Source organism: Poecilia mexicana, unplaced genomic scaffold (assembly GCF_051168715.1).
Source record: "Poecilia mexicana isolate PSO_F unplaced genomic scaffold, ASM5116871v1 scaffold_19, whole genome shotgun sequence".
NCBI classification, from domain to species: domain Eukaryota; kingdom Metazoa; phylum Chordata; class Actinopteri; order Cyprinodontiformes; family Poeciliidae; genus Poecilia; species Poecilia mexicana.
In genome coordinates, this window is record NW_028263388.1 from 4,600,346 (window position 1) to 4,744,524 (window position 144,179).

At 39.8% G+C, this 144,179-nt stretch overlaps 4 protein-coding genes and 2 long non-coding RNA genes across 7 annotated transcripts in view; 4 read left to right on the forward strand and 2 right to left on the reverse strand.

Annotated features, from left to right (window-relative positions):
• Positions 1-14,656: 14,656 nt before the first annotated feature.
• On the forward strand, positions 14,657-61,086 carry itga3b (integrin, alpha 3b). The gene is made up of 26 exons (XM_014990851.2): positions 14,657-15,172; positions 42,399-42,526; positions 44,744-44,826; positions 45,484-45,721; positions 45,811-45,909; positions 46,375-46,579; positions 47,641-47,834; positions 48,007-48,095; positions 48,190-48,326; positions 49,103-49,189; positions 49,276-49,343; positions 49,454-49,596; positions 51,764-51,901; positions 51,993-52,090; positions 52,174-52,342; positions 52,525-52,608; positions 54,118-54,197; positions 54,335-54,412; positions 54,774-54,876; positions 55,138-55,311; positions 56,705-56,842; positions 58,446-58,559; positions 58,657-58,755; positions 58,853-58,978; positions 59,524-59,680; positions 60,965-61,086. Exons 1-25 carry the CDS (start codon positions 14,979-14,981, stop codon positions 59,632-59,634), a joined length of 3,177 nt encoding a protein of 1,058 aa, XP_014846337.2. The 5' UTR covers positions 14,657-14,978; the 3' UTR covers positions 59,635-59,680; positions 60,965-61,086.
• On the forward strand, positions 25,688-27,281 carry LOC148153577 (uncharacterized). Its single transcript, XR_015766320.1, has 2 exons — positions 25,688-26,395; positions 26,448-27,281. It is a non-coding gene; the product is annotated as an uncharacterized LOC148153577 (long non-coding RNA).
• Positions 61,087-69,548: 8,462 nt separating the features above from the next.
• LOC106923296 (angiotensin-converting enzyme-like) lies at positions 69,549-94,114 on the reverse strand. Its single transcript, XM_088016492.1, has 25 exons — positions 93,049-94,114; positions 87,395-87,562; positions 87,205-87,292; positions 86,345-86,488; positions 86,060-86,251; positions 85,554-85,651; positions 85,296-85,465; positions 84,477-84,700; positions 84,214-84,358; positions 83,953-84,051; positions 82,240-82,362; positions 81,432-81,637; positions 81,216-81,352; positions 80,667-80,825; positions 76,758-76,845; positions 76,496-76,639; positions 75,282-75,473; positions 74,774-74,871; positions 74,454-74,626; positions 73,157-73,380; positions 72,933-73,077; positions 72,728-72,826; positions 72,432-72,554; positions 71,496-71,680; positions 69,549-70,788 (listed from the first exon to the last, which is right to left on the reverse strand). Exons 1-25 carry the CDS (start codon positions 93,289-93,291, stop codon positions 70,589-70,591), a joined length of 3,867 nt encoding a protein of 1,288 aa, XP_087872618.1. The 5' UTR covers positions 93,292-94,114; the 3' UTR covers positions 69,549-70,588.
• A 10,453-nt stretch (positions 94,115-104,567) lies between these two features.
• abi3b (ABI family, member 3b) lies at positions 104,568-110,038 on the forward strand. The gene is made up of 5 exons (XM_014996259.2): positions 104,568-105,056; positions 105,183-105,350; positions 106,384-106,563; positions 106,664-106,734; positions 107,657-110,038. The coding sequence occupies exons 1-5, from the start codon at positions 104,913-104,915 to the stop codon at positions 107,997-107,999; spliced, it is 906 nt and encodes a 301-aa protein (XP_014851745.2). The 5' UTR covers positions 104,568-104,912; the 3' UTR covers positions 108,000-110,038.
• Positions 110,039-110,908: 870 nt separating this feature from the next.
• Positions 110,909-111,608, forward strand: LOC148153578 (uncharacterized). The gene is made up of 3 exons (XR_015766346.1): positions 110,909-110,974; positions 111,355-111,439; positions 111,518-111,608. It is a non-coding gene; the product is annotated as an uncharacterized LOC148153578 (long non-coding RNA).
• Positions 111,609-113,017: 1,409 nt separating this feature from the next.
• mpp2b (MAGUK p55 scaffold protein 2b) overlaps positions 113,018-144,179 on the reverse strand; it is a 56,813-nt gene continuing 25,651 nt past the window's right edge. For both annotated transcript variants that reach the window (XM_014996257.2, XM_014996256.2), the window contains 11 exons: positions 135,733-135,833; positions 125,126-125,278; positions 124,861-125,016; positions 123,576-123,803; positions 120,082-120,213; positions 119,890-119,992; positions 116,578-116,646; positions 116,289-116,450; positions 115,631-115,833; positions 115,102-115,230; positions 113,018-114,486 (listed from right to left, as the gene is read on the reverse strand). In XM_014996257.2, coding sequence (XP_014851743.1) covers positions 114,310-114,486; positions 115,102-115,230; positions 115,631-115,833; positions 116,289-116,450; positions 116,578-116,646; positions 119,890-119,992; positions 120,082-120,213; positions 123,576-123,803; positions 124,861-125,016; positions 125,126-125,278; positions 135,733-135,833 — 1,613 coding nt within the window. In that variant the 3' untranslated portion in view covers positions 113,018-114,309. The remainder of the gene's footprint in view (positions 114,487-115,101; positions 115,231-115,630; positions 115,834-116,288; positions 116,451-116,577; positions 116,647-119,889; positions 119,993-120,081; positions 120,214-123,575; positions 123,804-124,860; positions 125,017-125,125; positions 125,279-135,732; positions 135,834-144,179) is intronic.

Genomic DNA, 144,179 nt, shown 5'->3' on the forward strand with positions numbered 1-144,179 from the left:
ATTCCTCAATTTCCTATAGCAAAGCCAGCTGTCTTCAGTTTTATTTTTCCTTGCCCTTGCCCAAGCTGCATCTCTTTGTTTAAGCAGAGCCCTAATATCTGAGGAAAACCATGGATTATTTTGCCCCTTTACCCTAATTTTACGTACAGGAGCATGTTTATTTATTAGTCTTAAAATCTCGTCATGAAAATACTGCCAAGCAAGGTCAACATTATCAAAGAGAGAGACCCTACTCCAGTTAAAATGTAGCAAGTCATGGACAAAAGCTTGATCATTTAGGTGTTTTAAATCTCTTTTGATCAAGATACGTGGCTTAAGTTTTGGTAACTTGAGATTTCTAACTGTACCTACAGCACAATGGTCACTAAGGTCGCTTGCAAAAACTCCTATTCCTGTATATTTATGCGGAGCGTTTGTCATAATTAAATCTAAGAGTGATGATTTTAGAGGGCATTTGTTGTTAAGTCGAGTGGGGTAATTAATTAACTGGGTGATATTTAAAGAATCACAGACAGTTTTTAAGCTATCTGAGGATGCTGTCAACCAGTCTAGATTTAAATCTCCTAGCAAAACAAATTCATTGTTATTTAGGTCGGCTAGATATTTAGACAAATTAGGGAGTGCATCAGATACAGCAGAGGGTGGTCGATAACACCCTATAACTGTGATATGCTGAGCCGTAGTGAATTCAATTTTCAAAGCTAATAACTCAAATTGTTTTGGAATTGATACAGAAGATATAAGTGTAACATGGAAATTGTTCTTTACATAGATGGCAACACCGCCACCTTTCGTAAGGCGATCACAACGAAAAACATTATAACCTTCCAAGGAGATGTTTGTATTTGTAATGGAATTATTTAACCATGTTTCAGTCAAAACTAAGATGTCCGTATTAGTAGATTCAATCCAGATTTTAACCAGGTCTATCTTAGGCAATAAACTGCGAGTGTTAATATGTATTATACCAAGGCCTGATCTGGTTTTGAATTCTTCCGGTGTGTCAATGTTGCTAATAATTGGACCTGGGTTAGGTTGCACATTACCTGACACTAAAAGTAGGAGTAGAATAAGACTTTTCCATTGACCATTTACATTTGATACTAATCCAGTTTTCCTTGCCCGAGCAAGATGTAATAGAGAAGATTCATTTAACACGAAACAGTTCTTTAAGACAGACAAGGACATTAAATGAACCAAATTATCTATTGGCTTTTGGTTAAAACGGTGCCAGTTTATAATAAAATCTGAAATAGTCCAAATTGTCTGTTCAAAGGTCATAGACCCAGAATTAGTCATGAAGGAGTGAGCCAAGTTATTATACAAATCCTCTGAAGACTTTGGCACATTCTCAAAGGTGTAAACACCTAAGAACAAAATCAGAAGGAGTCTCATTTTACTTATCTGCCAAAAAGTCATGTCCTCTCTTCACTTTTCTTGGACTTCTGGAAAATATTGTCAATGTAGTAAGCTGAGATGTTGTCTAGCAGGCAAAGAAGATAACTACCACGCAGAGACAGCAGCTAGCAGGCAGAGGTAGCAGCCAGCACGCTGAGACAGTCGTTCACAGGCAGAGAAAAAATGGTAGCTTGTCGTCTGGTGCGGTCGTTGGCGTGTAGCCGCTGCGGTCGTTGGCGTTTAGTCGCTGCGGTCGTTGGCGTTTAGTCGCTGCGGTCGTTGGCGTGTAGCCGCTGCGGTCGTTGGCGTTTGGCCGCTCCAGTCGTTGGCGTTTGGCTGCTCCGGTCGTTGGCATGTAGCCGCTGCAGTTCGGTATATATATATATATATATATATATATATATATATATATATATATATATATATATATATATATATATATATATATATATATATATATATCTCGACTAGATAGATATATAGATGTGCGCACTCACATTTTAAATTTTGCCCCCCCAGAGGTAGGCCCCCCCTTGGCCCCCGCAACTTTAAAAGTCTAGCTCCGCCACTGGTTGAATGTGGCTCTAGTGTAAAACGCTTTGAGTGGCAGTTATGACTAGAAAACTTTATATAAATTAAGTTTCTTTACTGAATATAATTTACAGTACTTGTGCTGGTTCTTTACATTTTCATCCACATAAAACATGTTTTCAGACATGGCAACGTCTGCTGTCTGCTATGACAATTCAATTTTTTATCTTTTCAAGAACTTAATGTACCTGCAAAGTCACCCAACATCTAGTCTTTCTTTCTCAGTCCACTACCTCCTCTTTGTCAGTGTTGCCAGATCAGGCAGGTTTCCCCCCAAATGGGCTGCTTTTGAACATGTTTGGCTGGAAAAAGGAGCTCTAGGCAGTTTGCTAAAGTTTGGGCTGCTTTTAACAACATTTGGTGGGTTTTTAGGAAGTGTTGATAATAATATTTTATTGAAATTGTCATTTTTGCAAGATAGCAAAGAACTTGTACATTTCTAAAAACAAGTTTCCATGAAGTGTCTCGGTTATTGGTTTATTTATTTTGAAATGTGTAGTAGAATCTGTCACACATGACATCACCAATGATTAGTTATTGGTTAATGAAGTGTCATTATGCAACAGTAATGTAAAACAGAAATCCCATTGCAATTTTATGATTTAAAAGGAAGCAACACCACAAAAAAAATATTGTTCTGTTCGAAAAGTCAAGTCTTTTGAGATCTGGTTCTGGTCAGAATATCACAAAGGACAACCAAAAACATTGTGAATTGAAGATTATGGTAAATGGTAAATGGACTGAACTTATATAGCGCTTTATCCAATCATTTTTTGACTACTCAAAGCGATTACAATGTACATCACTTGTCATCCATAAATTCAGTGATTTGGCCTGGGGTTTTTGGTGTTGGGCTTCATGTTGTATTTGGGCTACAAGCTGTCAGTCAGATCTCTCCCTCTCAGCTGGCACTAAAACCAGAGGCTGCACAGAGGAATCCCTATAAGTGTCCCCATCCTGGCAACCCTCATCTTGCTTACAAGAATGCATCTATTATCTGGCTCTGCTCTGCCTAGAGTGGATGAGTAAGAGCGGCCTGCAGAAACAGCTGTTCAAGCAGTGATCAAAAGAAACAGGAGAGACTTCTTTGATTACTGCCTCTTTGTTCACCTTCCACTCCAACTTTTCTATTCACTGCTGTGGCTTTCTAACCGGGGCAGAGGGCCAAGGGAATCCACAAGATGCTGCTTGTGTACGTCGGTATCCTAAAACCTTCTGCTGCACGTTTTCCTTCCCACTGAGATCCATTACATTTGTAGCATTTGCACCAGTCTCCAAAGAAACAAAGTCCCCCATGTCTAACTGTTCACCCTTCACCCTTTTTGTCACAGAGTTTTTGGTGCTTATCACTTAGAAGCACATTTGTGGCCTTGACTACGACTGTGGTCTCCTTGATTCATTGGGTTGGCTCTCCCAGGATTTTAGGCAGGAAGCTCCACCCTGATGTTTGTTTTGGCTCAGGCGGAGACGCGTCGAGGACTAGATGAAACTCCCTCCAATCTGCTGATTATCTCCTTCTGAAGGCAGGAGGACACCAGATTTCATCTCTGCAAAGTCAACGTTCTTCCTACGACGTCCTGGTTGCTTCATGTTCAAGGCCACAGCGACCCGTTGTGAGTGTCAGGAGAGATGCTTTTATATTGTCTTCCAAAACTACTCAAACTTTCTCAGTTTGCCCCCAAATTCAGTGAATGTTATTAGGATTTTATGTGGAAAGTAACGCATATTTATATGAACTGGAAAGAAAACAATGCATGTTTTTGCTAGTAAAAATCTCTAAATTGCTCCTCTACTCCATGAATCTATGCTTCACAGGACCAAATTTTGAGTCAATTACAGCTGCAAGTGCTTGGTTCATGTGTCCTGCTTTGTGCATCTTTGCATTGCTGTATAATTTAAAAAAAATCTTCTTTACAAAATACTGTGGCCTCCACTCAATTCAGTGTGTCTGCATACAATTCGTAAGAATACAGGAATAAAACTAAAGAGTTCCCAGTGATTCTATTCATCCATCAAGTTAGGGCCTCTTCTTTTAAATTCCAGTGTGCGAGCTTGTTCAAACATTGCTCAAGTTTACGTGGAACCCAGAACAATACGAGGCTTAACTCAACTGCTTTCCACCTCCTCAAACATGGAAAGGCAGAAGTTTATGTTTGTCCCTTATTGGAAATCTTTTGTGTTGAGGAAAATCACAGAAGAGTCTTGTGTAAGACACCTACCTGCTTATTTGGTGGGCTTGTTAACACAGCAGAGACAGCCATCAACTCTTCCAGGCATGTCTGAGCACGGAAGATGTTGGGAGTTCCCATCGCTTGTCAGGTTTTTTTTTTTTCACTAGCTGACACAGACGACTCAGACTCTTCTCTAAATCAAACATTGCATGTTTAATTTGTTTTTTGGACAACGTTGCTCTGCTGTAGTTTACTGCTTTCACCCGATCCAGTCAGTTTTGGGTGCAGAATGTAAAATTTCCATATAAAACCGTGTCTCAGTTGTGATTACATCCGATTCCACACTTTGCTGCAGTTTCCACTCGCTACACAAGCAGGCACACATCGTCAGTAATGAGCCACCCTCTCACCCCCAGCTCAGGCCTCTCTGTGTTTGGCTAGACGCTAAGTCCCTCGCTGTGTCCCCCTCTAATGAATGGACGTTTAACGATCTGAGGGGACCATTCAGCTGAGTGGAAAATGTGCAGATCCACAGAGTACATCTCCACAAAACTCATGGTAGGAAACAAAGGGCTGAGAACAGCAGAGAGGCGTTCACACGCTTTCAACTGAATATTCAACAAAGAAGAGAAGTGGCTGTGTTAATATTTGCTAAATGTCTCTCAGCAAGTTGTACCTCATCACTTCGCTTTTTTCAATCCTTAAAAATAGTCTGGCCTAACTCTGGATAGCTTATAGAGGGCTGAAAGACGGGGGACAAACCGGACAGGTCAAAAGGTCCCCGGTGTGCAGACACACAGGGCAAACAACCATTCACACACACGTAAGAGCAGTTTAGACAGAGCAGAGTGTTGGAGGAGCGGGGCAGGGCTACACTCTGAGCCGGAGGCTGCAGCTCCGAGGAGGAGCTGTGTGGAAACAGGCGGAGCTTTGTGAGAGCAAGTGTTCAGGCAGCCCAGAATGGGTTCCACCAGAGATTCAATGATTTCTCAAACATGCATGAAAGAATCAAGGCAACACTCCAAATATTTTTTTGATGAGGGAATATTATAACCTGATGTAAAGCTCAAAAAAGTCAATTTTGCATGACACCACCCATTGAAGAACTTAGCATTAATTGTGTTTTTTCAATATTCCATCCACTTTTTGTAGTTGGGAATGAACCATCATGCTTCTCAATCATTACTGTGTTTTTTGCTTTAAAAGTCTTACTTTGATTCTTCCTAATGTAAATAATTCTGTTTTCTTTTATCTCTTTTAGCTATTTGCATGCTCATATATACACGCACACACATAGAGCACAAACACGTAAAATTAAGGTTAAAGGAGATGACACACTAGGGAACGCCCTCTATGGGGCGTAGCTTAGATAGAGGCCAACAAAGAGAACTGCAAACTGTTGTTAGGTGCCATTTTGCTCTGCTAGCCCATAAGGATAGCATGAACTATGGACCAGCTGTATTTTGGTATTAATAAATGGAATTCATGAATTCAACTCACTGACTCTTCTTCAACCTCGTACATTCAGAACCTAGCTGGAGAAAGGATAATTCTCCACTCGAACGTTCTCCTTGTCACTTTGGCCAAGTAGCTTTATCTCCTCTGAAAATTGTATGAAAACACCTGGAAATACATTTGGAACAATGGAGTTACAGTTTTATCACTGTTTATCTATGTCAGATAAACACTTGAAATTTCGACAGTGTTTGAACTGGAAAATGACACTTGACCATCACTAAAGCTGGTTTGAGGATGAATAAAGCAGGCTAGCACTACTCAACCATATTAAAAAAAAATACTGACAATGCTTAAAAGTTAAATCCATCCCTCAAAAAAACAACAAATTAGACTTACCAAGTATATTACTAGCAGGAATTATGCCAATGGTATCTACAAGAAGAATTTGGGTTTATTTAAATATTAGTAAAGCTTAATGATTATGTTTGGAGATACATGTACAATTGTAAGACTAGAGAAAGAATTATTATTCCACCTTATAGAAAGAACAGATCAGTTGGATCACAAAAAGCGCCAAAATGAATATGACATTTATGCTGATGTGAAAATGTAAGCATCATCTGAGAAAATGATCTTCCTGTGTAATTTCAGTTTAAGTACTTATGATCTGCTAAATGCAGCCACCTGAGCACACATCAGAAACATCTGCCAGTTGTACTGTGGTCAAAACAGAAGATATGGAAGTCATAAACCCAACGGCACCGTGTGGTTAAACAGAACATCCACACCAAACAGGCGATTAAAAGACAAAGGGGAGAAAAAAATCTTGAGGGTTTACATTCTGTCTGAGGAATAACCAGAGAAGTCCCAGCTTCAGGAAACCATTCCGCCTTGATGCCGCGCAGACAGGAAGGAGGCTTTACGAGCGGCTCTGTAAATCATAGCGCCTCGTTCCCAGAGAAAGAGAGAGCAAGCGACGAGGCAACAAGGTAGCATTGGTTTTACGGATCAGATTTACAGTGCTTAGCCTTCAGATTGGGTCATCACTCCACCAACTGTCCACAGAATTACATTAAGCTCAAAGCCAGCGCCATGCATCAGGTTTGCTGCCCCATATATCTACCTATTACACTGGGTGAGGAGTGGCGAGACTGGTAACAATCACATTATAGAAATGTCAACATACTTATCCCACTTTCAAGGACAATTGCTAGACAATATTTTGGGATTTATAATCTACAGCGATAACGGCGTTAATGTGGGTTAAATATGGTCATTTTTCCAGTAGTGTGCCCTTGAAAGCAGCAGAAAACTGTGAAAGAGGAGATCGTTGAATGAGTCGGCCACACACAGATGGCTGCTCCTTTAGTAAACATAGCAGGCGAGTGACGGTGTGGCCTTCACAAGGTTGCTAAAAATCAAGTTAATGTGTCCCAAAGGAAGGAAGGAACGACGTCTTATCCTCCTGACCTTTTGGAAACAATCCTGCTCAGGAAAACCTAATATGGTCACTGAAATTAAACTTCATCTGATCCATCCACTATTCATGCATGTAAATAATTTGGTACTTTTGTGCTGGTTAGTTCTCAGGAAAAGCCCTATTAGATCCTAAAGTTATCAGTTCACCAAGCCAGCTGGCAGACCAAGCCCAGCACCACTCCTCCACACACCATTGTTCATTCAAACCAAAGTTTTTTTCCACTAGAAGAAGGAGGAATGCAGAAGGAGGAACGACTCCCTCTTTTTAATGATTAAACATTTCTGAGGTGATGCAACTGTACAGCAGGTGTTTCAACCCGTTCAGGACTGATGGGACACAAGTCAACTTTTAACCTCTGAACCTTGAAAGACACACAAACTGTTAATTTGTTGAAGAATCAAAAAATACAACTTAATACAACTGAATACAATGTAATATCTCTAAGAACTGCCTTAATTCTTTGTGACATAGATTCAATAAGACGTTGGAAACAATCTTCTGAGTTTTTGATACATGTCTGTGATAGAGGCCATGGCGGCTCAGGAGGTACGGGTTACCGATGGGTTGGTGGTTCCAACTCCATCCTACAAATGGAAAACAGGAAAGTCAACAAACTAGTTAGTTTATCTGAACTTTATGACATGCTAGAAGTAGCCATCAGACAAAGGGTACACTGTGTCATAAAGCGGTGATTGTGAGGTGGTGAGGATAAATGCTGAGACCCAAGTTATGGTGATGAATTTAATGATGAATGCTGCTCTAAACAGTCCAGTCAGGCAGCACGCCAGGAACAATAGCACACAGCTAATAACCGGTAGCAACTGACAACTTGGTGACTGAATGTGGGAGCTAAGGCTAACCAGGAATTCATACAGTACGCCTGGAGAGCTAGGCGGAAGACATACAGCAAACGACAAGGACCCACAAGAGACAGAGACATAAATACACACGGGGTAATCAAGGGAACGAGACACACCTGGGAACAATCAAGGGCTGACAGGACAACACAGAGACTCACAGGACAGAAACTGAACACAGAAAAACCTTAATATAAATACACAAAAACACAGATCATGACACACAGTGGTTATGTAGGGATGGACATGATCAAGAGTGAATCTCAGGTAAGCTATTGTTTAAGTGGTCAGTTGGTAAAAAGGGCCTTAAGCTTGTTGAGAAAACATTCCCCATACTTCCCAACCAACTGGTACAAAGCAAGAAGGGTCTAATATTTAATGTTTGGTTGAACTGTCCTTGCTGACAGGATTGTAACCTGTGTGGTCTTCTGCTGCCGTGGCTGATCTACATTGAGGTTCAGACCAGTTCTGGGAGATGGCACTTTAATTACCTTTATTTAACAACAACAACAAAATTATTAAGATCTACAACTTCTTTTTAAGAGGGACCTAGCAATATAGCAGCACTGTTTACAAATATGACTTAATGCTGTCACATACTCAGGCATATTCTGTGAGCCACCCAAACTTCCCGTACATTGTCCGCAGTGCATCATCAAGCAATTGCCTACATGTCCTGTGACAAATTCCCTCATTTCTAACAATCTAAATGGATGCTAGCAAGTTTGATGAACCGGGATGCTTAGCCTGGCCTCTTCTCCATCAGGGCAGCCACTGCACACCTCAGAGTGGCCGGGAGGCGAGGGGGGGTTGTACATGGCTCAATTAGGCATTGGGCGAGACGTGGAGTACACCCTGGACAGGCTGCCAGTCCATCACAGAGCAACCCAGAGAGCCAGAGTACCATTTATGCAAGAACCACCACTGCTTCGAAATGTCTGGATGGAACTAAATGAACCTGAAGCAGCTCTAAAGCCGAGAAACTTTATATTCTTCATTTGTTCTTCTTTAGCAGTAAATGTAAGGTTGGCAAGCTCCTGTCTGTGCACATGTTGTTAACTTTTCCATTCAGCTTTAATTAAAAACATGCAGAGTTTGCACATCTTTAGAGATTTTTTTTTCTCCCTCCAACATCGAGTTTTAAATCCAGGATGAGTCTTTGATGATACATCATCTTGCAGAAAACAGAAAATACTTCAGCTTATTCTTGACTGCATGACATTGCATAGCAGCTTTTCCATTTCCTCAACATTTCCTGTTGGCTATCCTGACTTTATTGGAAAGCTAAGCTAAGAAAAACAGGTGCAACATGACAATGGGGAGTGTGTCCTCAGCCCCACCTAGCTCCCCCAGGCAATGCATTCCTCTGCTGAAGCACTGAGTGGAGACCTGGACGTAACCAAAGACACCAGAATGTCCAAAACCTGAACAGATGGACATGTAGAAAACACAGGCATGCTGATGTACACACTTTGCCTTCACACTCCCACCTCTAAAGGACAGAATAAGCGTTAAGAACAATTACTCAACTTACATATTTTAGAATATGTGCTGTACTTAGTGCAAATGCAGAGTCTGTTCAACTGATAAGTTTAACACAAAGTTGAAAGTATTATGTATTTTCCAGGCATATAGTGCCATTTGATAGCATATTCAAGTGACTGTTACCTCCAGTTATAAAAATATGACATATATAAAACACAACTTCAAAGAAATCTGTGTTGATAGGTTGACATCTTGAAATTGGGTCTTTGCCTCTTTAAGAAACTCTTGCTCTTTCCACCTTCAGCACTTTTTTTTTACAAAGTTACTCCATCATGCCATTTACAGCTGTTAGGAGAGCTGGACTGAGAAGTAGTTAGCAGACTCACAGTTCTTCAAGATATTTGCCAATTGCTGCTGCTGCTAGTCTGAAGGAGGTGAGCTGAACCTTACCTTGTAAGGCTGAAGCTCAGAAAAACAGCAAAGCACCTGTTTTTGCAGAGTGGCAGTCCTTGATTGGCTGCTTCGCGAACACCAACCAATAGCGTGTTGAGTAGCATTGTGCCTCAGTCTTTAACTTATCAAGCTGCATTTTTGAATATTTTAGATACAGTATACTCTGCTCCACCACTATCCAAATTTTCTGTGATGAATTTATTTTTTTCAGGGAAGACTCAGGAAATAGGTGAATCTGCAAATAGTCCACTGAATTGCCACCATTATCTCTAAAAATCATCACTGGCTCAGTGTGTGTGTGTGTGTGTGTGTGTGTGTGTGTGTGTGTGTGTGTGTGTGTGTGGTCGACTCTTTTCTAGACAGTCGTTGAAGCTGGCTGAGGACGAAGATCTTTTGAAAAATGGACAACTCGATGCAATTACTGAGGTTCTCAGGACAGCTAACCTTTTACCGTCTGGAAATAAACTGTCAGCTCACTCTGATTGGGCTGTATTGTAATTAGGTTTGAATTTGACTGTAACTGGATCTGAACGCTGCCATACTCCATAACTGGATGCTGCTGGACCCAATTTAATAAACATAAATTTAAAGAAGAAGACGCTTCATTCGACATTAATTGGTGCTGTTCGTCTTGTAAAGTGTCCTCAGATGAGATTTGATGTGAATATGTCCTATATAAATAGAACAAATTGAACTTAGCTGAATTAAATTTGGTTTCTAAGCCTGGTTGATAGATGGCTGCTGCAGACATTATTAGGAGAGATAATAGTGGCACACTCTTGTAAAAGGACAAGTTCATTTTTCATCAAAAAGTTTATTTACAAGCAGCGAGTTCTCGGTTTATTGCCTTTTGTGTCTGTGGTGGACAGAAAAGCTCAGCTAGGCATTCTGTAAACCCTGAGCTCCTCAGAAGGAATCTGTATAAAACTCTTTGCTTAGCTGACAGAACACAGAAGATCAGCTTTTATTCCTTTCTGAGTAGTTATTTTAGCCCAGCGTGAGACCTGGCTGGAGTCTAAACAGGCCAGTCCGTCCTCTCCACTCAGACACAACAAGCCGTCAGAACATGCTGGCTTCATAGCAACTCCACGATCCATGGCAACCGGCAGCCAGGCCTGGCTGTGAGAGCGTGCTGTGCTTCATATCCAGCCAATGTCCTCGTCTTGTATGTTACATCCACCACTGTCGTTTATGGGAATTAATATTCATCAACATGAGGCTGCCCCCCTTATTTTCAGGCAGTTGTTTCCTTTTCTTTTGCTCCCCCAGTCTGTTCCACATTCACAAGATATCCAGCAACTAGTTCACATTTAGATCCCCTTAAGAGGCAGTATTATGTTATCCAGGCACATAGAGCCGTTTCATAGCACAATCAAAGATTTATGCTGACTTCTGTTGCTATTAAAATGCCATATATATCAAATTTGACTTAAAAGAAGTTTGACTTTAGAATTTAACACCTTGAAATTGGGCCCCTGTCTCTTTAAGAAACTCCTGCTCTTTCTGAAACTCCGCCTTCACATCATGGCTCTTCTATTAACTCCTTAACTACATTTTTTACCAGCGTTTCACTGACAAATAGCTCCTATAAAGAGCTCAGCAGTTCCAACAGGTGTTTGCTAATTACTGCTGGCTAGTCTGAAGGAGCCGAGTGTTGGAGTCATGGTGGGAGGCGGGGCTAAGTCCACCGTGGTGTTTTGCACAGCTAAATGGTCGCCACCAGGGATCAAAGGATTTCTAAAACATACAGGAAAGAATCAAAGCAACACTCCAGGTATGTTTTTGATAAGAGAATAACATAATAACATGATCTGAAGCACAAAAATATCGATTTCACATAATACTGTCCCTTTAGTTGGTTTTTTTTTTCAGCAGCATTCTGGAGAATGTTTTTTATCACCATTCTGATCAAGAGCTCCACAAAGCCTCCAGTCACCACCCTGACAGCCTCCCCTCCCCCCATCCCCCCCGGCCCCCAGCACTGATTCATAGGATGCCCTCAGAGGAGTCCATGGAGCCGTTCGACTTATACGACAAACCACAGCTGCAGCAAAGACGCATTCCTCCTATACGCTGCAGCAAACAGTTTTAATTACATTGCTTTATGAGACAGAAAGACAAACTAAATTGTTACAAGAACTGAGGGAACTTGTGTATTTTGGAGGGGTGGGGGTTGGGGAGGGAAGCATGGGGTGCAAAATTATGACAGTGGGAGAGGGGCCTGTGGTCACGTTGGTGAGGAAACAACAGGAAACTGTGAGATAAATTGCAAAGTACATTCCATGTGTGCTGAGTGGGTGAAGAGATTTAGAGCAGGGGGGATTCTGGAGCTGCAGCCAGATCTTTGCTCATGCTGCACACAGTGGGGTGTTGGTTTAAGGTGGGCTCTGGGGAATACGTAAAGGCAGGATTTTTTTTATTTATTTATTTTTTCCTTTATCCCCTCTACTGTACCATATATTTTTCTCACTATTGGGTGAATCAAAACACTTGCATCTGGTGGTCAGTTGACAAGCAGAGCAGCAGCAGGTTGGGGAGGGGCCAATAATGTGCTGCCACTCCCCCCCAAAAAACTTTGTATGCAAGAGTAAAGGAGATTTAGCAAAACAAAGGGTTATAATTGATCTTTTTTTTTTTAATCAAAGGTGAGTGAGAGGTTAGGATTTGGTACTTTCAGAATATAAATCTTTACCAGAATGTGAAATGAAGTGAAGTTGGGAGTAGTGAGGTGTTCAGATTTGTTGTTTAATCTGAAATTCCTCCTGGGAATCAGACCTTTTGGTTGAATGGCAGCACAGATCTGCTTAGTGTCAGTCGCCAGGCTGCAACTGGATGTTGACACTGTACACACTGGCATGTCGTCCACCCACATTCGGGATCAGATGTGTTTTTCTCGCAAGATAAGGTCAAAATGGAAACACAAAACGGACAAAAAGAAAAGTTACCTTTTGCTGTCTTGTTTTATCGCACATTTTATGCCACATTGTGACCCAGGAATCTGGATATTGGATCTGGGAAATGACATCTGAGCCAGTGTGACTGTGATCCAGATGTTGTATAATAATTTTTATACTGACCTTTGTACCAATTCTGTTTCACTCCGAAACGTTTCACTGCTAAAGACACGTTTCACAGAGGAAGATTAGTGGTGACACACTTCTGCTAACCTTCATTACTTGTGTAAATAATTAGCAGCTTTTCTGTAAATAAAAGCATGTTTATTGATGATGTTTAGTTAAACGTTCAACAATGGAGTTGACATAAACTGCTCAACGTGTTTTCATTGTGGTCTTGGTTTTCATTGGACATTAGACATTAGCTCCAGCCTTTGTGATCAGCTAAATTGGATTTGTATTTAAAAACTGTAGTTACTAAAACATTCTGTGTTTTCATTGCCCTAAATGATGTAAAATCTTTCCAAATCTACTGGAGGGACTGTCTGAAAAACAGTGAAAGCCTGTGGAATGTACTCACTGAACTCTGATCCTCTCGAGGCATCATTCACCTGAGATGAAGGCCTGATTACTTGAGTCCATCTGATCAATTAAAAACCGGTCAGCGGTCCCAGAGTTTAGCCAAGACCAACGAAGTGAATCGGACAAGATGAAAGATCACAAGCTGCCTTGTAGAAGCACACAGGTGAAGAGAAGATCCAAACCTGATAAAAGGCTCCCAATAGCAGAATGGGGGCAGGGTGAGGGGATCTTAAACTGAAAAACTCTGACTTGCTCAGGGAACTCTGGAGGGGATTAAGGGTTTAATGAACTGCCTATTGGAAGCCACACATTTCAGCAATAGGCATCAAAGCAGAGCAGAGGGTGCCTGTCACAAGAGAGCTCATGTGAGGAGGGGCCGAGTGTGTTAGCATAGAGCTAGCAGAGCTCTCTTAGAACGTACAACTCCAAATATTGCTAAAACCCTGGTCATTAAAAAATGTTTCAGAACTGTATAACTTTGGTTTGTTTCTCCTAATGTTGTAAAAAACTAACTTTTTCTGTTACTAGACTAAGAAATGTCCAAACAGAGACATAAACGTTATTTTTAGACAGGATTTATTTAGTCTACCTTTTCACTGTGACAGAAATAAATGTGACAGTCAGCTGCATTTCCATTACAAATGTGCTTAAATCTTTGTCTACATTCCACTGTAAAAAAATGCAATTGTGGTGTTTCCATTAAATAAGAAATAAAATTTAAATCACACGTGTATAAGCTTGTTCACAGACAAGTCATTAAAAATTGTGGCAGCAACAGATGTAAACAGATTCCTGAGATATATTCATAATTCAGTCATGGTGATAAACGTTCATCAGCCAAAAAGAAAAAGCAAACTCTTACAGGTGTCAGAACTTTTTTTAATCGAAGAAATTGAGTTTTTGTTAAATTGGCACGTTTCCATTTCTTTTCGTAATTCCAATTTGCGGAGCCACTGTAATTTTTATATCCGGCCTGAGCATTTAGAAACGGTGAAATAGAGTCCACTCCTTTAAACTCAGCTGAATGTCTCTTCAAAACTCCTCAGTTCCACGGCTAAACATTCAAATGAGGTTTTAGGATTGTTTGTTTTTAGCACTGAATCCTCTCACCTCAGACCATGACTGACTGAGCAGAATGCCATGTCAGCATTCTTTCAAATCAACTTACATCTAGCTAGATCCCCCCACCCCCCCCAAAAAAAAAAAAAAAAAAAAAAGTTTGCTATCACCACCTGCATAAATATCTTTACCAACTTGTAGCAGCTGCCTGAAACAGGACATTTTTAACAGAGGCCTGTTCAGACGTAAAGCTGAGCTCTGGTTGTTGTTTGATGTGTTGAAGAAAGATTTCAGGCGGTAAGAGACAGAAACAGCAACCATGTAGCTCACTGTGAATGAGTGCACTAGCTTTCAGACAGGCTGAGAGGGAAATCAGAGCAGGAGAGAGAGGGGCAGCGGCACACACACGCACTCTCTCTCTCACACACACACCTCAGCACTGATTCATGAGTTCGGCTGCTGTCGGATCAGCCTACCTGTTGGTCGGACTCCGGCTGATCGTGGACCTGATCGTGGAGTTGGGGATTAAAACCGACTGAACCCGGAGTGGATGAGGAACCTAAACATGTTTCTACGGTTATTACTTTGGACTGCTCTGGCCGCGTACCGCGGGACGCCGACCTGCGACGGATTTAACATAGATGCGAAGTTTCCTGTGATTAAACAGGGGAAAACCGACGGGAGCTTCTTTGGATTCTCGGTAGCTCTGCACAGACAGACGACGAAGGGCTCCGACACATATCTGTAAGTTGTCGGGATGTGTTTGGGAAATGTTTTTGTTTCACTCGATTGTTGTCAGTGTGAGCAGAGATCGGGTGTTCTGCCGACAGCCAACCATTACCTGTGTGAGCTGGCGCACACTCACCTGCGGACAACCTGAGACTCAGCGCGGCTTTCGCTGTTAAGATGCGATCAGCTGTTCCAGTCTGGTTCCCCGGGGATCACTCACTTATTTTATCAAAGCAAGAGCAGATGAGGAAAGGCGGTTTAATTTTCTTTCATCCAGGTCGGAAAGTGTCAAGAAGGACATGTAGAACCAGGGCCGGCCCAAGCGTGTGTGAGGCCCTGAGCAGGGTTTAACGTGGGGGCCCCTTTTTTTTTTCTTTGGCTTCAGATTTTAGCACACCTTGTGCAGGAAATATGATGCGATTTTAGACACAAGCAAGAAGAAGAAGAAAAATAAAAACTTCACCATAATAAAGTAACTAGTTATTTAGAAATCAACAATTACTGAATATTGATTAAAATAAGTCAAAGGGAAATATTTTTCATGGCTAATATTTTAACAGCCTATAAAATATATATTTAGTATTGTCTCATGATGCCATTAAGCACTTTTACTGCAAGTATATATGGAAAATAACGGGACAAAGTATTTTTGTGCTAATCGTCAAAATTACATCAACTTGATAAGCTCAGGAAAAAGTTTTAATTAACAAAAAAGAGCAAGAGAAGGGGAAGTAGGTCCGTTGTGCTAGCTTGATTTTGACAACCTTAGCATGTACATGTGCTGCAGAATTGCTGTGTTTCAGTTCAGGAAAAAAATAAGACAAAGGCGACCTGCAAACCAACTCATCAGTAGAGCAGGAGTTTAAATTAGCTTTTCTGCGTCAATCACTAATCAGTTGTCATGGTAGCAGGTCTGTGTGTAGTGTAGCCAACACAGTAAGTGAGAAAAAATAAAAATAAAAGTGGTTTTGACCTGTTCCTCTGAGGTTTTTCTGTTGTTTCCTGTGATGCGCAGCACTAGATGAATAATCCCTCCACCTCCAGGGTTCATTCTGTTAACAGAATTGCTCCAGCGCTGCTGTGGACGCCAATTAAAACATGTGTCCTTTTTGCCATCTAGCTTCATGCGTGTGCACGTAGTTTCCACATGTAAACAATAACATGCAGCGTGTCTGTCCATATGTACATTTACAAAATGTTCTGGAACAAAATGAGTGTGTAATTTCGCTTTGCAGTGGAACGTCGCAGAATTAATGACTTTCACTCGAAGCAGGTCAGAAACACGATGAGACACGTTCTGCTCTGGCTGACATGGGGCGGGGTTCAGCAAGTTGTCAAAATAAAATGTGTCTCCTGAGGCTATCAGTAACTCTGCTTTACATGAACAGGATTCTCCCTGATGCCTTTAAGTTACAACAATTTAATTCACATGTTGCTTATCCAGCATTTCCAATAAAATAACTATTTAGAAGTAGTTGCCAATCAGTGCAATATTACTAATGTTTTGAAACTATTCACCAGTTTTAAGGGTTTTTTCACTTTTACATTTATATATGAAAAATTACCGCAGTATAGCACAGTGCAGACGAGAATATCAGGGACAGTGAGTGTTTGTAACAGCAAGCTCTCTCAAACTTTCTCCAGATGAATGAAATTCTTTTAAACTCCGCAGTCGTCTGGTGTTGGATTTCACTCGGCCAATCACAACGGCCTCTCCATCCTTGATCACAGAGCATCACCTAATCTTCTCTATCTGAGCTGCAGTTCTGCTTTGATACAGGAAGAAACTTGTGGTTTCCTTCCTCTGTGTGGTCAGTAACCGCGAGTCTCCATGCAGAGCTAAGTGGTTAAATTTCTGCAGCATGCCAGACTGAATATGTACCAAAACTATTTGTTCTGTTAGCGGGACATGTAGACGTGCCGTCCCAGCTCCGTCCCTCAGGGGTCGTTGCCATGCAGGGTCGCTGTACTTGGAGCAACAAAGGGGGAAATAAAATAAAGTTTAAAACAGTAGGAAATGAATGCAGGTAAAGATCAAGACTTATGCCGCAGTCTTTATGATACCTGAAGATGGTATTGCAATTGCAATAATCTTTTCTGACACTGACTGCAGAGCATTTGCTTTTCATTCTAACGTACATGAACTGATCTGCATTTTATACATTTTTAGAAATTCCCAACCTGAGCTTTATTTTTTCTGTAGCTTCAAAAGAGAAAACAAACTGACCTCTTTTCTAAACAAGAAAAGAGGTCAATAGCTAATAGTAGCTTTTCAGTTGCAGTTTGTAAATTTATTGAGGTTTTGGTTTTGTAAAGAAATTTGTCTCGTGTTGCACGATATATTGAGAATTGATCTCCATTGTTGAAGAAAATTATAATAATTATGCAAAAAAATCATTTTAAAAAACTTCAGATAGAAATAAGTATTTGGTTGTCATAATTAGACCATGCATCCATGGATTTAAATAACAATAAGTTCTTGACAAAAACTGCCACAGTACAAAATGACCCTCAGTGTCCTGTGTTGTTCTTTGCTTTGTGTTGGAAGCCAGACAGCTAAGTTAAAAAATAATTTCACACAGCTGCTATTTGCTACTGATAGAGCATTATTTATTTATCTTTTTTTTTACAGAACTTGATTTACTTTAGCAATAAATTCCCACTTTCTGTTCATGAGAAAGATTCATGTGACTTACTGCATGTTTTGTGGTAGTATGTCATCTTTATCTCTTCTACCTACATTTTCCTCCCTTCTCCCTTTTAAGCTGAGGTTTTGTACAAACTATATAAATCTGTAAAGACACATAATGTGCTGATGGAGTGTCTGGTTCTTGATGTTGGTCTTGCATGAGCCCTTATTTGTGTTGCTGCTTCAAAAAGTCATTGCTATCTGGTTCATAGTTATTTGGTAAAGGCAATAGACTAAAAATACCATTTTGTGCAATCATTCCATTTTGCATAGATTTGCTGTTTCGTGTCTACACCTGACCAGTGCAGCATACTGTAGAGTTTGTGGCTAAAAATAAAGAAACTGGATGACAACACAAGACCTTTTAGGGCTAAAAAATTATTTTAATCCTCATCAAGGTAGGTGTAGCCTCCACTGTCAATATTTACCAACATATATATATTTTATTTTGCATATAAGTTTTACACCCACACAATGGTGCTACAAGTTGAAATATCAACAAGTGATATGAAAACATAGAGAACATGCTACCCAGCCAAGCATTTTATAAAACTTCCCCAGATTAAAACAATGTTGGTAGCAGCAAAATGTGAGCTTTGTTGATACCAAAACTCACAATAGAGTTTTAGTAGCAACTAACAATGTTAGCTGCTCCATAGCTTCTAAAAATAAAAACAATGCTAGCATTTTGCTGCTAATGCTGTTATATTCCAGACTGAATAGAAAAACAGGCACTATTCAATCTGGAATATCAATGATGTGTGAGTCAAATGGGATGAAATACTCAACAATATTGTTTATTAGTTTAGTGAATTTTAATGATTTTAATGAAATATGAGACTATGACTTTCAATTAGAAAATGAATCTGGAATTACTTGGATTAGGACGTTACAAAAGGCCTCGACACACGGGAGGCGACTTCACTCACTCTCCATTCATTTCCTGTGGAACTTGCATGATGAGGTGACAATCGCTTTCCATCCTCCAGCCAAGCAACTGGCAACACAACACCGTTGAAAATTGTTGTGTGTCCCATGTGTTGGTTTTTCCCTCTCGGTGGCGGATGCTTTCGCCTGTCGTTGTTGATCGTCACTCCCCGTGTGTCGAACCCAAAACGGTAGAAAAACAGTATCTGAAAGTCAGTAACATCAGACAGAGACACACATTGTCAAGTATAGAACCAAACTGATGCGTCATTTTTTTTTTGTTGATCACTGTATTATTGTTCAGTTGGTGTTACAACATGAAAATGAAAGAGACTGTGCCTTCTTAACAGAGAGCCGTTGTCAAAGTCAGGTCTAATTTAAAAGGTTTTACCCACTAAATGATCTGCCATGTGTGGAAACGCCAATAGTTGATAAGTTGAGTTGAGAATCTTGTCAAGTTCAGACAAAAAGAGCAAAGAGACATTAAGCATGAAGAATCATTGATTAGGATTCATTTAAAGTATCAGGCGAAAGTCGGGCTGCTTAGAAAGGATATGAAGGAATAAAGGATGACTCAAGACTTTGCTCAGGAATATAAACTAGTCGAAACAAGACATGACTCTTTGTGAGTCATGGGTGAAGGATGAAAGTCCACACTGAAAGTGTCCATCCCCTAAATTCAGCCATAAAGTTCCCTTTAACCTGTTCAAATGTTCATTATTATCCATTTGGACCAAATATTCCAGATTCCTGATTCCTGGTGGAGCTGATAGGTAAAGTGGGGGGTTGGTGTCCAATAGGAAGCTGGCATTACTTCCAGGAGTCAATGTTGAAGATACCTGAGGCCATTTTGCAGTGGGATGTCTGTCTTCACTCTCTCTCTGTTGTTGAATCTCCATTTCTTTTTGTTTTGGTCGTCTTCAGTTGTGGAAGGGAGGAGGGACTGGGCAGTCAGCTGGCCACCTATTGGTTCTTCCAATTCTTTGACCCCGTGGTATGCTTGGAATGTATTACTTTTCTGTGCAAAGTCACAACCTGCCAGGTTTCAGGTTGAGGCAAGTTGCAAGTGAGAATGATGATCTTGGGGCATAAAAGCAAGAAAACAAGAAAAAAATACACGAAAGATACTAACAGTTGAAGAGTCCCTGCACTTTTCTAAGAGTTGAAGCAAATGGTTCATCAGACTGATGAATATTTAATCGGAGCTGAAATGCATTTGATTTTTCTGCTTCATGTCTGTCTGACTGCCTGAGGCCATAAAAACCAGACGTTTATGTCGTCAGGTCTTCCCCTCAGCGCTGTGAGGTGCAAATTAAACTGGTCTGTTCCAGTTTACACACTAATCTGATGTTCAGTCAGAACACGTAGAAGAAATGAGTTCTGCTTTTCTTTCATACCGCAGAGTTAGCTGGAATTAAAGAGGATGTCACGTCAGACACAGTCAGTACTTCTGGTGTTTAAATCAGTGTTCCTCAATTCCGGTCCTCAGGCCCCCCTGCCCTGCATGTTTTAGGTGTTCCCCTTCTGCCACACACCTGGATTGAATCTGTGGGTGATTAATAGGCTTCTGCAATACTTGATGACTGCAGAAGAGGTCATGCAATCAATTGGATCAGCTGTTCTGAAAAAGACACACATCTAAAACATGAAGAGCGGAGGGGCCTGAGGACTGGAATTGAGAAGCACTGGTTTAAATGCAGCTACTATAACAGAAAACTCACTCTCTGCAACCAAAGTCCACCTTTGCTCTGATAAACACACGCCCTAGTGCACCAGAAACCAGTAAGAGGCAGAAAGACTGATCCGTCTTTGTGCTTGAATTATGCTTGTTTGTTTGGGTGTAACAGGTTGGCAACTAAGTTTTACAGAGGAGTGTGAGTTTGGTCAGTTGCTGACAAACCCACTGGATTGATTGGCAGATGGCGTCATGTCAAAAGCTTCAAGAAGGAATCTAATTAGTCAATAGAGTCTCTGTGTGGACTCAGACCTCTGAATCCATCTTTGATGTGATGGTCTCTGGAGTTCGTTAGAGAACATCAGTGAATAAACGGCATCATGAAGATTAAAGAACACCTGAAGCTGTCATCTGAAATGAAAAGACAGTGGCACAACAGCAAACCAACCAAGATATGGCCGTTCACATGAATCTGCCCAATGACTCTGGAGGAACTGGAGAAACGTACCACTCAGGTGGGAGAAACGGTCAACAGGACAACCAGACGTCGTTCTCTAGATCTAGACTTTATGGGTAAGTGATAAAAAGAAAGCAACTGTTTGAACAAACTCAGATGTATCCGAGAAGTTCTACACACAGCAAACTTCTGAACTTTGGCCCAGATGCAGAATGCGACGTTTTATGGAAAACTGAAATACTGAGAGTTTTAAGATGGATGGAGCCATACAGAGAGGTGATCTGCACCAAAGAGCTTCAGCATGTGTGCTGTTAGGAAAAGACTCCTTTCAGCGTAGGAACGATGCTGATAGATTTGCACGTGGCATTGATCCAACATTCCTCTGTGCACAGAGGCTGGTGCTCTTTGTCTGTGAAGTGTGTCTGTGGGAGAACGATGGAGCTGCTGCCATAAATCACCTTCAGATGCTCACGGTTTATACTCTGAGAGCCAACACTTTTACATGACAGTAAGCCAGCACTTACTGATCTGCCACAGTGCAAAAGAAGCTTTGTGATGTATGGAGTTGTGTTAATGGCTCTTTGCGAAATCCCAGTTACTGCCTTCATAGCTTGCAAATGGTGATTTAGGAGATTGTGGTGTGTTTTTAAGCAGGTTTAATATGCCATTTATAGTATGTGTTCACTTTTTAAATGGTAAATTAGAAATGTTAAGAAATATAAGTAATAAACAATGTTTATCAATTGTAAATAGTCCTTTAGGACATGTGTTCCACTTTTACCCCGCAGCCTGACTGACGTCCTGTAATACGATGTTGAAAGCTTTGCAAGTCAGATTTCACGCCTCCTGCTAATCTCTGCCGAGAAGACATTCAAAGGAGAGACTTTTATCGACCAAAGTTTCTGTAGTGAAGGTTGTTTCTATCTTCTGACCCAGCAGCGTGGAGAAGCAGGTGACCTGAGGGGCTAAAGATAGCTACAGCTACCTGAAGCTTAAAAAAACAATATGCTTCAACACCTTCCCCCTTCATTCTTCACCCTTGAGGGGAAATAATCCGGGCGTATGGGGTTAGGCCAGTGTGCATTCAGGCGAAGTACGCTCAAAACAGTGGTGCATCCAAAGAACATCTGAATGTCTGCTTCTTTATTTAAAAAATATATATTTATATGAAAGACATGTCATATAAAAATCTGTTAAAACGTGTTAAGTGTTCTCCATATCAGCTGCTGGAAGCAGATATTTCACCGACATTGTGTTTTTTTTTTTGTTGTTGTTGTTAATATTCAGGTTCAGTTCAGGTTGCCCCCTTCTGTGTCGGTGAAAGTTTTAAACCAATCAGTCTCATGCTTTCTCCCAACAGAGGTCAAAATGTCACCAGTCACTGATACTCTGAGCCCCTCATGCACAATGTTAGCTAGCATGGAGGTCACAAAGCGACATGCGCCCATGAGGAGTCCAGTCGCGTTTGTTTGTGTAAATATGCATTCCAGTGTGCATGCATACATTTGGATGCAGTTCTCCATGTGACCTGGCTCAGGGTTTGTTTGTTTGCGTAAGTAAAGGCCGAGTGACGAGGAACCAGGAAGCATTAAGCGCCTTAATGCCAGAGACATTGTTCTTATCTGACCCAGAAGCTGCAGATTAAGGCGCAGTTCTCCATCTACTGGTGCCTGAGATCTTTAGCAGCAACAAAAACAGATCAGAAGATTTTTAATGCGTCTAATATTATTCTTGTATTAACATCAGTTTTTGTGTGTAACGATGAACTTATACTGATAATTGGCTACTTTCAGAGAACCTCAGTAAAGTAGTAGAAGTAGCTGTTTAGGGTAATGCTCTTCATAGAGTTACACTGTGAGTGTAAGAAGCTAATAGTGGATAGTTGTGTTTGTAACAGACATGATTCACATAGCTTGTCAACTTTAGTTTTTAAACAGCCTTACCTTCAAAAAGGATGTGTACAGATACTTTAGTTTTCTTGTAACGACTGCGTTTTTTGCTACCAGGAATTTTCTCCAACAGTGGTGTTTGTCTGTTTTATGCTAGAGGAAAGTCTAGTGGCACTTTTTCAGCCAGCTGACAGGTAGAGTCAGCATCAGGTATGGGAGGGGCAATGCTGCATCGTTCTAACCTGGAGAAACACAGCGTCACTCCAGTTCTTTCTCTGGAATCTTCTTTAAAAACGGGCTTTAAGCTTCGGATTGTGGAAAATCTTTGTGGTTTTTGAAACTTTTAAAAATCTTTTCCTGTCCCTGGACTCTGGTCACCATCCCATGGAATCTGCCAGGATCGTGTTCTTCACTGTGTTTTACCTATTAAATATTCTGTCCTGGTCCTCCAAAAGACATGTAAAAAATAATATGAGAAAATGATGTGATGAAAAATTATTATATTTTGATGTGATGATGTGAGCTGTGACAAATCCATCTTTTACTGTGACCTTTACCCTCTCTTCTGCTAGCTTGTTCATCTTATTGGTGAGCTAATGCTACTTGGAATAATTACTACAGTCCAAAAAGTTCTTTGTGGTTATTAATATTGCGTATATTAATGTGTTCTGTACCTCTGTGGTAGTAACTGAACACAGGTTGACGTGTTGCTGATGTTGCTGCTGCTTTGTCATGAAGATGGCTCCCATGTTCCATTTCTCTGCCTGGATCTGGATGCGTTTCCCTCCTGTTACTGTTTTACTAAAGGCAGATGGCAGGCTGCCACAGGATGTTTGTCCAGACGAAACAACCAGATCCAGAGCCGCGTCATGGACCAGTGAACGTTGATATTTCGCCTTACTGACCTCAGTACACTGGTTCTGCGCTGTGTCCTCCTTTTATTACTAATTGTGTCTCTTCATCTCTTTTGCATCAGAGGTTAGAGGAACTGCTTGGCGTCTCTTGTTGCTCCGACATCCAGCAGCATGAAAAACAGAGCATAACCAAATAAACCCAAATGAAGAAGAACACCTTAGCATGTGTGTTGTACTTCCTACTTTTAGCTTCGACTGTCTTCAACTGCACCAAGACTGTGAAACCGGTGAGAAACAAGCAGTTCAAGGCGTGTTCATGTAGGGATCAATCAGACGCTGTATTCCCGTTACCAAAGCAGTCGCAGTGAACCCCACAGCTGCACATCTTGTTTTCTTTCGATCAGTTGTTACAACATGATGGTTGAATAAAGAGATCAAACTTGGTCTCTGTCTTGTCCTCATGCTTAATTTGATCAGCAGATTGAGTCACGGCTTTCAGTCTTATCTCCATTCATTTGCTTAGTGGCTCTAAATGGCAACGGGTCAACAGAGTCCCACCTACTGCTTCTGAAACTCCGAAGCGGGCGGGCATTCGTTTTCCCGTTATTGATGGAACATCCCGTTTGTTCCCGTCTTTACACGTTTTCCTTCCTCACGAGTCGCCAGACATGGGAAGTGTGGTTTGATTTGACATTAATTATGTGATCAAGATGTGTCAGCGCAAACTTGCAAAATCACACCAGCCTGGACAAGTCAAACTGAATGTTTGATTCATTTCTGCAACAATGAAAAGACCAAATGAAGAATGTCTGCTTCTCCTTTTTCTGGAGGGTTCTTTAAAAAAAAAAAAAAAAATTAATCTTAACTGACTCATTATCAGTGATTTCTTCGTTCCTTAGAAATGCCTTATCCTCTGGTATTGACAGCTATGTCCAGGAGACAGTTGTGCCATTGCTGTATGACTTTGGATTTTCATTTTTGGTCTCCATTACCATAGTCAGTTTCCAAGAGCTTTCTGTCAAATCAGAGTCACATATCTTGTCGTCAGATCTTCCTGTCTTGTCTGCAGTGGATTGTGGTTTGGCTTGTAGAAACAGATTTCATCGCAGCTCTTCCATTTTTCCCCGCAGTGAATTTAAATGGTGATGGAGAACATGTTTAACATGTTTAAGCAAAGAACAAGTCATAGATTTTGTCTTTGTTTATCACGACTCCATGAGTGAGAGGCTGTTTTGTTTTTTGTTCGTTTTTGTTGTGTGCATCTTGCGTTGTGGAGAACGCCGTACTGTGTAACCAGGAACGTCTCTGCACTCGTCGCTGCTCTGCAGGTCGAATGACCTGCCTGCTAAATGCAGCAGCTGTGGTTTGGAATGAGATTAATATCTTCATCTGACTGAAACATGCAAACACAGACCTCTGAAAAGTCATATCAGCCTAGACAAGTTCAGCTTCGGTTGTTTTCTTTGTTATGGAACTCAGAAAAGCTGAACCTGAGGCAGAGCCTACAGTCTACAGTCTACAGGCCTCTTTGGACTGGAAACCTCATGGGTTTCTGCAGCGGATATTTTCCTCAGCAGTCTAAGGAGACGGTAACTGATGTTCTGGGATACTAAGAATGCTGTCAGGATTATATAAAATCACTGCATCTCCTTTTCGAAATGACAAAACAATAAGAGGTGTACAGCTTAAATTTACAATATATATGCAGTTCTTCAGTTGACAAAACAACTAACAAGAGTCTTTAGACTCAGTTTGGATCCAGAGGCACAAAAGCTGGAAAAAACACTCCAACAGAAAGGATGCTATCTTTAGGCAACAGTTGCTAAGATACCATTGGGAACAAAGATGGATCAACATATTTATCCAATAGATCAGAATGGTTCTGATTTCAGCTGAGTCTCTAGTGATTAATACAGACTAGGTTTTTTTTTTATCAGATTTGTTGCATTGTTCTTGAAGGCTTGTCTTCATGTTGTTCTTCATTTTTAATGTGCAACTCATAATTTTTGTTTTGGTCTACACACACACACACACACACACCTACACGCACACACACACACACACACACACACACACACACACACACACACACACACACACACACACACACACACACACACACACACACCCCCCTTGTCTGTATACACTACTGGGGACTAAAGACAAGACCATGCTTTCTGGGAACCCCCCTTTCTGAAAGTAGCACAGCTCTGCAAAAAATCAAGTAGCATGCTAGAGGGGCAGTGAACAAACATATCACTTAAAATTTGCAATAAGACTAACTAGAGTTCTCAACATGATAAGAACGTGGCTCTTGGGGACTTGTCAGGTTTTTAGTAATGTGTGGGGAAATAAATACACACTAATTCGTTTTTATTACATTCTTAGTACCTGTAGCACAGTTTCAGGTTCAAAATGCTTAGAGAGCCACTGCAATGCACAATGAAATCTACAATTTGGAATCAAGCAAAAAATAAATTGAGTGGGCACTCAAACTATGTTAAAATCTAGTATTGAGCAGCATACTGGAACCGCTTTGTTACATTTATTCTTTTAAAGAAGTTACATAAAAGGATTAAAATGATGCATACATTTCTACAGAATTTTTTTTTTCTTGCAAATTAGATCACAATTTTGTGTTCTTCTGCTTGACTGTAAATCTCTTATCCAGGAACAACCTGTGATGATGAGAACTGTGAGGAGATGGGTTACAGGCAGCTGAAGAAGCCTTGTGTAATTGTTTTCAGGCCATCAACAGGAATGCACTCTGAGAACGTCAATCTTACCACGTTCTCAGAGTGCATTCCTCAGAATGGGAAAGACTAAATACATTTTTGCTTAAATAGAACCTCAAGAGAGCACTGAGATACATGCTCCTCCAGAGTCAGTGAGGACAAAAAATTAGTCAAGATTGTCAGAAGCAACTCAAAGTCAAGATTAAAGACTGTAAGAAGGCATAAAGGAGCACACTTGACACCAAGGTCCAGCAGAACAATAAATCAGAAATGAAAGAAATAAATAAATCACAAGCAGGAGGATCGAATAAACGAAAGTCTGGACAGAGCAATGACCTCAAGACATACTTCAAGAGGTTGAGTTCAATACCAGTTTTTAAGAGTAAAAAAAAAATATCATACATTAAATGAGTGGTCAGCAACACACAGGAAAACCGCATTGGACTTCACTCTTCTGATTGTTTTCCACTCTGTGCAGGGCAAGTCCCACTGCTGTCATTTTCGGGATACTGAGATAGTATGCAGTTGTTTTAAACACTTATCACAGTCTGCTTTCCCTTGAACTCAACAGGTGTTGATGAATTCCATCAAGATTTTTTTGACTGCAAGGACCTCTCTTTCATCTGAAGTTCCCTTCTTGCATGGTTGGCGACCTTTAAAACCAAAATAAATAACACATGTATAACAAATACAGCCCTGAAGTAATACAAGTAATTAAAGACGATGAAATGAAATTACCAAACCAAATCATACTTAGTGTTTAGTAAAATTGCAAAATACAATCATGACTAATTAGACCCATCATGCTAAAAAAAGATAAATACAACACCTAAACCAGTATCATTACAGAATTTTACTCATCATGGAAAGCTATTTTCTCAACAAAGCCAAAAAGAAACATTTGGAAACATTTAAAGTAATTATTAAAGTTGACAGAGCTAAGTTTCAAAATACATGAAGAATAATTCTTCATGAAAACAAATTGATACACAAAATACAACATTCTTGTTAAGTTCAAAGTTTATAGAGCATTTGAAGAAAATATTACATTTCTTCCAATATAACTGTACTGACAAATCTTTGAGACATCTCAGTTAAGACTAGAAGACCAATGACAAGAAGTTCTGACATAAATACCTTTTCCTTAGAGGACTTGGACTTGGGTGGAACTTGATCCAATGAGCCAACATGCTCAGCACCGACACCCTCAGTCATAATTGGTTCTTTGGCAACCTTAGGAAAAGAAGAAAAGTGATTCTTAATACTGTAAAAAGACTGGCTTACATTTGGGCAAATCCAATGACCACCTAAACAACAACATATAAAACCATTGACTAATCAAAAGAAATGCAGCTGTTGATTAGCATGGTACATTGTTGATGAATCTTAGCTGTAATGTTCAACTAAGAAACCATTTCTGGTTCAGTTTATCAGCGATCCTTCATCAAAATGTCTAAAATTTCTGTACCAATTTGACCGGTTCAAATGTTTACCTAAGATGACATCACATAATTGGCCTGTAAACATGTCTGCATTGTATTTTCTGATTTGAAACATACATGTTGTCTTAAGCCAGGTATGAGCAATGCTACTGAGGGCAAACAAGATCTGTAGTTACACAAACAGAGTTAAAATATTTGACCTAAAGAAACCTCAAACGGGGTCCCCACTTGTACTGTATACCAGAAATGTGTGCATGGCCCCAAACAGCCATCCCTGGAAACAAATACTTCAGCTGCTAAAGACCCCACAATGTAATCAAACCAGACTAGTGTGTGTTACCAGGACTACTCAAAGAAACCTGTTAAATTCAGAGCATTTGAGGAAAATATTGCATTTCTTCCAATATAACTGTACTGACAAATCTTTGAGACATCTCAGTTAAGACTAGAAGACCAATGACAAGAAGTTCTGACATAAATACCTTTTCCTTAGAGGACTTGGACTTGGGTGGAACTTGATCCAATGAGCCAACATGCTCAGCACCGACACCCTCAGTCATAATTGGTTCTTTGACAACCTTAGGAAAAGAAGAAAAGTGATTCTTAATACTGTAAAAAGACTGGCTTACATTTGGGCAAATCCAATGACCACCTAAACAACAACATATAAAACCATTGACTAATCAAAAGAAATGCAGCTGTTGATTAGCATGGTACATTGTTGATGAATCTTAGCTGTAATGTTCAACTAAGAAACCATTTCTGGTTCAGTTTATCAGCGATCCTTCATCAAAATGTCTAAAATTTCTGTACCAATTTGACCGGTTCAAATGTTTACCTAAGATGACATCACATAATTGGCCTGTAAACATGTCTGCATTGTATTTTCTGATTTGAAACATACATGTTGTCTTAAGCCAGGTATGAGCAATGCTACTGAGGGCAAACAAGATCTGTAGTTACACAAACAGAGTTAAAATATTTGACCTAAAGAAACCTCAAACGGGGTCCCCACTTGTACTGTATACCAGAAATGTGTGCATGGCCCCAAACAGCCATCCCTGGAAACAAATACTTCAGCTGCTAAAGACCCCACAATGTAATCAAACCAGACTAGTGTGTGTTACCAGGACTACTCAAAGAAACCTGTTAAATTCAGAGCATTTGAGGAAAATATTGCATTTCTTCCAATATAACTGTACTGACAAATCTTTGAGACATCTCAGTTAAGACTAGAAGACCAATGACAAGAAGTTCTGACATAAATACCTTTTCCTTAGAGGACTTGGACTTGGGTGGAACTTGATCCAATGAGCCAACATGCTCAGCACCGACACCCTCAGTCATAATTGGTTCTTTGACAACCTTAGGAAAAGAAGAAAAGTGATTCTTAATACTGTAAAAAGACTGGCTTACATTTGGGCAAATCCAATGACCACCTAAACAACAACATATAAAACCATTGACTAATCAAAAGAAATGCAGCTGTTGATTAGCATGGTACATTGTTGATGAATCTTAGCTGTAATGTTCAACTAAGAAACCATTTCTGGTTCAGTTTATCAGCGATCCTTCATCAAAATGTCTAAAATTTCTGTACCAATTTGACCGGTTCAAATGTTTACCTAAGATGACATCACATAATTGGCCTGTAAACATGTCTGCATTGTATTTTCTGATTTGAAACATACATGTTGTCTTAAGCCAGGTATGAGCAATGCTACTGAGGGCAAACAAGATCTGTAGTTACACAAACAGAGTTAAAATATTTGACCTAAAGAAACCTCAAACGGGGTCCCCACTTGTACTGTATACCAGAAATGTGTGCATGGCCCCAAACAGCCATCCCTGGAAACAAATACTTCAGCTGCTAAAGACCCCACAATGTAATCAAACCAGACTAGTGTGTGTTACCAGGACTACTCAAAGAAACCTGTTAAATTCAGAGCATTTGAGGAAAATATTGCATTTCTTCCAATATAACTGTACTGACAAATCTTTGAGACATCTCAGTTAAGACTAGAAGACCAATGACAAGAAGTTCTGACATAAATACCTTTTCCTTAGAGGACTTGGACTTGGGTGGAACTTGATCCAATGAGCCAACATGGTCAGCACCGACACCCTCAGTCATAATTGGTTCTTTGACAACCTTAGGAAAAGAAGAAAAGTGATTCTTAATACTGTAAAAAGACTGGCTTACATTTGGGCAAATCCAATGACCACCTAAACAACAACATATAAAACCATTGACTAATCAAAAGAAATGCAGCTGTTGATTAGCATGGTACATTGTTGATGAATCTTAGCTGTAATGTTCAACTAAGAAACCATTTCTGGTTCAGTTTATCAGCGATCCTTCATCAAAATGTCTAAAATTTCTGTACCAATTTGACCGGTTCAAATGTTTACCTAAGATGACATCACATAATTGGCCTGTAAACATGTCTGCATTGTATTTTCTGATTTGAAACATACATGTTGTCTTAAGCCAGGTATGAGCAATGCTACTGAGGGCAAACAAGATCTGTAGTTACACAAACAGAGTTAAAATATTTGACCTAAAGAAACCTCAAACGGGGTCCCCACTTGTACTGTATACCAGAAATGTGTGCATGGCCCCAAACAGCCATCCCTGGAAACAAATACTTCAGCTGCTAAAGACCCCACAATGTAATCAAACCAGACTAGTGTGTGTTACCAGGACTACTCAAAGAAACCTGTTAAATTCAGAGCATTTGAGGAAAATATTGCATTTCTTCCAATATAACTGTACTGACAAATCTTTGAGACATCTCAGTTAAGACTAGAAGACCAATGACAAGAAGTTCTGACATAAATACCTTTTCCTTAGAGGACTTGGACTTGGGTGGAACTTGATCCAATGAGCCAACATGCTCAGCACCGACACCCTCAGTCATAATTGGTTCTTTGACAACCTTAGGAAAAGAAGAAAAGTGATTCTTAATACTGTAAAAAGACTGGCTTACATTTGGGCAAATCCAATGACCACCTAAACAACAACATATAAAACCATTGACTAATCAAAAGAAATGCAGCTGTTGATTAGCATGGTACATTGTTGATGAATCTTAGCTGTAATGTTCAACTAAGAAACCATTTCTGGTTCAGTTTATCAGCGATCCTTCATCAAAATGTCTAAAATTTCTGTACCAATTTGACCGGTTCAAATGTTTACCTAAGATGACATCACATAATTGGCCTGTAAACATGTCTGCATTGTATTTTCTGATTTGAAACATACATGTTGTCTTAAGCCAGGTATGAGCAATGCTACTGAGGGCAGACAAGATCTGTAGTTACACAAACAGAGTTAAAATATTTGACCTAAAGAAATCTCAAACGGGGTCCCCACTTGTACTGTATATCAGAAATGTGTGCATGGCCCCAAACAGCCAGTCCATGGAAACAAATACTTCAGCTGCTAAAGACCCCACAATGTAATCAAACCAGACTAGTGTGTGTTACCAGGACTACTCAACGAAACCTGTTAAATTCAGAGCATTTGAGGAAAATATTGCATTTCTTCCAATATAACTGTACTGACAAATCTTTGAGACATCTCAGTTAAGACTAGAAGACCAATGACAAGAAGTTCTGACATAAATACCTTTTCCTTAGAGGACTTGGACTTGGGTGGAACTTGATCCAATGAGCCAACATGGTCAGCACCGACACCCTCAGTCATAATTGGTTCTTTGACAACCTTAGGAAAAGAAGAAAAGTGATTCTTAATACTGTAAAAAGACTGGCTTACATTTGGGCAAATCCAATGACCACCTAAACAACAACATATAAAACCATTGACTAATCAAAAGAAATGCAGCTGTTGATTAGCATGGTACATTGTTGATGAATCTTAGCTGTAATGTTCAACTAAGAAACCATTTCTGGTTCAGTTTATCAGCGATCCTTCATCAAAATGTCTAAAATTTCTGTACCAATTTGACCGGTTCAAATGTTTACCTAAGATGACATCACATAATTGGCCTGTAAACATGTCTGCATTGTATTTTCTGATTTGAAACATACATGTTGTCTTAAGCCAGGTATGAGCAATGCTACTGAGGGCAAACAAGATCTGTAGTTACACAAACAGAGTTAAAATATTTGACCTAAAGAAACCTCAAACGGGGTCCCCACTTGTACTGTATACCAGAAATGTGTGCATGGCCCCAAACAGCCATCCCTGGAAACAAATACTTCAGCTGCTAAAGACCCCACAATGTACCGGGTAATCAAACCAGACTAGTGTGTGTTACCAGGACTACTCAAAGAAACCTGTTAAATTCAGAGCATTTGAAGAAAATATTACAATTCTTCTAATATAACTGTACTGACAAATCTCTGAGACATCTCAGTTAAGACTAGAAGACCAATGACAAGAAGTTCTGACATAAATACCTTTTCCTTAGAGGACTTGGACTTGGGTGTAACTTGATCCATTGAGCCAACATGCTCAGCACCGACACCCTCAGTCATAATTGGTTCTTTGACAACCTTAGGAAAAGAAGAAAAGTAACTCTTAATACTGTAACAAGACTGGCTTACATTTGGGCAAATCCAATGACCACCTAAACAACATTAAACAAGCCATTCACTATTCAAAAGAAATGCAGCTGTCGATTAGCATGGTACATTGTTGATGAATCACAGCTGTAATTTTCGACAAAGAAACCATTTCTGGTTCGGTGTGGCAGTGATCCTTCATCAAAAAGTTTCAAATTTATCTTACTTAAACCTAGAACTCTACGTCGGGACACAAGGAAAACAGCTTGCATGACAGGTAGCTAACGCCATCTTGTTAACATAAACTGAAGTAAATCTTCAATTTACTTCTGTTGTATGCCTTTGTTTCGCCTTACAGATTTTTAAAAAGAAGCTCGGCTAGTCTCACCATCCATTAAATCTTTTAACTAAACCGGTACATTAAAATACATTTAAAATAAGAGTAATTACTTACCCTTCTGGGTGGTGAGCTGCTTTGCCCAGGGCTCTTTGTGAGTTCATTTAAAAGTGCGCTTCTTTTGTCACTCAGCGCGGCCCGGGTGGAGACAAGTAAAACACAAACTACGAGCTTCCACCCGTCCGGTATGTCTTGGTCTTTAAATCCAAATGATTCAATTATAAAGTAATTTAAAAGGACTGAGCGTTTGACTTGATGGATTGGACAATAATTAACTATTTACGGTTTTAAAAGTAATTTGTTTTAAAAGCAGTTGGAATGCAAAGAATTGTAAATTTGTAATTGGTAAGTGAGGATTTTTTTCCTCCTGTCTTGTTTCGGCCTCCTTAAGTTTCTGTTATGTGTTTACATGTAATAGGTACAATCTGTTTCAAAGTTATTAGTTATTAGTTTTCACAAAGCACATATTTTTTTCCCAATTTCTTTGTTTGATTTTAAATAAATTATATCAATTGGTACATTGCTGCAAATGACTATATCTGAAGAAGTGTGGTGGATTAAACTCGGCTTACTTAAGTGCTTGTACCCCTGCTCTCAACATTGATGAAGCATGTTGTACCAAACATGTGTTAGCCATAGCATACATTTACATGGTATATTAAATTAAATTTTATTCAGTTTAAAATACTTTAATTAAATATAAATGAATTAACTATTTTTTAAATACAATTAAGTTTTTTATGTGCCACTTGCACCTATGTATGAATCATTGAAACATTGTCCATTATTAATTTACTAACTACTGAATGACATCAAACTAGGAATTATAGAGCCCGCTCATTCTGCCCCAGATGTCCACATTGTTGGTTACTATATTTATTGCTGAAAGATTAAATTTCTTTTCTCCCAAACCAATAGTCTCATTCAGATCAAGAGGAAGGGTTGATCTTTCCAACTGCTATTTTCTCTTTCTGGTACACTTGTGGCTTTCTGTAGAGTTGGTTTTATGTTCATCTTTTGGTATCGATTCTGCCTTCGAGCAAATGGTTTTCTGAGTGTAAATGTCTGGTTACCTGATTCTTTAGATATTTTGTATTTCTTAACTATTTCATCAGTCCATCAATCAAGTTTATTTGTATAGCACATTTCAGCAACAAGGCAGTTCAAAGTGGTTTATGTAATTAAAACACAAAATACAAATTCATAGAACACACAGTCTACAATGAAAACTTTTTAACTATTTTTAAGATTCTGAGGATTCAGGTCAGAGTCCTTCACTACTCTCAGATTTAGGACTTGATCTCTAGTTTCTACCTGTAATAACTGAAGCTGTGTGCTGACTCTAGGTCATTCCTTTTTATGTCCAAGGATAACTTCAGTTTTGTTTCTGTTCAGCTGGATAAAGTTTTGACACATCCAGCCATTTTTTCTAAGCATCTTTTCAGTGCTTGAATGGGTTCTGAGTCACCTAATGACATTGTAATGTAGAGCTGTCTATCATCTGGCATAGGTTTATAATCTCTTCTAAGCTTTTGTAGTTTAGTGTATGCATCCTAGTAATGCCAGGATGCATACTAGGATGCATACCTAGGATGCATACCTAGTAGTAGATCTTAGATCTTGCCAAGATCTAAGATCTTGGCAAGATCTTAGATCTTGCCAAGATCTAAGATCAGGACCACCCTCTACTGTCAGATCCACCAATGTTATCTGAGGTGAAAAATTGTTATTCTGACAAAATATGTTCCTCAGAATGCCCCATGTCTTAATAGTATTAGTAATTAGAAAGTTATCTTTGACAATGAGTGGGAATTCTCGGTTTTGTTTAACATATTTATAGGGTGACAAGGTTTACAAACACTTTCCTCGATCTCAAGCCATTACAGTGTTTTTGGGTAGCCCACACTGAAATAATTCTTACATGTAAAGACAGTACATAGTTTTCAACCCTGGGCAGGCCCTATCAACTCAAGGTTTAGGGAAGTTGTAAGACTTTAGTTTTAATTTTAAATTTTCTACCTGAACAAATAAATTCTGATATTGCTTTATTGATTCCAGCTAAATCTTTAGAGTCAATAAACAAAAACAACATAGACATTGGATAAATTAAATTAGGGTGAATTATCACCTTAATAAGGCTAACTCCCCCCAGAAAGGATAAGGGGAGCTTCTTCCATCTCACCAACTTATCCTTAATATGAATAATTGTAGGACTGATGTTTTCGGAGTACAGCTGACTAATTCTAGATCCAATTCGTTTTCCTAGATATTTTAATCTTGTAGGAGCCCATCAAAATGGCTTGATGAATACTGATTTTCCCTGGTCACAAGCATTTAAAGGCATTATTTCTGATTACTATAATTTACCTTATACCCAGATATTTTACCAAATTTTGTTGACACAATCAATTAGAGCCGAGGTAGATTTCACAGGGTCTGTCAAAGTTTAAATTATATCATCAGCGTATAATAATATTTTATATTTTATACAATTTTGTTCCTATTAATATACCTTTAATATTATTGCTTTGTCTAATTGCAATTGCAAGTGGCACTACATCCAAAGAGAAAAGTAGCAGAGAAAGACAGCTTCCTGCGCCGTCCCCATTTCCAGGCCACAGGGTGTTGACAAGAGGCTATTTGTCAAGATGGATACTGTGGGCTTTTTATAATGAAGTTTTATCCAGTTTATAAAATTTTCTCAAAGTCCAAATCTTCTAAGCAGTTCAAACATATACTCCAGTTTGACACAGTCAAAGGCATTCTCAGCATCCATTGAGACAATGATGCCTGGTATTTCTGTCTGATTTTTGGTCACTATAACTGGGTTTACTTTTAAATGATGAGGTCATAGCTCCATCTCCCTCTCTACCCTGAATGAGCCTTACTCTCACAAATAAACATGCTGCCATTCTGCAGTCTTGTCAGATCTGAAATGGAAAAACCCGCCAAACTAATTTTAGTGTTAAGGATATTAAAATAAATCTTATGAAAATCCTCAGTTTCCTGTCAGCTCTGGAACAAGTTGTTTGATTTAATTTTCCACATCTATGGTCCATAACAAAGTTATTATTTTCAAGTTATCTACCATTATACTGTTGATAGTTGCTCTTAGTCATTTTTTCTGAATAGTATGTAAAATTAGCCCAATGTATTTGTAGTCAGGCAAAAACAGTAAATGTATAGTTTGCTTGAAAATGTACATTTGTGTAGTTATTCAAGTTTTATTTCTTTTGACTTGGTTTTTAGACACTACTACAAAGGAAGGTCTTGTGGCAATAAACTACTGACTTTATTTAAACAACATGGGCAGAAATATTCAACTAAAATTACACAAAATTAAACAAAACATTTTAATGACGACATGAATGAAAAAAATGGGAGAGCTGTACATTTTCCATTCCCTTTGAACTGAATTAGTTCCTGATGTTACCACAAGTCAGAAGCAATCATTTAAAGAATCATTTAATATAATTTAAGACAATAAAGTTTTTACGTATCAGTAATTAATGATGGTCTGAAGAGACAATGGTATTTTGACAAGACTTTTACCCTACAGTTTCTGCATGTATAAAACTAAATTATGCTGGTATATGAAGATTATGGCGGTTTCAGTAATAAGCTACCATGTCCTAAAATACTTTTTTTTTTTTTACAGATTTTTAAGAATATTTACTACATTAATGACATAAATGTCAATGTAACACTAAGCAAGTTAACAACCAATCTGCAATAACGCTAATGATTCCAAATGTGAAGGTTATAAATCAACAAATAGTAAATAAAACTATTTCAAGTCATTTAAAACAATCCGCAAAAGTAGATTTTTATTTGTCCCTTCAATGTCACTAAAGTCAGATTAGTGTGTATAGTGTGTGTAAGTGTGTGTTCCTGCAGTACCACAACCCACCACTAGAGGCCGATACTGAGTGACTATCGTATACACACTTATACACAAACAGTTGGTTTTTGTGAATTCTAAGGACTTGTCTGAAAATTTGACAGAGCATCCTCCTGACCTTCTTTTCATTGAATTCAATGCAAACTTTGTGGGGACCAGGTTTTTGGTCCCCACAAAAAATTTGGTCCCCACACCGTGAGTGTGCTGTCTTGCTTTGGTCCCCTCTATGTAGCAAAAACAAACACACACACACACACACACACACACTTTTGTCATAGTACCCCCAAGAATTTAAAACTACTTTCACTCCTGCTGCTAACATCCATGGTTTTTCTCATCTTTGCTCTTTGGCTCACAGAGATCAGTAGAGGTCAATGTTAGGAGAATTTTTATAGATACTCGGTTGGACGTGTGATGATTCCAAAACGGTTGCACATTTTTTGTCTAAGGACCATGATATCACAGTCTGCGTCCTGCCTGAGCTTCTCCGTATTTAATCAGCTGACATAAACAAACTTTTCGTGTTTTCTTCTTTGGTGTGAAACGATGGTTGTCAGGACTTGATCACCAAGGGGTGTAAATAGACTCAACAGGTTTTGTTGTTTGTTGTTCTTTGCAATTTTTTTTCTTGCCTTGATAAAATCCAGAAACTCAGTGAAAACACACTTCTGTGTTTGGACCCACCACGAGAAAAATTTGTTTAGATTAAAACAGTCGTGTGTTAAAACGGCTCAGTCAAAGTCAGAGATCCTTAAAACCTGATGTTTGCTGACACTTTTCACCCATTCTGATTGAATCTGGGCTATTTTGCAAAGACGACTGATCGTGAATGTCGGTCTCTAGATGTGCAAAGCTAGTAGAAACATATCCACTTTGTGGCAAAATGAAACCATTATTCCAGAAAAAAATGTTCGGTCCGGTGTGTCTCTACAGGACTGCAGTGGGACTGGGATTATCTGAACAATAGAAGAACTGCAAAAGTTGTCATTTGATTGATTGCTGCTTCTGTCATGACTGACAATGAAATAAAAAGGATTTAGTTTCTGTAGGTTTTCTTCTCCTTCGGGTCAGGAGTCACGCCCTCTGAAAAACATGTTGCCCTAAACCTTATCTGAAAGTTAATCACCGTCCCTTGTTAGGCTGCTTTACTTGTGCACGGCACACTAATAACAGCTAAAATGATCCAGCTTCATAAATGAGAGTTAAACAATAAACCAGGAGCTCAAAGTTCCATGCTTTGTTCAGTCCTGCGTTTACTTCCTTCATTTGTGTTTCTCTTTTTGTCATTTGTCACTAAGACATCTAGTTGGTTTTTTTTTTGTTTTTTGTATTTCATTTTTAAATTGCTTCAACTCGTTATATATGAGACAACGTTTGAAAAAAAGGGAAAGATTACTGTATGCAAACCATGTTTCTTAAAGGGTTGGTGTTATGTGTTTTCCAGGCACATAGTGGCATTTTATAACATAATCAAGTAACTATGTAACCATCAGTTGTTAATAAGAAACTTATTAAATGAAGAACTGGAAAAGTTCTTCATTTAAGAAGAACTTTTCTTAAATGAAGAAAAGTTAATTTTACTTTTCTTCATTTAAATGTGACTTAAAAGAAATTTTACTTTGTAATTTCACACCTTGAAATAGGGCCACTGTCTCTTTAAGAAGCTCCCATTCTTTCTGAAATTCCACCTTCAGAAAGTCATCACAACATGGCTCCTCTATTAGCCCTTTAACATTGTTTTTACCAGCATTGCTCTGAAAAGTAGCTTCTATAATGAGCTCAGCTGATGAGCAGTTCTCTCAGGAATTTGCTAATTGCTGCTGGCTAGTCTGAAGGAGCTGAGTGAGGGAGTCGTGGAGGAGGGCTGCTCTGTGAGGTGGACACTTGGAAACTGCAGCTCAGTAGGAGGAACTTTGTTCTCAAAGGCGTAGCTATGTCCACCCAGGTGTTTTACACAGCTGAATGGTTGCCATGGAGATTAAAGGATTGCTCAAACATGCATGAAAGAATCAAGGCAACACTCCAGGTGTGTTTTTGATTAAATAATAACATTTTAACATGATGTAAATAAGAAAAAAGCCAATTTTGTATAAAAATACCCCTTTAAAACAAAAACGTCTTAAAGTGGAACAAAGAGAAAACGACAGTTGAGAATTTGTGATCCTTAGAAAAATGGCTAATCTAAAACTTTGCCGTTATCCTTAAGGCAGATATTCTGTTCTCATTGCGAGTAATCAGGAATGGAAAAGCACATTTCACGTTTAGGAAACAGTTTATCTCCACTAGGGTTAGGATTATCCAACCCACCAGACCTTGTTGTGTAGATAAACTGACCTCTGCTTGTTTAGCTTAAGGAAGCTGATATGACCGTACAGCAGCGGTCCGTCTCTGTCGTGTGATTTTTCTCTCTGCTGCGGCTGATAGGAATGCAGCTCCAGGTTTAGCTGCCAGTGTTTGCCATGGCAAATGTTTGGTTTAGCCAGTCATTCGGATCACTTGTTCGCCAGTGGGGGCGAATTTCAACATGTCAGAGGAGGAGGTGGAATACAGCTGCCAGTTGCCGCTCGCCCCACTGACAGGCTGTTTATGAGGAGGTGATGAGCAGAAGGAGAGAACACATTGTTGAGGTGGGACAGGAAATGAGATGATCTGTCATGGACAAGTCAGCCACCGGTTAGTCATCTTTAGGAAGGTTTCTGTTGGACAAAACATGAGGTCAAGCCTTCAGGTAGATGAGTGGAATCATAAGCCTGAAAAGCTTTTTCCTTTACTTTGTGAAATTTTATTACTTTAACAAAGAAAATTGGCAGGATTTTTCTAAAATAGAACAGGAAACGGAGGACAGTGAAGGGCATTCTGGGTAAATTCAACCAAAACACTCAAGTTTGGCGTTAGCTGGAGATGAGTCTTTTGGCAAAGACAAAAGAGAAATACGCTAAAATCTTATGCTGTTTAATTTTTGTTTACATTTCATAAACTCAACTCAGTGTCTTCTTTAGGGGCTTTCAGGTTGTTTCCTTCAGTGGTTCTTGCTGCAGCGCCCCCAAAGGTGAGGGAGTGAAGTGGTTTTTCAAACGGCTTGGTTGGTTTGACTCAGTGCGGTGTGAAGGCAGAAATGTGACAAATGTTGCAATTTTAGTCACCAGTCGAACCAAGGCTGCCATCTAACACACACCTGTCTCTGAGAAACAGAATGTCACACAAGGAAGTAATTCAAATATACTGAATTCATCAGAATTTTGAATTAATTTTCAAAATTGTAATGGATAGGAAACAACATTGAATGTCAGAATAAAATACAGAGTGTGCAGTGTAAACAAAAACCCTTTCTGTGGGATTAATATGATTAGTTGCTGCAACCTGCTTTCCTCCATCTGAGATTATCGGAGTCCCTAAAGCCTGGGTGATTGGTGCTCCACTCAGGATTCCTGTTTGGTTAGAACCAAGTCCACCGCCTGGTCTCGAAGTGTTCCTCCACTCGCTCTTTCCCACAAAAGTCACTAACCTTGGATTGTGGTGTTTTGATACATTTGCTCTGTTTCCTGCTGAAAGAAACGGCCAACAGTAGAAGCACAAAGGGCAGATCTGTTTCCCAGAAGTTTACTCTTTTTAAACGCAGCTTGCATTAAAATGCAAATAAAAAGAACGTGTTTGCTTCAAGAAACATTTCTGTTTGTTAATGCTTTAAACCTCTGAGGAATTAACTGCAAAAAGGAAGAAGATTTTGTCTTGGATCTCTACAATCTTAAGATTGGTGCTGTGAATCTAAAAATAGTGTTAGCGTTTGACCTGGATCTGTATTGTTTAACGAGCGAGGTGTAATCACAATACTACACGTTAAACTGTGTACTGCTACCAGATCAGTTAGAAGCAGACAGGTAAACTTAATCTGAGCTCATATGTAGTTGATAAGTCAAAGAGAAATTGTCTCGCCTCTTGTGATGCTCTCTTGATAAGATTCCAAGTTTATATGGGGGCACTTTATCACTGCACTCCAAAACATCCCAGTTTGGGTTATTTTGCAAACCCGGTCACATGATCAGCTGCGCTGAGCTCACAGGGAGAATCCAACACCACAAACAAACCACAGGTTGTGGCAGAACTCTCAGATTGAGGTCTGGTTTAAAAAAAAAATCTTTATCCTCCCGGATTTCTGAGGAATAATTTTTATACTTTTAGTTTATGTTTCATGTTGTGTACATTTTATGTAAAAATCAGTTGACATTTTAGAACACATTGTTTGTAGGCTATCGCTAGCCTGGCCATTCAAATCTTGCCTACAGCTCAGTCTGGGATTTCTCCCATTCACATGGATTCCTGCAGTAACATGTCTACCGGGCCAATCAGCAAACAGGAGAAGTTGTGAATGAAGTTGTCAAAATTTCTGCACTGTTTTAGAATTGTTGTTTGCCAAGTGGCTGGTTTTTTAGCAGGCTAGGCTACTGCTATGCATGTTAGCTTTTCACATTTTGCCACTGTTGTTGTGTTTAGAGAAGTGTGGGGATGAAAAGGTGATGGTGCCAGGAGTGACTGACTGATATTTAAAAGTGGTGTGTAAAGGACAAGGTAAAGAGGCACCAGCAGGTTTAAAAGAATAAACAAATAAAAACATCAGAAGAGGCTAAATTACAGGAGTGGCTGTTTCCTCACTGGTCCCTTTTTTAGTGTATGGTTGGTTAACCATAAGCCGCTAACAGCGCTAAAGTTAGCATCTGATTGAAGGTTCCTGGGAGAGGTATAAAGGATTAATCAAATTTTTTTCTTTTACATTTAATCATTTCCAGTTTAAAGTGTAAAATACTTATTGATTCATTCTACACTGAACACTAATTATTTGAAATAGAAATTTATGACGAGATTTAGGGTGGAAAAAAATGCTTTCCATTGTATTTGACATTGGGAACAGCATAGTTTGAGAAAAGCATAAAAAAATACAATATATGGACAAATTACATCTTAACTCGTTTGAGACTTTTGTGATCCACGAAACATGTCTTTTGTTTCTTTTGTTCTATTAAAACTCAGAACACGGTCATTTTTAGTGCATTTAGTGCCACATTAGTTCAAGGCAAGAACGAGTCAAACCTTGACTGAAACAAACCAGAAAAACGCTGCTGAGATCTATGAAATATCACAAAAGTCAATACTTTAGACTAAAGGAACCAGCAATGAGTGATTCTAATTTTGTTAAAAGAACAAACATGAACAGGAGGTAAAGCTACACCACTTAGCATCGTTTCTGCTCTCAGATCACATCCTTCTCACTAGCACTCTGTAAACAAGATTACACACACCTTTCACCTACAAAGTGCAACGAATAAATCTTGTGCTTACGATAAACAGTGTGCGAACCCTGGCAGACGAGCAATTACTCTACTTCAAAGTTCACTGCTGTGTTAAAAGGTTCTGGTGTAGGGAGTGTCCATTTGTGAATGTGTGTGTGGGTGTGTGTGTTTGATGCCTAGACTTGCTCTGACCGCTTCACTCTCTTTTTTTTTTTTTGTATTTAAAAGGTCACGCAAACTGAAATGACCTTTTCTGTGAGCTTGTTATGGTGAAGAAACTCTCAAGCGTCTCAGGTGTCATCCTGCTTCCTTTAAGCTGCAACAGAACTCTGCTTAGACCTCAAGAATAATCTGTCAGATCATTTTCCATCATCTTTTTCTAGACTATGTCTCACCTAACAAACATCCCGCAAACGCGGTCTGAAGTGTTGCTTGTCCCTCTGTCTGTGTGTCCCTTCAGGCTTCTCGTAGGAGCACCCAAAGAAAAAGCCAATTCTCTTCCAAATGTCAACGAAACGGGCGCCGTGTACGCCTGTCCAATCAGCGAAGACCGCACAGACTGCACCAGGATGGATCTGGTCACATCAAGTAAGCATAATGCGCAGCTGCGTGACAGGATTACCTGCTCACGTGTGACATGACAAAGGAAAACATATAAAATTTTTCGGGTTTTTATTTTAGTGTAGTTTTTTTTTTCCTGCAGAGCCACCTAGTGGTCAAAATGATCCATTTCATGTGTATTTCCAGATCCATCAACTGGTTGCTCTGAACTTTTTCATTAGTTTTGATAATAAATTCTTGTTTAGTTCTCCTGTGATGGACATAGGCTTCTAAAAACAAAACATTGTTTCATCTCAGTCTTTGTTTGGGATTTTTATGAAGATGGATCTGTAAAGATGAGCTTTGCTCTAGAAAGTGCAACACGAAGAAAAACGACCCAAAGCCTTTACTGTGCCATGAAAACATTTAATGTTTCAGATGACCAAACAAACTTTCATAACAGACAACACAAGTGCACTTGAAGCTGCTCTGTAACTTTTACGAAAAATCTTTTTTTTTTTTTTTTTTACATATTTGTTGAAACTTCCAACACAAACAAATAATAACTGAGTTGCTCCGCCTCTTCCAAGCGCCAACTTGAAACAACCAATCAGAGCCAGGGGGGAGGGTCTTAGTACTGTCAATCATACTAAGACCCTTCCCCAATCACAATCACACCTTGTCCACTAGGGACAAGGTGTGATACATCTTCTCCCCATCAGCAGAGCCTGTTGTGACTGCCTAAGAATAAGAATAAAACCCCAGAAATCTCATTTATAATGAGTCCTACTTTCCTACCTCCAGGCCTTTACTTTCTGTTTGGCAGATCAAATGAATTTCCAGTATTCAGGTTTATTAATCTTGCTTTTTAAGCTCCAGGATATGAAACTTCTGGAGCTACATATATTTTAATATTCAGGTTAGGACGGCAGCTGCTCCAGTCAAAGCACATTTTCGCGGTTAATGTTTATCGGGGCGTGATCGTGGCTTAAAGGCTTATCACAGTTTGGATCAGTGTTCCTCATGGTGGCTGTTTATTCAAATCTTGCAGCTGACTGAAGTGATCTGATCTGATTTACTCTTTGGAAAATTTAGTTTTTAAATGGTTCAAAGTTCTGAACACAGCCGCCCAAGAACATGGAAGCAGGTGGAGTTTGGTTCTTGTGAGCTCTTACTGTTTAGATTTGATCCTGTTCTGGGTCATTATCCTGCTGAAGGACCCAATGATGGCACATTTTCTGTTTAGTAGAAAATTCACTGTATTTTTTATTTATTTTTTTACTTATGACAGAAGAAGCTTACATCACTTCCATTTTCCCTTAGAAGCAGTTAGCTAACAGAAGGTTTTAAACATTATTTTCTACCAAGAGAAACCTGGATTCCTGTCTAAGCTTGTCCAAGAAAATTCCAGCTATTTTAATGTTTTATTTAGGGCCAGGACGTTTTCAATGAAACAGTTACAAAGATTTTAATGCATTCAAAAAATTTTAGGGGCTTCACAGTGTTGCAGTTGGTAGAGCTGTTCCCTTGCAGCAAGAAGGTTCTGGGTTCGATTCCCAGTCTTTCTCCATGGAGTTTGCATGTTCTCCCTGTGCATGTTGGGTTTTCTCCAGCTTCCTCCCACAGTCCAAAAACATGATTGTCAGGTTAGTTGGTTTCTTTAAATTGTTCCTAGGTGTGAGTGTGTGTGTGGTTGTCCTGTCTGTCTCTGTGTTGCCCTGCGACAGACTGGTGACCTGTCCAGGTTGACCCTGCCTCTCGCCCAGAACATTAGCTGGAGATAGGCACCAGCAACCCTCTCAACTCCACTAGGGACAAGGGTGTATAGAAAATGGATGGATGGGGAATTTTTAGTGAGTAACTATTCACTTGTAGTGAATTCGAAACTCATGAATACAAACACATCTTTCTTTTGAGCAGTGGAGGTGTTGTAGTTATACTGCAGGGAAACAGAAAATCATGGATTTGTAAATTCCCAGAAGGTCAAGTTATAAAAAAATATAAAAATGCTCAATTACATGTAGTTTATAGAAACAGCGTAGGGTGGGAAAAGTTGTGAAACTCTTGATTTTGTGAATGAAAAGGTGGAGGGAGGGTTCCCCACTGACCGAATGCCCTCGCGTGGAAGATTTTTCTCAGGAACTTTTCTTTGAAATCTCTCAGAGACCGAGAATCAAACAGGCTGTCTTTGTGTCTCATACTCAGAACTATTTTGCTGGCAATTCAAAATAAGACTAACTCTGAACCCATGTGACAAATTCACAGCCAACCCGTCAGAGATAGTGGAGGGCATGTGGCTGGGCGTGACGGTGACCAGTCAGCGGAGCCTGAAGGAGGGACGCGTGTTGGTGAGATGACTCCCTGTTCACTCCACTAATCAGCGCCAACAACATCAGGCATTCCAGTGATACCAGTGAGGTCACTGGTATCACAGCTCAGGTCAACCTCTGGTGTCACCGGTGACACAAAATGGATGTTTCATGAAGTGTCTGTTTATTGAGGACAATTCAGAGAGCAGTGGTTCTGCACAGACCTTTCACTTGCCACTGTGAAAAACAATTACATCCTTGCAGACAATAAAAGTCAAAGCAGAGAAAAGAGGAAGGAAAATGATTCAGTAAATTAGAAATAAGTCCTGATGAGTCTCATATAACAACCATTAAAAATGTATCAAACATACTTTTGAAGACACACAGAAGATGATTGTTGTTTTTAAAGATAGTTTTTTTGTTGGTCTGATTTAATCTTCTAATTTTAAATGTTGTGTTTTCATTAGCCGTTAGCATAAAATGACCATGACTAAGAGGAATAAAGGTGTTAAAACATCAGCCTTTGCCTAGTTACATAAAGATACGATGCGTTTCCCTGGCTGATGTAGTTACTGACATAAATTAACTTTCTCAGTAAATTCTAATTTATTGAATTGGTCTATATACGGTATGTCACAAGAGTTAGTGAATTTTTATGACATCGCTAGCTTTAAAACTGTGGCTTCCTGTTTGCAGGCGTGTGGGCATCGTTATGTGAAGATCAGCACAGGCCAGAGGCGGATGATCGGAAAATGCTTCGTAAGGAGCAACGATCTGACGTTTGACATCAACGATCTCTGGCAAACTGATAGCTATGAGCGCTGCAACCCTGCAGACGACCACAAGAAGGAGGGAATGTGCAACCTGGGCATCTCCGGTGGCATAACTGAGACTGATGTCGTCCTCGGCGCCACGGGAAGCAATAACTGGAAAGGTGGAGAGCTGGGAGCTGCTGGCCGAGCTCCAGTCTGGAAACCAAACCATTTTCCTGTCTTGTAATTGTCTGTTTGCTTTGCTTTAAAGGGAATGTCCATTTAACCTGGAGAGATCCAAATCCAGACAACTTTGGGAACAGTATTCAGAGAACAATAAAGGATGACAAAAAAAACAACATCTATATTGGTGAGTTCTTATTCTCTCATCATTTCCATTACAAAGGTTCACAAAACTGTGTCAATAATTTAACTAATATAAAAGCATTATTTTGTAATTTTGGTGTTTCTGTTAAATAAGAAACCCAGTTAAAATCACACGTGAAAATGTTTGTTGATGCCGTGCCATCATCCTCCAATCTCTTCCTGTTGTTTTCTGCTTTGTGGTTTGCGGCAGTAGTAACATCTGGTTGTTGATCATGTGACTTAGGTGTCGGGGAACATTTTGTTTCCATTCCCATTTTGTGAAATGAACCTAATTGATACGGCCAAAAGAGCCACCTCATCCTAGTGCCAAAACGTATCAAAAAATTAGCTTTTTTGAAATTGCCGTTTTTCCCTTACGCAAGTTTATTCCCAAAATGTCAAACTGTGCAAGTTTCACTGTTTTTATTTATGATTCGTGTAAATGAAAACACCTGCTTTGTTTTTCCAGGTTATTCAGTTCTTGAGGAGCGAAAACTGCTGAGTCGTGACCACAACACTGTTGTGACGGGGTCCCCCAGGGATGAGTCCAAGGGCTCCGTGATGCTGGGAGAACAGATTCAGGACAAAATCCAGATCATCCACACCATCCTGGGAGAACAAGTGGGCTCCTACTTCGGGAGCAGCCTGGCTGCCACTGACCTCAACAATGATGAGTATGTCTGGGCTCAGTCTGTGGGGATTCTAACTGTTCATTTTTACGTTCATCAGTTTTCCACCCAGTATGTCCAGCTCCAATCCCTTAAAGCTGCAAAATGCCACTTTTATAAAAACATTTTTTTTTTTTTTTTTTTTTTACATATTTGTTGAAATTATCACCATGTTTTCCTGTAATGGTAAGCTGTTTCTCCACCATTAGGATACTGAGCAGTGAGTACATGGGTATGATTTACAGCACTAAGACCCTCCTCCTGGCTCTGATTGGTTGTTTTTGGTGCAATTATTCAGACTGCAATAGCAGCTCAGGCAGGAGGTGGAGGAGGTCGGTCTTTTCACAGATTATCTGTCTCATATTAAGAAGACAATTAATTTGCTATAAAAAAATAAATTAAAAAAAGAACTGGTAACATTGTTGATTTGAGAGGAGAATGACACCCCGACTCTTAACCTGAGGGGAGGACCAGAGTGTAGAACCATTAAATGAAGGGGAGAATCTGTCAGTTTTGGATAATACAGGATTGGTTCCTACAAGGATGATCTCAGTTTTACCGCTCTTCAGTTTGAGGAAGTCAGAGGTGAATCAGATGGTGTTTCAGATAACCAGGAGGTTAGGGAAGAGGGTGGGCCTGTGGAGTTTGGCTGACAGGACAGATAGAGCTGGGTGTCATCCATAGCAGTGAAACAAAATGTATAATTTCTGGAAAAACAAAATACTACCAAGTGGAAGAGGGTAAATGATAAAGACTTGGGATCCCAGGACGGGGCCATGGGGAACAGCTGGTGTGACAGATGGGAGCAGACAGGTTTGAGTTGAACAAACTGGAGCTTCAATGTAAACATGTGCCACACATTTTTTACTCTTGTCTGTTAATTACAAATCAGTTTCGTTCTCCTTCACATTCCTGCTCTACTTTGCCTTGGTCTGTCATATAAAGTCCCCGAAAAACTACATTGAACTTTGTAATTTGAAAAAGGTTTTGAAAATGTTTCAATATTTTTCTGATATTTCGTTTGTTTTTTTGTTTTTGTTTTGTTTTGTTTTTTTTTCCCATCCCAGCTGGAACGACCTGATCGTTGGGGCTCCGTTTTACTTCGACCGCAATGCGTTGAGCGGAGGAGCGGTGTACGTTTTCATGAATGAGAACGGATCTTTCCAGAGTACCTGCACCATGAAACTGACCGGTGAAGGTTTCTCTGGGTTTGGCACTGCAGTCGCTGCCATCGGCGATGTCAATCAGGACGGATTTCAAGGTGTGACCTTCAAAATATAATTTGTATCACATTTGTTTCGATCACTTCTAAAGCTTAGCTTAAGGATTATTTGTGTTTTGTTTAGTCCACTGCACAAGAAAAACTTAGTGCAGGAATTCTATCCTGGTCAGGAATAGTATTTGTGGTCAGTATTGTTTCCTTCCTTCTGCAGACTTTGCAGTAGGAGCTCCTTTTCATGGAGCAGGACGGCTCTATATCTGGATGGGAAGTAAAACTGGAGTCTCCCAGCAGCCCAGTCAGGTAACATCAGTACTGGTTACTGTGTACAGTACGCTTGGAGCTTTTTAGTTAAGGCATTGTGATTAAAGCCATGTGTCTCTGTTGCCCTCTACAGATAATTGAGGGAACGTCAGTGGTCAATGGCAACTTCCAAACCTTTGGTTACTCCATAAATGCAGGCATGGACACTGACAACAACGGCTACCCGGACATCTTAGTTGGCTCACTGGATGAGCGTGTAGCTCTTCTAAGGTAGAACAACAGAGACATATCTATGTGGTGCCGTTTGTGAAGTTGTCAAAAAATAAGTTGGGTTATTTAGCTTGGCTGAAGGAAAAAAATGGGGGTTCATTTTTCAGACTCATATTTTCACCATGTTATTCATTCATTTATAAATGTCACAGTCTCAAGCTGATTATTTAGTTAGCAAGCTGAATATTTAGCTTGCTAGTTAAATATTGAGTTTGGAGACAAATAGTTATTTAATTAAATATTTGGTTTGAAGCTAAATATTTAGATTGCTAATTAAGTATTTAGTTTTGAGCTAAATATTTAGCTTCACGCTAAACATTTTGCTTGCTATCTAAATATTGTGTTTATAGCTAAATATTAAGTTGGTAAGCTAAATATATGGGTTAATAAATTAAGTAGTTAGCCAGGTACACATTTAACTTGCTAATTAAATATTTAGCTTGCTAACTATCTGTAACACTTGCTAAATAGTTAGCAAGCCCTAGTTAGCTTACAGGTTAAAAATTTAGGAAGGTAAATATTTAACTTGCTAGTTGGATATTTAGCTTGCTAACTAAATATTTAGTTTGGAACTCAGGATTTTGTCTAGAGCTAAATATTTAGCTTGGATCTAAATATGTAGATTCCTAAGCACAATCTACCAAATCCTAAGAAGAATAAAAAGAAAGTCTCACTTTCACTATTCTGGATTTTGACAAATTTAAATGTTTTTCTGACTGACCTAACAGGAAAGGTCAGTGAGAAAAACATGGCTGTATTTGTGTGTTTCCTTTCAGAGCTCGCCCTGTCATTCACCTGACCACAGACTTCACTGCTGAGCCCAAGATAGTGGATCCTAAGAATTGCCCTGCAGCTAATCCATGGTAACGCCTTTCCTGAAATATCAAGTTATGAAACAAATCTACACAGTTTGATTTTAACATATTGTATGACTTCTATACTTTTACAGCATTTCAGTGAAGGCGTGCCTGTCGTTCACGCTAAGCAATGGAAACAAAGACTTTAAGAAAAATATCAGTAAGACGTTCTCACACACAATCTGCAACTTGAAATAAAAAGTTTTAAAAAAAGATGTCTTCAGAAACAGCTTGTTGATTTTTTCTTTTTCTGTCTTTTTGTCACAAAAGATATTCCTTGCGAGGTTGAAGCCGACATGCTATACAGTAAAAAACCTCGAGTCCAATTCCAAAACGGTGTCAATAAATTCACCATAACTCTGACCCGGCCGTCTTCTAGTCCCGTCTGTTACATCCTAAAGCTAAGTGTTGAGGTAAGGATCCCACAATGATTGCATGTGTTTTACATAAATACATTATTTGAATGTTTTTGTAGTTGTCAGTTATTTACAGAGCTTTGCAAACAGGATTTTTTTTTTCACATTTTGATTATGTTTAAACACTGATGTGAAAACCTGAGCTGATATAAATATCCGATATTAATGTTGTTTGAAGAAAATGACCACAGCGCTTTCTTCACCAATGCTTGTCTGCTTCAGTTAAACTACCCACAATCCCTTGCTGCATCACTTTCACATACCACATGACCAAACTCCCCCTCTAGAAATAAATGCCAATTAAATGGAAATAAATATCAGCTGTTGATATTGACCCGTTTTTATCTATCGGTCCGATACATTATGTTGGGACTAATATCAGCTGATACCGATGTTGGTGCCGATACATCGTGTATCCCTAATTACAGACATAAACCTTTTTGTGTTTAATTGGGATTTTATAAGGTAGATTACTGTAAATTATTTCAAACAAAAACAAACAACTAATCAATAATTACTGATATCGACTGTCATGAAACGCTTATATTGAGATACATTTTTCAGCCATCTCTCCCAGCCATACCCAGAACACACAGTACCCATGCTGATACATGGCAGTGCCAGCATCATGCTTTGTGGATGCTTTTCTTTAGAAAACCTGAATATGAAGGGTGTGAAAAAAAAGGCTTTCATCTTCCAGGAGTATGACTACAGCAGGAGACTTAAAGCTGTAACTGCAGAAAAGGGATTTCTACAAAGTACTGACTCAGAAGAGCCGATTCCAAATGTACGACATACTTTTTAGGTTTCTATCAGTAAAATTTTTCACAGTCATGTCAAATTTCTTTCTACTTCCAAATTATGCCCTCTTTTGTGTTGATCCAGTTACATAAAATTCCAACAAAATGCACTGACGGCCGTTAACATGACAAAATGTTTAAAATAAGTTAATACTTCGACAAGGTGATGTAACCTTAAAACATTTCTGTCGAATTCTTATGAGTTGTTATGAAATCATGAAAGCTGCATGATATAACTTATAACTTTTATTTTTTTGCATAATTGTTAGAACTGTCACTAACTGTCAATAATTGAACAAATTGAGATCCTCTCCCTTTTCCCAGTGCTAACAAGAAACGACCAATGAGAGCCAGGGGGCGGGACTTAGCGCTGTCAATCAACTTCCGTGTGGCACTTCTCATCCCCTCCTCTCACCCTTTACCCCTTTGCTCCCTGTTACGCTGCAGTTAGCATAGCCTGTAGTGAACGCTAAGGCTAGTTAGCATGGCCACCGATAACAGTGGTTCAACGGTTTTTCTGTAACTATAAGTTGTTTCTCCACCATCAGCACATTTAGCAGCGAGTACATAAGGTTGATTGACAGAGCTAGGACCCTCCACCTGGCTCTGATTGGTCGTTTTTGACCTGGAGTGTTGCATTTCTCCAGATGGCCACAGTAGCTCAGTGAAGAAGTGGAGGAGATCGATCTCTTCACAGATTTCCACTGCTCAACCGCCAAAAAATGATCAGGAGTTTTTGCAACTGTTTTAGGGTCATATTGATGAGCTGAATCCAAAAATCACGTTGGTTTTGCTCAACCAGGTCAACTTTCTGAACTATGGAGCAACAGGAGTATCAAAATTCATGACTTGTTCTCACATCTGGATCAGTTTCCTGAGAATCTGATCAATGAGTGACGAGCAGCAGGAGAGATTCCATCAGGACAGAAAAGAGACGGAGAATTTTACACAATGAAGATGTAATGTTCAATTCACATGAACTTACCGTTATCAGTGTTTATGATTCAATTTACAGAAGTCCAAGTTTGTAATATTTAATTAATACACTCTGTTAGAAAACAGAAAAACTTTTTTAGATGAGAAATATTAATGGAAACGAACTGATAATGTCACAAAAATGTCATCAATTTAGTCAGAAGATCAGATTTCTCTAAATCTGACCTGACTGAGAAAAATTAATGGATTTTCAGATTCAGCGGTACAAAATAGTCCTAATGCCGTTAAAAAAACATAGAGGACTTCCAAAAAATATTATTTTGTAACTCAATGTCATCTGTCTCATAAACTGTCACTCCAAATATGGAGTTTTTTAAATATAAAAGTTACAGCTGTAAGAATGAAATAACACATGGGTTAATTGACAGGACCATGTGAAGGACAAGCTAGAGCCGGTGGTCTTTTCCCTCAACATAACATTACCGGAGCACGATGGCAATGCCAGAAGCATTGAGGATCTCTACCCCATTAAAAGCCCAGAGCAGAAACTCACCCAACGAAGTGAGGTACAGAACATCACTCAGTTAATGTGACCTTTTATCCCCAACCTTATACGTTAGCTGGGCTGTGTGACTAAAATGCTCTCCTGACCTGCAGATAAACTTTCAGAAGGCGTGCGGCTTAGACAACAAGTGCACCAGTAACCTGCAGCTGTCTGCACAGTTTGCTTACGATAACGGAACCCTGGTCCCACGGTAGACAAAACACTCTGAACCAAAAATCAGATTAGAACTCATTGTCTCTTTAAGACTAATGTTATCGTGTTGCTCGTGTTCAGGAAGAAGCTCGCTCAGGTGCTCCAGTTTGATAAGAGTTTGAAAAGGATCAAGCTGCTGGTGGTGGTTACCAACTTTGACTCGTCTGGAAAGGTGGCGGAGGACGCCCACCTGGCCATGCTCAACGTTTCCATCCCCAACGCAATACAGTACTCTGGCGTCAGATCTGACGTAAGTCCACCAGAGGGCAGTAGAGCTCTGGGAAGCTTGCATGAGGAATCCGTAATTGCTGTTTAGAAAAGTTTTATTTTCCTTTTAAATTACAGGGATGTAAAAAAAAGAATGAAACAAGAACAAATAGAGTCACCTAAAGTCTCTGAGTCATACTTTCTTTTTTTTGTTTTCGACCATAGCCTGTGCAGAACCCTGACGTAGAATGTCGCTTTGATGTGACAGTCATGTGTGAGCTGGGGAATCCACTAAAGGCCAAAGAAGAGGTACATTTTTAATCTTGTTTTTCAGACTAAGTTTCTAGTAAGCAAAGTTAGTCTGACAGTATCTCATTTTCACTTTTTGTCACATTTAAACATTTTATACAGTTAAACAAAAATAAATCATTAATTGAAGTCCATATCATCCTGGACATACAGGAAGAAGTAATTGTCCCCTGTCCTTACTTTTTGTTCAGTTTCACTGGCCAGTAACAAAGAGATTACCTAAATAAAACCTTCCTGACATCGTTTAAAAGCTCTCAAAAAGTAACCTGTCATTGTCTGAACTAGAGACATTTAAGAAGAGATGAAAAACAAAGTCCCTGCCATCTATCAGTGTGAGAAGGGTTACAGAGGCGCTTCTGAGGCTTTGGGGCTGCAGCAGGAAACAGAAATCATCCATAAATGAAGAAAACATGGAACAATGTTGAACCTTCTGAAGAACAGCCTCCATACCAACATTACTCCAATCAATCAGGAGGTCACAAAACACCCAGAGCCACATCTAAAGCACTGCAGTCCAGGGTTATGATAGTTTTCGGTTTTCCATTATAGTTTGGTTTTGTTTTGATGTGACTTTTTGTTTGTCTAATTCATTTTATTTAGTTTTTAGATCAATTTAGCTAGTTTTTGTTATTTACTGTTAGTTAAACATTTAGTTTATATTAGTTGTAGTTTTAGTTTTTTCATACTTTTCATCAATTTAGATGTAGAATTCAAACAGATCAAAGTATTGTATTGTGGTTATCTATACATCAATTGGGCAATGAGAATTCAACAGAGAATTCAACAGAATTTAACATTTTCAAAAACATGTATTCAGTTATTGTTGTGCCACAAGTGATTCTTGAGTTTCATTGCTAGTAGCTGCCAGGAGGAGTATAGATGAGTACTGTAATTTGTAATAACAGCTGTTTGTGTGGGTGGAAAAAAAGGATTTCACATTGATTTAAAAGGCCAATAAATAGACTCATAAACACAAAATCGAAGGATATTAGATCAATAATTTCAGTGTTTTAGTTCTATAAACACGCAATCATAGTAATTCCCCATTAATTACCATTTTTATTTATTTATTTATTTCAGTAAATGAAAATGTCTTCTCAATTTCAGTTTGTGTTATTTTGACTGTTTTAGTTAACTATAATAGCCTTTCTGCAGGCCTCACTTACCTCAGTTGAGGACTCCTAAGAGTTTTACAGTGCAGTTGGTATGAGGATGAGGGGATAACATAACATGATGCAAAAAGATGGTTTTCCATAATACTGCCTGCTTGAGGTTAAAGTGGCAAGCTTACTATTTTGGATAAAAGTAAGAACTATTACCCAAAACACACAATCAATCATCCCATTTGAAAGGCATAAAATTAATAAAAACAAACTAAGTCAAAGTTTGATTTTTGGTCCAACATTAACCTCTGCGGTTAAAATGAGACAAAACTGCTAAATCTGAAGAAATCTTTTCAGGAGGTAAGCCCTTTTTGCAGCACATCTAATATATTTTCTGTCATTTCAGGTGTCGCTGCAGCTTTTATTTGAGACTTCGGGCATCGATCTGTACACGACAGCCATAGAGATTCAACTGATGCTATCAACGTAAGGTCTCAATGCAGCAGCATCTTAATGCTCTGGTGTTCACTGAAGGCTAACAGGGATCTGTAAGACGCTCATGGTCTTCAGTAGCTGCTTCTGATTCTAGTTCCTTTGTGTTGTAATGCCGTTGATCTGTTCAGTCTTAGTGAGCAGAGTGACCTGAGGCCGACCGTGGCAGCCCTGCAGATTGAAAGCATCATTAAACCCTCCTTTTACCCGTGAGTGTGGTCTCCTAACGGCTCGTTATGTGCATAAACAGTGCCTTAGTTGCAAAGCTATAAATATGCTGTTAACCTTTCAACATTTTATCACATCACAACCACAAACTTAAAAGTATTTTGTTGGGATTTGATAACTACAGACCAAGAAAAAGGCTGTAGGTCATTGTTCAGTAATGAAAAATGACCAACGGCTTTCAAAGGTCTTTTGTAAATAATAATCTGGCGTGAATTTTGTACTGTAGTTTCTGGTTGTAGTGTCAAAAGGTTAAAGGTAATTTACAGTACAGAGCTGACCAAAGAAACTGTAGTTAACAACACACCCTGTACACTGTGTAAAATTCTTCTTTGACTTGTTCAGGGAGGACTTTGAAGAGAAAACTAAATTTGGAGGGACAGTGAAGGGAGAGTATGCTATGCACAACACCAGTGATGTTGGCAGTCTGCTGGAGTTCAGCTTGAATGTGAGTCACCTCCTCAACTGTATATTTAATCCATAATATGTATGCTTTTCACCCACAGTTTCCTCATCCACACCCTGACTTTGAAGTAAAAAAATAAATTTATATTATGTGGGAAAGAGAACTTTAATTGAGCCTTGTCTTGTGGTGTAAGCATGTCCAGGGGTGGATGCTTCAGCGCTTAACTCTTCTTTCTTTAGCAAAACTGCATCTGCTTGATGTCTTGAATATTGTTTTTGTAATCCTGGAAACTTTTGCCACCAGGTGGATATGCATGACGAGCCCCTGGGAGATATGGGGACCCTCGCCGTAGAGTTTGATTGGCCTTTTGAAGTATCCAATGGGAAGTGGCTGCTGTACCTGACAAAGATTGTTGTTAATGGAGAATCAGAAATGGACTGCATCCCCGCCGGAGTAATCAATCCGCTTAACCTGACTGTAAGGTTCTGTTATGGCTTTGGTTTAAATGCTGAGTAATTTCATGAATCTGTTGATATCTTTTGAGTTTTGACTGATCTTCTGGTGACAGCTAAGAAAAGTAACCAAAATTATATTTTTAGTACCAAAATAAATAAAATCATTTTTGGCTTCTCAAAGCACATTTTCACAGGTTGTTGTTATGCAAAGTGATCCCAGCGGTCCTCTTCCTCACTAACTTACCCAATCCACAAAAATATCTTCCCATAAAAGACAAGTGGTTATTAGCGGATTACACAGGAATATTGTTTGTTGGATGTGTTTGTGAGAACTTTGTGGCCTTTATTTACCGTGTTCAGGCAGGAAACATACAGAAAAAGAAGGGAGTAAGAGATGCAGAACCTGGAAAGACTTTGGTATAAAGCTAAGGGGCACCTGTCATCATAGACAGTTACATAAATAATAGTTTCAGCTAACTGTTGATAGTTTTCACAACATTTTAAAAATGTTTTAGTGAAAAATTCAAACATAAGCACCATGCTGACTCAAATGTACAGAGGAATTTTTTTTTGGGGGGAAACCGAGAAGGCATGACAGATTGGTGCAACCGGTAGGAAAACACAAATCATTAACGTGCGCAACAAACAGACTTAAAGAAAACCTCAAAGCTACAAAATAAAAATAATGAAGATCTATAAGGAAATCCACCCACCTGGCACAAACAGCACTACTGCTCATATTCTTCCCCTGTAAGATTTGATGGGGTCCCCTAGTCCTAAACGTCCTCCACCATGCTATCACCACCATGCTAATTTCCAAATGTTACAACCACACTGATATTAGCATGGTTCTCCCTTCAGCATGCTAACTTTTGGTCTTTGCACTTAAATATAATGCAATGAGGCTAATAAAATGGTGCTATAGAAGAAAATGAAAAGTTTATTTTTGTCTTCAAAATATGTTTTTATTTTCATCTCTTATATGTAGCTAAAAAGTACATAAGATGAAGTTGTGTTGAACTAGCTTAAGACCTCCAGTTAAATTTAGCCTACATGCCTCTGCCCACTCATACACAACAATGTTTTTAGAACTGCAGTGAACTGAAGAAGTCTAAATGTTAGTGGTGAGTGGTGTTAAAATGGTCTCAGAGCCAAACCTATGTTCAGAAATACTCTCAGGGGAAAAAAAAACACAAACTGTGTCACCACATACTGACCTCAGAAATCCCCAAATAGAAGCTCACAGTGTCTGCAGCCTACATATAGGCAGTGGAAATGATGCTGCTATTCTGAGATGAATTGTCATGAATGGTCATGTTTTTATCAGCACCAGTAATTACCAGCAGCACTCTGATGTAATGTCTCTGAACTTCCTCCTTTCTTTCATCCACCCTTCTCCCTGAAACGACTTCCAGTTGTCAGAGAGCCGACCCAGCCAGGCCAGGTCCAAACGGCAGACTGACGAAAACGACATGGAAGAAAAGATTCAACTCCAAGTCGTTGAGCCACAGGCGGCAATCACCCTGCACCCCTCTCGGAAAAGCTACGTTTTGGTAAGCTATCGGTGGCAGGTCTCTTTATTTACCCTCATCTATTCAACAGATTCTTAAGAACAGAGAATATATTAAAAAACTTAAATAAACACAATTAATTTATTAGAGGCAATGTAGCGTTTTATTGTCATTTGGGTAGCTTGGCCTTTCAGAATGGGTGTCTTTAAATTATACAGGCAATAAAAATTCATTTCATCCAGACTTTAACAGAACAGATGGTGATACTCAAAGTATGCAAATGAACACTCAGCTGTTCATTCTTCTAATGAAGACTCTGAACCGACTCATGGGGAGACAGAAGCCAAGTATAAAAGACACTAGCTGCGCCTACAAATGTGTGTAAATGGCTGTCACAATCGCTGTGTTTCCATTAAATAAGAAACACGAGCAAAATCACGTGAATAAGTTTGTTCATGTGAACAGTCATCAAAAATCATATCAGTGATGGATGTAAGCAGTTACATGAGATATATTCATATTTCAGCCATGGTGCTAGCGCTCATCACCTATCACCCAATCAAATTTGTATCAAAGTTGCAATGGAAACACTTTTTCTGCACACAAGTCACATGATCAACAACCGGACGTTAATACTGGGGCAAACCACAAAGAAAAAGATGACAGAAAATTAACGTTTGTTAATGACACGTGAACAAACTTATTCATGTGTGATTTTTAATTGCGTTTCTTGTTGATTGGAAACGCAGCAATTGTGAAATTGTGCTTTATTGACATTAACAGAATATAGAAAAAGTTTTGCGCACGTCTGTAATAAAAACACAGCAGGAGAGTCACTTTACTTCGGCTATCACAAAGTTTCTGGGATCCAACGTTTCTGGCTGGGACCTTCAAAACCTTTTAAACCCTGAAAGAGATAAGGACCCTTATCTAACCCTCTCTAAGTTCCAGTGGGGTGAAAACATAATGAGCCTCTCACAATTATGGCTACAGCTGGAAAATACATTTCTTGGGTTTTACAAACAAAGAAGCAGAACTTATTTTCCAAAATTCCACTTACAGGGAGTCATCTTGTCTGTTGGTGCTGATCCAATGTGTTTTTATCAATTTCAAAGTCGGTGCAGATGTCGACCTGGATGTTTGCGAACACTTAACACTTCCCTCTCACGCGCAGAGGCACCACATGATGTTCCAGAGTCTGTCCGATCTGCAAAATACCTTACTCAGCATAGTCTGATGCAGATAATAATATGTTGACAATGGTGTCCTCAACCTTGCTTGAATCTGACGTGCTGAAAGTCCCCAGGGCCCATGATCTCAACAGACCGACTTGTATGACACATGTCCAACTTGAGGCCCAAACCCGGCCCACCGCAGCTGTCTATGTCTTTCTCTAGACTCTAGAGGGCCACAAAAACACAACCTTTAATTTAGCAATTGTCCCTCAATATTATTATATTTCTCATTAGCATAAAGTAAAAATATTACTTTGTATAAAAAGCAAAAAAAAATATCATCTTAGAGTTTCAGTTTTTGTACTGAAAATCAAAAGTTTTGAATGATTCTAATTAAATTCTGCATTTAAAAAATATGTCGATATGTTTGTGTTGTTGTGAAAAAGCTTTGTCCTCCCTCTGTCCTGAAGGACTGCTCTGTGGGGACGGCGAGATGCGTGAAGTTCACCTGCCCTCTCCTCAACATGTCCAGGACGGCTAAGATTCGTGTCCGCTCTCGCTTGTGGAACAGCACCATGCTGGAGGTCCGCTCACCCGGCCAGATTCGCCCAAACCTTTCCACATGCTACATCTTTGATGTTTAGAGATTGTTGTTTTTTTTGTTTTTTTTTGCAATTGCAGGACTATCCCAACGCTCTGAGCGTTCGAGTCAAAGTTCGTGCTACACTGAAGCTCATCACGGATAAACCAACCATCAAGATGGACGCTCTCGATCTGCCTGTACGTGTCATCAGTGTCAGTGTCATCGACAATGACACTGTCGATTACAGAAGTTTTAGCACAGATTAACTTTGGTTGCTTGTATCATTTCTTGTAGCTCACAGTGTATATAGAGCCAGAGGAAAGTGTGGAGATACCCTACGAGCTCCCGCTGTGGATCATAATTTCTGCAGCTGTAGCAGGACTTTTGCTTCTAGGAATCATCATCCTTATCATGTGGAAGGTGAGACGACTCTGGGTTTTAAATGACACTCTACAAAGTTCCATGTTATGTTTTGATATCCGATACTATTGTTGTTGCCCATTTATTTCAAAAGGGACAAAGCACATCACATAATATACCAGATTATTAATTCATTTTTTCTCTTACCTGCACCAGTAAAGCTTTTATGTATCTATACCTATTTATAGGCACACTTCTAGTTTTTCTGTATTATTTTTTTTCTGTGTACTCCGGTAGCCAAGCAACGACATTTCATTCACATGTTCACTGTTGTGTCTTTGTGCAGTGACAACAAAATCTGAAGTCTAATTAGTCATAAGAATCACATGATGAGTGATTATTTAGCAGCCATACTTTTAAGTCAGTAGAAAACGATGTTTTAGACTCAGACGTTCTTATGTTCTCTGGTATTTCATTGAGAAGCGAACAGTTCACTGGAAATGAGTTCTGACCAAATGGATTACCAAACGTAACAGATTCATTTGACTGATTATTGTTCTAACCTTGCTCCTGTAACCACTGCCCCCAATTTACCCCCCAAACAGTGTGGGTTCTTCCAGAGGGCTAGCAGGAGGGAGATGTATGAGGCCAAAGCCCAGAAGGCTGAGATGAAGATCCAGCCCTCAGAGACAGAAAAGATGATTGAGGACTACTAAGGCCTCCATGTGTTTTCCCGACAGCACTCACCAATGGGGCCTTTGGGTAAAGACACCCCTTAGAACTGATCTTTCTTTGTTACAGTGCCGGGCAGACAGAATAAAACCTCTTTTTTTTTTTTTTTTTTTTTTTTTTTTTTTTTTTTACATTTTGGTAAACAACAACCACAAAATTCAATGTTTTGGAATTTTAGAATTAATAAACCAACTGAAAGTTGAGTAAAATTGTGAGGTGAAAGGAAAAATATGATCAATTTTCAATTCTTCCAATAGATTCTCAAATTGATTTAGGCCTGGACTTTGACTATGCCATTCATGAGTAGGCTTTGATTTGAACCACTCCCATCCAGCTCTTGACTGTATGTTCAGACTTGCTGCAAGGTGAGTCTTCACTTTTGGTCTTTCGACCCCTCTAACAGCTCCATCCATCCATCTTCTCTTCAACTCCAGCTTGAGTAGCCTGGTCACTGATTGGTTGAACCAGAGAGAGCGGAGAGAGGAGGATGTTAGCATCTGCTGTGATGCTAAGACGGTTTTCGCTTTATTAATGCATGTTAAGGCATGTCTGGTGCTTTAACTTCACCAGACATGGTGACAATTTAACTTGGGGGTAAATTAGTCTCAGGTCCTCACAGATTTCAGCTTTTTGCAGGTGTTTCTGGTTGCTAACCTCTGCAAATCCTGGGACTGTATTGGTGCTTTAATAATTAAAAACTAATAATATTAAAAACTTAGCAAGTTTTCTGGGGAAAACACTGCATGCCAGAACAACTCCAATCTTCACTGGTTCTCATTTAGGGATAATAGAGTAAAGTTGACAGACTACCAATTGGCAACATACCTTTTGGATTTGTAATTTACAAAAATAGAAGATATAATTATTGAACACCATGAATTATTTCCCTTTCACTTCTCAATTATTTGCCCCTGTGTGTTGGTAATAACAAATCTGAACAAGACATGTTTGTGGTTTTAAGGTTTTGAGTTGTGAATACATTTGCAAGGCACTGTAGTTCTAATAATCTCAGGTGAGGCTCCTTTCCCCACTGGGCTGTCTGTCCCCTCAGCTTCTAATATTCTAACTACTAAATCTTCCAACTTTCTTTCAGGCAGATTAAATAGACTTCCCTCTTGACTCTTTGGGTTCTGTTCTTCTCTTTTCTCTCCTTCTTCTCTAGCAGGCCGTCGCTGCTAACAAGCTGTTTCTCTGCAGCCATGTAATCCGTAATCTCCCCTGTCGTTAATCCTGTCTCTCCTGTCGTTTCTGCTCACCTTTACAGCCTTTTCTAAGTGTATTTATATTTCTGCTGCTTTTCCTCCGTCTTGCTAGCTTGGGTTCTTCAAGCGAGCCATCTACTACCGGGTAATGCCAAAGCACCGTGGCGTGAGAATTCGCAGAGCTGAACGCTATCAGTTCAATCCGGGATTTCAGCCAGAGGAGCCACAGAAAAAGTACTGGATGACCAGCTGGACAGAAACGCAGCATTGCTACTACTGATGCCTTTGAACCCCTCACTGCCACAGAGAACACTGGGCCTTACTGGGCCTGACTGGGCCAGACTGGGCCTGACTCGGCTGCAGGGACTTAAGTGCATGGACCTACTGTGGATGACGCATTTCCTGTTTTGTTTTGTTGTTTTTTTTTTCAATTAGTATTCCATTTTCTGAACTTTTTCTGTGCAATATGCTGAACATTTGGAGAGATTGTAATTTGTATTTTTTGTTCAATGCAGTGTTGTACACTGAAATCCATGTTGCATCCAGAGGTAAACTTTTGTTATGGTTTTAGGTATTAATGTGTTAAATCTGCATGTAACTTGTCATCTTTTTTAAATGTTTTTCTTTTTCTTTTTTTTGCTCAGTCTCTCAACATCTCTTTGTGTGGAGCCCCCTAAAGGACATGAGGGGAAATGTTTTCTTTTGTGTTACCTTGTGTCACACACATTAAGTTTTTAGTATATTTAGTAGTCAGATCATGAGGGATCCTGAATACTGAAATTAATTATCTAAAATTTTATATCTTTTTTTTTCTTTTTCAGATTAATGCACCAGGTTTCCATTCTTACTCTAAAACAGAAACTTTCTATCATGATGGAAAGAAAAAAAATACATCCAGACTATTTGGACTAATTTTGAGTTATTTTCACAGGGTGTTACCAGCATCTGATAGTCGTTTTCATGTGCAGTTCTTGATTTTAGATCAATTTTCAACGAGTTTTTTACACCAAAGAGTTTAGAACATATACATTTGTTTTCACTCAGGATCTTTAAAGGTGTTCTTTTATACAAATTTAAATTGGGTGTATTTATTGTGAGGGAACACACAATCTGAGGGAATGCAATATTTTTACGAGGTAACACATAAGAAAAAACTTCCCTTATGTCCCTTAGGAGGCTCCGTACTTTTGTGCATTGTTATTGTTTTCTTTTATATAATCTCCAAACAGGTCTTGGAGGTCTAGATTTTATATTTTGACAACATCCACTCCGTTATGAGTTGTTGACTGTCTTTGCTTGAATGTCAATGTTGGAAAAGCATCACAAAGTCTGATAATCCTCAGATGCAGGATAATTTTTGTTATATTTCTGGTTTTATATTGCTTATATCACTCACATTTTAATTGTCCCTCATAATTTCCACATCAGGTTTCACCAAATCGGCAGATTACACTTGATTGTTAATTTATTGCACCATGCTGAGCTAACACAATAAACAGATGCAATGTTGATATCTTAAGCATCTCAAACAGGGAGTCTGAACACTGGAAATGCTATTTGATTGTAAGAGTGTGGATGAAATTGTACATAACAAGTTAAATTGACTGAATGAAAGCACGTTTCTGGCCTTTACTCTCATTTTTCCAAATGAAACTGTTGACCAACACTGGAACCATGAATTTCAACTGCAGCACTGGACAAACAGACAATGGTCTTTATCTGTGATAAAATGTCCCTTGGAAAAGTTAGATTACGATATAATTTCTGAATTAATTTTTCACCTTTAATGTCTAACTGCCAGAGATGGGAATAAATTTGGGAGCAGCATCTTGAGGTTCAAAACAAGAAATCATTCTCATTTTAATGAGATATAAATCTTATGTTGATTTTGATATAAATCTCATATCTTCTAGTCTAAAAAAGAAAGGTGTTCACAGTAAATACCCCTTGGGATGGTTAAATATCATCTAGAAGAAACAGAGAGAAGAAGGATTCAGAGGGAACCCTTTATGCTTTTTAAGAAGTCGTAAACTGTCAGAGGAGCGTATTTTATATACAAAAATTAGAAACTTTCTCACTATACTAGGTTTTATGTGTCATTATGTGAATGTTACTGCTCCAGCCTAGTTCTGGCAGTTAAATGCCTACATATAAATATGACCCATATATTGTACAATTCATTTGATAAATACATTGCTAAAAATAAATAAATAAAAAATAAGATGATTCACTCGGCTTTTCTAACTGTGCACACCCTTAAATTAATACTTTGTTAAAGCGCCATATCCGTTTATTTAAAAGTGATCTTTGATAAGCCTTCTGCTTATCCAAGCTATCTGTACAAACAGTGTACTTTTGACATCTCTAGAAGCTTGTCGCTATGCTAAGCCCTTTGGCAGTGGTGGAGAAAGTACTCAAAAAATTTACTTAAGTAAAAGTACAAATACACAGACAAAAATTTACTCAAGTAAAAGTAAAACTACCACATTAACATTTGTACTTAAGTAAAAGTAAAAAAGTACTGGAATTTAAAAATACTTAAGTATTAAAAGTAAAAGTACTTGCTGAATGCATTACCTAATCCCTAATACAATATCATTAAGTGAACAGATCATATTTAATTTGAATACATTAGAAATGTGCCATTTTAATGAACAATGCCACAGATAAAGCATGTTTTTATTATGTTTACTCTGTAACATAGTTTAGACTTAGATATGTGATTCTATGCATCATAATTTCAGGGATGGAAACATCTTGTCACCTGTCCTAACTTAGCATGAACTTCACTTTTTTTTGCCACCAGTGACATTTATTTTTAAGGAAATCCAACAGAAAGGGGATGGAAAGAAGGTGGACAGGGAGGACATGCAACCAAGGAGCCACGTAGCAGAGTTGTAGTCAAGACCACCTACCCAAGACCAAGTCAAGACCAGTACCCCGCGCTACGTGACACAAAAAATTAAGTTTTACCTATCAAAATTAGTTCTCAAATTGATCTGAAATATCCACATTCCCATAAAACACCTAGATATTAAATACTTAGAGCTGAAATAAATTTAATCAGTAAAGATCCATCCAGAAGAATCGGATAGTTCCTTAATGTCATATCAATGCAGATTTTGGTCACAGCGTTGTTCCATATTTACCTCAGTCAACACCTCCACACAATAATTCAGCGCATGAGTGACAACTTTTTTTCATCGCAGATGCAACATATGTATCTCTGTACAGCTAGCTTTGCTAGCATCACGTCCACAGATCTTACCTTTCATTAAGCTTTCCTTCGAAGTGATGCTAAAAGTTGGACTAAGTCCCCACTGTCTGTGAAAGCGAAGCGCTGCTGATTTTACATGTCGCCATATCTTATGGTTTATGCAGCGCTATTATATTACTGACGATTAGACAGACATCTTCTCCCGCTCAGAGGAAGCCACTGCGCATGTCTGGAGCTCCGCGTGCGAGTAAAGGGAGAGGCGATGGGTGACAACAGACACTAAGTCACGTTATTGCTTGGATTTTACGGCGCCACCTTAAGACCCTGAACTTCACATTTTAACGGACAAAAAGAGCAATGCGACTTGGATGTAACGAGTAACGCAACAGTTTTGTAGAAATGTAGTGAAGTAGAAAGTACAGATACTTACTGTCAAATGTAGTGGAGTAAAAGTAGAAAGTACCCATTATTAAATTTACTTAAGTAAAGTACAGATACACGAAAATTGTACTTAAGTACAGTAATGAAGTACTTGTACTTCGTTACTTCCCACCACTGCCCTTTGGCTATGCTAAGCCAAGTTTTGCAGTCCGCTGTTAATGCTTTTCTTTACTTAAATGCAATTGGCCACACCCTCACAAGAAGGGGAACCAATCACAGTCGCCGCTCACAGCTGGGATTTGGAGTCGTCATCTTCCTAAAGTGTCGCGAGCTCACCTCCGCCTTTGGTTCAAACAGAATGGGCTCTTTGCACGTACGGTGTTGACGTCATATCTTCATGATGCGGATGTGACGGCTCACTTGTTTCCGCTTTGAGTTACTATGATAGCTAGAAAAGACAAAGTCATATTTCAGACGCAAAAAAAAGCAATACTATGAACATTGTTCTCTTCCTAATATAATGGGCTTTTAAGCTTTCATTAATTTCCAACCGATCCTGAATGGGCTCTTTGCACCTCAGCTTCCGCGTTCGGGGTAAAGCGGCTCGATTGTTTCCGATCCAATACAAATATCATTTACATTAGGTGCTTGCAGTGCTTGGCCAAGGTTTGTACATCGATCCGAAGCCCCAACAAGTCAGCTGGAGAAAGGTTTTAAGATGTTCGCCTCGTTATACATTCACTGACACGAAGGTGAGTTTTACTTAAACTTTTTTAACGTTAGCTTATGTTAGTAGGCAATATTCTCGGACATTGTTCTTGTAAAATGTGCTATTTAAGTATCTAAACATTCTAACGGACAATGTATTTATCTTATTTTCAAGTATATTATGTGTGTTTATTGTCGTTAGTGTCACAGACTAACGGGGAGGTTACGTTCGGGCTTTTTACTTCCGAAGCCAGACGAAGCACAACAACAGTAGCGCAGCTCTGGTGTCAGAGATCTGGTTCAGCTGTTCATTTTCAAAGTTGCTGCTTTTAGAAAAATATGACCGTGTTGCTTAATGTCTCCGTGTTATTTCGTTTTATTACCTTTGCATGTTTCTTGTGAAGAGCTCAGATAGGACGGTGTTTACAGCAGTATGTACAGGCGGATCAGTTGCTCGGCTGTCTGGCTCTGGTCTGCTCTCTCGTTCCCATAAACTCTTTCAGGCTGAATATAGAAGTGATTCCATGGAAATAACTCAGGGAGGCTCCTTTATTTACCATCAGTATCCCCGGTAGTTTTAGGCTGATCCGGAGTGAAGTGAAGGCTGCAAACTTTGCTGTGCGGCGTTAGCTGGTAGCGACAGATATTTACAAGCCATCTTCTTAATTCAGGATCGCTTGGAAATTAACGAAAACTTAAAAGCCCATTATATTAGGAAGACAACAATGTTAATAGTATTGTTTTTTTGCATCTGAAATACGACTTAGTCTTTTCTACCAGTCATGGTAACTCAAAGCGGAAAAAAGTGAGCCGCATTAGCTCCTGGAGATGTGACGTCAACGCCTTAGGTGCAAAGAGCCCATTAAGAAGTCGGTGGCTTGTAAATATCTGTTGCTACCAGTTAAAACTAACGCCGCACAGCAAAGTTTGCAGCCTTCACTTCAATCCGGATCAGCTTCTTCAGCCTAAAACTACCGGGGGATACGGATGGTAAATAAAGGAGCCTCCCTGAGTTATTTCCATGGAATCACTTCTGTATTCAGCCTAAAAGAGTTAATGGGAACCAGAGGGCAGACCAGAGCCAGACAGCCGAGCAACTGATCCGCCTGTACACACTGCTGTAAACACCGTCCTATCTGAGCTCTTCACAAGAAACATACAAAGGTAATAAAACGAAATAACACGGAGACATTAAGCAACACGGTCATATTTTTCTAAAAGCAACAACTCTGAACCTGAACAGTCAGCTAAACCATATCTCTGACACGAGAGCTGCGCTACTGTTAAGCTATGAGGCTTGTTGTAGTGATGGGCTATCTGAATCCAGGCTTCGAGGCTTGTACCGAGTAAAAAGGGGGCGTGGCCGATGAAGCCCCGCTTCGAGGCATGTGTTGTCTTGCTGAAAACCACGTGACTGGCAACAAACGAGGCCTCACATTGCATGGGTCACTTGACTGCTTCATTTTGCGTGTCGGTTTTCAAAATAAAAGCGCGATGAGCCTTGCTGTGTCATGGGTTGTTGTCCATTTGGTCACGCATCAGAGGATGATATTTGTCTTCAGTGGCCAAATAAAATGAACATTGACCAACATATGTATATTGATGGCACTCATCAAAATGTAATGTTTGTTACTGGTTTTCTCAATTGTATATTATGTTGTTTTTTTAATAACTATTTTTATGTGATTTTATGATGTAAATCTCTTTGAACAGCATTGTTGCTGAAACGTGCTACACAAATAAACTTGATTGTCTGAAATGGAGCCAGCAAGAGGAAAATCTGACATCTGAAAATACTTTGAGATGATCCTCACAATAAAATTCTTATTAGATAACAATAATTAACCCCTCTACCTCCCAATTTCTCACCTTCTGCAAAGTTCCACTATTATTTGTAGTCTGATTAGCAAAGATATATCAGTCTTGCACAGCAGAAACAGATTTAATCTTGTTGCACAACTAAAATTCAACATGTAGCCAAATATGAGGGATCAGAGCCAATTAGAAATCCAAGAAAAAGTGAACGCCCCAACAGACACTGCACTCTCAAGACATTAAAACATCAATTGTCTTTATTGTCAAATCCATCTATGAGATAAAAGAAAACCCAACACAACCACTAACGTTCAACATAAACCAGGATTAGATTGGTTACAAATAATTGTAATAATTAAAACATATGACAATTGAATATGGTTTCATTGATTCTCCTGTTACTAAACATGAGTTTGATGAAAACTTTGTGACAATATTACATTTAGTAATTTTTGGAAGTATGATCCAACTGAGTGACAAGACTTTTACAGTTTCACCAGTAGTCACTAGTGAGCAATGAACAAAGCATCAAGTAATGAACCTTTTTGCAAAGCAAAGGGCTGGAAAGGTTCATTCCTTCATGAGGCTTCATTTGCCCATCACTAGCTTGTTGTGCTTCGTCATGCTTCGGAAGTAAAAAGCCCGAACCGTTCTTGTGAGACACTAACGACAATAAACACACACAGTATACTTGAAAATGAGGTAAAAACATTGTCCTTTAGAATGTTTAGATACTCAAATAGCACATTTATACAACAACAATGTCAGAGAATATTGCCTACTAGCATAAGCTAAGGTTTATGTTAGTCACAAAGTTAAAGAAAGTAAAACTCACCTTCGTGTCAGTGAATGTATAACGAGGCGTACATCTTTAAACCGTTCTCCATCTTACTTGTTAGGGCTTCGGATCGATGTACATACCTCGGCCAAACCCTGCAAGCACCTAGTGTAAAATGCCATTTTCAATAGATCGGAAACAACCGAGCCCTTTTCCCCGAATGCGGAAGCTGACATGCAAAAAGCCCATTCAGAAGTGGAAGAAGTTGGGTGAAGTCAAGCAGAGAAACCAACACACTCATGAACGTGTCTTAGCTTCATAAGCTTTTCTGCCAGTGTTGCTGTTTGTGGAGATAAAGAATCTCTCATCTGTTTTTTTTTTAATAGATTTTATTGCATTTTTATATTGAAGTTTTCACAGGTGGTGTAGACTTTGTGTAGCAGAGTGGTTTTAGCAAGTTCCAAGGTTCTGTAAAAGCACTCAGAAAACAATACAGCATCGTTCTGATATCAGAAAATATAACTTGTACTTTTGAATACTTTTATATTTTTAAAAGTCATTATTTCCGTACTTGAGGAAACTTTTGACTGAGCAACTTTTACTTGTAGTTGAATAAGAATATCTTAATAAGCAATTGAGTTGAGTATTTTGTCCGCCACTGGTCACAACAGACCGGAGCACCACTTGCTACCGACAAATCTCCAATCAATCTGTCTACTTCCTGTTCTGTATTACTATTACTCTTGAGCAAGTTGCCTAGATACCTAAACTCCTTTGCTTTAATCAGAGATTTACTTCCAACCCAGAAGGGGCAGTCCACCTATGGCCTCAGACCTAGAGAAGCTGACCAGGTTGAATCGTGACCTCAATGTGGAGGAGGGTTTGTTTATCCCCATGATCCTGAAAGACATGTGGACTGAAACTTTGTCTTCTGTCTCCCATGGCAAACTGGGTTCAGGGGAAGGGTTGGACTGAAAGCGACTCATAGAGTCCAATGATATGGCGGGTTAGGGGAGACCAGGACACGGGGTCTCAAGGGTGAGCCCAAAGAAGCTACAAGAAGCACCGCTTATTGGTGGCAGTTGAGGGTGGAAGCCTTGGCATGCTAGTTCCTGGTGGCATAATCTGATAAAGCACTTTCTGATTGAATTTCAGGATTCCGTTGTAGTGTCTTACTTGGTAGGAAACTTTAGTATACTACAGCTCGACTTGTCAATATTCTGAAAAATACCTCAGTTGTGGGGAGCCTCAGTTTTCCACAGTTCTGTTTTTCTGCCAGATTTAGTTCTAAAGCTTCCTCTGGTGAAGCCAGATTTATTTTTATTTATTTATTTATTTTACATCCACCTCAACCGCCAATATCACTAAAGAATGAATTCCATTTTCATTTTTCCAAGTAGACAACTGAAAGTTTGGGATCAAACCTAGTTGGTATTTCAGGTGGTTTATAATTTATTCCATTTAGAAAAAAAATCTCGTTTCAACTGAAGAAAAGCTGAGAACATGATGCTACCTCAACCATGCCTCACTGTTCTTTCAGTGATGTGCTTGTTTTTGTGATAAAGTCGCCTCTTGGAATTTTGGTCAAAAGTTAAACTTTTGGTTTCAGAAAATCATGACGCATTTTCCCCACAAGGTTTTGAGAGGTTTTAGAAAGATCCAGATATATTGTTAGAATAAAATTTTTTGTACCCTTTTCCAGACTGATACCTTTAATAAATATTGATATCATTTTGATTCTTTGCATCCCGAAATCATCCAAAAGGCAAAAATAAGCAAACTCCCTACTAGAAGAGCTGAAGGCAGAATTCAATCTCTTTATTACAGAAATAAAATCAGATGTTAAAACATGTTTAAACAATGAAAGACATACATTTTAAAAACATTTCCTGTTTTAAACTTAAATATTACAAATAAATTACAACTAATGTGTTTTTGCATTGCCAGACAATAATAAATTGAATACAAGCCTAGAGTAAATATACAAATGATCAACCAGAAAAGTTTTTTGTTTTTCTTTACAGTATGAAATAAAACGAGTTCCATGGTCAGATTTTTTTATTCTTTATTCGAGGCAGGTTCCATCTTTTAAAATAAATGACTTAAGAAAATTACCTATAGTTATATTTTACAAAAGTTCAAATACACTTAAAAATTTGTAATATTTTTCAGAGAAACAAAGTCAAAATAAATCTACATATCAAATTAACTATTTTCCCCGTTGTCCACAAGCAGTTTTTAAATGTGCACACTATTTATGTATACACATTTCTATATTTATTGTAATATATTATTTGTTACATAAAATTATTTTGAGTGTATTCATAACAGGTAAGGACAAAATGTCACATTTTGAACAACATAAGGATAAACTTGTCCACTTCTGGTAAAGTACACATTAGAAATATTAAAACATATTTATCATGAATCCAATTGTTAATATTCAACTTGCTTAGACTCTTACAGAACTACTTTGAAGTAAAAGTAGTGGTTAAGATCAAAGCTAAATAACTTCTATGCCTTATTACCATAAAACATCCCAAAAATAAATACTTTAATTCAAAGCCATCAGTGAAACACCAGATTTTTTTAATTAAAGATATACTTCTTAGATAGTATAAAAACATTTAACATTAGTTCCTATTTATATAAACTGACAAAGCAGTTTGAGATTCCTGACATTCAGAGTCATCTTTCAGTGTGGGAAAAAAACAGAAAAGGAATAGTGAACTGTACAGGAAAAAATGTGCTCTGACGTTCTGCAGCTATTCACATTGAGGTTGGCTTTGTGGTTGCTACGATAAAATCAGTCCAGACTTACAGTACTTCTAGCCCTTTTACTTGAGCTCCATCATGGATGAGGACTTATTACGCTTCTTGGACTTCCTGTACCTGTAGGCGAGTTGGATGATGACCACCAGGAAAGCCAGGCTGATTGATAGCAGTAACCACTGACCAGCTTTGGCAGCGACCTTGTCCACTTTCAGTCCCAGGAACTCAACTTTCTCATCATCTTTCGTTGCAACTTCAACTATATCTAAAAGGCACACATAAAGCTAAGAATTAATGAAAATATAACATATTATATAGATTACCAAGCAGTGGACTCTCGGCTACATGGAGAAGTCTGTCATGAATTTAGCATTCGGTTTGTTTTGACCTTCTCCCAGTAAGAATTAAGGATCCACCAAACTGATTTTTTTCACTTCCGATACAGATATCTGAGGCTTAGAGAAACAGAGCAGAACTGACTTGAAATGTTTCCCAGAAAACGGACATAAAAATAGTGAATTAGAAATTTATTTGATAACTGTGCACGAGTACAGCATAATTAAATACAACAATAACTTCTCAAGCTTGGTCAAACATGTAAACACAACAGAACTTTAATTTGCTCAGTCATTGTAATTAGGGGTAGGGGTGGACTGATGGCAGTTTTCCAGACAAAATGTTATTAAATATAGCAAAAAAGTTAAGTTGGCAGCAGTTGGTTGACTTTTTTCCACCCACTGTTAGTAGTTCCACACTACTTTGTGTTGGTCCAGCACACAAAATCCCAACTAGATACACTGAGTTCTTTTATGATGCAACAAAATCAGTTCAATCTCCATGCATTTTTATAGCAGGAAAATGCATGACTGAATAATGCTATCTTGTATGCTGATGAGTCAGCATACAAGATGGGGAACACTCACTGAATACTGCAGTTGTTTGTGTGTGAATGCCTGAATGCATCGATCATACCTGAAGGTCTCCAGGTGTAGTCGGGCCACCCGCGGACCTCGTTGTTCTTATTGTTCTGCTCCTCCAGCCATGTGATGAGAGGTTGGAAGTACTGCATGAGAGGCTGGGCGCTCATCTTGGACTGACCCGTGATCATGGCCATGGCTTCCGGCCATGGCTTACTGTAACCGAGCCGCATCACATCCCTGTAAGTGGTGACGGTCAAAGCAGAAATCAGGAGGAGGAAGATGAAGGGTTTGTTGTTGAAAATATTGTGGTTTGTACTTTTTCACACAAGGCCAGGCAAGTTAGGATGGTCTTTTCCCATACTGCTTTTGAATTCACGCTAGTTTTGTTTATTTAATACAGTAATTAGTTCACTCTGAAACATGAATTACTTCTTCACATCACTAAATCTTCTCTCCAGCCATCAACAGAAGACAATGCTGGAGCAAGGGCGTCAAACTCATTTTCAGTTTGAGCCACATGAAGATCACGGATGTCCTTAAAGGGCCGGTCGTGTCAGAATGTATTGCTAAAACCCTCTAGCCCATTAGCCCTCTCCATTGAATGAGTACTTCTTAAATGAAACATTGAATGTCATTTCACATTGATGTGATTTGACTGTGTATGGATAAGAACTGCTTTGATTGGTTTCATAAAATAACATCATCACCTTCCTAATTTAATTGCCTAAATCATTTTTTTTGCCAAAAGATGATTTAAGCAAAAAAAACAACAACAAAAAAAAAAACTTATTTTAGGAAGGTGACGATAATTATGCACACAACTGGCTTTTTTCAAAGTACTATATTTTTTTCAGGTACATACTGTCTGGAAAACACATGATACCTTTTTATGGCCCACCATAAAATCTACGGTGGGCCAGATTAGGTCCCCAGGCCTTGAGTTTGACACGTGCTATAAAATAATCTGTAGGATTCAGAGTACACTGACCCCAGCAGCTTCCCAGCTTCTTTAGATTGGTAGATATCACACGTGTGCAGAGGCCCATTATGCTTAGCTGCATCACACAGAGCTTTGTGGAACTGAAACTGGATGACGAAGCTGACGAAGTACCTAAAAAATATGAAAATATGCACTTTAAGGATTATGCTTAACCGCCAAGTCATACGTACAATGTGCAAGTCCTATTTTCTTATCTATTTATAGCTGGAGCATGTCAAAGCAGTTATCAAGCTAGCTGTGCTGAGCACCAACACGTCTCATTTGTTTTGCAAACGCAGCACTACCGGACATATGGCACGCTTGCAGGGATGTGGAACTTTGCACCCGGGTCAAAGTCATCCTCGGTGCGGGTTACAGGGGGGCACAGGCCCTGGTACTTCAGTCTGCAATAAACAAAAATCATTTACAAATTTGAGTGTTATTGCGTAATCAACCACTTTATGATGAGCAATTACGATAACAAGCACGTTTATAGCTGAAGTTCTTCACCTGAGGTTCCACCACTCTTTGTTATAATCCGACGATGGGATGCGTCCGTCGAAGACCTTCCACCTCCACTGGTCCATCAGGTAGCCGAAAGGCAGGAAGGCAATTTTGTCTAGCGCCATGCTCATCAAAAAGTTGATGTCACTCTCTGCGCAAGAGTGAGACATTTATTACTTAGAAACAAACCAAAAGCAAAAAACTAATGCATTGCTCTTATCGTGGCTCACCGTGGTTACTTTCCACTTTGTCCAGGAGCCCGATGCTCTGCAGATGTTTGGGCGTGGAGACGGACAGCGCAAGAACATCTCCGATGGCTTCGTGGAAGCCTGGGTTAGCGCCAGTGCGGAATGAAACAGGCTGGTCTTTGTACTGCAGGAAGTACTGCACATGGCCCATCTCATGGTGCACAGTGATCAGGTCATCCATAGTCACAACGGTGCACTGTTTTATCCTGGAAACAAAAGCAGACACGCAATTATAGTTCAGCCTTAAAATCATTCCTTAAAGCTCCAAAGGAGCCACAGGAAACACTGAAACCACAATACAGAAACATTCACTTCTATTCTCTCTCTCTCTTCTGAACTTCACAAGAAAAAGAAGGAAGTCAGACAGATAAAAGGAAAGAGGGTTTCCAGTAAGATGAATACCAGATGTTTTCCCAACTTGCACTTCCTAAATGTATTTGCATGCATGTTATCACTCATCCTAAGCTTACCTCCTAGTAACGTTATCTAAGTACTCTTAATTGCTCTTCATACCTAAGACTAAAAAATGTCTCTGACGAAAATCGTCAGTAGCTGCGTTTCCATTAACCATAAAATTGCAAAAATTGAAACCATGAAAATAAATGTGCTTAATGGAAACACGCCAATTAGGAAAAAGTTTTTGTGCTAGAATACAGTGGTTTTTCGGCCATATTAAAATAGATGTATTTCACAAAACTGTAATGGAAACACTTTTTTTGCATCACACAAGTCACATAAAAAGTTGTGCATCATTTCAACATATTGAATCCATAACTCTTCTGTAAAATGGCCAACTACAATTTTGCCCAAAACGCTGCATACGTAGCTGTTCATAAGTAGGCAGGGATTGTTGCTACAACACCTGAATAAGACGTGGACGTCTCCTCTGATTGGCTGATAGATGATGAGCATTTGGCACCCTGGCTGAATTGTGAATATATCTCCTCTGTCGCTGCCATGAGTTTTAATGGCTTATTTACATAACATGTGAATAAGCATAAAATCCAAAGGGCTGAAATCCAAAGGGATATTCATGCTTATTCACATGTTATTTTAATATATAATGGAAAAACAGCAACTGCAAAATTGTGTTTGTTCAAAATTAGCAGAATGCAAACAAAGATGTGTCCACTTAGCAGCTACTAACTTGATTGGTCAGGTTTTTACGTTATTTTTGGGCTGGAAACTCTGTCAGATCTAGCAACCCTGTGAGTACCCCTGGCTGGGAATCACTGCTGTAAGATCTTAAAGAAAAAGAAAAATCTAACAAGAGTTCAACCTGAAGTCCTTTCGGTTAAAGAAATCCCACGCAGAGGCATGGCACACCACCTGGCGTCCGTCAGTCGGCTTCTCCAGCATGGATTTGTCCCAGAACTCTTGTGGCATTGGCAGTAGACCCAGGGAGGTGAAAAACCTGTCCGATTCCTGAAACATCCTGGTTGCATTCCAGCCCTGAACAAGAACAGCATTGCCTGCATTGACTGTGACATTTTCTCTGGGAATTCAATAGAGGCTTTAACGTACAGAGGAACCAACAGACGGTCTTTGTTTTATGATATTATGATCATTATGTTCTGTATATTTCATGCATTTATTTACCTGCGCCACCATAGCCGGTGTGGCATCGACTTGTGTGGCATCTGGGTAAGGCATGACTAAATCCATGATTCCAGACCATGTCTGTGCCCACATGTTGCCTGAAATGTCGAAGCAGAATAGCAGCACTTTTTATGTCAAAGACTAAGAGGTTAGGGAGCAGGTCACTCTGCCGTGTCGCTGTTTAACCATGTGGGATTTGTGATTGTGACTGAGTCCATGTGGAACTGTCACACACATTCTCACGCTTTATGCCTCTAAAAGAAAATTTGATCTAGCTGAAATCCAAAGGCATCTGCAGCCAAAGACAGAATATGGATGGGATTTACTCCCATATAAAAAAGGAGAGTTGTGGCTATAGTGTTAGAATTCCCAGGATTCTGCCAGAGAGGGATTTTTCCCGCCTTTGCTTGATGTTATTCTCCACACTACTCTACTACAATGAAAATATGAAGCCGGTGCAAAAGCCAAGCTACTGATACATTGTGCATATGGTAAGCTCTACACTTACCCAACAAGTGAGCAGGGATGGGCCCCTTTAAGTTGATGTTATCTGAGCCATACTTTTTGTAAAGAGCCCTTCGAACGTAGGCGTGTACGTTGAGATAGAGCGGCTCCAGTTCCTTCCACAGAGCCTCCAGGTCCTCTTCAAAGGTTGGGGTTTCATACAGGGACCGCCAGAAAGCCCCATTATCAGAATGCCCTGAAAACGGCACCGGAGGTTAACACATGTGTATTTAAAGTGGCACTTTTGCCTCACAGTTTTGCGCTACATTCCTCATCAAGTCGACGGGGTTATGGGTTAACCCACTTTCCCCTGACCGCACTCGCTTGAAGCTGAGATTTATTTGAACTGCTTAAGCAAAAATAGTTATTGTTGGAGGACTGTTAAGCTCAGTTCTGAGGTTTTCAACAGCTGAATAACTTAAAGCTGCAAAAGATGCTGAATAATTCTGTTGTAAATGTTCTCTTATCAGAAAATATCACTTTCCTTCTGTAAATATAGTTTACTTTAGCACACACACACAAAATATGAATGGAGAGCTATTCTTGTTCTGCTCAATGTTATTAATAATGAATCCTAAATATACTTTAGGATCAAATGCAAAATGTATTTACAGTTTAGGTTTTCATAAACAACAGATTAGTTGGTAATTAGCCCTAGTTTTCAACAATTTTTTCTGAACCAGCATATCCACACTTTGCCAATTTGTGCTAATTGCTAACATAGCTTGTGTTAGCTCGGCACATATTGACATAAAACAACACAGGATGGATCCTGTGATTCTGGTTCTGCTAAGAAGTTAGCACCGTCTTCTCCGTTTCCCATTAATTATTTAGAATTTTTCATCAAAATAAAGAAAATATACACCAGTTTCTGCGTTAAAACTTCATAACTGACAAAGAGTTACTTTTGTTTTACCAAGATTGACGACATTTAAAAACCAGTAAAACCTTGGAAAAATTTAGCATACAGGTTAATTATCTAATTTTAACAGTGCCACTGAAAACTTTTTCATGCAGTAAAAAGTCCAAACATTTGCAGCATTAAGGAACACAGTATAAGACACCAGTCTAACATTCTGCATTCACCCATTGTTTATATTTGTCAGCATTCATTTAAATTACATTCCCTGCCTCAAAGGCAACCTGGAAAACATTTCCTGCTGGAGAGAGAACGAGGGAATTGTACATGTAGGGTAAAATTAGATCCAGATGACATACCATTGAGTGTGGCAGCCTTATTGACCAGTTCAACATATCTCTTATAATCGTCACGAATTACTTTGCCAGCAGCATCTCTCCATCCTTTCCAGGCAAACAACAGTTCATCATAATCCCTGGACTCTGCCATGATTTTCTGAAGATCTGAAAACAGAAAGTTATATTTTATTACTACCTATCATGATTAATTAATTAGTTCTATACTTAGCATAAATTTAATCTCTAAATGTTTCTAATTAAGTTGAAAAATTCTTAACTTTACCTGGATCCAGTGGATGACATTTGCCATCTGCCCTACAAACTTCTGCCACACTATATTTGGTTTCCATGCTAGACATAATATTATTCAACTGCAAAAAAAAAAAAAGATAAAACATCAAATTTTCCCAATCATACAGAAATTCACAAATGAAAATAGCTATAAAAAAAAAAAAAAATTCCCTTCTCACCCTCCGCGGGTGGTCTCTTTCATCCTCTGAGCTCGGGTCCTCTACCAGAGGCCTGGGAGCTTGAGGGTTCTGCGCAATATCTTGGCTGTGCCTAGAACTGCACATTTCTGGACTGAGATGTCTGATGTTGTTCCTGGGATCTGTTTGAGCCACTGCTCCAGTTTGGGGGTGACTGCCCCGAGGGCCCCAATGACCACAGGCACCACTGTGGTCTTCACCTTCCAGGCCTTCTCCAGTTCCTCTCTGAGGCCCTGGTATTTCTCCAGTTTCTCATGCTCCTTTTTCCTGATGTTGTGGTCACTTGGTATTGCTACATCCACCACAACGGCTTTCCTCTGTTCTTTATCCACCACCACAATGTCCGGTTGGTTCGCCATTACCATCTTGTCTGTCTGGATCTGGAAGTCCCACAGGATCTTAGCTCGGTCATTCTCCACCACCTTTGGGGGTGTTCCCCATTTTGACCTCGGGGCTTCCAGTCCATATTCGGATATATATATATATATATATATATATATATATATATATATATATATATATATATATACTACCCCAGAGACTGGGTATGTAGCCCCAGTAATGAACGAACCATCAAAGCTGAACGAGGCAGCAGCTGACCTGAGAGAGAGAATCATGGTCCGAATGAACACGAGACAACCCCGACGCCAACCACAGCGGCTGAGTGAAGTACCATCAGAAAGTCTAATTGAAGATGTGAATGCAGCATTGAGAACAATCCCTACCAACACCATAACAGAAACCAATGAGCTGATATACAACTCAGCATCAGTTATTCTTGAGATGCTTGGCTATAAGAGCAACCATGAGACCCAATATCCACCATGGAAAAGACGGTTAGAGGCTAAGATCAAGATAACAAGGAGGGAAGTGAGCCAACTGTCAGAGGTCCAGAGGGGTGCAATGAAAAGATCAGTACCTAAGAAGTACAGCCAGATGCCCATACCTGAAGCACTTGAAACTGACAAACAAAGACTCCAAGCCTTGGCCAGCCACCTAAAGAGATACACAAGAGAGAATGAAGCCAGGAGGATTAACTGGCTCTTCTCCACCCAACCAGCTAAAGTGTACTCTCAATGGCAGACCCACCAAGGCTGGAGACTGAACAATACTGGAAAGGCATAAGGGAAAAGGAGGCGTCCCACAACAGCAATGCACAGTGGCTAACCTCTCTACGAGATGACCACAGCAACCTCCCTGAACAAGCCCCAGTAACCATCACTGTGGCAGATGTCCAAGAAAGAGTCTCGGGTATGAAAAACTGGACAGCACCAGGACCTGACATGATCCATGCCTACTGGCTGAAGAAACTCACTGCCCCCCATGAGCGACTGGCAGCTCAACTGAACCAGCTGCTACAAAATGGGACTCACCCTGAATGGTTAACTGAAGGGCACACAATCCTGATACAGAAGGATCCCTCAAAGGGTTCAGTCCCATCCAACTATCGGCCGATAACCTGTCTCTCTACAACATGGAAGCTCATGTCAGGCATCATAGCGGCTAAGATAAGCGGACACCTGGATAAATACATGAGCATGGCACAGAAGGGCATCGGCATAAACAGCAGAGGAGCCAAACACCAACTCCTTGTAGACCACACAGTCGCCCGAGACTGCAAAACCCGACACACCAACCTGTGCACCGCTTGGATTGATTACAAGAAAGCCTATGACTCAATGCCACACACTTGGATCATTGAATGCTTAGAGATATACAACATCAATAGGACTCTAAGAGCCTTCATTGCAAACTCGATGGGGCTGTGGAAAACCACCCTTGAAGCTAACTGCAAACCATTTGCACAAGTGTCCATCAAATGTGGCATATACCAAGGAGATGCTCTGTCCCCACTGGTGTTCTGCATAGGCCTGAACCCCCTCAGCCAAATCATCAACAAGACTGGCTACGGATACCGACTCAAGAATGGGGCCACCATCAGTCACCTCCTCTACATGGATGACATCAAACTGTACGCCAAGAGCGAGCGAGACATCGACTCACTGATCCACACCACCAGGATCTACAGCACTGACATTGGGATATCATTCGGACTAGAGAAGTGTGGTCGGATGGTTACAAAAAGAGGGAAAGTCGTCCGCACAGAAGGGGTCTCACTCCCAGAAGGAACAATAGCAGACATAGAGCACAGTTACAAGTACCTGGGAATACCACAAGCAAAGAATACCACAAGCAAATGGCAACCTCGATGAGGTCACAAGGAAAGGAGCCACAGCCAAATACCTCCAACGAATAAGGCAAGTCCTGAGAAGCCAGCTCAATGGCAAGAACAAGATCCGTGCAATAAACAGCTATGCCTTACCAGTAATCAGATACCCTGCCGGAATAATTAGCTGGCCCATGGTAGAGATAAAGGCCACGGATGTTAAGACTCGGAAGCTACTAACCATGCATGGAGGGTTTCACCCCAAATCCAGCACCCTGAGACTGTACACAAGCCGTAAGGAAGGAGGCAGAGGACTAGTGAGTGTGAGAGCCACTGTCCAGGATGAAACATCCAAGATCCATAAATACATCAAGGACAAAGCCTCAACGGACGATGTGCTCAGCGAATGTCTCAGACAATGGGAAACAGAGGACAAGGTGCTGGAGGAACCATCATGGGAGGACAAGCCCCTACATGGGATGTACCACCGACAAATAACTGAAGTGGCTGATATCAGGAAATCCTACCAATGGCTGGAAAAAGCTGGACTCAAGGACAGCACAGAGGCCCTCATTCTGGTCGCCCAGGAACAGGCCCTAAACACCAGAGCAAAAGAGGCTCAGATCTACCACACCAGACAAGACCCAAGGTGTAGGTTGTGCAAGGAGGCCCCTGAGACAGTCCAGCACATAACAGCAGGGTGCAAGATGCTGGCAGGGAAAGCGTACATGAAACGACATAACCAAGTGGCGGGCATAGTGTACAGGAACATCTGCGCAGAATATGGACTGGAAGCCCCGACATCGAAGTGGGGAACACCCCCAAAGGTGGTGGAGAATGACCGAGCTAAGATCCTGTGGGACTTCCAGATCCAGACAGACAAGATGGTAATGTCGAACCAACCGGACATTGTGGTGGTGGATAAAGAACAGAGGAAAGCCATTGTGGTGGATGTAGCAATACCAAGTGACTACAACATCAGGAAAAAGGAGCATGAGAAACTGGAGAAATACCAGGGCCTCAGAGAGGAACTGGAGAAGGCCTGGAACGTGACCACAGTGGTGCCTGTGGTTATCGGGGCCCTCGGGGCAGTCACCCCCAAACTGGAGCAGTGGCTCAAACAGATCCTAGGAACAACATCAGACATCTCAGTCCAGAAATGTGCAGTTCTAGGCACAGCCAAGATACTGCGCAGAACCCTCAAGCTCCCAGGCCTCTGGTAGAGGACCCGAGCTCAGAGGATGAAAGAGACCACCCGCGGAGGGTGAGAAGGGAATTTTTTTTATTTATATATATATATATATATATATATATAAATTGAAATTGTTCTTGTTAGTAGAAAACAGGTACGAGTATGAATGTCATGTTTGTAGGAAAACCAGCAGTAAAATAAGCTCTGTGTTTGTCTTGGCAGCTTGGGGAGCTGAAATGAAACAAATCTGTAAATATGTCCTGTCTTCAGATACTTTACAAGAGCGTTAGGTGCATATCCAGGATTATATTATATATTGGTAAGATGAATTCATTCCGTTCCCACCTCTTCCAGTTCTTCAGTAGGCAGCGCTGCCTTCTCAAGGTCACTGAGTTTTTTGATGATGCGTTTGACCGAGGGGTCCTGGAAGTCGGAGGTGTCGTACTGGCGAGCCTTCCGGCCGTACTCCAGGGTGTGAGCCGCCATCTCCAGGTCCTTCTTAAGCTGGAGAACAACAAACACTTGGTCATTAAGACTGAAGAATAAGATGGATTACTGCCAGAGGATGCCCCAGAGTTTGTAACATTTAATTAATACACTCTGTTAGAAAACATTTTTTTTCTCCTAAAACCTTTTTTTGGATGAGAAATATTAACAGAAATGAACTGATATTGTCACAAAATTAAATGAATAAAATTAGTATAAAAACTTGACCTGATTGAGAAAAATGGATGTTATCTTTTAATTCAGCGGTGCAAAATAGTCCTAATTCAGTTGAAAAAACTTAGACGACTTCCAAAAAAAAATTTTTTTTTAACCCGGTGATCGGTGTTCACATGCACTAAAGATGACAGCGGCAGTACAGCAGCTGAAGTGACATTCTGTTGCCCTCACCACTTCCTGGTTATTAGCTTCAGTGATGTCTGTGTTGTACTTCCAGTTGGCCTCAGTGTAGGCATTCCACACTATTTCAACTGTGCTGTTATATTCATCCAGAAACTTCTTTGCATCAAGCTCGTCTGTATGCTTGTCTGTTAAGAGAAGAATCACAGTCGGTTGAGACAGTAAATACTCTATGGGGCTTTTAATGTCATTGCACTTCAGCATTACCGATATCTTCAGGGTAGCCTTCAGGGATGGGTGGGACCCAGTTGAATTCAGGCCATCCCAGGGTCTCATCCACATTTTGCTGTTCCAGCCACTTGATTATGGGCTCAAAGTATCTCATCAGGGAGGTGGCATTCATCTTATTTGTGCCTATAGCTTCTTGGAGGACTTCAGGCCAGGGCTTAGAGGAACCTGCTTCAAGAACTTTTCTGTTGAAGGGAGAAAATGTAGAGCATGTTTATGTAGGACAGTGCTTGAATGTGTCGGCACATGTTACCAAGGTGTTGGATCTGCTCTTTGGATTGTGGAACTTTGTAAAGTGTGTCCTTTGAAGAACGCCGTACTTGGCGTTCGTTACTGTGTGCCGGCAGTACAACGATCAGTATTTGCTCTGAATTCTAAAGGTAGGCAATATTGACCGCCAGCTCCTCAGTGTAGCCAAATGTTACTTTTAATGTTCAAGTAGTTAGTTTTGTATCATTTTGTCTTTTTCTTCTTTTTTTGTATATATGCTGTATCTGTAAATCAAAAAAAATAACTGCGTTAATGAAACATGTTGACACGCAGTATTTGCTCTGAATACTAAAGGCGAAGCCGCTGCGCTGTCGGGTGGTCCGAATAAACGGTCCCAACCACGATTTCAACCGCCGTCTGTGTCAGATCCTGTCTCGTTTCCTTCCGACAAAACCCTTAAGAACACACAACGCAGAGTCCAGGGAACAGTGAGGACTCATCTCGCACAGATTGGGTTACATTTACTTTCTCAAAACTGTGCATTACTGATGCTGTGAGATAAAGATGTCGTTCCTACCGTAGAATCTCTCCAGCCTCTGCGGAACGGTAGATGTCGCAGGTGTGTAGTGGTCCTGTGTGCTTGGCTGCCTCACAGAGTTTCTCATGAAACTGGAACTGGAGGATGAAGCTGACAAAGTACCTGCGAGACACAGGAAACCACATTCATTAGAAGGATTCACTTTGTTCCATATGTTTCTCAAGTGCCTGTATGTCCCCCGTTTCCTAAAACAAGCCAGAACATGAACTCTTCAATGACCTTGGCTTCTGCAACAGGCTTCCTTTGTTGTTGGTTCAAGGCAGCAAAACAAAGCGGCAGACAATGGGATCATTTCCACTCATTCTTGCGTACTGAGTGGAACTGGAACCAGTTTCTTCACATGTAGAGAAGAACTGGGTGAAAGTGTTCACACTAGTGATGTGACGTTCATGAACGATTCTTTTGACCGCCTCTTTACCCTTGAAGGAAATAACTCTTTTACAACTTTGCTTGTTTACAATGCTCTGCTCACAATGCAGTAGCTCTTGTAGTAGTATTTAATTTAAAAAACTTAAATATATTTAATGGGAGAATAAATATAGAAGAAAGGGCTGGACATGCGAGCAAAGAGTTGATTCTCACTGTTGGACGCTACTTCTTGTTTCGCTTTACTTAATGTTGATAGCTAAGTGCTGTTTACTGTTGGTGCATTGTCTTCATTGTTATATTTAATAGGGCAGAAGAGGATTTTTGTTTCTGCCATAGAAATTTAAATTGACTTTTTCACCTCTGTTTTTTTTATTTTCCTTTTATTTTGTGTCAATATTAAAAATAGCACTAAAATGTTATTAATTCACACAACTCATACTTAAAAAAAATTGCATGTGTACTTGACATTTATATGCTCAAATTGTATAAAAATATATACATCATATTTTCTGTAAGAACCTGCTGCGGTAATCTACTTAATATGTATGATTCAACTTTTTTCATAAATTTTACCACAAAAACATTTAAAATAAAACTGTTGCAGATAAGATGGATTGATCTTATAAAAATGGATAATTTGAACGGCTCTTTGAACAAATTTGGTTCCCTTCAAAGAGCCTGAAGTCTCATCACTAATTCACACAGTTTCAGTGTCTCTTCACATTGTCTAATTACAGCCAAAACTTCACTGTATTTATTGAGATTTTTTTATGTGACAGAACAAAGCGAATCGCATATAAAACAGAACCAAAAACAGCATGGACTGAATTTATGTTGCACTTTACCAGTCATTTTGACCACTCAAAGTGCTTTACACTAGAGTCACATTCACACACTGATATGCAAATCAGTAGGCAATTTGGGGGTAAGTGCCTTGCCCAGGGGGGCATTGACATGTGGTAGGAGGAAGGTGGAATCAAACCTACAACCTTCCGATCACAAAACGACTATTCTACCCACAAAGCCACAAGTGGACGTTTGTCTGAATTTGTATTCAAATCAGTGACTACTTTGTCGAACCACTTTTCACTAAATGCAGCTGTAGGTCAATGGACTGAATCTCTACCCACTTTGCACTACTAGAGACTAAAAAAAAAAAACTAAAAAAAAACTGATGCTCACTAAGATTGAATATAGAACATATAATAACACTATTTTCTGAGTACTGCATAGATTCTCAATTTAAAGTTTTCTTTCCCTCTAAACACTGATTGTGTGTTGTGTTGTGTTGTCGTGAAATTGTAAATGCTGGAAGAGGTCTACCTGATGTATGGCGTGTTTCCAGGAATATGATACTTTGCTCCGGGATCAAAGTGCTCCTCTGTGCGGCTGGTAGGTGGGCAAATTCCTTGGTACTTTGTTCTGTGAAAGGAAGAGTTAATGAGACACTGACTCAAAATGAGAAATAGTTTTTCAAATGTTTTCTCACACAGCTGTTTGTTTTTATTCTTCCCCTTTATGTTGCATTTATCAAACATGACTAAGTAGATTTTGATTAAGAGTTGTTCTTGGATTTAGTCCCACCTGAGGTACCACCATTCCGAGTTGTACTTCTCTGGAGGAATGCTTCCACTAAACACGCCCCATCTCCAGAGGTCAATGAGGTAGCCAAAGGGAAGGAAGGCTATCTTCTCCAGAGCAGTCTTCAACAGGAAGTTCAGATCAGTTTCTAGAATTCAAAAATCCAAGATTCCTCTTCAATGTATTTAAGTCTTCATTTCTATTTTTTAATGACAGTACTCTAAGTTTGCATCTCTTTTAACTGGAGGCCATTCAATGATTGTTACCTGTGTCAGTGGCCACAGACTCTAGAAGGTTGATCTCGTGAAGGTGCTTGGGTGTTGAAACTGACAGGGACATAACGTCACCGATAGCTTCATGGAAACCAGGGTTGGCTCCACGGCGGTAGCCTACAGGCTGATCCTTGTACTGCAGGTAATACTGGATGTGGCCCATCTCATGGTGCACAGTGAAGAGCTGTTCCATGGTCACTGTGGTGCACTGCTTAATCCTGAACAGGATGAAACACAAACAGTAATGTACAGATTGACTTGTAAATGGTATTTAGTCTATACATGTATAGCACTTGTCTAGTCCAAAATGACTCCAGAGCGCTTTACACTACATTCAGTCAGTCATTATACTTCTACATGCTACCAAATCACAGACTGACCAAAGAGAGGCTGCCATCCACTGGTGCCACCAGACTCTCTGTTTGCCACCAATAGCCAAGGTTGTGAAGTGTCTTACCCAAGGATACAAATATAGAGGCAGACAGACAGGGCTTCAACCAGCAATCCACTACCTAATTTGCCACTGTTGCTGCTAACAACTATAGACACTCTGCAACATGACGTTTTGTTGTTTGTTTGTTTTTTGCGCTATTATGCTTTTGATGTGGTACACTGCACAAAATTAATACCTTCATTTCCAGGTTTCATTATGGTAACAAATTTGTTCTACTATGGCTGTGCAGCTATGGATGGCAAGTAAAAGAATCGCCTTTTTACCCTCCAGCGTTATGGATGTAAACAACAACATGCAATATGTCTATAGTTTGTGTTTTCTAAAGCAGATGCAGAGGTAATACAGGTTAGTTATTTTACCTGAAGTCTCTGCGGTTGTAAAAGTCCCAGGCAGATGCATGGCACACAACCTCCCGACCTTCAGGCTTAACAAGCATCGACCCTTCCCAGAACTCTGGAGGCATCTCCTTTAGACCCAGAGAGGTGAAGAACTCCTCAGCTACACGGAACATGTGTGTAGCATTGTAGCCCTGAAAAGACCAATGCCATTCAACAGTTAGTTCATTGTTTATCTTTGCAGGCCATAACAATAGCATAAAGTCCATCTTTCACACATACCTGATTGACCATCTCACTGGTCACATCCAGGTTGGGTTTGTCAGGAAATGGGATCATCATATCATAAATGTTATTCCATGTCTGGGCCCACATATTTCCTGTGTGGCAGGATGGAAACATACTTAAAAAGCCATTCTGACTCACTGTGCGAGATCCTACGTTAAGGCATTCTCTTCAGTGCGTATTAGTAGAGAGCTCTCTGACCATAAAAGGTCTATATCATGTTACTGGGCTACAGCTGTCTGATATTAAGGGAGATGTTTATCGGGGACAAAATGGATCATTTGACTGGTAAGAACGTAGTTTCTGCAATCACAGAAATCACAGAAATTTATAAATGAAGTTTATAAACTTCATTTATAAATGAAGTTTATAAACTTCATTTATAAACTATAAATGAAGTTTATAGTGGAACTAAGCAAAGCCGACCTTTTCAACTTTTTGTATGAAAGAAAAATGCAAATGGTGAGCGTGTGCTTTCATCGTGGTAGCTGTGTGCATCTTACCCAACAGGTGTGCAGGGATGGGTCCCTTTAGGTTGATATATTTGGGTCCATAGAAGTTGTAGAGCTTGCGTCGCACGAAGGCATGCAGGTTCAGGTAGAGCGGTTCAATTGTCTTGTAGAGATTTTCTAAATCCTCCTGAAAGGTTTCCGTCTCATACCAAGAGCGCCAATCAGCCCCAGTGTCATCAAAGCCTTTGAACAAATTCAGTTTTCACAAGTTTTGGTGTGTAGCATTTATACCTACATCTTTTGCCTTTTCATTCTGAGCCAAATTAGAGTTCTTACCATCGAGCTTTGAGGCTTTGTTGCTGAGCTCCACAAACCTGGGATAATGCTCCTTAAGAGGCACACCTGATGCATTGTGCCAGCCTTCCCAAGCAAACAGTAACTTCTTATAACTCCTGGAGTTGGCCAGAATTTCTGTGAGTTCTTCAAGACAAATGACAATTTCCCTTTAGTTAGACAGACACAGGAAAGGTAACATCAATCAATCATGCAACGCAAAGGGAAAGTATGCTAAATTCCCTGTAATCATCTTGATGCATTGCTGCTTGATTATTTCCTGCTCCCCAAGAGGATCATATGCTATTTATCAGGGAGATTAAGTTGATTTTAACAGTGTCGGGTTTTTCATAGACGTTCAAGCATCTCTTCTATACACAAGGTCAAATGGTGGAGAAAAAAAGGGTCGAAGTTCATGTGTGGTTTACGCACATGAACTTCGACCTCATCTGCACTGTGGATAGCTTCTATAAAAGATAAACTACTCAACATTATGGACGTAATGAGCTCATTTCAGTTTATGAGCAATTCTCTAAGGTGATTGTGTTTTTCACTCTCCCTGTACGTGCTGGAGAGCATTTTCTAGCAAACGCTTTAAGTAGTTGTAGCTGACAAACACAAAAGACCATTGTTCTCAATGAATGCCTGCACCTTCCATGCCATGAAGATTCGTTAGTGTTTCACATAGCACTCTCGAGAAATCTTCAAGACTTCCTCTAGAATTCTTCAGAAATTATACCCATCCTGTTACTTCTAAAAGCTGATAAAATCTCAAGCACTTACAACTGTTTTGAGTACATTTCCCCCATGCAGAGTTCACTCATGGATCTTGCCCCTTAAAAACTAAAGACTGTTTTACATACCAGGTTCCAGGCTCCAGCTTATGTCTGGCTGTGGGTACACCTTAGCTGTTGAATAAATACTGTCCATGGTGCTCAGGATGGTGTTATACTAAAAGCAAAATAAAAGATAAATGAGCAGGTTCTGTGAATCAAGTAAATCTTTGCATTTTTGCATCGTATGTAAACATTTGATACATGAAAAGTACTAGACCTCCTCTCGTTCAGCCTGTGGAAGGTTGGCAGCTCCCAGTGACTTGATCTTTTCAATCAGCTTCTTGTCAGCTGTAGTAAGATTGTTCAGGGTATCCTGAGAGAAGATGTTCTTGGCCTTCCCCCCCCAGGCCTCAACAAATGCTTGTTCTTCAAGACTTGCAAGTACCTTAAGACAAGAAGCGTTAGAAGTGAGTGTTAATTTCTGTGAATGCATTAGAGCAAAATGTGGACCCCCCCTTCCATCCTCCCATTTAGAAAACATTAAAGCCTGAACAACATCCATACAGCCATCACCTTCCGCTAACTTCAAGATCAGTTCACAGGGGGTGACTTTGAGGAGGGAAACCCCCTGATGATCTAAGCTCATTCTGGGGGATTCAAACCCGTTTCCATGTCAGAAGTAATATAAAGTCCCCCATCAAACATGTTCTCAATCTGCCCCAGGTTATCCTTCCAGTGGGATGTGCCTGGAATCGGTCTCAGTAGGCATTCCAATAACATGACTATTACTTGTATAAAAGACACATCCACTCCTCTGCATCAAGCAAACACTGATTGCTAGCAGTGTCATTGAAACCTATTGCCTCAGATCAGGATGAACTGACTTTCATCTCGGCTTCTTCAAATTTAGGCTTCAAAAACACCCTAGAACATGATGAAGGTTGTGGTCTGGAAAGGCCAATACATCATCAGCAATAAGCATAGACGAAACCTGAAGGTTCCCAAACCAGACACAGTCTTTCAAATACGTGTCCTCAAGATTCTGCTCATAAACGATACAGTCACGGCTGGCCTGTCCGTTTTGTATCCTGTGTTTTTGCCTGGTTGTGTTTGCTGTGAACAGAGTGCTGCCTTGAAAGTAGGCAGGGATCGTTATATCAAAAATGTGTCACTTCATCTACTTTGTGCCACAACATTGAGCTTGGGTAACAGTTCATCATCATCATCATACAAGTAATTACATTCTGGCAGCAACTGTACGGCACTGAAAATGACAACGTAGCATTTAACAAATTAATGTTAAAAACCCCTAAAACAAAAAAATCCTAAAAACCTTCTGTATTGAAAACCTTTCTGAGCTAGAAAGCTGACTGTATTCACCAATCAGGACTGATTAAAACTCTCCATTTACAGTTAGAGAAAGGACTTGAAGGACTCATTTTATGTTCCCGATCTGTTAATGTTCCATTTCTGGGATCAATAATGTGTATCTTATCTTTCTGCAACATTACCGCCTCATCACCCAGAACTTCAATTGAAATAAATGTTTCTGTCATGTGTTCCTGTTTTATTCTTTATGTACTCACACACCTTCAACACTCCTCTTTGTCTAAACACCCAGTTTTGACAGTGCAATGACTATAAGCAATGATAACGTCACCCTTAATGATAAGGGTGATGCAAAAAGGAAAAACAGTATGACATCACAGGAAGAGATTTGGTACATTTGGATCGTTTGAACTGTACCCACTTTAAAACATCAGTTTATTCTTTTTCAGTAGACTTTAGCATGTTATCTTCCCATATGAGGCTGTTACTGAGTTGAACACTGTGGTTAAACTTCGAACAAATTACTGATTTGTGTATCTCAGAGAGCTCCCAAGTGCATTGGACTTTAAAGGTCTAACGAGCATGTCAGACAAAATGTTACTCAATGCTCGTAAAGATTTAAAATAAAGACAAAGATAATGTCATTTTACAAACAGATGCATTTAAATAAAGTGGAGCTAGAAAAAGTCTAGCTCTATGCTGAAATGTTATGGTCTACAGAATCATGAGGATCACTGACAGCCTCAACAAGCAGGGAACTGTTGAGTCATCTGGTTGTTCAGACTGCAGCAGTGCTAACTGTAGCCTTTCATGAGTTTGTGGGATGATGTGAAAGATTCTGATCCCATTTTCCAGCAGGACTTAGGACCTGAAGCATCAGGACCTGCTGTAATGACCACGCATCGCTGTGCGGTTACTGGTTGGCAAACTGGCTTGAGCTAAACGCTACAGAGAACCTATGGAGTGTTGTCAATAGGTTTCAGATTTTAGTGTAAAACACTTAGTGGCTTTACAAAACAGTCTGTTTATATCACAGTGTGATGAATCTATATAACTAATTATATAACTATAATTACTAAAATCAACTTTTTAATGATTATCATTTTTTGAGATAAATGTGCAAAGAACTCAAAGTTGTGAAGGTCAGAGAGAACAAAGAGTGAGCTACTTATGGAGCCGTTTGTATCCCTGATACAATTACTGAGGCCCATGGAAGTGTTAGAAATTGCCCTGCAGTTTGTATCTACGGTCTTTACTTGAGCTTCGGACATCACTTCCATTGATTTTTTTTTTCCTTCTCCAAAATCCTCCATTACACCAACCTCGACAACAATTCACGAGCCTGTCCCTGTATACTGACAGTCATAGCACCACATCTTTCCTCTGGGATCAATAATGTGACTGACAAAAGCAGAGGAGATTATATTTTTAGAAAAAGCTTTTATCTCTGCGCTACACTCTCTCGCCTACAGCTCCAGTGAATCTTTAAGGCTTTTCTTTACGGCGTTCTGAAAGGTCACGGACATTCCCGCTCCGTGATGGCAGTGCTTAACGAATCGGTGGTTTTGGAGGCTGCTGGAAACCAATCTTTTCTCCTGCATCTGACATTTTAAAGAGAGTTGTGACCTAAAACAACACATGTTATACATTTAGTAAGTTGACAGCATATGGACAAACAACGTATTGTTACTCAATTGTTACCATTTGCTGAACACTGACATGAAAAATAAAATTAAAAAACTGTCACACGAACTATAACACACAGAACAGCAGATTCTTTCCACTGTTTTTGTTGAAGACCCATATCTCTTTCTGTCCACACAATCACTGAAACAACAGACTGCAGTAAAAGGAAAAGTGGCTCTGAGTTGATGTATTAACTCTGACCTTTGTGCTCTTCCTCTCTGACCATCTCCACCCGCCCATTGCCCTCTTTAAATCTTTTTTTTTTTTTTCCAGAATGCCAGCAGCCATCCATGTTGGTTATTACCTTTGTATAAAATAAAATACAATAAAGATAACTACAGGCTGTGGCAGATGTATTTCAATCTCCAAGGTCCTGTTTATTGTTGCTTACCAATTAACTGCTCCACAACTCATTTATTGTTACATAATCAACAGTATAAAGGTGAAGCATTGCCAGGTTTATTTATTACAGGCAAAGTTAATATTCAGCATTCAAACATTTCATGATCAATTTTCTCTGAAATTCAGACATATTCATTATTATGATTAAATTATTCACATTCAGACTCAGAACTGAAGTGACCTAACTTATTAAATTATAAAAAATAAATTTGGTTAATGAACACATTTACACCCTGTGAATGTAGATGTAGATGCAACAGGTCAACTATTGTGAGTAATCTGTTCATTTTTCTAAGAATGTGGAGTTCAGAACAACATGTAGAAATTCATGTGGGCTCCACTCACACAGCAGGTCAATTACAACTTTTTGCTGAAATCCTTTTTTGTTTTTGTTTTTTTGCCTAGTCATTCTCACTAAATTAATTAAATGTGACTGCAATCAGACTTTGTGTAAATGAAATAAGAACCTAACATATGTAAGTAATAACGAATGCTGCCATCTGTGGATGGATTTTAAAGTTGTTCAGCAATGTTAGCCAATAGTCACTAGATCAATTAGATGGAGAAACCTAAGAAAACATGTAACCACGACTACCAGCAGTGGCCTTTTGCACAGCATTGACTGCAGCGACTGTAGAGACGTCTGTCTGGATGCGAAGTTGGACCCAGAGTGGAGGGACTGTGATGTGATGAGCTTCACTGACACAGATCACTTTCACCAGTTTCATTTACAGCCATTGTTTACGTCCAGATTTACAGAGGTTTTCTTCTTCTGGTGCAGAATTTTGATGCATGTCTCACGTCAATGACATAAAAGTTAGATTAAAATGCAACACGACCGTTCTGACTGCAGATTATTTGAAAACACAGATTGGATTATTTTGTATGTGACAGATCAGTCATTCAGACTGCCATGAAAATGTCTGATAGAGGTTGAACTTAGCCTCCGGATAGTCAAGATACTAGGATATTAGATGCTGGGCTGTAACGTAACTTTATTACACCAGTTTTTATGATTCCACCATGGAAAAATTATTCCAAAGCCTTACTGAATTCAGAGAAGACAGAATTAAAGAGACTGTTTATTTTTTTGGTAAATGAATCAATCACTGAGTCATCTGCATATATTCTGCAGACACCTGGACATAACGATTATAAATTGTGTAAAGAAGATTTGTCCAAGAATGAAGCTTTAGTGGACACCTATGAGGAGGCTGGAAGATTTGTAAACTTTCTTTTCTGTCTGAAAATGTATTCAAAAGTTTTTTTGTTCTGAAGGTTTCTGTTTGTACGTTTAATGTCCAAATGTGCACAACTTTTAGAACCATGTAGTGGAATCGCAGTGCAGCGTCGGACATGCAGAATGACAACAGTTTGTCAGTTTAAGATGCTTCGCCTCTCCTGGCTGCAAATGGCATTTAAACATTTCAGGAAAAAAAGACGAGCAAAATGTCTTTTCTTTCAACCTCGAAGAACTTTGGTTAGCAATTCTTCAATCTCTAACTGCGAATGCAGTGAACACTTCTACAACATGTGTATTTGGATCAGGACTCCTCAGGATTTAGCACTTAGCCCCCCCCCCCCCACACACACACACACACACACACACACACAAACAGCCTCTTACCAGTTACACTGTGTCTAGATATTTGACTGTCCTCTAAAGTGTTTCAACAGCTGTGCAGCACACAGATTAGGCAGTGTGGTGCCAAAAAAATAAACTTCCAAAAAAAAAAAAAAATGGTGGACCTTGAACATGGTGAATGAAAGGAAAAACCTCATTGTTGTGCAGCAGGTGCTTTAGTCACCAGAGATAATTCTGTAAATATTGATATTGATATTGAATCATGTTGGAATGTATGTGGGAATGAGCAACATGCGCTTTTATTGAGCAACATGCGTGTTTTGATTTTATTGTGTTCAACATGTGTTTGTATTGTTTGCAGTGTGTTTAATTGTGACAACAGCTTTGCTGAGTGCATAATGATGTCCAAGTCAAATTTCCCCTATGAGAACATTCAGTAGTGAATGAGATCCAAACACAGTCAGAGTGAAGCTAAGTACTTTCTGTGAGGCACCAGGGGTCTTCAAACATCTGTAAAATATAGAGAATGCCGACAGGAAATAATTATTCCGCCATCTTTTTGGCGCCCCCTCTAGCATGGCGCCCCTATATAATGCGTACCCACTTTTTTCCTTCCTTTCTTTCTCTCTTTCTTTTTCTCGTTCTTTCTTTCTCTCTTTCTTTTTGCGCCATTCCTCACAGCCAAATACATAAAGTCATAAGAAGAGTCCTAATAATGCATGAAAGGAAGCAGCAGCCAGCAGCAGCACTTCTCTCCAATCTGATTTTATTTCCAATAACCCTGGCTGCCTGCGTTTGCAGGAAAATGAGCACACGCAGCTGGAGGGAGATGAATTATATCAATAAGCAAGTGGAGCAGAGCTCAGTTCCGTGAAGAGAAACTTTTTCCATGCGAAAACTAAACTGTTCGCTCCCCCTGCTCTCCTTACCTGCAGCTTGGAGTTGTGCTCCGTCAGGTTGGTGTTGTAGTTCCAGCTGGCGGACACGCTGTAGAAGAACACCTCCTCTGCGGTGCTGTTGTAGTCACTGAGGAACCTCTGGGCACCGTCGACAGAGTTTGCATAGTCCCCTGGCAGCCAGTCGGCTGGCAGAGCTTCACATAGCAGCAGGGCTGGCAGCAGCAGCAGCGCCGCTCTCACCAGCCTGCGCGCCTCGGGAGCCATGGCTCCCATCACACACAGAGTGGAGGAAAGAAAAAACACTTAAATGGAAAAGTTAAGTGGAGCAAAGCGCAGCTACACCTTCCTCCACTCCTCCCAGAGTGAAGATGTAGACAGGAATCGGTGAGAGCTTCTCTTTAAAGTGCCACTCTAACCCAACCCCGTTGGTTCCAGCCCTCCCTTCAAACAGCCGGGAGCCAAACAAATGACGGCCACCAATCAGAAGAACAGGAACTGGCGCAGGGAACAGCGCCAGGTGAGTCTGATGGACCCCCACCCGCTCCACCTTCGGCTACTGATCCATTCAGCCTCGCAGCGTCCGGTGCGCAAAAAAGTTGTGTGCGCAAACGCGCCTCGTCGTCTGGAAAGATCGGCGGACGGCGTGCAGATCATTGCGCACCGAAGCCGCCTGCACTGGATCTGTGCGCCTTTTCATGCCAGCAGAGTGACGGCTCTTCAATAAGCAGCGCAGCGGAGAGTCTGGGAGGGACTCCGCATATTTTACTCCCAGTTTCTCCGTTTCAGCCTGGAGACAACAGAGGGAGGGGTGGCTAAAAAAACAAAAGAAAAGAAAAACAGGAGAGGGGGGAAGAGAGAAAGATAATAGGAAGAAACTGTAAGGGAGATGGAGGGGTTCATACACTATAATGTATTTTATTCATAACCGGAAGTTACAACAAATATTTGGTGTACAAATAAATGTTTTCTGTTTCCTGTCATTCTAATGTCACAAATCTTTTCATCCTGTTACGTCATATTATAGTGAGCAAATAAGTTGCAGCTAAGTTATATTTTTCTGTTATTATTCAATAGATTAGTGAGAAAAATACAAACAAAAAAAATCCCCGGTTCAGAGTGCTGCATCCTCAGTTAATAATGGAAAGTGAAGTGGAAGGAAAAAATGTGTCAGAAAAAAAAGTGCAACAATAAAAGGGGCTCCAACCTGGTGGCCAGTGAGAATACATAGATACATTAAGCACACAGTGATCAGTTTTAATGATTAAATATTTATTATGAAAGCAGCCAGATTTATTTAAAATGTAGAAGTCGTCTTCTGTGGCCAACACACTCACTGAAAACCAGCAGACATTAACTTAAGGTCATTTAAAAAGCTGGCTGTTCACATTAAGTCACATTGTAGTATATTTATTAAATATTAAGAGGACAGGAATTTTCTGTCAGGAATGTTCTCATTTTAGAAGGTTTGGAATCTGCAAAAAGAATGTAAATATATCCTAAAGTGGACGACGGGCTTTATTTCTCTACATGTTGCTCACTAAACACAGAGCAGCATGGACACTTTATTATTATCCCTTTAGATCTTCCACTTTATTTTCCCTGGAATGAGAAATGTTTTGTCTTACACAGTTATTAGGAAAACTGAACGAGCCAAATCCACTGAGCTGCTTTTGATCCAAAGCTGTTGTAACTTAAACCCACAGAGAGAAAAGTTTACATGTATTTAAGAAACATAAAGCATTAAAACAGGAAGATAATAAGAGTTTTGGCCATGACGACAGTCGTCATCAGTCTGACAAAGTCAGATAGGAAGTGGCAGCAGTGACTCAGTCTGTGTGTGTAGAGCTACAGAGGAGACGCATCAGTGAAGTTTACAATCCTAATTATGGGCCTCGTAATTCTAAATGCAGCAATTATTCTTATTTTGGACGTCGGTAGCTTCTTATAAAAGTCTACAGGACGAAGCTGACATTTAAGTTCAGATTCCAGTTCTCGCCTAAGTGCTGCTTTCTCCTTGTATTTTTTGATGATTTCACCGTTTCAAACAGCAGCGCCGAGTTTTCACTGGCTGCTGATATTAAGGGGTGAGTCCAGAAGGTTTTCATGGTGAGAACTACTGATTATCCTGGGGTGGTTCACCGAAAACACAGATTATAGAAGAATTTCAGGAGGTTTGTTTTTTAATGTTGTTTTATACGTTGGGGGAGAATAAAGGGCAAGGACTGAGAAAAGTGCACAGGAATGCAGCCATTCACGAATATTAATTTATTAATTTGTGACTTTTCAACCATAAATTTTCACATATAACTTCTTTCATGCAAAAACAAAAATTCCGCTGTTTTTCACAACGCCTCACTTTGATGGCCTCCTGTTGAGCCAGGCCTGGTTTCCTCCCAACATGGCGCCTGGCGTTCACATCAGATAGTCCAACTTTAGATAGTCCATCACAGCAGAGAAGCTCAATCTCAGGCTTCGTGTTTGACCTTTGACCTGCACTGTCAACTATGAGACCTTATATAGACAGATGTGTGTCTTTCTAAATCCACTGTATTTATCACAGCTGGACATTTAACCTGTAGAAACCTCAGAAGGATGACCAGAGAGATGACCTCAGAGTGGAGCTTCACTGTTTATATTTATGTAAATGTGATGTCTTGTTTTTTATTATTATTATTGTCATTAATAATACATTTGCAAAACACTCAAACTTTTTTTTCACATTTGCTGCATTTCCATTAACCATAAAATTGCACAAATTGAAATTACAAGAACAAAATTGCTTAATTGGAAATACAGCAGTTTAGAAAACTTGAGAAAAATAACTCAAGTTTGTCGATAAAAAGTTTTCATCCTGAGGCTGGCTTTTCACCCGCAAGGGAACAGATGTAGTTCACAAAACTGCAATGGAAACACTTTATTCAGGTCACAAGAGTCACATGATCAGCTGCCAGATGTCATTACTGGCGAAAATGACAAAGAAAGTGACAGGAAGTAGTAGGAGGACTACTACCATACCAACTTTATTTATAAAGCACTTTATACATCAACAGAACCAAAGCGATGTACACAATCATAAAATACAATACAATTATAAAATAGAAAAGATCAAATACAAAATACATATTAATATACAGACAGAGTAAAACAAAGTGAAACATCTCAGATTGTGCCAAAAACCAAAGAAAAAATGGGTCTTAAGAAGGGACTTAAAAACAGCGAGTGAAGAGGCCTGTCTGACGCCCAGGGAAGATCATTCCACAGCTTGGAGCTGCCACAGAGAAACAGTCCACTCTGAGCACTTTGTCTTTGGTACCTTCAGAAACAACTGATCAGCTGACCAGAGGGAACAGGAGGGTGTGTAAGAATGTAACAGCTCAGACAGATAGGGAGGGGCAAGGCCATTAAGACCTTTATAAACAAATAAAAGGATTTTAAAATGAATCCTAAAATGTACTGGCAACCAGTGTAAGGATGCTAAAACAGGGGAAATGTGGTCAAATTTTCATGTACCTGTTAAAAGACATGCAGCATCATTTTGGAGCCTCTGAAGCTGGGAAATATATAAATCACTGACTTCTATATAAAGTGCATTACAGTAATCCAGCCATGTGGTCACAATGCATGGATCACTGTTTCGAAATGCTGTCTGGAAAGAATGGGTTTTACTCTGGCTAGCTGCCTTCAGTGGAAAAAGCTGGATTTTACAACGGCTCTAAAATGTGCTTCCAGTTTAAGACCTGCATCCATCTTGACCCCTAAATTTGTAATAACCAGCTTGACATACTGGGCCAAGGAGCAAAGATTAGTCAGGGAGTCTGTGGTGGATCTGCCAAAAGCCACTACCTCTGTCTGATCTTCATTAAGTTTCAAGACGTTTAGGGCCATCCATCGCTGCCATCAGTATTAATGACTTATTGCCTGACCAAACTTATTCATGTGTGATTTTAATGTCAATATTGTACTTACTGAAAACACTGTAATTGCCAAATGGTGTGTTTTCAACATCAGAACACGTTTATAATGGAATCTGTTTGTGTGTAGAATTTTGAGGAAAGATATTAACTTGGAATATAACACACCGTAACATAACACACTGTGGAAAAAGTGAAGTGCTGTGAAAATTGTCTGGATGCACTATCTGTCTGGACTTTAAATACACATGCTAACACATAAACATGCAGCTCTGACTGTGTGTTTAAGATGGTTTTCCTCCATGTGATCCTGTTCTCACTGACCTCACATGGTGTTTATAAAACTCTTGTTTGTTTGCTCTCCTGATCCGCAGAGTTCTATTAAATCAGCATGTAACCTTGAGAAGCACAATTTGCCTCAACAATATGACTCTACAGCTTCCTTTATGTTTTATTGGCCCGTCTTCAGAGCCAGTTAAATCCTGCATCTGTTGTTTTTGTTGAGCAAGATCATTCTGCTAAGCTTTCAGTTGCGGTTTCGACACATTTAGCAAAAATTGACAAACATAAATCACAAATTAAAGCTGGTCATCACAAATATACTTCAGCTATCTCATCAGCTGTTTCTCGTGAGCTACTTTTGAAATCTGTGGGAATACAAATATGTTGATGTAGCCCAACCGTTTGGTGCAGAACGCTGAAAGAATTGCATTCGAATCTTCTTACTGAGGTCATCAAACGCCAGCGGCGCTCTGCTGCTGAGCCGTTTATAATTGAAGACATCAGCATTAGCTGGTGAGATAGCTGAATGGGTGTGATTAGTGATCATGCTTTGTCTGGTCACAGCAGAGAGAGTCATTGGCGCCTCAGAGTGACACAGCGACACACGGTGCGTCTCAGCTTTGAATCACTGGAAAATTGCTCCATGGCTTCCTGTTGCTCTGCCTCCGTCGCTCTGCAGAGAAACAGAGCTGATATCTCTTCAGAGAGACAGCAAACAGTTTGTAAAAGGCTGGATGTTCCACAGAAAACATCCACACGTGACTGACATGTGCATCTGACTGTTTATTGACAGAATATGGCCTGGCTGGACAGATAAAGTGATTGCACCATGTGATGCACCGATCATAAAGGAGAGAGCGAAAGATTCTGAGATAAGAAATTACCATAAAAGTGATCGCTGATGAGAAAATTATTTAATCCAAGATGGACCTCTTATTAGGAATATATTTCTTTGGATGGATGTGCCTTGGGTTTCTAGAAACCTGTTGCTCAGAGACAGAAACACATCGAAGCGTGGGGCAGCAGGTGGCTGGAGACGAGTGGAAATGAAGATCTCAATTGCTTGTAGCAATTCTCAGGGAGATTTAACTGCTTTGTCAGCGTATGTGTGTGTGTGTATTTGTGTGTGTGTGCGTGTGCGCGTGTGGGTGTGCGCGTGTGAGTGTGTGTGTTTGCACACAATCATTGTAGTTTTCCTGTTGTCTCTATGGTAATTGAATTTGTTTTTTTTCCCCCTGTAATAGAAGTCTGTGGAGTGTGGAGAGACAGTGATAGTCGACATCCGCATCCAATCTCCTCCAGCCTGTATGTGTTGATCACTGACGGCCGCCGTTGTCGCGGCGACACCCAAAGGCATTTAATCTGTAGAGAAAATGGATTCTGTGGAGTAAATGAAATATTACATTCGCTGTCCTGCAGTTTCTTCATCTACAGCCTGAGTAACTTCATCCTTTTCCACACACCTGCTGTTTTTCCCAATTTCTTCCAACGCAATAAAATATATTTTCTTAGGTTACACCTCGGGTATATTGACCTGACCCTTCAATGCTGCTTGGTGGACAGGGATAAAACACCTGAAGTGGCAGACCTGGGTGGTGGTCCCAACTTTTAGAACCAGGGAGCAGAGAGTGTGTTCCAGTAATTGAGGGAGAATCCCAAGATTGGAAGTATCTCTTAGTGATCTCACCTTAGGAAAATGGCCTTAAGAGAGCTCCAAACATGATAAATGTTACAGGCAGAGAGGAGGATGTTTAGTGAGGCCAAGAAAAGAAATGACATCAGACTAAGGCTGCGTTCACACTGCAGCCCGAAGTGACCCAAGTCAGATTTTTTGTCAAATTGGATTTTTTTTCGGCGTGATTGTTCACATTTCCAAATATATGCGACCTGTTTGTGTTCTCCAGTCTGAATTGCAAACAACCTGAAAGTATGTGTGTGTGCAACAGAGGGCGCAATAACGTCACACTTACAGAGAGTGGTCAGTGTTTTCCCAACCACCATAAAAAGAACTAGTCCTCAGTGTTTGCAGAAATAAACATGGATGCTAACGGTGGAGCATAGCTTGCGATTTTGAAGTTGTTGTCCTGCCAGAGCAGCACAGTAACAACGTAATCCTCATATGGTCCGCCATGGTGGTTTTCTTCCCTCTTGGGCATGTCATTGTTGTTGAGTGTTAATGACATTCAAGTCGGTTGGATGTGACCTGAATGTTGGGTCACATTTGACCCAACATTCCGGCAGATTCCGGCAGATTCCGGCAGGGGCGCCGCCTGGAATCTTGGGCCCCATAACAAAAAATTAGATTGGGTTGGATTCAAATATCAATATCCCGCTAATGTCTAAAGAACATGATTTCACAATTATGTTGTTTCTATTAAATAAGAAACTCAATTAAGATCATGTCAATAAGTTGTTCACGCCATAAATCATTAAAAATATGCCATGCCATCGTCCCCCTAACTACTTCCTGTCGTCTTCTGGCAGTGGCAACATCCAGTTATTGATCATATGACTCAAAGTGCGGGCAGAAAAAATTGTTTCCATTGTGGTTTGGCGAAATAAATCAATTTCGATACGGCCAAATAAAACCACAGCGTTTTTCCAAAGTTGGCATGTTTCCATTTGGTAAACGTATTTTCGAAATGTGAAATTACAAAGTCATATCATCAGTAGAAATGCCGCTATTCAATTTCATTTACTGAAGGTGGCAGCCTACTGGATTGCCAGATCCAACACTGCCACTCAGAAAAAAAAAGATCAATTAAGGGCAGCTCCTTCTGAGTCATCCTATAGGGATTCATATGAAGATGGATACTCAGTGAATACAAATAGGACCATCACCTAGTCTGACTGAAAACTGTTTCATTTTTTTTTTACCTGAGAGTGGCAGTTAGACACAATTTGCTTAGCTATCAAGACACTTTCTTACTGAAAGGTTCTCTGGTGACTTTATTGGCCATAGGTCTAATCTCTCCAAGTCCTGACCTTAACATTTTCTGTAAAATACACAGAAGAATTGGTTTTAATTTGGCAGATGTTTTGGTTCTGTTCTGTATTCATAACAGTGTTCTTGGGTGGATTCCACCCCAACTTCACTCCCTTGTGGTGAGAAAAAAATCCACTCAACACATGGATTGTATCAGGATTCTTCAGTGTTGGCACAATAAAACTTACTGTAGGAGTTCTTTTTCCTCTCCAGACTAGTCATTTTTCGGAGGCCCCGAGCAACCAGAGGGAAGATTTGTAAGAGAAAAGAACTTTTCACCAATTTCTGTCCTTACATCCTGCATAATGTCCATCTGTCTGGTGTTGTTCTTGGTCTCATCTCTTCGTTATTTCTCTTTGTTTCTCTTTTTGCCATTAAAAATGTATTTGAAAAGCTTTACTTTGCTGTCTATACAAGACGCCTTCACACCAAAGTGCTGCCAGTAGTTAACAAGTTTTGTACTGATAGCACATCATCTCAGATAGCTAATTTGACGCAAATTTTAGGTCTCACACCTCATGTTTTCTTCCGCTGTGTCAGATGTTTTTGGTGTCCCTGTTGTAGGTTCTGGATGATTGGGTGGCATTTTGACAGTCAATGTTTGTTTTAACTCCGATGTCCCTTAGTGCAAAAGAGGCTTGTTGAAAATATCAGGCCACAGGAAGCAGAAGAATTTTAAAAGACACTTGTACTCTTAGAGGAAGTCTGCGCCGTTTCCTGGGTTTTTACTTATAATGTGTTATGTCAGCTCTGAATGGTCTTTAGTTTAAGGAAAAGCTTTATTTCCTCTCACTTCCACCTGTTTTCTGTCAAGCGCCACATCAGGAACCATTTCTGCCATTTTGGGCTTTGAAAAACTTTGTGAATTCAATTGCTAAAGGTTTGATGCAGCAGGTGGTTAACCCTATCGACGTCTGCCATGTTTGTGTGGACCCCTTTGTAATGGAGCAGCAGAAGTCATCCATAGGTTCTGCTGTTTGTGAACAACCAATGGATGCTCACAACATAAAATAACAGGTAATTTTGAGTCAGTCAGACCAGAGGAAAGCATTGTCTCATTCAGCTGTTATTTTAATAAAGTCTGATCATAAACCAGTTTGAATGACCTCTGGGCTTATGGAGTATTTACTGCCTTATTGTGCTGTTGCCTCCAAACCTTCCTGTGAGTTAAGTTTCAATTAGAAGTGAACTGGCGATCTCATTTCTGAGCTCTGCTGCTGGTTTCATGCTTGAATGATCCAGCTGTCTAAACAAGACCATAAAACAACAGAGTGCTGAGCAAATGTGCACATCAGACGTGGGTTTAATTACAACTAATCTTTAGTGTGCATGAGACCACTGATAGACTATCTGGTCACATGTTGCTGGATAATCAAGACTGTGGTTATTACCATTAGCTTGTACATTTATTTCTGATTCCTGAGAGAGAAAAAACTGCAGTAGGTAGAACGGAGTGCAGGAAGGGAAGGTCAGGAGATTTGACTTAAAGAGGCTCAAATTAACCCAACAGCACCAGGATAAGTATGCTTACTTTCATCCCTAGTGGATCACAAAGTGTTCACGTGTAGTGTGCAGCATGTCCTTGGGCTTCATTGTGCCATTTCCTACACTGCCACCTACTGGCCAACCAGTATAAGTCAAACAATGACAATCAACAATCAAATCTGGTAAAATGTGTCTCAGTGGAGGGAGTCGTCTTTCCAACCCATCAAGAGTCATGGAACATTTTCAAGGCACTCTTGAAATAAGTCAAGTTTAAGTCACTTTATTTTGAGATTTACACATCTCCCATTTTACACTGATAATTCAGGAACATTACATTAATGCTAAAATTACATACGGGTGAAATTGTTAATAAAGTTGCATTTACTGTATGTGTTTGGATAACATAGATAAATGATCGTAAAACCTTAAGATAGGTTTCAAAATCATACTGACCAGTCTGTGCCAAAAGAAAAAAAAAACTAATAGATAATCAATCTACACACCTCACCTTAGTGCTTCACACGTAAACTGTCGTGTCAGAACTCAGACCAGAAGTAAACTTGATTGGAGGTCTTGAAGTCTCTAGAAAAAGGTTTCATGTTTCCTTTTCAGTTAAGAGGAAACATGGAAATACAAAAATAAAGGGCAATGTGCAGTAAATTATTTAATTACCTTAAGGTTTTCATAGCTGGAAGAATATTGCCAGTACCTGATCAGTCAGAAATGTGTCATTTCTGTTAGTATGGGAATGTCTATCCTTCCCATAGACATGACTACATGACTAAACACATATTTGCTGTCGCTTAGTCATCTTGTTTTAAATTAAATTGTTCAGCAATCAAAGCCCATTGGCTGTTGTAGTCAATTTGACCCCACAAGCTTTCTGCACTGTGTGTGGTCTGGCGGTCCAACAGAACACCCATGATTCCCTGCTGTCCGACCTTGACATAGGCCGTTCCTCCTGAACATGATCAGTGTCACAAACAAAAACAGAGAAAGAGATGTATTCATTGAGCTGTTTCCTGAAGTAAAGTTTTCAAGTTTAGGCCCTAATTCATGAAGGCAAAAAGGCTCTCAACGAAAAAAAAAAAGACAAAAAAAGCCCTTTCTGGCTAAAATAAATAAATAAATAAAAGATTATAAAGCTGCAACAACCTGGTGAAATCCTTCTGTTTTTCTGGAGTGGTCCTTACAAACCTCAACCTTAGAAACCTCAATGCCTGTTACAAAACATTTTCCTTCAAAACTATAAACCTCACCAGGTCTTAATGTCAGGAGAACAAAGAGGAAAGAGTCATATATCGTCAACACTTTGCCGCCAGATTTCTGAGCTCTGCTGAGCTCAGTGGTCTTAACGAGTTCAGGGAATTTTACATTCAGTTTTCTCAAAGTAAGAGGGCACAAAAGACTGTGAATCATGCTGCGTTTGTGTGATTTGAATATTTGAAATATTTGTTACTTAGTCGTTTTAGGTAACAAAGCTGTGTAATAATAACTTTCCAAAATACATGATCAATTGCTCAACTCTGACCACCTGAAAAGGCTTTAACCTTTAAACTGTTAGGATGTTGGGGAAACATTTTAAAGACAAATCAACAACTGCACAGCCAAAAGTCAAATTGTATTGCAAAGTTTTCTGCATTTTTTAATTGAGTTCTTATTATAGAGACACTTAAGTTTTGTATTGACTGAAAATAGGCGTAAGCAGTTCTGAGGAGTTAGAAATGACACTGGACATCACTTGTAGGATGGGATGAAGAAAAAAAAACTTCTGGAATCCAGACTATTTACACAAACCCATTAGAATCTGACAAGAAACAGGTTTGGCACTTGCGAAAAGTACAACTTGTATTTGAATGTATGCGGTCCGCTTCTGTTAATGTTCTCCTCCACATCAGTGCTGTCATCGAAGTTCAGAATAGCCAGTGTCTTTTGAAGATAGTGGAGAGGAAACTCCAAAAGTAACTACAGGAAGCTCTTCAAAAAAAAAAAAAAAAAAAGAAAAGAAAGAAAAAAACCTGCTGAAAAACTAACAGCTGGAAATAAGAGGTGCTTTTATGTTTATAGGGAGAATGGCTTTTGAAGAAAAATTGTTCAAAATCAACACCATCTCATGCTGTCGGATGCAGGATTTCCCTGCTGCTGAACTTTCAAACATTAAGCTGATAACATCACATCTTCAAGTCCTGTGGAGGAAATGTTTGTCTCATGCAAATTTCAAAGCACCAAGCTTGTTTTGCTGGCAGAAGAAGGAAAGGAAGTTAATGGCTTGAGTGGAATGGCAAAGAAAACAAATGCATACATCAAAGGAAAATATAAGCTGAAGCTGAAAGAATGGCATTTAAAACTGAAAGGCAAAAAGCTGATATAATATGTAATCTAAAAGCAATCTAACAATGAAAGAAAGCACTATGCAACAAGGCAGGAACAATATAGGAACATAATATTTGAAAGTCTAAATTTAAGTCATGAATAGATTCGATTAGGATATGAACTGATTCTGTGAAGTAAAAAATAAATGTTAAAATGTAAAAACACACCCACTGTGATGGAAAATCTCAATGATGGCAGTGAAGTGACATGGCCATTAAGCTTAGGGGGAAAATAGTTGTTTTTTTCACACATTAACAGCTTGATTTGGAGAGCTTCTATTCCTTTGTAATTTTAAAAATTTTGTTTGTTGAGTAAAAACAAACGTTTTTAAATTACAAACGGAAAAGGGTAACGGTAATTTTATTTATATAGCACATTTTCAGCAACAAGGCAATACAAAAAGACTTTGTAGAATAAATAAAAAAAACCTGTAAGAATTCAACAAGTTGTTCACGTCACTCGGAGTTCCTGGATTTAGAAGTCATTTCTTTGGGCGACACTGACCTCTGGTGGACTTTCCGGATATCGCCGGTGGACTTGCACTTTGCTTGGAGACGGATCGGAAATAATAAAGTAGTTTCGTTGTTTCAATTGGCATTGTGTAAAAAGAAAGAATACACGTATATATTAGTTACAGGAGACAGATGTTTCCTGTTTTTGTGCGGAGTGACTGGCGGTCCACCTGGAGCAGCCCTTCCCTGAGAACAGCTGCTCTCAAATCTCTCCCCTGAGGGATTTTCCGCGTTCTCCACCGACACAAACACCTCCCTGCGTGGACCAGGAGAAAAACCGTTTTCATCCTCACCAAACAACGTCTGTTGGCTTCCCATATAGTAAGCATTTTTTAAGCAACAACCATGGGAGAAATGACAGCACCAAAGAGCTTCTCAGAAGTTATAAGTCAGATATTACAAGAGGCGCCAGCTGCCAGGAAAGATCTGGTTGATAACCAGAGCAACCTTCTCCGAGTGGCAGAGTACTGCGAGAACAACTACCTCCAGGTGAGCGAAGACCACTCTGAGCACCGAACAGCTTTTAATCAGGCATGATTTGATATGTGTGTGTGTGTGTGTGTGTGTGTGTGTGTGTGTGTGTGTGTGTGTGTGTGTGTGATAATATTGCCACAGGCGGATGATCCGACCAAAGCTGTGGAGGAGACCAAGGCTCTGACCACCCAGGCTTTAGCCAGTGTCACCTACCAGATCAACAGCGTGGCCAGCACCGTGCTCAGGCTGCTGGACTCTCAGGCCATGCAGATCAAAGACATGGAGTCTTCCGTCAACCTGGTGTCACTGGTGAGACAGGAACACCCTCATCACCCCCCAAACTCTCAAACCCTACCCACTGAAGACAGCTGTAAATTGGAAAAATCTTCAAAAAGGTTTTTACATTAATTTTAAACTGAGACTTTAGTGTCACGGAAGATTATAAAACAACAACATTTCGATACATGTAGGTCTATGTCTATGTACTGGACTGTATAGTTGCTTGTGGTTCTATTTGCATGAATTACTGCATCAGTGCAGCGTGACATGGAGATCAGATGTTAGTGAAACATACCTTAGTACTGGTCTTAACCCTCCTGTTGTCCTCGGGTCAAAATGACCCGAGGACAACAGGAGAGTCAAAGGGTCAGTATTATCATTTTATTGCACAATCAAGTAGCTGTTACCTTCAGTGGTTATGAAACTGATAGTAGAAGAAGGTAGAAAATGGTGCACAAAAGTGTCTGTGACAACTTTCAAGTAACCATACCCCCTATAGGCTATAATATGTTTAACAAAAATATATTTTGCATTGTTTTATTGGTACTGTATTTTTCTAAGAAGGAAGATGTTGGGTTTTCATAATCATAAATGCTATTTAGTGTTTAATTAATCTATTTATATGAGGTTAGGTTTTTATTCCATTACTGAAATAACTGAACTTCATAAAGATAATCTAATTTAATCAATTAGCTACACTAGTTTTGCTCTGTCTCTATAAGGAATAATAATCCATAGATCAAATAAAACTGACCAAATGAAGCTGCATGTTTTATATTTTTGCTTAGGTCTGTGCATCAAATCAAAACAGGAATGAATAAATGATGTCAGTGTAATAATAAATAATTGCTGCTGCAGTAGGACTAAAGAACTAATTGTTTCTTTTCTGTTTTAAGTAAAAGTAATTCAGTCATATTGTACATGTTTCTTTTAAATGTTTGTGTAAAATGTGTTTTTATTCATGGTTATGACCATCATCTTGCCTTGTACCACCTCAGACTCCCTCATGGAGTCATGGCAGATTGTGGCTATTTGTAGTTTAGTCGACTGTGTTCTGATCCAGGCTGCTGCGATCCACTTGGAGAAGGTGGCCAGGAGGGAGATTGGTGTCTTCACCACACCCAAAGACAAGACCCGATCCAAACCCATGGCCCCGCCCCCTTCAGGCACAGAGCAGGAGACGGGTTACATGAGAACTCCGATATCATACACCATCTTGGACACCGTTGGACACTATTTCCAGGTGAAGTATGCTTCAGTTTGAGAAATATATCATCTTTTTCATAGCTTGTACACTTTCATTGACCTTCTACCCACCAAACTCCCCAAACCCCAACCTGCAGGTCAAAGAGCAGCAGCCCAGCAAGAACACACAGACCACAGAGAACACGGAGCGAGCTGAAGAACACTCTGTGTATGTAGACATAAATCTCATCAGTACAGAGATCAGCCTTTGTACATTTCATCACATGACAACAAACTTCAAAGCTTTTCATTGGACTCTTGTCTGATAGGTAGTGCAAGGTTGTGAAGGGAAACGAAAATGACAGTTTTTCAACATTAATTTTATAGACAATTTGAGATGTGTCTCTACCAGGTACACATCTAGAAACTTAAATCTTCACCCATTCTTCTTGGTCTTGGAAGTTCCTGGCTTTGTCTTACTCTGGGAGGATCTAGTCTTGGTCTTGAAAGGTATGGCCAACGTCTTGGTCTTGATCCTCGAAGGTCGGCTTGGTGTTGGCAGGTGTTGTCTTGGTCTTGGTTCTGGAGGATGTGGTCTTGGGTTTGGTCTTGATCACAGACATCCTGGCCTGTTCAGCATTGTGATGGTGTGATCAGAGCAATGTGAGGTGGTAGACTGCCATCACACAAATCATTTTAAATGTAAGTCATAAAGTCCAAATTCACAGTCGTGCCTTTTTACTGTGTTCCTTACATGGCTTGTAGGTTACTCCTACCTCGGCTGTTTCTTTCTGATCTGTCTGCTGTGTTCCTCTGTCGTGTGGATGCAGTGTGAGCACTAATGTTCGCTGAATCTCTGAGATCGTCGCAGAACAGCTATGCATACACTGAGAATAAATTAGACAGGTTAGTAGACAACTAGATGACTTTTGAATGAAATTGATTTTACTTAGAAATGATTTTGGATCAGATTTAGAGGAATGCTTGTCTAAAATATGTCCTGCTGAGAGATTCTTCCACCTAAGCTGTGGATCTCTACAGAGTTACAGTCTCTTTTGCTACTGTATTCATGTGATGGAGATATATTTTTGATAACATCTGATTTAGCTGAACCTGATGTAGAAGTCCTGACTGCTGTCTTGCCTCAACAGATCGGCCCACGGCATCGCCGTACCTCTACCCTCTGTTCCCACTAAGCCCACAGCGAGCAGCCTGCCTCCCCCTCCTCCACCTGCTTCTGCCACAAACCTGCCCTCTCCTCCTTCCTCAATGGACACTGGCCTCCCTCCTCCACCCTCCTTTCCATCTCCATCCAATCTCCCCCCACCCCCTCCTCCACCGGCCATCGGCCTGTTGGACAACAGCTTCCTTCCACCCCCTCCGCCTCCTGCTGCCAGCAGCACCGGTCTACCTCCTCCTCCTCCTCCTCCTCCTCCTCCAGCCAGTGGTGTACCACCACCACCACCTCCCCCTCCCCCACCACCTCTCTTCTAGATGGTAGATTGTGTCACTCAGGGTTTTGCTAACTTTGAAGCAGAACTAAAGCAAAGTGTCTGTGTGTGTGTGTGTGTGTGTGTGTGTGTGTGTGTGTGTGTGTGTGTGTGCGTGTGTGTGTGTGTGCAGGTGTTTGAACCCTGAGCTGTTTCATCTGTGATTAATTCCAAAGCGCGAGCCCAAAGTGACATTTTCTGGTTTAGAAAATCCCTCCTTCAGCATTCTGTGCGTACAGACGGTGAGCGGCGAGGATCGTCCCGGCGTGTCCCGACAGCACCTCCACCACATTCCTTCAAAACAAGCTGAAACAGGGATTCCTGGTTTCCTGTCATCAGCTCTTCCATCACTTTTTCCTCTTTCCCATAACGTCCGTGCCTCATCATAATGAGGGTTACTTCAAACTGCAGCGGTCTGCGGCTCAACCCCGGCAGCGGTCACTTTCCTGTCTGGTCAACGTGATTCTAAGTCTCTAACACTGGCAGCTTTGACCTCAGTGTGCTCTGCGTCTTTAAACAGGCCACTGAGGGTGTGAACTGTCTGCTGCAAGTCATATTTAAAGCCTCTATAATTAAGTGCATTTACTGTGCCTGACAGTGTCTGTTACGCTGTACTGTACAAATAAAGATCTAGACACAGATGAATATGAAGGGAAACTTTTAAAGTATGTTGGTTTTAAGTTAAATCAATTTAATCTGAGAGAAAATGGATTAAATTCAACCATCTGAGAGAAAATTTATTTTTTGTAAGTTTCAGATTTGAGGGTTTTTTCTTTTTCACAAGTTTTCATACTTTTTTTCTGTATGTTTAGTATATTTTGTCATGTTACCACCACAACAATCCATGTGCGGTGTTATGTGCAAACTGAATGAAAATGAATATGTTTCTAAACAATTTTTGCAGACAGAAATCAGCTGAGTGAGTCAGTCTGTCGCTCCAGGTTTGTCTCTACCAGATTTGCACGACAGACTGAACAGTTTGCCGATTTTTCCTTATAAATTGGCTTAAATTCTCGCAGATTTAATGAAGAGTGTCTGCAAAAGAGCAAGTTTTTATACTTTAATACAGCTTCTCAATTTCATTTAGCTCTGGACTTTGACTGGACCATTGTAAAAAAAAAATTGCTGCTCTTCTACTGATGGAAGGTGAAACTCGATCTCAGATCATTTGCAGGTTTTCCTTTAGAACTCTTCGATTTAACTTACTTAATCTCATCCCTGACCAGCTGCCCTGTTCAGGCTGGAGAAACGGATTCCCTCAGCATGACACTACCAGAACTTTGTTTTGCCATGTGCATGATTATTGTGTAAAGGATTCTTCATAGTTTTGCTCTTACAGTTTTTAAAGCAGGTCAGCGACACTCAGTCATATTTTCTTCTGTTTTCCTCAAAGAGTTGAAGTATTTCCCCAGTAGTGAATGTAATTCTCCCTCATGTTAGGATTCCTGTTTGGAGTTCAGGGCTCATTCTGCACTCTCCATAATCCAACTTTTTAAATGCGTTAATGGAATCATCAGCGTTGAATCTGTTTCATGTTTCATCTGTTCTCAGGAATGAACCTTTCATCTTCCTCATCATCCTGTTGTTACAGAGGAAGAGGAGGAAGAAGAGTACAGCACAATAATGCTGTTTGTGCTGCTTTATTGTGCATATATAAGCAGATTCCCATTTTAAAAAAAGAAGTTAATTTGTTTAGGTCATCAAAAAGTAAAAAACTAAATATGCATAAATGATCTCAAGTTCAGCTGATTTTTTTAGAGCCTTTACACCAGTATTATGCTCTACTCAGGTAGAGCATAGTTAAAGTTTCCCACTCCTTCAAGCTGATACATTCTCTCTTCTTGCTGATTCCTCTAAATAGACATTATGAGTTTTAATATGTGTTGACAGTTTTGTTTGTCCCAGAACAAACTTCTATTTTATAAAGACTTTATGTGACAATGCAAAGAACTGACTTTGTTTTGTAAAGTGGAAACAAATTACTTCATTCTACTTTATGTTTTGAACACTTTTTACCAATAAAAAAAAAAAGAAATTGTAAAATGTGGTGTGAATTTGGATTTACCTTTTGTTGTTCTAATACACCCAAATGAAACCCAGTGAAACCAGTTGAATGGATTGAAAGTAACTAATCAAAATGAAACCAAGCTGGGAAATCTGCTTGGTTTCACTGTACCTCACAACACCCTCACAGTGAGGCACGGTGGTGGCAGCATCATGGTGGAACTTCACTTAACTGGAGCAAAGAAGAAGGGCAAAAAAAAGACTCTGGATATGAATGTTTGCCTAGATTACTCTGATGCTCATTTGTTATTCACAAGTCATTATTATTGCTATTATTATTATGTGTCAGTAAATTTTCTCGTCTTGTTGAGAGTCAGTTTGCAATCATTTTGTTTTATGTAACAGAATTTATTTGTAGGTTTTTTACCACAGAGAATTGAATAACATGTTTCTCAATTACACATTTCTAATAATAATGGATTATGTAGGTGCTATATATCACGTTAAATATGTCAGGATAAGTGTTCACTTCTTGCTGCTCCTTTTCAAACAGAAGATTAGTGGGATTTTGTTCTTGGTTATGTTTGCATGTTTTCTTGTCTTACAAAATATGCAAAGCTGGTCCAAAGAAACAAAAAAGTAACCTGACATCATGCTAAATGCAAACGGAAATCACGCATTTTAGATGTTTATCTAAAAATTATTTTATATTATTTATATAAAATAATTACTGCACTGCACACAGAATCCCCCAAAAACATGTTGAATTATGTGGTTGTGACAAAATGTGTAAACGTGTCAGGGGTTTGAACATAGCTCTGTACAATAAGTGTGACAAAGAGTGAACACACCCCTCTGTGGTATGACAGCGATGCTGTAAACGTTGGTCACTCTGCCTCCTTCATGTGACACATTATCATTTGACAGCAGCTCAGGCTCTGGAGAACTTCTGGATGTTTGGGATTCTCAAACAAGGTAAGATCAGTCTCTAAAACGTCCAAAGAGTCTGTTTGTTACATATTTGATCAGACAATAGATCTGAGACTGAGCTTCACTTGTCACTTAAGGTTTAAAAAACAACAGATTTCAGGATAAATGTATTTGATCTCAGATACTGCTGGTCTGTTCTGTTAAATCCTTCTAACCAACTATTATCGGTGCACATCTGAATGTTCATGTGAGGGAAACGTTGTCGGGTCACCTTAGGGCATAATCACTTGACTTGGGGTGTGTCACTATCAGCTGGGATATAAAAGACATTATTTCCTAATTTGGCTACAAATTGCATCAGTCTGTTCAGTTGTTTCCTATTGATTTGGTGCAGGAACAGAAAACGCTCTCGTTTTGCCCAGTAGGTTGGTGAAACGATGCGCTTCGTCTCTCAGTGATGCCAGCAGGTCGACTGAAGTCCAGCTGTGACTGAAGGATGTTTCGAATGATGTGAGTTAACAATGAATTCAAGATGGCGTCCGTCTGAGCTCCAGAGTGTCTGTGTGAAAATAAACTATTTGTTCCCAGATTGCCGGTAGCAGTGATCTCCATTGCGGCCGTCCTCCTCTGCTTCTATCATCACTTGAAGAAGAGAAGAGAACAACACGACGCCACGGTAACAATGCAAGTCCAAGCAATATGCAGACCAGAGGACCAGGTGGAAGTGGACACAGAGTTCAACCGACATACTCCACGCTACAGCACCGTGGGACAGCCGCCTCCATACTCACTGGTGAGGATGGATAAATTGCCACCAACGTCAACTGTTACATTAAATTAACCCAAAAATGAACTTTCCTACCAATATACACTTGTGTTTGAGAACAACAACAACAACAACAAAACAATCACATGTAAATCTGAATAATGAAACACCAAAATTGTTTTTGCCAAAAGCAGTTAGAGTGAAACCAGCCTTAAACCTTAAGGAAGCTTCTATGTGGCAATTTTTACCAAGTCACAAATAAACAGCAGTAATTCAGTCATAAAAGAAAAAACGTGGGATTCATATTTTCACCACGTTATTCATTCAACTATGAATATCATAATTTCAAACTAACTATTTGACGTTGTAATTAAATATATTGGAGCTAAATATTCAGTTTGCAAACTAAAGTATATATTTTAGTTAGTAAACTAAATGTTTAGTAAACATTTAGTTTTACTAAATGTAAACTAAAATTTAGTTAGTTTACTAATGTTTAGTTAGTAAACTAACTAGATGTTAGTTTACTAACACTTAGTAAACTAAATGTTTAGTTTACTAACTAAATATTTAGATTGCTAAACAAAATATTTTGGAGCTAAATATTTACTTTGTAAAATAAATATTTAGCTTCCTTTTTAAAAATGTTATTTCATAAATGAATGAATAACATGATGAGAATATGACTGAAAAACAAGCCTCTTTTCTCTTATAACTGATTATTTCTGTTTGTGGCTGTGTAACAGCGCCCCCTAACAGTCAGCGACTATGGCTCAGTGGAAGCTGCAATCTGGAAGTTGTGGCTTTAATTTCAGCTTCCTCTTGTAACACATTGATGTTCATCTGGGAAAACACACTTAGCCCTCCGTTGCCTAGCAACCTGTTTGGAGAACTTGTGTATGCAGTCAGATGAACAGTTGATTTAAATACATCAACACAAAATCCTCAAAGTAACCCTTTACGTTTTTCTCATGCAGCTTGACCCCAAACTGACAGGTATCTGGCCGGGCGAGGCCCCGCCTCCATATCATATGTATCCAATAGCCCCGCCCCTTGCTTCTCATTGGATGACTCCCCTGGAACGTGGACAGCTGACCCCACCTGCCTTACCCCGCAGCCAGCACCGCTCACGGAGAGCATCCTTCAGCTGAACAATCAGATTTTATTTGAAATATTAGAAGAAAGTGCGTTTAACTGGTTTTCAAAATATTCTACTACTAAAAGAAAAAAAAACTGATTTAACTCCCTTTACTCTTATACCCCAAAATAAAACCCACAGGAATAAGTCAAAGTATTGACTTACGGCTCAATACAAAAACGTGCTACACTTTTCAGATTTTATTTTATTTTTGTTTTAGTTTAAAAACCATTCATTTTCATATCATTTTCATTACACATCATTTGTGTTGGAGCGTTAGATAAAACTGCAAATAAACTGAAGTTTTAGGTACAAGTGAGATGAAAAACATATTTTCAAAAAATGAAAAAATATGAACACTTTTGCATATATGCATATCAAAATTACTTAACAAAAAGAGTGCAACATTTTTTAACCAACTGCGTTTTTAATAAACTTTTGATATGAAGATCAGAATAAAGAGTACTGCAAACCAGCCGAATCATCAGAGCACCAGGTGTTTCTTTGATATTCTATACACTCTTTATTACAATACAGTACTTACAGGCTGAAAGAAAGATTAAATGGACAATAAATAAGCTGACAGAGTTATGTGTTTATTCCTAAGGAACATGTACACTGACAGAAATGAAAAGTTCCATGATGAAAAAATAGTTTCCTTGGCTTTTGAACCATATTAAGGCAAAAGTAAACATGAATTTGAAGCCACTGGTAACCGGTTTTACGTAAAAGTAAAAAAAAAAAAAAAAAAAAACTATCTTCCATCAAGAGTCCAAGAAGTAAATGTTAAGGTCAAATGTTTCCCCTTCGTTAAACAATGCACACAACAGGTCTAGGCTACTGAAGGTGTTACGGTTTGATTGTTACTGGTGCTACGGATTAAACTCAAACATCTGCTGCATCCTCTAACTGTCAGGACGAACGCACAGAAATCAACATTCAAAAAGGAAAGAAGATGAATGAAAACTGTCTCAACATGAACATCCTCCATTCTTCCCAAAGCAGAAATGTGTGTGTTTCCTTTCCGGTGCGTCAGTCAGTGTATTGCATGTTTATTTCAGTAACTATTGCCATTTTTTAGCACATTTCTGAACACGTACAATCATACCGTGTGATCAAATGGCAAAAATATTAAGTTTTCAACACAAATGTGACATTTGGTATCTTTCTTCAATCCTTCCTACAGAACAAATGTAAACATTTACACTACATAAAGTATTTAAGATTTGTGAAGGCTAAAACTGTCCCTCCGACATTTAAACGATCTCACTACAACTCATCGTTGTCTCTAAAGCCTCCTCAACAAACAACCAGTTTTGACAAATTAATCACAACTTGACATTAGGGTCAACAGAGGAACACTTAGTTTGTACAAAAAAATGTGTCTCCGTGAGGCTGGTCGCCTGTGCCGATGTCCGCCGTGCGGCTCCATCGGCGCAGGTGACGATGCGTCCTCCGACTCTTTGTGGGCAATGCTCAGAACACCCAGCTGACCGGCACCCACTGATGCTCCATGGAGAGCTTCTCCAGCGCCACCCGGAGGCTGCGGAAGGCTGCCTCCAAACCATCGTTCACGATGCAAAGATCAAAGTAATGTCCGTAGGCCCTCTTTATGCGCTCACTCTCGTCCACTGTCCTCTTTAGTTCAGAGTCCTGGGACCGGCACATTGGAGAGAACAACAGCGCTTTTAGACTTATGCTATATCTACCATGTCACTTTGTGAAATGCAACTCCAAATCAATTGCCAAAAAATTATGTTCTTGTTCATTTTTCAGAATAAGGTGAGCTGAAATGCTGCTTAACATGCTATTGGCTGGCCATTTCCAAAGCATCCAACCCAGGCGTGCCATTGATTTTCCTTAGCCCTCATTGGAGCCACTTTGAGAAACACTGGTCTAACTTGTTCAACTTGACAATGTAATAAACTAAAGTGGAAGAACTTTATTTAATTACTTGTCACCAATTTCAGTATTTTCTTTAAGTTGTATCAACTGTTCAGTTTTTTCAGTGCAGTTCAAGTTAGATGATGATAAATGATGTTCTGAAGGCTCAGGTGAATCCTGATGATATTTATTTTTTAATATCCATTAGGTGGCACTTTATAGCTATGGCTGATACTAAGTACAAAAAATTATGGGAAAAGTATCAAACTGTTTTTTTTTTCATAAAATAAAATTAATGAATTAAATTAAGTAACTTTTTTTCAGAGGAAAAATAATCATTAAGAAGATCAATTGAGAAATAAGTCTAATGACCCAAACACTCACCGTCATCTGTTTAGTGACGACTCCTGATTCAATGGCTGACCTGTTCATTGCTTTGAGGACTTCAAAGTCTGGGGCTTCAATGAACACAACGTAGGGCAGGAATTCAGATGTTCGCAGCACTTTAAGGGCCTTCAGAGGAAAAACAGGTACAGTTAGGATAGATTCAAACCAACGGAGAACAGAAATTCAAAAAGCTCCAAAAGGCAGTCAAAACTTAGCAACTTTGTACATAAATTTGGCAACTTTTCAGACCTCTAACTGGAGAGTTTGGCAACAACACTTTGCAGTGTCAGTTACAAAAAATAAAAATCAATTAGTATCAGGTCAGGCTTTCTAAAGATTAGTGATCGGCCTGAAAACTGTAACTGGTGCAGCAGTAGCTCCAAACATCAGAACCTTACTCTACCATTAATAAGATCAGCCGTATCTTTTTCCATCTCTGTAGTTATTTATTTCAGGTAAACCTTAAAGATGTGTTTGGTTAGTGTGTGAGTATTGACAGGTATAAAAACAGAGTAACAAACTGCACCTGTGGGTTGACGTCCAGGATGCAGATCTTTCCCGTTTCTATCACCTCATGTATGGAGTTGATCTTCGTGCCGTACAGGTTGCTGTCGTACTCGCCGTGCTCCAGGAAACGGCCGCTTTTGATGTCACACTCCATCTCGCTCCGCGACATGAAACCGTACATCTGACCGTCTCGCTCGTCCACCTTCGGCTTCCTGGAGGTGACTGAGCGATGGAGATGCATTCAAACACAGAGACAGCTGTCTGTCAATCAGCTGTCTGAATGAGTTTTTAGGCAATCCTGTGAAGACACTGTTGCAGTGATCGATGCATCTAAAGATAAATGCATGGATGAGTTTCTCTTCAGGTGATAGAAGGCTGACTTTGAACTCTGAAGGTTCAGATCTGAGTCCATCACTACACCCACATTCCAGACCTGATCACTATTTTCTAGTTGTAGTAACTGAAGCTGATTGTTCCTCTTTATGTAGGAAGATAATAACGTCAGCTTTGTTTCTGTTCAGTAATGGCACATCCATGTATTCTACTGCTCTCCATTCAGTCTGACTGATCTTGAGCTATTTTTCACAGAGCAATGGTCAACAATCTCCAGAAACTGACCAAATGAGAACATGTGAAACAAATAGTGTGACCAAAGACTGTCTGTTCCAGTCACTCACAGGGTATGGTGGTCCCATAGCGCTGAGGGTCTGACACCAGCAGCTTGTTCTTCAGACTGCGTCGCCCGACTCCCTGCGCTCCAATCAGAACCAGCGTCTTCCTCCTAAAAGGAGGGACTTTGGCAACCTCTTCATAGATCCGCAGTTCATGTCGATCAAATTCTGAAAACAAAACAAAAAAAAAAAAAAAAAAATCAAACAAAAAGGAAACAGAACAAAGAATAAACGATGACAAACTGTAAGTAATCATTTCATACATATCTGAAACAAAATGTCAGGATCCATTTACCTGCATTCTTGGTGGTTAAATACATCATCTTTTTTTTCTTCTTACCGCCCATTCCTGCACACAAGGGACCTAAAACAGAGAGAAAACATAAAATAAGTTAAACCCTGTGTAAGCTGAGTCCATGGTACTGAGTCATATTCAATAAGCTGGAATACGCGTTCAGATGAGACTTGTCAGATTAAAAATACCCTTTGAAGTTAACAACCTTTAAGCACGTATCAAACATAATTTTTTTTAAAAAGTTTTTTTTATTATTGGTCAGATGTAATATTCTCATTTTAGGCTGTGCTTACTGCCTGGAAACTATCAATATTTTTCAGGTGTTGACTGGGAAAATGTTTAACCCTTGTATTTACAAATGGGGTCCAACCGACCCCACACTTGTATCACTTGTATCATTTGCCTCAGTCCTCGCACGCACAAGGGTTAGACAGCACCGCCAAACCACCTCGAGTCAGATGTAGCTGTCATGACAAGTCTCTAGATGGCGCTGTCATCGAATGAGCATGAGCCTTTCATCATTAGCTTCCACTTCATTAGCCTCCACCTCAGTAACGTGTCTGAAATATATGGAATATGTTTATTCCTTATCAGAAATTATGTTAATGTTAACAGGTTAAGTAGCACAGCACAGTGCTACCCACCATTGTTATTGCTGTTATTTGCCGGTTCATGGGTACAGCCATATGTTCTGCGCCTTCACACCTGCGGAGTACGTTACACCTCCACGGGGATTGTTACAGAAAAGTTTCAAAAATGCAAACATGTGAGAGACAATAAAATAATAACAAAAAATAATTTTCTTAAAAGTAAAAATGTATTTACTCTCTTTGTTTTCTTCAGGTTGTACCAGAGATATTTTCTATAAAATATCTAAACAAATATCCATTTTAGTTTTGACTGTTTCTTTTTATTCTTAAATTATAAATGCTTTTTTCCTTTTAGTAAATCTTCTTTGCAAATGTGCTGTTTTTTTGACTCTAGTGGCCTTTTTATTTGATAGTTAATTGACAGGAGGGTGGGTAATGAGAGAAGGGGGAAGACGTGCAACAAAGGTCACCAAGGCTGGGAATTGAACCTGCGACAGCCGTGTTGAGGACTAAGGCCTCCATATGTGGGTTGTGCTTAACCCCTGTGCCACCACAGCACAACCCATGTGCTGGTTTAAATATAATTTACAAAATATAATAATCCATTTTAAGTTAAAAAACAATGAATTTGTTGGCTCTGTTTTCTGCTTATCCCAAGATCTCTCTTTTTGCAGAATAAAAAGAGAATTTGTTTACAATGAAGCAGAAGGCACCACTAGATGGCGCTGTGCACCAGCACTAACCAGACAGCGCGTTCTGCTGGTGCCAGGAAGCACCTGTGACTTGGCAAGCTGTTAACCTTCTGCTCAGTGTAGCAGACTATCTGGTCAAGGAAACACGAGCTCAGTGTCAAATCTGGCTTTAATTCTGCTTTTCAACAGCTGAACCAGCAAATTAATGGCAATGCTACGCCACAGGTTCTCTGCTCCAACACTGGAATTCTGACTGTGCTCTCAGAACAACAAGAGGAGTGTGTGCTGGCAGACAGATGTGTCCTCTGGCTCAGAGGACAGTACGTCTAGGTGAAGGACGCAGGGCCTGCTATGACTCAGCGCCTGCTTTGTTCGCCGCTTAAGACCTTTTCTACTGCGGATCTAAGCGCATAAGACAAACCCTCCCCTCACCTGCATGTTTCATGTGTACAGAGATCTGTATCGATCTGTGTTTTGTTTACGGAGCTCATATTGCCTCTCCTGAATCAATGCTCCGTCTTGGTGAGGATGGTTTGTGAATGTCAGACGCTGCTGCTTAAAGCAGCAGAGTCATGTAAAATCAACTTTTTCGAGCTTTACATCATGTTATGATGTTATTCCTTCATCAAAAACAAATCTGGAGTGTTGCCTTGATTCCTTGATATATGTCTGAGAAATCCTTTAATCTGCCGTGGCAACCATTACCGGGACAAAGCTCTAGTTTTCAACCTTCCAACTCACAGAGTAGCCCTACCCCTTCAGACTAGCCAGAAGCCAAGGGCGTAGGTTCGGTCTAAGTTTTGGTGGGGACCTTGACACCCCCCCCCCCCCCCCGGGCAGCAAAGTGAAATGCCAAAGAGCACCGAACATTTTTGAGAAGGGGGGGGAAACCACATTGGCTTAATAAACCTCCTATAGAGCAAACAAAGCGTAACCTGGTTTGTATTCACACTAGCTTAACTTAATTTAAGACTAACACTTCAAATGCCATATTTACTGAGATAATTTCACAGTATATTTCATATCTGAGAACTAACACCTCACCTGGAGCCCTGAAGCTCCAGCCACCTCTCCATCGTTCTGCTCTGCCCCTTGCTCTGCTGTCTGAGCATCCTATGTGAAAAAATATTACATAATTAACAGACCTATTCTACCTCACATTCAGTGCTGACCTTACTAAACACCGGACTTTACAACAAATGCGTTGCGTGATAGATATCTAACTTATGGGTCCACTCACTGTACTTACAGCCGACGTAGCGAAATAACTTCTAATGTCTGTCCTTTTCTTTTTTGGTGGCGACATGGTCTCGGAGACTCAGAAGGAGACGCGTGTGCCCAGCTAGCCGCCGCCTTTTGCAGCTAATCAAAGTACGTCCGACGATTCAACTGACTCCCCCTGCCCCCACCCCCCGACAGCACCGTTCCGACACGGTCTCGGAGGCTCATAATAAATGTCAAACTAAGAAGCTTCCGTTCCGCGCACCGCCTGTTGCTGCTAATCAAAGATTGTAGATCCACGTTCTTTGAGCCAATATGGCAAAAATTGGTCGGGACTTTTTCATATCCCGTGAATATTGGTCGGGACATGTCCCTACCGTCCCTACCCAAACCTACGCCCATGCCAGAAGCAATTAGCAAACATCAGGTGGAACTGCTCATCTGCTGAGTTCATAACAGGAGCTACTCAGTGTAACACTGGTAAAACATTGTTAAAGGGTTAATAGAGGAGCCATGCTGTAATGACTTCCCTAAGGCGGAGTTTCAGAAAGAGCAGAAGCTTTTAAAGAAGCCCAATACATTAATACATACAGCATTTTTTAACAAGTCAAATTAACATAGCTTCTTGATTCTGCTATGAAACCGCACTATGTGCCTGGAAAACACATAGTACTGCCCCAGAATGCATCTTTCTGACCTTTTTTGCGGTTATTGGCAGAGGGTGGGAGAGCGAAATTAGAAGAAATACATGTACGATTCAGAGAGGAACAGATGTCTGATGGGGAATGTGGGTAAATGTGAGGGACTACCTGTGGTGGCGAGCTCCATGTCCCTCTTCACAAACGCTTTCCTCTTCTCCTCCAGAAGCTGGCTCGGAATGAGGCCCGCGCTGCCTCCCTCTATGTGACACGCCTGGGAGGGAAACCCAAACAGCTTGAGCTTAACAGGGGAAAAAAGAAAAAAGCAGAGCAAGGATGTGTGTGTCTGAATACTAGATTCACCTGCCACCAGTTCAGGTCTTCCTGGTTAAAGATCTGCAGAATGTCTCCGCTGGTGAAGCTGAGGCCCGCCTCCTTGCAGGGAATCAGGTTGTCGTGAGTGGGGTCGTAATCAAAGTGACACTTCACGAAGGCCTGTAGTGGGACAGGAAAGAATATCGTTAAAACTAACGCGATAGGCTGAGAACTGGACAGGCTGTCCTTGATATTAGAATAAAGCTGGGGAGTGTTGTGGTTATGTAAGCTGTGGGTGAGCATCAGTCAGTCAAACAGCCTACTCCCCTTCTCAGGTCGACGAAATAAGACAAAGCCTCTTTTTGATGGCGAGAGACATGCAGAGAATGTAACGATCTTGTTTTTAGTTGCATAGAAAGTACTTCTTCCCCACGTTCATGTGTTCAGCTGTTTCTTTCTTACATGAAGTCATTAATAGAGCTGTTACAGCCATTAGCTGCCGTCAAGGCAACTGTAGTACACCTGGTTCATTGTTTTGTTGTTTGGTTCAAGGTGGCAGTAGATGCATGTTATTTAACATGAAACATTAAGTTATATATGTGTGGAAGCTTTCAGTGAATTAGTGTAGGTGTTCATTTGTTTGGTTAAGGGTGCATTCAAATCTGAAGGTGAACTTATATTTCATTCCACAAGCCATATTGTTGCCCCGGGGAAACATTAGCTGGCACACATGGGGCATTCTACCTGAAGAAGCTGGTTGTGAGAAATTTGTCATCTTTATTCCTCCTGAGTCAGTGTGGCTAATAAGATATGGTTTTGTTTTATTTGTATTTTTTAATTATGTAAATCCTCTATTTCTAGTGAACTAATTTAGGTTTGTGTTACCTTTTTTCAGTTCTGGTGGCATTTTCTCTCTAGAATTTGTGATGGCCATAGCAAATCATTGTCTTTCCTGTCCTTAAACCTTTTTGTAACCACTTTGGGTCACTGTCCATATGGAAGACCAATCTGTACCAAAGTTTTTACTTCACACTCTGCCAGCATTATATGACAGTAACTCAATGCCAGGCTGCAGGACTTGTAGCTGCAGAGAAGGACGGTTAAGAAAAAATAACTCATGGCAGGGCAAATGAGGAAAACAAGCCGACATGTTGCAGCAGCTCTCACGATGTACTATTTCCTCAGATTTGTTTTGCAGCTACGCTGTATTTCTACATCAGTGCTTCATGGAACTTTTCATGCTGACCACCAGATATGTCCTTGCATGAAACATTTTGACAAAGATGGAGAATAACAACAGGAACTCATGCTTAGGAGGAGGGATTGCTGCAAAGTCATGGGCTTGATGCAATCAGCTGCTCTCCCTTATATAGATAATGTTTTACTACTTGGAATCAAATGATAAACTAAATTTTTTATTTGCCATCTTAAATATGACTCAGTTGGACTGCATGGAACTGGATTTGAAACCGATCATATCAGCAGAAAATAAATTCGATTTTGACTGGATATATTCAGACTGGTTATTTAATTCATTTCAGCAACAAGGCAATTCAAAATGCTTTGCAGTCAACAATTACAAAACAAGCAATAAACATTACATTATTTTGTCAAATGCCATAATCAAATTCATCAATAGACATCAAATATGTTGATCCAGTTATTACTAATGAAAGCAGCTCTATACAGGTGGGTTTTCAGCCTTGATTTAAAGGAACTCAGTGTTTCGGCTGGTTTGCAGTTTTCTGGAAGTTTGTTCCAGATTTGTGGTGCATAGAAGATGAACGCTGCTTCTCTGTAAAAATAAACCAAAGTGAAACTGAATTGAAATAACAAGAAAAAACAGAAGGAGAAATGGAGAAATAAAGGGAAAGACAAAATCAGTATCCATGGCAACCATCTCCTCCCCCTGCACTTGACGCAATTTCTTTTAGTCCTTTTACTGAACTGATGCAAGAAAATAAAACCCCCAGCAGCTCTCTCTCTACATAAAGGTTCTCTACATAAAGGCTCTTCGATCACAACGAGTGAACAGAAGGTTAGCACACTGACCCTGGTTAGCGAGAAGAGAGAACCTATGGTGGAAATGTGCTGATGAGCGTCAGAAAGCAGTGAGAACAGTATTTCAGAGGATCACTGGATCACTTCCTGCTGACAGGTTTATAGCTTCCTGCCGGGCTGAGTGGTGGCCTCCATTTTTAACAGGTTCTTTAACGGCCTCCCCAGCTCTGGTTCGTTTCGTTTCTATGATCTATGTCATTTCTACGGGCAGGCAGCAGCTCCAAGAGCTGCATGACTTCTAGGAACTCTGGCCAAAGGGTTGTAGCGTGAAAAAAAAAATCAGAGCTGAAATAATCAGAGGCTCTGGTGGGCAGAACACAGTGAATAAGACTTTAAACACACATTAAGTTTAATTTTTGTTTTTGTGAGTCTTTACAGCTTTCTGAAATGTGATTTCTAGTTTCCTACCTGACGATTTTCAAATGTAGAATTAATAGAATTAATATTAATAGCAATGTTGTCCACTGTATGTTGTTTTATATAAAACCCCAAGAGTTTTCTTATCTGTGCTTTTCAGTCTTTTTTGTGTGTGTATGTGGTTTCTGGAACTGACGGTTTGACGGGACACACCACTCTACTCCTGAGCGTCCTGTCTTTGAAGAACCTTTACAAGCCATCACAGGTATCTGCATCAGTAAGATGCAGGCTCCACCAATTTAACCTTTTCTGAAGATTATGGTTAGTAATTAGAAAACACACTTCACACACAACTTTTTTCATTGTACAATTGCTAAATAATTTATGCTGAGGAAACTACAATTGTTTGCAGTAGTTTATGCAATATCATTTAGAAAGTAATGTTCTTCCATCCACCTATTTTCTATACATACTTTTGACTGCAGGGAACCTGGGCTTGTGTCAACAGTCAATGGGTAAAATCGCTGGTGGACCCCGAAAGTGTCGGTTGTTCAACACACAGACACACACTCACATCCAAGGGCAAGTCAGACTATTTAACTAAGTGAAATCAGATTACTCAGTGGAAATCAATAGATTACCTGGAGAACATTCAGATCCAAAAAGGCAGAGTTTTGGATTCAAGTCCCTCTTCCTCTGAAACAACAAACTGACAACTGTCCCACTGTGCAGTCAGTCAATTAAAAAGACCTCAGTGCTCTTTGTATTGACCTCATCTTTCCATTCTCTTTGTAAAACATCAGCATGTATGATCACTTCACTCATATGGGGTCACAGTTTGACCAGTTCCACAACTAGAGGATGAATGTAACAAACTGTTATTTCTAGGTGTTTCTTGAAATTAAAAAAGCAGATTAAAGAGAAAAATACACAATAAACTAAACTACATTAACATTTATTGTACTTTCTCAACTCAGCATAGAAGGTTCCAGACAGCATAGCGGGTGCCAGGAAGGGCTGGAAGCGGGCGCCGCTTACTGATGGAAATGTCAGCATCCTTTTAAGCAAATGAGAACATTTCTAAACTCTATTAGCCAGAGTGTTCCTCTCTTTAAGGGCCTGACCTGTCTGGGTGTGTGTGGCTCCTGGTAGCTGGGCAGGATCTTCAGCACCACGCTGCCACTCGCCTCCTTAAGCATCTCCTGGAGCACCTTGGGGTCATTGCCCACCTCCTTGCCGTTGACCTCCTTGATAATGTCGCCCACGTGCAGCAGGCCTTGCTGGTCAATCATGCCGCCGTGAAGAATTCTGGCAATCACCAGTTCACCATTCTCCACTCGGAAGGTCACTCCCTGTTAGGGAACGATCACACATCACCCGTGGCAACCTCAAAGCTGAACACCTTTGTAATAGCAGAAAAGCTTGAAGAGGCAGTGCTATGTAAAAATTTACTTTTATAGCTTGACATCATGTTATAATTCTATTCCCTCATCAAAAACATAACTGGAGTGTTGCCTTGATGTTTTTATGCGTGTTGGAGAAATGCTTTAATCTCCAGCGGCAACCACTCAGCTGTGTAAAACACCTGGTTGGACTTAGCTCCGCCTTCGAGACACAGCTCCTCCTCTGAGCTGCAGTTTCTGAGCTTCTGCTTCACAGAGCAGCTCTCCCCGTGACTCCAACAATCCTTTAGACTAGCCAGCAGCAATTAGCAAACACCTGGTGGAACTGCACATCAGCTGAGCTTAATATACAAGCTACTCTAAATACTAGACAGGCCTTCTCATTGTCTTTTTTTAAATAATTTGTTAAAACTTACTTGTATAATACGGTTTTTAATATCTGAATTTCTATTGTATTTGACATTTACATTTCTATTTCTATGTGTTTTAGTTTGATTTGGTGTCATTTATCAAGTGGTTTTAACAGATTTTTTGAAGTTCTTTGCAAATCAAATATTATTTATTATCATTAGTTCACAATCTAACGCTAGTAAAAACGTTGTTAAAGGGTTAATAGAGGACCCACGTTGTGATGACTTCCTGGAGGCAGAGTTTCAGAAAAAGCTACTGCTCTTTTTAAGCTTCTGCTTAAAAAGAGCAGGAGTTTACTCTGATTATCTTTGTCTGGAAGTAAATGCATTTATGATCCAAAAAAGCTCTAGCAAAAGACACCTGGAAGGGTTAAACAGTATTTAGGCGACTCAGCTCCTGGCAAAGTTCATGTACTTGTTTTCGTTAAGTCAGCTCCATGCCAGTAAATCCCAGCCCTCCCTCCTGTGCTGCCAGTCTAAATAAATCTGAATTTGTTCTCCCTTTAAGCATCTTATTAGCAGATCTCATTAGACTGAGTGCATGAGCTTCATCAGGATTTCCTGTATATCATCTCACTGCATCTGTGTGTTCCTACCAAGTGTTCTCCAGACACCTTCCTGATGCCCACCATCCGGACTGCGTCTGGCGGAACAGGCTGGTTGTTGAGGGCCGCGTCCATGAAGGAGCAGGGGCTGGGCGGGGGGGTCTCATAGTTTTTGGATGCCACAGAATCGTGGGTCTCCAGGAGGGACTGTGGACAGAACCATAAACATTCACAACAGACAGTGACATGCTGCTGAGATAAACCAGTCAAAGTATGTTTAGGAAATACTAAAAGCTCAAAGCAAACTTGTCCAGACCTGGAAGTGAGGCTCCTTCAGGATGCGGACGAGCTCTTCGGCCGCCTGGCTCCTGTGTGCGAGTGGACCGAGCTCTTTGAGGATGTCCTGGACCAGCTCCACGTTGTTCTCACTCACAGCTTCCAGTTTGGGCTCCTCAAAGCGCTCGTGGGCCTTGGTTACAGAAAACACTCATGTTCATCACTCTGCCTCCAACCAAAGCCTCATCTCTCTGTCTAAATGACATTGTACATTTTTCCAACAGGTAGTGCATAATTGTGAGGCAGAATGAAAATGATACATGGTTTTCAACTATTTTTACAAATAAAATTAAAATTGGTATTTTTTGTTCCATTTCCTTTGTGTAACCCATCAAGAGCAACTAAAGTTCAGAAGACACTTAAAGTTGCATACAGTTAATCTGTGAAGATATTGATCTCTTCCAGCTCCTTTCTGAGCTGCTATTGCTATTTGAAGAAATGCACCATTCCCTATCAAAATCAACCAATCAGAGCCAGAGGGAGGGCTTACTACTGTCAATCGATGCTGCTCAATGTGCTAATGGCAGATAAACAACTCACTGTTTCAGGAAAACGATTTATCCATCGTCATTGATGCTAACTAGCATTAGCATTCACGTGGTGAACCAGGTGTAGTGTAATGAGGCTGAGCATGAGAGTGATTGACCTCCTGGCAGGAGGAGGGTCTGATTGGTTGTTTCTGAGTGGACTAGTAGTACTGGGAGGTCTGGAAGAAGACTGGAAGCTGGATTTTCTCACAGATTGTCTTATACTGTCACAACATAATGATAATTTTAACAAACATGTAAACAAACTTATTTTTTTTAAATAAAAGTTACTGCAGCTTTAACTAGAGAACTAGAGAACCCTTTTCCACTGGCTTCAACACACCAGCTCCACTCTACCCGGCTCGCTTTGCAAGTCTTTCCACCAGCAGGTTTTCGAGGCTGGTCACTGATTTTTCGGTCCCGCTTTGGAGCAGGGCCAGCTGGGCTGATTGCAAACTCATTGCAACACGGAAGTGATGCAAGTGGTGGAACAATGAGATGCCAGCTTTTCTTTGCATCAATATTCAGGCACAGCTTGATGGAGCAAAGAGGAATGAGTCATTTTTGTCAATCCAGCAGTTCCACAGATGAAATCAAGAAAACTACAGACAACCGTGAGCATCCTCTTTATGAACAGAATGTTTGCAGTCAGAGGCTTCTTCAGATTTGCTGTATCACATCCTGCTGCAGGAGAACCTTCATGCCCACAATCATCAACCCCTGTCAAAACTCTTCAAAGAAAATTGTTTGACATGCAGCAAGATTGATTTTCCCTCAGAGATTGGTAAAGTATTTTCAATTTTAAATTTTGACCTTTGTCATCAATCTGAGCTGTTTAAAAAAAAAAAAAACTAAATCAGAAAACATATTCATAAAAATAACCATAATGTGCTGCCAACTCAATATAGGTGTCCAGAAAAATATCACAAAGGACTGTTTGGAATGCAGCATTTGTTGACTAATATATTCAAAGTGTCATGAATTCTGCATGCTAATAAGTTACTCAGGCTATTGGATGGAATCTCAATGCAGTAATGCCCACACTTGACTTTGATGATAGAGTCCAACACACTGAAGGTCACAGAGTGTTGGAAACCAAAATGAAACGGACAAGAGAGGAAAATGCAGATGCATCACAGCCAACATGATGATTGCAATATTTACTAGTAATATCACCATTCAAAGACTTTCTAATGCGGTGCACTCGTAAAGCTGCAACTTTTATTAATTAATTTTTTATATATATATTTATATTTGTTGAATATGTACGGTATGAGATATCTGTGAAAAAAAATCAAGCTCTGCCTTATCTCAGTGCAAAGTAGTCGCAACCAATCACAGCCAGGAGGCGGGTCTTAGTGCTGTCAATCATTCTCCATATGGTGCCACTCATCGTTGCTGTTGGGAATGCTAAGGATAGTCTTAGAGCATCTCTTAGAGCATCTCTTAGAGCAGCACATCATCGGTTAGCATAGGCACACTGATGATGGCGGATAACCAGTTTTCGTGCAGCAGTAAATTGTTTCTCCACCATTAGTACCCTGATCAGTGAGTACATGAGGTTGATTGATAGCGCTAAGCCCCTCCTCCTGGCTCTGACTGGTTGTTTTTGGTCAGAAGTGTTGCATTTTTTCAGACAGCAATAGTTGCTCAGGTAGGATGTCGAGGAGATCGGTCTTTTCACAGATTATCTGTCCCATAAACTGTCACGACATGCTGACAGTTTTAATAAATACGTAAAAAAAAACTGTTTTTAAAATAAATATTACATACTACAGCTTTTATTTTAACCTAAAAAAACATACAAATGTGCCCCTATGGGGGAAAACTGTGGATAAAAACTGGATTCATGGATAACTGCCCACTGTGAGGGTTAAAATTGGTTTTCTCATCCTTAATAACCATTTAGCTTTTATCTGTTAGCATATAATACACTAAAACTTTAAGTTGTATAGACCATAGTATGCAAAATGAAATGAAAATCCAGATATTATTTAAACTCAATTTGAACTCAATTATTCCAGGGGACACAGGAAAAAAATTTCTACACCAAAACTCCTAGGGGTCAGCAGGTTGAAAGGTCTTATTTAGTCCTGATAACCTCTTCCAACAACCTGTCATAATAAATACAATGGTCTGTTTCACATTTTCAATCCATAGTTTTCATTTTCCCTCTTTCTTTTCAACATACAACTTGCATCTTAGTGTACGTGCCAGATAGCTAACAAGTGCCCAGAATGCAATGCAGTATGACATTTGGGGTATTCCCTATTGGCAGCTGCATGTAAAGCTGTGTGCTTGAGAATCCCAGTTGTCAGGCAGTTCCACGGAGGATTGGTCCAGTGGGACTGACCGCGGTTCTAGCAGAAACCATGTTTATTTGCTGGGGAGAAGGGGAAGAAGCCCTGCAGCGAGACAGGAAGGAAGCAATACCCACAAGTATGCTGACTCTTCCACATGTCTCCATGTCAAATTAATCATGGAAACATGCAATGTTCCCTTCAGCAGAGATCTGTGTAATAATTACAGAAATATCAGAAACACTTTTTCAGGTTTTCTGATTGTGTGTGTGTTTTTGTGGAGCTTAGAGGAGTCTGCTTCTGATTGGTTGACAAACTCCTGCCTGACTAGTTAATGAGCTAATCTCACATTCACCCTTTTTTTTCTTTTATTGTTTCAACTGTCCAATTCAATTAAGTTTATATTGCACCAATTCACAACAAATTATGTCTGGAGACACTTTTTTCCCCCAACATTATCTTTATTGGTTTTACAACAATGCTTTCAATAATATACAGGACATAAGTGTGCTCTCATATCGAAGGAAAAGTCAAGGGTAGTTAAATGATTGTCCAGCGTCAGTCAGGGCATTATGAGATCTCTTAGAGCAGCACTTATTACATACAGAGTGTATGAGAAAAGAAAATCAACTCCCCTAATACGTCTGGAGGCACTTTACAAAAAAAAATAATTTAAATTAAATCACACACACATTCCAATTGTTCCTATTTATCAAATAGTATAGTAAGCTCAAATAATTGTTGAAATTACTAATTACTGCTGCTGGCTAGTTTGAAGGAGCTCAGAGGAGGAGCACAGCTGAATGGTTGCCATGGGAGATTAAAGGATTTCTCAAACATGCATCCAAAAATCAAGGCAACACTCCAGGTATGGTTTGAGGAGGGAATAACATTATAACATGCTGCAAAGCTCAAAAGTTATTTTTACATAATACTGCCCCTTTAAGTGTAATTGTCAAATGGCGCTTTGACTAAAGTCCGAGAGGTTGGAGTCCTTGTCAAACAGTTGTCAAACGGCATTTTGACTAAAGTCCGAAAAACCTAGAGGTTGGAGTCCTTGTCAAACGGTGTTTTTGACTAAATTCCCAGCAGGTTAGAGTCCCAGTTAAACAACGTTTAACTGAAGTCCTAAAAGGGGCGCGCGCTTTAATGTTTTATCTTTTTTAATCTTTTATTTTTTTTCAAAATCTCTTTCTCTTTCTCACTGTTTATTCAATGTCACATGCTGTTTTTATTTTAATTATGTAAAGCACTTTCAAATGCCTTGCTGCTGAAATGTGCTATACAAATAAAGTTTGATTGATTGATTGATTGTTTTGAGTATTTGTTCCAAATGTTAATTAGCTACAAAACTGATAAGTGCATGAACAGCAACACATTCTAAGTTGGTTTTAATTTCATTACATATTACCTTATAAATGTTGTGCCCTGCCTCTTTGTTGCTTGGATACCGTACAATGTCAATAAAGTTGCTAAGCAAAAGGATGAACAGATCAGTTTTTCCAGATGAAATCTGCCCTGATGCTGCAAGGTGAGCTGACCCTCCATACAGTTTGTCTAACAGAACTATTCTAACCCATTAAAAATTGTGAGGTTGAGTTGTTTGCACTTTGTTTGGTAATTACAAGCACCAGTGGCTAACACCATCATGCTGCATCCTTGCACACCTGCACCTATGTTATGACTCGGCATCCGTGTGACGGCGCCTTATTTGCCTTTCGTTGCATCAACTGAGCTTGTGAAAATGTTTATGGATCTGGCACAGGGGGTCAAGGGAAATAATATTCTTGGAAAGTCTTTTCACATCCTTCAGTAAGGCTGCATCAGCAGATGAATTTTTTATAAGACGGGCTCATCAATACATCGAGCACGCAGTCAAACATATGGACGAACACAGCGGTCGCGCTTTTACACGACAACAGGACATTAACAGTTTTCTGCAGGGGGATGATCTAAACAGTGAAAGAGAAAATCTAAAGAAGACAGGAATTGAGGGGGGGGGGGGGGGGATTGAAAATGTAAGAGAGCAAAAAAGGCTTTGTTTTTGGGAATACCAGAAGAGCACTGCCTGGAAATCCCCCCAGAGAGTCCATGCTCTGATCCGAGCTGCTTTTGGACAGCTGAATGATGCTGCAAAGGTTTATACTCTTGGCTCCATGTAAGTCTGAGAATTAGTCCACAAAGCAATGCATCAGGGCGGCAAACCTCTACGTAACAGAAAGTTGGTGCAGTCTAGGAAGGATAAATGTGCTTACCGTTACTAATGACTGTAGGGTGAACAAAGAATGTTAAAAATAGCTTTTGGAATACGTTAACTTCCTTCATGCTGGCAGTACTCAATGCTGTGATTCTTCCTCTTCTGGCTGTCCTGGTGAAGAGTCCACATTTTTAAGAGGGCATGAAAGACTGTGCTTTTGGCAAGACATGGTAGAGAAAGACTTTGACAAGCGAAGGGGAAAAAAACACGAGGCGTAGTGGGAAGAAGCTCTGACAACACTGTCTTCCTCCACTAAGCTCTTCTCCTTTCACTTCAAAAAGTTATAGCCTGAGACGTCACTGTTCCTCTATGTAACATGGAGAACTAGTTGAGACCGATTTTATGTTAAGGACTAATAATAAAATGAAACTTAAATGTTCATTCTATATTTTTTACTTTGTATTAAAATCCAAATAAACAGTTAAATATAATAGATTATGGGGAGCTAATGGAGACCAAATTAAATAGATAAATAAATACATGACTTAAATGTTTAAATAATTTATTTAACAATTAAATTATTAAATATGTCATTAAATCATTAAGATGCACACATGTTATAGCAGATAATTAATCAAATGTGATAATATTTATTTAATTTAATTTCATGGCTCTCGTTCCTGTTCTTCACCAGTAAATAATTTTATCTGTCAAACTCCCCTATCAAAGTCTAGCGGTGGGGTTCTGGGTGGGGATAGCAATGATTTGATGATTTCTTGTACTCCAATACATTAGCCTATTTTTTTTACAAATCATGGCAGCCCTGATTTAATTTTGTCCCTTCCTTAATAGATATAACAGCAACTGTACTCTATATATTTCTGTAGCAGTAGGAATAGTTGTAGCTTTTCTGCTAAAGCAATGCAAACTTCATTTATTATATACATTTAAATTTTTCTATCAATCCCATATTATCACAGACCCACGGTCTTTTTACTCAACATTTTACTATTAGAATCTTACATTAGCCCATGTCTGCACTGAATATTCCACCACTATGGACAAGTAGAGGTCACAACAAAACACAGTGTCTTTCTTTCCAAGAGTGGGCGTTTCTCCCAAAAATGGGTGGAGTTTGATACAAAACAAGCAAAAGAAGTAATTTATAAAATCGGAAAATAGACATTCTACAAAAAGTATGAACCACACGCTGTAGCTTGTGTCCGCTTAGCTAATAAGCAAACTAAATAATGAACACAGCTGAATATCTAAACAAACATTTACTTACAACAGTTTTGCTAATAACATCACATTTGTTTTTCGATTTTTTAATTCTCTAAATATGCCATTATAGCAGAACTGCTTGGTCTACTTTAAACAGATCAGATTTGGAGCAGATGTGAAAGCTTATAGGAGCTCTGGTGGAGATCAGGCAGCAGAACTCTGTGTGTTTATGTGAGTATGCATATATTGATTTATATATTTAACTGGACTTGTATGTGTGCTTGAACTCCTCTGTTCATTGATTTTTAGCAAATAGTTTCAGACACTAAAGTATCCTAATGAGTAATGAGTAATTTTGCTAATGCAAAAAGCAAAAGAAAGGAAAACCATTCTACCCTGGAATCAATTTTCCAGTTCATACAGACACACATAACAACACACACTCCAACAGCAGGTTTAGATTAACTAATTAACCTAACCTGCTTGTTTTCAGACTGTGGGAGGAAAGTGAATTACCAGGAGAAAACCCACGGATGCAAGGAGAGAACATACAAACTCCACACAAAAAAGTCTTCACAGCCTAGATTTCAACTGGAGCCAGATGTGTGTATTATCTTGTTATAATTCAGCAGTTTTCCTCATCATGTCTGTTAGATTCATACTGTTTGCCAAAACAACACAGTGTCTGCAAGCAAGAGATCAGAGAAAACTAGACAGAGCATATATGCGTATTCTGTTAGCATACTGGTTCCTTCATCTATGCAAAGTTTGAGCTTGAAATGTTAAATTCTTCAACATGCTTTAAAAAAGACATTTCCAACTGCAGAGAAAGCTCCAAAAATGCCTTGACTTCTTGTTTCAAAATCATACCGATCCACAGTCATTCCAACTATCTGCACCTACAAATCTACCTGTAGAAAATTACATACTATCCAGACTCAATTTTCAAGATATTTATGTCATTTTTAGGCACTATAGATCATTGAGTAAACAACATACGCCTGGCGGTTTTTCACCAGAGATCTCAAACCAAAATGCTGAAGCCAAATTAATATCCAGCTTTGTGGTAAAGAGCTATTTCAGGGAGCTGTGTTTTTTGGCAAGCGGGTAAATTTAGAAAAATCTGGAGAGGATTATCTTTGATTAACAGCAGATGCTTTAAATCATGGTCTTTGGGTTTGGGGTTAATAAAGTCTTCCTACATAAAAGATTTTGAGGAGAAAACCTCGATAAGGTTACTGCTCTTACTTTCCATCCACCCTTACACCAGGTGGAAATAAAAGAGCAGACATGAATTTAAGACTATGACAACAAAATGAAGCCAGGACAGGGAAATGGAAATGTGATTGCAATTGATGAGCTAAAGACGGTTACAGCAAGATGACATTTGAATTTCAAATTTGGATGTGAAATGTTTCACCTCGGCAGCAACTTTTTCACATTTTGTTTTACAACAAAGTAACTTCAAGCGTGTTTTATCGGGATTTTATGTGTCAGGCTGACAGAATGATGCATTGTTTTCTTGTCTTTTTTTGTTTTTAGAAGTTAAAGACTTAAAAGTTTCATGCACTTTTTATTCAGCTTTACTTTGTGACATCCTCAGAGGTTTCTTGGAGAAGTCTGGAGAGCAAACAGGATTGAGCGGACCAAAAGAACACAGCAGACCGGTCAGTGGATCATAGTTGTTGTCTGCAACTTTGGCCATTATGAAAGAATGACAAGAAGAATGCCATTATTGAAAAAAAAAAGCCATAAGAGGTCATGCTTTCAGGTCACCACGAACCATGGAGGGGACGCAGAGAATAAGGTTCTCTGGTCAGATGGGATCAAAACTAAAACATGCTAAATTCTAAGTCAAACGGAAAACTTGTACTGGACATCCCCTTAAACACATCATCCCCCACAGTGAAACACAGTGGCAGCTTCATAATTTAGGAATATGTTTCTTCAGCAGGGAAAGGGAAGCTGGTGACACGTAGTGTAAGGACAGTTGGAGATAAATACAAAACAATATTGGAAGAAAGCTTGTTTCCTTTCAGTCAGTATATTAAAAGTATACCTACCTGAAGATGGCCTTTTAACTAGAATGTTAAGACAAATCTTAATGTGGCAACTCATGAGATCCTCCCAGAAGGATATGTGTGTGTGTGTGTGTGTGTGTGTGTGTGTGTGTGTGTGTGTGTGTGTGTGTGTGTGTGTGTGTGTGTGTGTGTGTGCGCGCGCTCGTTTGTTTGTAATACCTTGTGGGGACGATTTTCCTGACATACTACGTTGTGGGGACCAATTGCTCCTTGTGGGGACCGGAGCCTGGTCCCCACAAGGGGAAACCCTGTTTTTGGGTCAGGGGTCAGATTTAGGGCTAAGGTATGAATTGAGTTTTGGTTAGGGTTAGGGTTAGGTATGTGATGGTTAGGGTTAGGAAAAGGGTAAAGGTAAGGTTTAGGCTGTAGAAATGAATGGAAGTCAATGGAAAGTCCACACAAAGATAGCAACACAAACGTGTGTGTGTGTGTGTGTGTGTGTGTGTGTGTGTGTGTGTGTGTGTGTGTGTGTGTGTGTGTGCATGCGTGATTGTTTGTCCTGTGTGTCTCTGTGTTGCCCTGCGATGGGCTGGCGACCTGTCCAGGGTGACTCCGCCTCTCGCCTGTTGACCACTGCACCCCACCTAACCCCAGCAGGGATAAAGGTGTAAGAAAATGGATGGATGGACGAGTCATCCCAGGACTTCCCATTTTTTGAAGCTTAGTGTCAGAGCAGGAATATTACTCTTTTCGTAAGTTTTCCTTTTTGATTTATTACAAATCGTCCATCTCTGCTTGCAACGTAGGCGTGGAAAGGGCAGTCTCCCGTTTCATATTGTGGTACAGTTCATGGCAGGTGTTTAGTGCAAAAGGCCATTGTGCAGAAGAGCGCCTCCGCCTTGGGACCTGATTATGGTTCTGCAGCCGCAGTGTGACACGCCTTTTGAGCCTCTGGAGTCTGTTAATATAAATGTATTTCTTACAAGACTGTGTTTCTTCTGGCTCTGTGTTCTGCAAGACACATAGGAAGTAGCCAGGCGCTGCCTGTTCAGAGGTTCTGTACCCGTTTTGGCCTCAAAAGCAACATTACGCCCTAATGCAGCATGCACCCCTACGTGTTATCATATAGAAGCCTTTCATTCAACAGCACCACTCTCTTTTGAAGCTCTTTCTTCTCCAGCTATTCAAGTGCTTTGTGAACACACTATAGGGGGAAACCTGATCTAAGCAGAGTCTCTCTCACTGACTCATGGAGGCCATTTTCCTTGCATATGCCAATAAAGGTTTGGACATGCCTGATGACATCCATGCGTACTTCTCCAGGATTGTAGCTATGGGCTTTGCTTCTTGTATTTCAGTGGAGGATCCATGTTCTGCAGCCAACTGGGCTTTACCTAGCACATTTGTTAAATTTGTCTCTGTGAATATGACAACAAGTGACGTCAGTCCTTGGCTGTTAGCTCAGCCAAAGCATACAGGAACATAAATGTGTGTGAAACAAATTTTGAAAACAATCATTTCCCTCCATTTCAAAATTAAGTCTTGCTTTGTAATGGTCCATCATGTAAAATGTCAAATAATTTTAGCTAGGGCTCAGGAAATTAATGCATCAATTTTGATTAATTAATTACATAGATTTTAAGATGTTCAAATTTTTAACAAATTAATCAATTTTTACCCTTTTTCATACAAGAGTCCCAAGTTGGAACCTCGGTACAATGTTTCTGGTATCCCCATAAATCTGATGTGCAAGCAACATACGCTAACAACAGTGATGGATGACAAAGCCGAACTCTTGGCCAACTGAGGCTTAATTTTTGCTTCAAAAAAACGATCTGATTGGACGCTAGAGAAACCTTTTTTTGTGTGCAGGTTATGCAGGTTTTATTGAAGCTATGAAATAGCACAGATGTCCCCAACACTAATGTCAGCATCCACAGTCCACAGATCTAAAGAAGTTCCCTGAATGATGTGGAGGTACTGACACACTGGGAAGCTGAGTGGACATTTTGAACTAATCTGATGGCTGAATAATCTAAACAACAGATGGAAAGCAACAAATGTATTTGCTGTTGAGCTACTTATTCAAAAATTTAGCAGGAAAATGGTTTTTGAATTGAAAATGTATTTAGATTAAAATGCAACTAATTCATTTCAGACCATGAAATGATCTCAGTTATCTAGTTCCACCACTAGTTTTAACATAAACAAGCAGAATGCAAAGGGTGTGAATAATTGTCCAAGAACCAGAGATGCAGAGAATCCAATGATTTATTCATCAATGTATGTGTACTAATAAAGTCCAGGGGATTACTCACCACCGGGCTCTCCATGATGCCTTTGAGGAAGATGAGATCCAGGTCATTAGCCGTCGTTGAACTGGTGCTGTCACTCAACGTGTCCAGAGCCTGATGCATGGCTATAAAGCAAAGAAAAAAGAGACAATAAAAACAATTTCATTTAACAGCTTTAGCTCCCCCCGACAGTCAGGTGTGAAAAATGGAGGGACAAGCTTGCCTGAAAGAGAGAATAGAAGAAGGAGAGAGACAGAGAGAGAGAGAACATTTCTAGTAGTGGGACATGTACAGACTGAACGATGGATGGGGTGAGAACGAAGGACAGGGAGGCAGGATGGGAACTGCCTCACTTCCTTTCCCAAGCAATTTTATCCCTGTCAGTCATTCTGCTCATAAGTCTGTCAGACGAGACAGTATCTTTCTCCCACAACTCCCAACTTCCTACGCACATGTTCTTACATCCACACACTTACACAAACACACATACGCACGCACGCACACACACACACACACACACACACACACACACACACACACACACACACACACACACACACACACACACACACCATTATAGCAACACAGCTGCTAAGGTTGCTGACAGAACAAACATTTTGACATTTGTCAGTTTCCAGACGTCCCTTAATCCCCACCGTACATTTCAGGAAGTTGGATAAAACGACATGGTAATATCTCATATGTGTTTGCTATTTAATTGTAACATCCTCTTTCTGCCTCTGCGATGAGGCTGACTTAAGGACATGTATGCATGAACCTCTCCCTCAAAGATACAAAATCAAACTGAACTCATTACTCAGAGGGACAACCAATCAATGGGCACAAACAAGATGATGTCAACAACTCGATGAGGGTCAGTTACAGTTTGATGCCGCTCTCCAGACTCAGAATATGACTCATTAAGGTACCTGACATCACTACTGCTGGGGAATTAATCAAAGCAGACCTGACAGTAGGACACGTAGGTGTTTTTATTAATAGGGGCCATTTGTCTAAAAGAATTTACATAACAGACCGTGGATTCTTTGTTGTCGACGTTAAAAATACAGCAGCGGTTCTTAATGTTTGTGACAGAAACAGACAGAAAGAGGTGAAACAATTAAATTATGGTTCTTATCTACTTGAAGAGCTGTAGGTTGTAGGTAGCGGATCCATAACAGCAACCAGATGGAAATTTGGAGAATCAGAGGGAATGTTAAGCAAATCACTCCTCAGAGGAACTCAGTTAGAAAGATAAAAGGGACTGAAGTGGATAATAGAGAACATGGAGACTGGTAAAAATTCTGAATCCCAGAATGCACTGCATTAACTCATTTAAATGGGTCAATGATTTTGTTCACTCTACAGAGAACATTTTAAAAATTTGAGGGTTAAAGAGCAAATCAGCATCAATCACTAAGGTAAACAGTGGAGTAGGCTTAAAACACATTACAGTGGAATATCATCTGCATAAAAGTGATAAGAAATGTAATTAACAAAAATGAACAAAGCCAGCTAAAGGGAGCATGTTACAGCCAAAAATAATGGGCCCAGAACGCATCCCTGTGGAACCCCACAGGTTAGAGCAGTAATCTCACAGGTAAACTTGTTTACAGAAACAAAAAAAGTCTTCCATGATAAATACAAAGGAAACCAAAGTAGCTTAAAACCAGAGATACTAGCTAAAACCCTCAGACTATTCAGTAACATTCAGTAGTTACAGGAATCAAAGGCTGCACTGAGATCAGGTATGATTATTATTGAACTGTTCCCTGCCTCACAAGACTTTAAAAGATAAATGTAAACCTTCAGAGGAGCTAATTTAGTGGAGTTCAGTTTCTGAAAGTCAGACTGAAAATGGTTCAGATCCGTAGCTTAGTAGAAATCTGAAAATTAGAAATTACATTAGAAATGTTGTAGTTTCTACAGCATTTTATAATAACTTACCAAAAAAGAGCAATTTTGACATCAACCAATAATTAGCACTAAAGACGGAATCACAATTGTCTCCTTTAGTAGTGGTTTTACATCAGCATGTTTAAAATAGAATGGAAAGTAACCTTGTCTCAGTGAGCTGTTAATGATTGACAACAATGAAGGACTTAGTGAGACTCCCAGACAAGACGGAGTGAGGCGACATCTAGAAGGAGCACGACGAGGGTTTCATTTTACCAATAAGTGTAGCCAAGTCAATTAATATGAAAGCTAGACTGAGGAGGGACCTCAACAACTGCCAAGAAAAAACCGAGCCGTTAAGGGCAGACGGGTATTATACGTCAATGTCAAACTAATTCATCATATCTGGAGCTAGACATGAACTTGTTTAGGCAAAGAGCAGGGAGTAAAACCCACCCTACAGCCGAGTATGACTGGGGTCCATTCACTATTTAGAAAGATTATTAAGAATAAAGACTGACCTATAATAGCTTATTAAGAACTTCTGCTTGAATTAAGCACACTGTGCAACAAAGTAAGCATAACCATGCACCTTAAAACTTCCCTAAAGGTCTAAATATCAAATTGAAACTTTTTGTTCTTTTACAGAACCTTTCTCTTTAACATTCAGGTGGAAGACTTCATCTTGTATCAAGTTGTGAAAGGAACCCTCTTATTCATAAAGAGGCTGAGCAGCATGAGTCGAAAGTATTTATCTTTCTCCTGCTCATGTGCCTTATCAGCCCCCCCAAGGCCGCTTTTCTTAACAACATACTCAGGGTTTTTTTTCCATCCATTTTGCCTTTACAGGTGTGCTGAAAGTAATTTTTCACTTGGCTGGATCTAAATTGCTTATACCGCTCGCAGGAATTTGATACTATATGAGGAGTTTCGTTCAGCAGGTGGAGGGATTAAGCACGCACAAAGGCGACCCAGGTGTGTGGGCAGAATGTACCTACATGAGCGTCAGGAGTTCCGCAAAACTGTGAACATTTAAGGAGATCTTACCATGAGTTTTAAGACACTAGAACAAGAAGTCAGCAGTAAGTTATTTGTGTAAAACTCAAATCCTTTCAATATGGTGTTTAAAATAAAGATCACAAGAACAAGAATCCCTTCAGCAAGGCCTAACAACAGGAAACCCAAATGAAGCTACTTCAGTCAGTGAAAGGCTCGCCTGAGTGCCTCTTCATCCCAAAGGGAGGGTTACAATTAAACTCAAAGTGACGGAGACGGTGGAACAACCTGGCCCGTTAGCGTTTGTAGTTAGATCACAGCAAGGAACACAAACCTCTCAGCCGACACTTAGTGAAGGTTGCTAAGGAGCGGCGGTTAGATAAACAGAGAGGAGATGCTCAGAGGAGCCAGGGGGGCGGGGACATGGAGGAAGGGATGTGGGAGAAGTGGCTGTGTTGTTGTTCCTCCATGTCCGATCCTCAGGGGGGTATTAGACATAGCAGAGCGCAGCCTGCAGCTGGCCCTCTCCGCTCCCCATCATTGGGCCGACGCAACATCCTGCTCTACTGAACTTCTAATAAACAAGTTGGTTTAAAGTGCAAAGAAATCCTCTAAAAAAATGATAGTTTGTTCAGAAGTGACGTCTAAAATATGTCTAAATTTGACCAAAAAAGGAGTATCAACTTCTTACTCCTCAAAAACAAAACTGAAGTAATTATCTTTGGACTCAAAGAGGAACGATCAAGTCAGCAAGCAGCTTCACTAGATGTGTTTCTGTTGACTGCATAATTACACAATTTGAGAGTTTGAAAATAAATTTGCTTAATGGAAATACGTCCATTTCCAAAAAATTGTTTTTTGATATAATGGTTTTGGCACTAGGACGAGGTGGTTTTCAAATTTGGTTTATTTTGCAAGACAGCAGTGGAACCACTTTTTCACATCACGCGAGTCACATGACCAACAACCCAATGTTGCAACTGCCACAAACCACCAAGAAGAAAATGACAGGAAGTGGAAGGAGGATGATGACACAGCAAGTTTTTTAATGACTTCTTGCTTGAAAAACTTATTCACGTATGATTTTAACTGCATTTCTTAGTTAATGGAAACACCGCAATTGTAGAATTATGTTTTTTCAATATTAGTGGAATAGTGATAAAGTTTTGTACACATCTGAAATGGAAGCACACCTAGTTATTACAGCTAGAAACTAGTGATAAGACCAGAAATCTGGCTGTAGTAATCGACTCAGGTCTGAACTTTTAGAGTTGCATAAAGACAGTTACAAAGTCAGCCTTCCATCACCTGAAGAACATTTCCTTCACTTAACTTGACTAGTTGCCAGTTTACAACATCAAGGTTTTAAAATTAAGTAGACAAAGACCAAAGCCAACAGGGCCCCTCAAATCCTCCCATCTGCAACTTTTAGATGTCCTGGTCCAACCTGAATCATATGACATCGGCCCTCGGGACCTGGATTTGAAAACCCCTGATCTAGAGTTCTAAACATTATGCTCACAACATTCTGAGAGATGGAGGGTTTTCCAGCAGGATCCAAAGATGTTTTGACCTTCAAAATATTTATTATTTTCTACTAAGAGATTCAGTCATGAATCATTCATTATCTAATATTTTGCAGCCTCCCTTTACTCAAAACACAGTGGGAAGGATGTTCAGGGTCAGCTGAAAGGCCTGACAGTAACTTCAAAACTCTTCTAATTTAAAAGTCTGCAAATCTAACCTTTGAGGGAGATAAAACATTTTATGGTTTTTGGGACGGTTCAAATTTCTGATAAAAAAAAAAACAGGTGCGAATTATATTTATTTTTAGCCTGAAAATGAAAACTTTCCCCAACGTTGGAGGCAGAAACTATATTTTTAGGATCAAGATGATTTGTGAAGGACTTTAAAGCAAACTTCCTCTTAATATGAAGTGCCCCAAAACAAATGTCTTAACCTTTAAAAGACAGGAGTGTTTGATTCTTAGTGGAAACATTTAGTACCCAGAATTTATAACTGATCAGTAAATGGGGGAGGAGGGACAACAAAAAGGTTTCTGATTTGCATATAAGTGAGAATTTATCAATGTGACATTTAATTTTACTTTCTCATTCACAACTGGATAAAATACTCTAGTTAAAAATGTCAGCTTCAGGCAGTGAAAACACATTACTGAAGTTGATTTTTTTTCCCCTGAAATACTCCCTGCTGATGTTACTGCACTCTTAGCTCACTGACGCGCTATTAAACTGTCAGTTGAGTATATTGAGTTTATCCTTGGGGGGAGAAAAAAAAAAGTGCCTGAAAACAGACACCTCTTCAACGCATTATTAAACCCTTCAAACTCGCTCCTTCGGTCCTCAGCTCTACAGCAAATTATAATTGCTATAACTCCCTTAAGGAGCAAAAGATGAAATCTTCAAAGTGTTCAGACTGCATACAGATATAAACGACGGACCCGGATCAGTTTGGTGATACAGGTAACGGGGGTTACAGTTTGTTCCGCTGTGGCATGTTCCAGACTTATTAAGTTCTGACTGTGGAATATGATGACTTTTTATTCCACAGGAAAGGGGATTTTTTTCCCCCGACCTGATGCATCTGCAGAGCATAACCTGCCCTCTTTATGAATTCAGAGGACAATGTTCCTCTGGCGTATAGAGGACTCAGAATGCACGGAATGAAATGGATCCTGTTCTGTTGTGTGTGAGTAATGTCAAATCTTCTTGCAGCTCGTCCACATGAGTTAGGAGGCTGCTGTTTGAAGTGTGTGTGGGCTTGTGTAGTGTGCAGCACACGGTGCTTCACTGGCCCGGTCTGTGTGTTTGAGAGCTACTTGTACAGGCTTGACTTTTAAGCTCATCTGCTCAGCATGAACAAGGCCAACCAAAGCTTTTTGAAAACTAAAATGTTCATTCAATTACCTGCATTTATTTTTAGACAGACGCAGCATTAAGGTGTGCTGAAAACGTATCCATGTCGATTTTTATCACATGACAACCAGCGATGTATTTCACTGGGATTTTATGAGAGAATGCAACAGTGGTGGGAAAATTCTACGTTTTTAAGGAGCAGTATTATGTGTTTTCAAGCCACATAGTGCCACTTTATAAGCATAATCAAGTAGCTATGTTAACTTCAGGTGTTATAAAAAGGCACATTATATATATATGACTTAGAAGAAGTCTTACTTTGTAATTTAACGCCTTGAAATTGTGTCTCTGTCTCTTTAAGAAGCTCGTGCTCTTTCTGAGACTCCGCCTTCAGGAAGTCAACACAACATGGCTCCTCTATTAACCCTTTTTTACCAGCTTTCCATTAAGAAGCCATTACGGAGACATAGAAAACTCTTCTTTAAATTAAACTGGTAGAAAAACTAACACCTCACATCAACCCCAACAGTGGCTACACACCTTTGTTCTAGTAATATGAGATCAAATGTGAAACTGTACAGTGGTGCAGTTGGTAGAGCTGTTGCCTTGCAGCAAGAAGGGTCTGGGTTCGATTTCCAGCCCGGGTCTTTCTGCATGGAGTTTGCATGTTCTCCCTGTGCATGTCTGGGTTCTCTGGCTTCCTCCCACAGCCCAACAACATGACAGTTAGGTTAATTGGTCTCTCTAAATTCTCCCTAGATGTGAATGTGTGTGCATGGTTGTTTGTCCTGTCTGTTTCTGTGTTGCTATGCGACCCTGCCTCTTGCTTGGAACGTTAGCTGGAGATATGCACCAGTAACCTTCCCCACACCAATAAGAGAAAGAAAGTGGATGGATATGAAACTTTTGGCCTAAATACCAAAGCTAACACTGCACACATCACCTTGAGCACATCATGCCTCCTATGAACCACAGTGGTGTCAGATAATGGGGATGGAGCTGCAGTAAGAGGTGCAAATTATTTCAGACTGTGGTGGAGATTCACCTTCCAGCAGGACAATAAACCTTGAATTAACAGAAAGAGCATGTTCTAATTTCCAGATCTTTATTTGTAGAACAAAAAGAATATTAAACTTATCCTTTTTTTTCCAATTCACAATTATGCTCTTTATTGTGTTGGGTTATCACATAAATCCACATCCACACTGCCAACAATGTGATCTTGACTTCCTTTCAGTGAGTCTTGAATAACCAGTCGGTAGGAAAAAGTGACATTTTGGTTTATGCCTGAACCTCAGTTCTAAGGTTTGGTCCATGGCATGATGCAGAATGCCAAGAGGCTCCAAGGGACAACCCATTTATAACCATTAAAATTCCTTTTTTTCATAGTTTGGTCATTTTTGACCTTCTAAATCTGCAGCATGTATAACCATACACACATTCCTTTCCTGGTGGAAAAATTTTCATAGGTCAGGACGACTGTGGCATGAAAATAAAGGTGGGTTCATTGCTGCCTGTCATGAGGTGGGGGTGTTGGTGGTGAGGAGAGACGCTGAGACCCAGGTATGGTGAAGATGATGAATTTAATGGTGAAAATAAAGCTCAACAGTCCATACAGGCAGCACGGCAGAGACTAGCTCACAGCTAAGTACCGGTAGCAACTGATTCACAGGACTAGACACGAGAGCTGACACTTCCAGGACTTAACAGTTCTACTGGCGAGTGACGGAAACAAACACAAACCAGGACTTAACAGTTCTACTGGCGCGTGATTCAAAGCAAAGATGATGACGAACGACAACAAGGACCCGACAAGGAACATAGACAACAGGAGGGTTAAAATACACACGGGGTAATCAGGGGAATGAGACACACCTGGGGAGCAATCAACGGGGAGGACAGGACAGAGACTCACAGGAACACAGGACTGAACACAGAAAACTCAAAAATAAACATACAGAAACACAGAACATAACACTGCCTTTTGACATTAAAGTCTGTTTGCATCCAAAGAGCAACTCAAACCAATTTGCTTTCCAAGGAGAACACAAGGTGTTTTTCCCTCTGCTTGGATCTGCGGGGTGAGCACAAAGACAGTGGAAATATGGCATACAGTTATGCTCTACATCTCTGTCAGTAAAAACGCAGAAATATTAAAATTTAATTGATACGGTTTTTTAATCATACATATTTTCTTTTTTTTTTTACCATAGACTTTAATCTGTTTTTTAATCATTATTATAATATACAAGTTAAAACGACTTACTGAAGCAGATACTGCTACTAATATTTATAGCCTGATACTCATTTTCCCTGATAAGAAATTTGACCCAATTTTCTCCATTGTTTAATGTCTAATACAATATCCTTTGTTTCCAATGTGTTGAGGATTTTGATCTCTGTTGCAGGATTTTCTTAATTGACCACTACAGGGCTTCGGTCAGAAAGCACGCTGGTCATCAGGTGTTTAAAGAGGTTTACTGAAGAATTATGTCAACAGTGCAAATAAATTTAAGCAGTTTCTGAAAATACAGAAATAATAAATAAAGGTTCAAAATTACTATTGCAAAAAATGTAAATATAACAGTTCACGAGTAAGTAAAAAATGATGCAAAACTTGGCATCAATCTAGCTCTAACTGATCAAAGCTCAAAAACTAGCGGTTAAATGCTAAACAGTTTTAATAAAAATCAGCCACATTAA

What these genes read in the sequence shown, in the direction of transcription:
- itga3b (XM_014990851.2), top strand. Translation starts at nt 14,979, where the DNA reads ATGAGGAACCTAAACATGTTTCTACGGTTATTACTTTGGACTGCTCTG. An exon ending in ACTGACCTCAACAATGATGA is followed by an intron (nt 46,580 to 47,640) that starts GTATGTCTGGGC and finishes TTCCCATCCCAG; the next exon opens with CTGGAACGACCTGATCGTTG. An exon ending in TCTCCCAGCAGCCCAGTCAG is followed by an intron (nt 48,096 to 48,189) that starts GTAACATCAGTA and finishes TGCCCTCTACAG; the next exon opens with ATAATTGAGGGAACGTCAGT.
- LOC106923296 (XM_088016492.1), bottom strand. Translation starts at nt 93,291, where the DNA reads ATGGGAGCCATGGCTCCCGAGGCGCGCAGGCTGGTGAGAGCGGCGCTG. An exon ending in AAGCTGGAGCCTGGAACCTG is followed by an intron (nt 86,489 to 87,204) that starts GTATGTAAAACA and finishes TTTGTCTTGAAG; the next exon opens with AACTCACAGAAATTCTGGCC. An exon ending in AGGCTACCCTGAAGATATCG is followed by an intron (nt 81,353 to 81,431) that starts GTAATGCTGAAG and finishes TTCTCTTAACAG; the next exon opens with ACAAGCATACAGACGAGCTT.
- abi3b (XM_014996259.2), top strand. Translation starts at nt 104,913, where the DNA reads ATGGGAGAAATGACAGCACCAAAGAGCTTCTCAGAAGTTATAAGTCAG. An exon ending in CCGTCAACCTGGTGTCACTG is followed by an intron (nt 105,351 to 106,383) that starts GTGAGACAGGAA and finishes GTTCTGATCCAG; the next exon opens with GCTGCTGCGATCCACTTGGA. An exon ending in CGAGCTGAAGAACACTCTGT is followed by an intron (nt 106,735 to 107,656) that starts GTATGTAGACAT and finishes TTGCCTCAACAG; the next exon opens with ATCGGCCCACGGCATCGCCG.